The following is a 144,179-nucleotide window of genomic DNA, read 5'->3' as shown; positions in this document are numbered from 1 at the left end:
CTCCTGAAAGACAGATGACAACATTTAAGCTTCTAGGGTTTTAAAATGCATGTTCATATCCTGTTGTTGCTGAACTTCAATTTGCAGGTTTTTTTCCCACTACAGAGGAAAAGAAACAGTACTACACACCAAAGAAATATGACTATTACTTACAAAAGTCGTTGAGTCTTCTGCTGTACTGGATTTTTCACTTTCAGCAAGAAAAAAAGTAGGTCCAGGTTAAATCCACATGCACATGAAAAAAAGCCACTGCAACAACCATTACAGACCCTTCTACTGTTTCACCCTGAGCAGAAGGATCTCCTGGCTAGATTGGCTGAAACAGCTTGCAATGTAGATGCCAATCAAAACTGCAATCTTCTCACTACTTTTCTTACAGAACCTGTCCCAATGCTCCTTCTTGCTTCCTGCTGTCTTCTGACATCTATGGCAAACAGAGTTATATAAAGGCTAAACGATATTCTCTACACCAAATACTCTCCAGTACTGCTATTGTGTGTTTCCCTCACAAACAAAAGAAGACAACAAAACCAGAACTATTTGCCCAAAGACTTCTTGTAACAGAACTTGCATGTTGATGTAACGCCACCCACTTCTTCAGGAAACTTCCCCGTTATTGGAAAATTCCCCTCTAGGGAAAATTCTCTATTGTTAACAGTGGTTCATTGTAACCAGAAACAGAAATGCTGGGAAAATTGCCACTGGCATTTTAAGAAACTTGTCATCTGATCAAAGCTTCATGTGAGCAGCACTCATCGGAACTGCAGTGTCAGTAAGTCATCCAACTACAAAACTCAGAGTCCCTACAACGGTGTTTATTTCAGGCTGTGCTAAATAGCTGCTAATAATGACTGGAAATTCCTACACATCTTGTGCATGGCTGCAAAGGTCATAAGTAGGAATAACAAGAAGAGCATTGTCTACCCTTCTCTTGTGAGAAAAGATATTCTCTCCCCAAGATTTGAGCACAGTGAAGGTCCTTTGCCTTGCTACTATATAGTGCAAGAAGAGTTAAGACTATTCATTAGGTAAGTAAAAAGCACTGTCTTTTTCTTTTTTTTCTTGATTCTAGAAGTCATTCAAGAATACAGAGAGGAAAAACAGGTATTAGAAATCAAAGGATGTACTCACATTAAGTTGCAGACTTTAGTGGGACAAAAAGCACAAAATATAACTTTAAACAAACATTTCGGTATGAGTTCACTCCTGTTGTCTTCACACATCTCAAAAAAAAAGGGTTGACATTCTCAGAAGAGTTGAAACTCCGTGAAATGACCACTTAAAAGCTTTCCGGATGTATTTTCTTTCCAATTGACACATGCATGTGCAGTGTTATGTCACAGAAACACGTAATACACGAATCCACTCAGAGTTAACCTTTTTACTTGTCATGTGGGAGGAACGGTAAGACAGTGGTATACGAAAAAAGCTGATTGTAACATCTAGGTTCTAATAATCTGAAACTACTTTACAAGGTCGAGGAGGTGGATTTCCATAATAGGTGATACTGATGGAGGTCAATTTCCACTGACTTCTCCTGTGCTTAAAACCAGGTTTAATTACATTTTCTCAGGTTCTGAGGTTGCTGGAGTTTTGCTCGTTTGACCTGTGTTCTGTCGCACCTTTTCCAGACAACTATCTCCTCCCGCCTGTCACGGGTACTCCTAAACAGTACCTCTGACGCGGAGAGGCTTCGGTAGCCGTCGGTGCTAGGGACGCCTCACGGCGAGCCTCGTTCGGAGCCAGACCAGGGCATCTGCCGCCCTCGCCAGCCTCAGCTAGGGGACTCGCCACCGTGCTCCCCCTCCAAGGGTGCAGCAGGTGCCGCACGGCGGAGAAACTTCCTCTCCCACCCTCCCCAGGCGCGGTGCGACGGGGTAAGGACACGCCCAGCTCAGCCCAGCGCAGCCCAGGGCAGCTTGGTTTTCCCGTACCTGCGGGGCCTCGGGCCGCTGCGGTTCGCCATCTCGGCGGCGGCGACGACGGCGACGGCAACGGGTGGGGCTCTGCCGTGCCGGCTCGCCTCGGCTCACCTCCCTCGGCCTCTCCGCTTGCACCTGGTGTGTTGGATCCCGACCCGGCCTGGGCATTCCCCACCAGCTCTCGCGTCGGGTTCATTGGTAGAGGCCACGCCGGGAAATTCTCTCGGCTGGTGGCCGCCTGTGGAAAGAAAAAACTGCTCGAAAAGCCCCAGTACCGTGCTCCCAGACCCGTGTTTCCCAGAGTCTCAGCCGGAGCGGGCTACAGAGCAACTTCGGGCGTCTTTTCCATGCCTGACTCTCAGAAAACAAAAGCGAAAGCCGCCGCTCTCCGTCGCATTTCCTTATTAGAAAAAGGGGAGCCCAACATCGCTCAGTCTGCGTGGTTGCTTGCCTTTTTTTTTTTTCTCTTTTTTTTTTTTTTTAATGGGAAGCATTGTGTTACGGAGGAATAGTATCCTTCACATCCCCAAACGGATGCCTTGTGTAATGAAGTACACCTAGATGGAGGAAGACCAGTGCCAAGGGACTGCAAATCTGGCTGATTACACAGCATCCGGTGTGGTTGCAAAGTCCAGGAAATGCGTGATGGGTCTCCAGAGACAGAGCAGCAACCCCACTTTATTTAAATAGCTCTGTTACCTGTCACAGGTAACAGTAATTCAGTAACCCGTAATACACTTTGATAATATGGTGTGGTATATACTTACATTGCTGTGGTAGTGTTTCTTACTCTAGTAACATAACCCTAACAATATCTCTGCTACAGCTTTCCGAAAATAAAACACTCCTAAAATAAGAATATTGCTCAGGACATCAATCTACCAAAGACAGATCTAAGTATATTTGGGAGGAACAAGTCTGAAACAATAGAGGGATAGTTGGATAAAAAGAACTGGTTGCATATAAATAGCTGATGGTTGATGCACTTGTCTAGCCATGCCCTGTTCCCAGTTACTGCAGTCTGTCCTCTCACAAAATTTCTTTCTGACTCTTTTTATGGGTAAGGAAGTCTTTATTCAGTGTGCATGCGTCTGTATCTGGAGGTCTGGGTGCCAGCTACTGGAGTCATACCATAGGCTGGAGCACCCAGGTGTCTGTGGTGCAGTGACTAGAAACTGGAGTGAGTAAACTTTAGTGCCAGCAACAGGCATAAGACCTTGGTTTTAGAGGCCCCTGTGGCTGTGGTACCAGCAGTTGGGCCCATGGGTCAGAGGGCCATTACGCATGGGATGGCATCTGGGCAGACCTGAGTGACACCAAAGGCCAGCCCCTGGACTGGAACAGGGGATCAGAGGCCCATGTTCCCTGGGTGCAACACCCAGAGCAACAGGTTGTGAGTGGGCGTGTGAGGAAATATTCAGCTGTATGATCTGGTAGGTGTATGTGGTGGCCTAGAAGGCAGGGGTGGGATTCTCTGAAGGGCAAGATCACAGACTGAGCTGTGACTCTGTCAGAGAGACCAAGAGCAGCTGCTCCATGGGGTCTGGGGAGTTGTTGTAGTGTGGTGGGTTGAAATTTCCCCTCCCACATTAACCGCACCAGACTAGCTCAGTTCGGAAGCAAACGAATGTGGGAAACTATGGTTGGTCCGCAGATTCCTTGCCTGGGAAAGAAGAATTTAACCTTGGGCAGATTCCTGCGTATCAGTAAAGATGTGGAAGGTTCCAGGGATGCAGGTGGTTTGCAAGGACGAAGAGTGCCTGGGAAACTGTAAGATAGAAGGTTTGAATCCTCCCATGTGTATTATTACCGTAGTGATATAGCAATAACCAATAAGAATATTAAAAACAACTTGTTAACCAATTAGAAGTAGCCACAATAGCATAGAAAACATATAAACGTGTGTTGTTAAATAAAGGCTCTATGCTCTACTCTGTTGATGACTGTAAGTGTGTGTGTGTGGCTCTCTGTCTGCCACAACAGTGACAAATGAAGCTGTATTTACAAGCAAAAGCTACAGTCTACAATAGAATGCAATGAATATATACAAAATATACAGTATTTACAATATTTACAGATATGTACAATTAACAAAAACAGCACAAAACCCTCCTGGCCAAAGCCAGGAAAGCTGTCCCACTGCCTCCCCCTTCCCTGCCTTCTCCAGACCCCCCTGGCAAAGGGAAGAAAGACAAGAAGCAGAGAGGTTGTTAGAACTTAGCTTTCAAGATCAATAGCTTGTCTGTTATCTCTGAAGCAAAGCCAGAAGAGACAGCAGAAACACCCTGCCAGAATGCTGCAGAGAGAACTGAACTTTGTTTTGAGAACTGAATCTTAAAGGTTTCTATCTCTTCAATGGAATTGTTTAGAATAATCATTATTTTTCTTTTTTACACCCAATAGTGATATTCTTACTACTTTCTGCTCAAAATCTGTGAAAAATTTTAAAGGCATAACCCTAAACCCATCACAGGAGTCTGTAGGGAAAAGGCCCACTTGGGATGTGTGAAGGGTGTACACCCCTAAGAGAGAAACTATGATGTGTTGTTACTGGGGCAGCAGAATAGTTCTGGCCAGCTAGAGGTGGAGTTGTGTTTCTGGGAGTGGGATTTATTTATGTGAGGGAGGTGTCAGTACCAGCATCTGGAGAGGGGCTGCAGACCTCATGGGCCTTTGATTTTAAAGTCTTTGAGACTGGGATCCAGGGGCAGCTGGTAGGCAGACTCAATGTCTGAACACACCTGCAGGAGGAATCCACCTTGTATGTATGTATGCATGTATGTATGTATGTATGTATGTATGTATGTATAGCTATTCCCACTAGCAGACTTCTGTCCTGCTCAGAGAGATGAACAGTATGAAGTGACTGATACTGTCTGTGTTAGTGCCGTGTGTGTGTCACCTATGTGGCTGGCTGTGTTTGTCTGTATGTATATAATGTGATGTATACGTGTGCCCAGTGTGTACAAGCCTACCAGGAATACATGATCACCTTATACTGGTTGAACATGTGGTGATGGGACTGTGGCAGCCTCACATCTCTTTGGCTGTCAGATTTGTCTGATTCCCCTGACAGACAGAACTTCTCGTGTTGTTTGGAATCACAGCAGCAACAACTGTTATTCCTGTTCTCTGCGCACTGGATACTTTTCAAAAAAAAAAAAAACAAAAGAGCTACATTTGGAATGCAATAGCTGGAATGTTTTATTGTATTCTGCTACATGGTCCAAACAATATTTATGCACTTATATGCAAAATTACTACTGACTTTACACCTACAAAACTACTAGTTTCAATTGAAAATGGTATATTATTTGCTGTGAAGAAATTAATCTTTCCACGTTTGTTCCTCTCATTGACCTACTGACTTAATGACTGATGTCTACTCCAACCTCAACACATACCATGGTCTGTTACTGGTGTATAGTTTTAGTTGCAGTTCATTACTGAATCTAACATCGGATGCAAGTCCAAGTTTCCATCATGCATGAATTACTGAAACTAATTCAATATTCCATAAGGAAATGGAATATGGAAATATTTTCCACATTGGGAACCAAAATCAACTTATGCACAGTAAAACTGCATCCTTCCTGAGGCTTCAGGAGCACAGGAAACCAGTTTTGGATAGCCACATTTAGGTTTGCTGCACATCTCCCTTGTTTTCAAAAAAGAACTTCAGTGGAACTGTGTAAAAACGGTCATTTACCCTCAGTATGCTGAAGGAAGAATACAGATAAACTACACTTGATGATAGGTACACTTAGAGTGTTGTTTCTAGACAAAGGGGAAACAGAACTATATATAAAACTCATACATTTTTGCTGTCATACTAAGCCTGCATTTGTCTAATTATGTTAGTCAAGTAATCATGGTGGCATGATGCAAAGATAACAAAAATAAAACAAATTGGCCATAGAAGAATGGTCATTTGGTGAAATTGCTGCCAGAGATATGCCAAATAAGACCAGGCTGCTGGCAAGTCAAGAAAAGTTTAGGTAGAATAGGCCTGAAAATCTTTAGCCCTGAAGCCTAAAAAACTGTACAAAGCCTGTTAACTGTCACTGGAGGTTTGAGTATCACAGGGCTACTTGGTCACAGCAGTTCCCTGGGACTACAGGCATGGGTCATAGTAGTTTCAGTGTGTCATAACATACCAACTACAGGTAGTTTGTGCAGCAGTCACATTTGGTATTTAATATGTAATGTTACATGTGTAAAATCCTTTTGCAGATGTAAAGACTACAGGTCAAACAGAAGGCTGGTGACTAAAGTGAACACCTCACTTTATGAAGCTGCCTTCATAAACTGATACCTGCTTGAATCTGCCTCATAGCACATTTGGTTCTCTGGAAATCCTTCTAACATCCATGGGAACTACTGTAGAGGGTAACCAGAGCCTACCATTATTCCAGCAACAGCATCTGTGACCTCTGCGTATACCATAGAAGAGAAGGCTCTATAAAGAGAATCCAGAAGTGTTAGGAAACCTCTTTAATGATATCAAGAGGATGATCAAATACTGAAGGATTCTGTGAAGTGCTTTGTAGTAGACCTAAAGGAAATCCTACTAAAAAAGGAGAAGAGAATCAGATCAGTGGAGTTGGTATCACCCAGTTAGCATTTACAGCATCTGCAATGCAAGAATATTTTTCCACATGGAAAACCAAAATGAGAAAATACAAGCTGAGTAATCATTATCCTTGGAAAACATTAAGCAGCATATCTCTTCAGCAGTAACTTCTTCACTTTGAAGTTACAGGGAGAAACAGAACTATTCCATAGTTGTTATTCAGTGCATTCCTGACCTGAGCTCATCTCAGACAGGGTTAATTTTCACCAGAATTTGGAGGAGGCACAGACAGAATAAGCCAAACTGAACTTGCCAAGGCTATACCATTGCCATACTGCCATCATGCTCAGTGTGTATGGGGGGTGGACTGGCTGGGGAAAGGGAGGCAGCTCTGGGTGGGTGGGTGACAGGCTTGACAATAGGTTCTGAGCAGGAAGCGTTTGCATTGTGCATCACTTGCTTCATGTATTATTTAATTAGTAATATTGTTATTACTGTTGTTTCTTCTCTCTTAGTGGTTTACTATTAAGCTTTCATGTCAGTCCACAAGGTTTTATGTTTTTCTCCCAGTTCTCCTTCCTATCTTCCTGCTGGTGGCTGGAGGGAGCAAGCATATCTGGGTGGTGATTCGTGGCTGGCTGGGCTTAAAACCCACAATTCCTCTCCAGTTGCAGATTTTGTCACCTAAATTAACAACAGAATGCGGATTTTTATTTATAAAAATTATGAATTTGATGAGTAGGGCTCAAAATTATCCATCCAGTTTTGTCATTTTAGTTCAGAAAAGAGGCAGAAAGGACTAGTCATGAGAACTGGTGCTAGACATGAAGATATGGCAGTACATCCAAAGCCCAGGGAAGCCAGGCTGGTGGAAGTGGAGAAGCTGGGATGGAGGGAGAGAGGGGGGGAACACTTCCCCCCACCCAGGGCTGTGGGTCAATAAGACTCATATGAGCCCTTCCCCCAGGCCATGTGCCCTGCCAGGCGCAGTAAGACACAGACCCTGTGCTGGGGGAAGTCTGGGCGAAGGAGAGATGGTTATCTGTTCCTGATGCCTGTAGGAGGAGAATTACCTTTGGACAACTTTGAGAAGGCTATATTTTGTCTTTGAGTTACAAATGTACACCTTATCAGTAACTGAGAGAGAGACCAGGCAGGACTTGTTTGCTAGCATTAACCTGTTGTATGCTTTGCTTAAGCGCATGTCAGTAAACTACATCACTCTACCTCGTTCTCCATCTGGTAAGCAGTATGTGCTGACTATGGTAGAGGCAAGCACTGGATGGCTGGAAACTTATCCAGTTCCTCATGCAACTGCACATAACACCATTCTTGGTCTGGAAAGACAAATCCTGTGGAGACACGGAACTCCAGAGAGGATTGAGTCAGACAACAGAACTTATTTCAAGAACAATCTTGTAAAAAACTGGGCCAAAGAGCACGGCATCGAGTGGATATTCCACATTCCCTACTATGCACCAGCTGCAGGGAAGATCGAACGCTACAACGGTTTGCTGAAAACCACTCTCAAAGCCATGGGGGGTGGATCTTTGAAAAACTGGGAGAAACATTTAGCACAAGCAACCTGGTTGGTGAATAGTAGAGGTTCAATGACTCGAGCTGGACCTGCCCAATCAGATTTGTTACAAAAGGAGGAAGCTGATAGAGTTTCTGTTATCAGAGAAAAGAATCTGTTAGGCAAAACTGTTTGGGTATTTTCTCCTTCAGGAGAGGCCAAACCTGTCCAAGAGATGGTTTCTGCTGAAGGTCCTGGGCACACCTAATGGGTGATGCAAGAGAATGGTGAAATTCAGTGTATTCCACAAAGAAATCTAACTTTGACTGAGAGAGGTTAAATTCAGAGTGTTGTGCAGATACGACATCGCACCCAAGAGGAGAATCCATGAGATCTGTGGTGCACGAACCCTTCTAACCCTGAGAGCCCTGAGTCACCTGAGAGTCTCTGTTCCTTTCTTCCTGCTCCATCTGTGAGGAAACAAGCTGTTTGCTGTTTTTCCTGTGATTTGACTCTTTTGAATCATCTACATCTGAGATAGCCAGAATGGACTATGATCTTTATTCGCTCATTGTTGTAAATATTGTTTTAGATTAGACAAATAGTAGTATCAGCCAATGGAGTTGTTTAGAAGGGATGGACTGTGGTGGCTTGAAACTGTCTTTTTAATTTTTCTTTTCAAAGTTCAAGCAGAGAAAGTGAAAGAATGTAAATAAGTCACTGTTGGGTGTAAGAAAGCAAAATAATGATTGTTCTAAACACTTCCATTGGATAGATAGAAATATTTAAGAACCACTACTTAAAACAAAGTGGGGCAGTCTGCAGTCAGGGCAGTCAGGGCAACTTGCTGGGCTGTCTGACTGCTGCTTCTTCTTCTCTTCTGGCTGAAGATAACACACTGACCTTGGCGAGCAAAGTTAACAGCCTCTTTGCTTTTAACTAACTCTGCTTTCCGGCAGCGGGGTCTGGGGGGAGGAGGCCCCTGGGAGAGAGGCCCCTTGGGAGAGGTCCCCTGAGGGTAAGCAAAAGGAGCTTGGTTGTGCTTTTCTGTTGATTGTACATATTTGTAAATGTTGTGAATTGTGTATATTTGTACATATTCATTGCATTTCATCACAGATTGTAGATCTGCTTGTAAATACAGCTTCATTTGCTAGCCTAGTTATTGTCGGTGTGGGGGGATTTCAGCTCACGCTGACATGTTTATAGAGTGTGACAACACTGCATTATGTCTGCAATAGAAACATATATAAGTTGGCTATGTAACACAATAAGTGCTTTTGCCTTTCGCAATAAATGTCTTCGCTTGGAAACATCTTGGCTTGGAACTGTAATGCGGAAGCCGTGCCTGCTTGACCACAGACGCCCACTTCTCTTGTCTGTCTGATCTGGAAAATGGTCTCCTTTGTGACATATGACAAAATTAAACTTGGTTTCCCTCCCCACGTGTTTGGATAAGCAACTGTAGCAGTTTAGGAGAACTCTCTGATAAAAAGGGACCAAAAGAAGAATTCCCACAGCAAACAGCATTGTATCTGATATGCTCCTGAAGTCCTCGGGAAGTTCCTTCCTTTTGTAAGTGGGATATCTGCTACTTTTGGATTTATCTTTTCCAAATACTGTTCTCAAACTATCTGTAACTATTACTATTGTGAAGATAACCCACAACCAAATGACCAAACCTTTATAAACTTACATTACAAGGGAGGCAGAGCTAATTTATAAATACATATTTTTATAGATTTCTCACCTTATTTCCTCCTTATTCATAACAGAATAGTAAGCAGTACAAATAATTCAGCTCCTATTTTAATAAGCTTTAAATTGTTTAGTAATGAACATGACATTTGTAAATGGCAAATTTATTTGCACAGCTAGGTAATGTTCATAAACACAAAGCTACAAAGCAGTCACAAAACCAGACAAAACACTCACAAACAAGCCTGAGAACTCTCTTTCTGGTAAAAACAACAAATGACTACAAAAACATTCCCCAAGGGAAGAGGAAGCTCCTACTTTAAAAGCAACTTGACTAGGCTTGTGAATGCTTTGGTTATTTAACAGGATTAAATAACATTGGGGTTTCCCTATTGGGAAAAAAAAAAAAAAAAGCTATGTCAAAGCTAAAGAAAAGTTGTGTCAAAGCTAAAGGTTTATATTCACTCTGTGTTTGTGCCTGGGTTTTCAAAGTTCGTGTATCTATATATATTCAAACACTTCATTTTTTCAGAATTTGAATAATAAGAGGAAAAAGAAAGCCTCAAAATCTTCAAGAATGTAATTTTTTTTGGTTATTAACATAACACAGTAAAAATATGGATTTTTTTCCCCCAAATCAAAATAAGTAACTGTCACAATTGAAAAAAAAAAACCACCACAGAGTTAAAAAAGTCTTGCAGTCATTCATGTTTACATGAATGTTTACTTCTAGCGTACTTAGATAATACTCTGTGGTAAACCAGGGAAATTGGTTTGCTAAAGAAATTTAGGGCATTGATTTTTATCTCTTTCAAACTAATTAAGTATTTTGATTCATTGACTTTAAAGTTGTACAGAACTAAATAAGTGTATCCTGGGAAATACTGATTTGGGAATTTAATTATATAGATAATCTTTCCAGTTCAATGGAATCCATCAGGCAGACAGATATGGATGTAACCTCCTCTCCAAACATTAATGTTACGGGCTCTATTTAGCATGACTTGCTTCCTTCTCAAACTGGATTATGAACGTGAAGTGGATAATTAATTGGTTTACATCCAAATCACGATTGTAAATTCAAACTGATTTATCCAGGTGTACTACATACAAAGATAAGAGAAAGAATGCTTGCTTTATTACAAACATTTCTTGTGATTGTTCTTCTATGTTCCTTCTTGTCATCACATTTAACTTATCCAATGAGCAGCTGCACTGGCACAAATTACAGTTAGTTCCAGGTTTTGGCTACTTAATTTTTTCAATTAAATACCACAACCAACGTTTCCAAGCCCAGTTACTGGCTACCAGTACTGCATTAGCATAGAATGTTTGATGATTGTGTGGGTCTTCTGCAGTGGCAATAATTCCTATAACTTTCTGGACTGATGGAACCTTGACTGCCTTCAGAAATGCCAATGATCCAACAGCACCATGCAATATATGATTTTGTCTGATTCTTTTCTGTGGAACTGATGATTGGTGGTCAACAGGCCATAGCCTGCAGTACTGAAACAAGAGCTTATGCCTAAACCTAGGTTTCATACTGCCGTACTCCACAGGACAGTGGTACCCAACCAATGGTGTGCCAGGACATCCTGAACAAGGCACTGTACTGAAGTAGACTTGGCAGTGTCACTTAACTCAGTTCTTGTTCTTCATTATGCATTTGAAACACAGTGGTAGCAAGACACAGATGGAGGGGTAAGACAGGTATCACTCAGCCAAGGAGGACAGAGACTCTGGACTTGATTGTGGCTCTGCGGAGGTGTTTCTGATTTCCTGTGACGGACAGTGAAATGGAGAACAGCAATGTGGCTGGGGTTGTGGTGACTGGTACAGGACAGGGAATGTCCCTAAGTGTGATGCCAGGAATAATCACAGTATCAGTGAAATTGTTCTGTTTAGCCAGTGTCTGGTGCAGCAAATGTCATCAAGAAGAGGCAGAAGCTGAAGCAGCTGTTGCAGATGGTCTCCACCCCAGTGCCTGCAGTTAGCTCAAATCTGTGTTCCCTCCACACGCATAAACTACAGTGGCTCCCTATGACCTATGAGAAACTAGTGTCTGTTCTCTCTGCTACTTCTTAAATCCTTAATCCTTTATTCAGAAACTAGCACTAACTCCCTAGCGATCAGCCACAGTTCCCCTACTGCTCTGTATTCTTACAGTATTGCAATCTGCTGCCCCATCAGGTTAACTGCTCCACAGAAACCATACCTCTGCAATACAGAAGTCTCCAAGAGCTGCAATACAGAGGTCTACTGCACGCTGAAATCAAGAAAAGAAGACATTTGGACAGACAAAAATAGTTCATTTGGCTGAAAGGGGTTCTGTGGGTAGGGTTGGATGGCATCTTTGGTAACCTGTTTTGAAGGAAAATCACAATTTTCTCAATTGTAGCCATGAGAGACTCATCAATCACATGAAGCCCTTAGAAATAAATGTCAGTGGCTGCCAGTGCAGTACTGTCATCTTGTGTAGAGCTGGAGTATAGCAGGACTTGGATCGCTGCTGCACTCAGTAGCAGGCAAGACCTGTGACACCTGTGACACAAGACACTACTTCAACACACTTGGAGGATGGCTTCTTTTATTCATGGTTGGGCAGGTCTGTTGGCAAGATGTAATTTCATTTCTGTCCTCCTCTGCCTTCTCACTCGCTGATCCTTTCTTAAAGTTTTCCTTCTCCCTCCTTCTCAGTATGCAACCATTTATGTTTTATATTCCTTCTCATAATTATGCTAATCTCCATTTTTCATAGTATTTTACACAACCACCCATCACTCATCTAGCAGATTTTCATGTGTCCTTTCACGAACCTTACTTACCTTCCTGGATCACACAGTCGAATGCATCCTCCAGGTCTCTGCACAGGATGGTCATTTAGTGAGTCAGTTTCCCCTTCCCTTGGTTGTTGCTGACATTAACTGTATCTTTATGACAGAGGATGTTTTGATTCTAAACAGAACTTTATACACTTATTAAGCCCCAGAGAAGTTTGTCAGAACAGGGCTTTTCAATGTGTCTTTCCCATTACTGGCAGCTAGCTTAGATAAATCAAGACTTATGCAAGCCACTTGCCAAGCCATTCACCATGATATTTGAAAAGTCCTGGTAGTCAGGTGAAGTCCTAGTGACTGGAAGAAAGGAAACATTACATGCATTTTAAAAAAGAGTAATGAGGCCAGTGTTGGTCTCTTCTCCCACGTAACTAGCAATGGGACAAAAGGAAACAGTCTTAAGCTGTGCCAGGGGAGGTTTAGATTGGGTATTAGGAAAAATTTCTTTATTGTGATTTAGAGAAGGATGTGAAACTCAGTAAGTTTCTGGTATTATGCCTTTATTACAGCTCTGGACACAGGCAGGATCTCTCCAAAAGACCTGCGTATCGAAAGAGATTTCAGTACAAACTTATATAGTCCATGTTTCTTATCTTATTCGGAAATATATCAATGTGAAAATAACAGAGGGATGTTGAGGTTTACACAGGCAACCCTCTTTCCTCCTGTCTATACAAAGGTTATCTATCTAAAGATGACAGGGGATGGCAATATTTCACAGAAAGTCAAAGGTTATCTATACAGGGGATGGAAGTCCTGGTTCCTGTCTGTTGGGCTTTTCCTTCTTTTCGTCAATCATTTCCCCCCTTTCTTCCATCCAACAGTATATTCCTATACTATATTTTCTTAAAATAATTTCCAGTTTCCAACTCATGCCTAAGTTTATCATTTTTATACCTCTGATATGATTTCACATCACTCTTTCCAATACACATAATTACCTTAATCAAGACTACTATTAATACTATTAATATGATAATCATTACAATTCCTACTAATAATTGTTTAAGCCAGAAAATGTTGGGCATCCACGAGGTTAACTTTTCCCAGAGGTTTGAAAATCCGTATGATATATCATCCCTGCTCACTTCATGGAATACCTTACTTTGTTCCCATATTTTATGCAAGTCCATTTCTATCTTCTTTTCCTCATTTACATATGAGCAACAACTATCATTCACTATTGTATGTAGTCCTCCTTCTTTGGCAAATAAAATATCTAAAGCGTATTTAAACTGTCCTGTAATTTTATGCAGACTCTCTATTTCCTTCTGCTCTGCGCAAATGGCATCCTCAGTTACTGCAAGGGCAATCTCCATACTGGCTGAGATATTCGCTATAGCCTTTTCTAATTCACTTACTTTTATCATAGGAATCAGCCATCTGACAAAACTATGGAATCCCGTCGGTCTCTCTATTAGTGGGTTCAGTACTCTTTTTACCCTTCTCCAGGGACTTCTTACAATCCCTGTAATTATTTCGTTATGTATTGTATACTGTGGGATCAATTGTCCCCCTACACAATGTCCTTCCCAGTTCTCCAGTAAGCTCTTTCGTGCATATCCATCTCCACACAGCCACCACCAACCTGGAGCCATCTTACACTGATTCAAATATGATTGCTTTTTAAAATCATAATACTGTTTTAGCCTCCTCTTGAGTTCTCTAAATTTTCCTATTTTAAGTAGTATTTATGCAACTTGGTAACAATTTTAAATTTTTTAATTTTTTTTTAATTTTTAAAAAATGCCTATTCCCAAATGGGAATCTGGTAATATTGCTGTCGGTACATCTTACGTATGCTTTAATTTCTTGTTTCTCATCCCAAGATAAAAGATCATATTTAGGTCCCTTTTCTCCGTTTCCCATTCCATATTGGCATGTAAGATCTGAAAAATCTTTACCTACTTTAACTTCAAATGTCCAATTCTTATGAGGTATTCCATAAAGTGGCACTTCTAATTGATCAGTTGGGAGAGTAGTACAAAACCAACATGACTCTAGCTTAAACCCTAAAGTTATATTTCTCATTACTTGTACATAGAAGTTATTATCCCATGCTACCACTATTACTATTTTAAATAACAGCAAATAAGTAAACATTATTGACGAGTTATTCTGAACTTATATCTCCCAGCTCTTCTGCTTTCCAAGGGCTGCCTTTTGCCTTCTTTACCCGCGTGTGATATATCCAAGCAGCTTGTTCTCTGATTTTGATAGCTGTGAAGGATATCAGCAACACTTGATATGGTCCTGTCCACTTGGATTCCAGGGGATTTTCTGAAAGAGATCTAACATAGACATAATCTCCTGGTTCTACATCATGAACTGGTTTGTCTAGTCCCCTCACATTGGTTCCAATCACTTGTTTATTAATCATGTTTAAATTCTTATACATCTGTTGGACATATTTATTCAGCATCTCTTCTCTAAACTGCCCTGGTTCAGAAGGATCCATTGTTCCTATCACATAGGGTCTTCCAAATAGAATTTCAAATGGACTTAGCCTCTCCTTAGTCCTTTACTTCGAATTCGCAGCAGGGCAATTGGTAATGCATGTGGCCAAGGGAGTTTTGCCTCCTGTCCAATTTTTATTATCTGATTCTTAATTAAATGGTTCATTTTCTCCACCTGTCCACTTGAGTGTGGATTGTAAGGAGTGTGGAGTTGCCAATCAATTCCTAAGATCTTACTTATTTGTTGTACTACCTTGACCACAAAATGTGATCCTCTGTCTGAGGAAATAGTAGCAAACCGAGGTATTATTTCTTGTAACATTGTTTTGGTAACCTCCCGAGCTTTGTTTGTGCGACAGGGAAATGCTTCTGGCCAACCAGAGAAGGTGTCAGTAAGGACCAAAAGATATCTATATCCCCCCTTTCTTGGAAGTTCAGTGAAATCAATTTCCCACTGTTGTCCCAAATAATTTCCTCTACTAATCTGTCCCAGCTTGACTTCTTTCACCACCTTGGGGTTGGCCCTAAGACATACTTCACATTGTCGAGTTACCTGCTCTACAGTGGTTTGCAGTTTTGATGCTATGCACTCCTGAACCAATTTTCGATACAGAGCTTCTGCTCTCCAGTGAGTTTTTCCATGTTCCATCTGAATAAATGCCCAAAGGAGGTTAGTAGGTATGACTAATTTCCCATCCGGTGTCCTAGCCCATCCTTTCTCTACCCTAGTCCCTAAAAGGTCCTTAATTAATTTCTGATCTTCTGTGTTATACACAGGCTCTGGTTCCTTTTGCTCAACTGTCAGTTTACCATCTGGGACCAAAACAAATTCTGCCACCTCTTTTCCCTCCCTGGCCACTGTTTTAGCTGTTTTGTCTGCCAACCGGTTACCTCTTTCTTGACCAGTATTTCCCTTTTGGTGTGCTCTGCAGTGCATTACAGCTACTTTGCTTGGGTTTTGTATTGCTTCCAATAACCTCAATATTTCTTCTGCATGCTTAATGCCTTTTCCTTGGGTTGACAATAGTCCTCTCTCTTTCCAGATGGCTCCATGGGCATGCACTACTCCAAAGGCATACTTGGACTCTGTCCATATGTTTGCACTTTTTCCTTGAGAGAGCTCTAAGGCTCTAATCAGAGCAATTATTTCTGCCTTTTGGGCAGAAGTGTTACCTGGTAGTGCTTCTGCCTCAATCACTTCTTCTTCTGTAGTTACAGCATACCCAGCCTTTCTTTCTCCCTGGATCACAAAACTGCTTCCATCAGTATACCAGTTATGATCTGCCATCTCCAGGGGTTCTTCCTTCAGGTCAAGTCTGCTGGAGTAAGTGGCCTCGATTGTTTCCAAACAGTCATGGATTACTGATTCTCCATTACTTCCCTGGAGGAAAGAGGCTGGATTGACAACATTAGTGACTTTGATCTCCACATCATCCTGCTCCACTAATACAGCCTGGTAATTAAGGAATCATTGTGGAGACAACCAGTGTCCCCCTTTGGCTTCCAACACAGCAGAGACAGTATGTGATACCAGGACTGTGATTTTCTGTCCCATTGTGAATTTGCGGGACTCCTAAATGTTGACTGCGACTGCAGCCACAGCCCTCAGGCATCCTGGCCATCCTTTTCTTACCTCATCCAGTTGTTTAGAGAGGTATGCCACAGCTCTTCTATAGGGTCCTAAAGTTTGTGCGAGGACCCCAAGTGCTATTCCCTGACTTTCATAGGAATATAACAAAAAGGGTTTAGTGACATCAGGTAGGCCTAGTGCTGGTGCCCTCATCAGTTCCCTTTTTAAAGTGTGGAAGGCTTGTTTAGCTTCTCTGTTCCGTTGCAGAGCCCTACCAGACTTCCTCAATAATTCATAAAGAGGTTTGACAAACAGGCCGTAATTATAAATCCACAGCCTACACCAGCCTGTCATTCCCAAGAAGGTTCGGAGTTCTTTTACTGTGTTGGGAAGTGGAATGGAGCATATGGCTTCCTTCCTTTCAGGGCCCAGTACTCGTTGTCCCGCAGTCAGTTCATATCCCAAGTAAGTTACTTGCTGCTGGACTATTTGGGCCTTTTGTGGGGAGACTCGAGACCCATTAAGTCCCAGAAAATTTAACATACTCACAGTCCACTTTTCACATTCTTCTGTGGTTCGAGTTGCTATCAAGATATCATCTACATACTGTAGTAGGACTCTGTCTCCTTCTGGCTGATCCCACTTCTCCAATTCTTTTGCCAGTTGATTTCCAAAAATAGTGGGGCTGTTTTTAAATCCCTGAGGCAACACTGTCAAGGTCAGTTGGCATTTTCGGTTAGTTTCTGGATTCTCCCATTCAAAAGCAAACAGTGACTGACTTTCAGGGGCCAGAGGTAAGCAGAAAAAAACATCTTTTAAGTCCAGGACAGTAAACCATTCTAACTCAGTCCTCAATCGAGTTAAGAGAGTGTATGGGTTTGCTACTACTGGATGAATGTCCCTCGTGATTGTATTTATGGCCCTTAGATCCTGTACTAGCCGATACCCTCCTGTGGGTTTCTTCACGGGCAAAATTGGGGTGTTGTATGATGATTCACATTCTGTTAACAGCCCATATTTTATAAATTTTTCTATAATGGGCAAAATTCCTTCCCTATCTTTTCTCCTTAAAGGATATTGCTTTATCCTGATTGGTTGGGCTCCAGGTTTAAGATCTATTGTTATCAGTAAAGCATTTTTGGCCCTTCCAGGGTGCTCAGTGTCCCATACTCCAGGATATAGCTGATCTTTTATACTTTCTGTTATTTTCTTTTCCTCTTGTTGAGGGCTCATTAGTGCAAGACTTAAAACCTCAATTAACTGTTCCTCCCTTACCCTAAATTCTACCTTCCCCTTATTAAATTTAATTTCAGCTCCCAATGCTTCTAACAAGTCCCTTCCTAGTAATGACTTTGGGGCATTTGGCATATATAAAAACTTATGTAAGCCCCAGGTTTTACTATATTTATATTTAAGAGGTTTAAAAAAATACACCTTCTCAGTTTGACCTGTAGCCCCTACCACAGAAACATAGCTCTCATCCAAAGGTTGCAAGGCTTCATTTAAGACTGAAAAGGTTGCTCCCATATCAACCAGAAACTCCAATTTCTTTTCCTTTTCCCCTAGCCTTATTACAGCCAGAGGGTCTGCCAGGGTAATTCCCTCCGGTCCCCCCTAATCAACCTCTTCCAGCTGTGCCTGTACCCTATTTTTCTTTTTCCTTTCTGGACATTCTCTTTTCCAGTGTCCCTTCTTCCTACAGATTGTGCATTGATCCTTTTCCAACCGTGCTCTGGTAGGCCCTTTAGTCTCCCTATTTTCCTGCAGTGCTGCCACCAACATCCTTTTTTCTTTTCTTCTATTCTCTTCTTCCCTGTTAGAGAATACCCTCCATGCTACATCCAAAAGTGCCTCCAAATCTCTTCCCTGCAGAGCTGACAATTTCTGCAACTTCTTTCTGATATCACCAGCAGATTGCCCAATAAATAATGATACCAGTTGTTGTGTACCTACTTCTGACCCAAGGTCAAGAGAGGTTTTTTTCCTCATGACATCCCTCAGCTTATCTAGGAATTCTGAGGGTGATTCACCAGGCCCTTGTCTGACTGAGTATAATACAGACCAGTTAATTGTTTTCGGGATGGCTTTTTCCATTCCCCTGGCTATAAATTCCCGGTACTCTTCCAGTTTAGTTCTTTGCAGGGCATCGTTTGTATTCCGTCCTGGATTTTGGAGTGGAAATATATCCCCTATATTTGCTCTTCCTCCCCGAGTTTGTATTCTTTCTGTTGCTATTTCCAATCCATGTCTTTCAATTAATTGTTTTTCTGTTTCAGTCATTTGTTCCAGTAATAACTGGATATCATCCCAGTCTGGGTTATGCTGCCTGATCATAAATCGAAAATGAGTAGCTGTCCCTGTAGGGTCATTACGATAATTTTTAGCCTTTTTCCTCCAGCTATCCAAATCCTGACTTGTAAAGGGTACCTTAATCCAGACTGGGTCACACTCTGGCCCTTGTCGCAGAGGGGTCTGAATGGGTAGCTGGGGAGCCGGGGCAGTTACTTGTTGTCTTTGGGTCCTCCTTGCCACTGGGCTTCCCAGAGCCTGGGTTGTGGAGCTAACTCCAGTGTCACTATCAGAATCACTGCTGTTACCAGGACTCTCTAGGTTATCTCCTGGAGCTGCTGTCACTACCCCTTGCAGTTTTCCTGGGGGGTGATAAAACTCAGGCAGGTCTTTTGGTTCCTCAAGTTTAAGGCATCTCTGCCCTATGCTACATGCAGAACAACACCTTTTCAAACATGCCTGCCTCTTGTTCTTAGCCTTATTTTCCTTTTCAAGGGCCAAAAGTAATGGATCTGAGGGAGCTCTTATACCACAGTCCCTTTGAAGCTCAGGATGTTCTCGGAGATAGAAAAACATGTCAGCATATATTGACTCTTCCCATTTTTCTTTTCCTCTTAAAAACAACATCAACTGCAATAAAGTGTTATACTCTAGGCTCCCATTTACAGGCTATTTTTCTCCATCGCCTAACTTATATGATGGCCACCACCGGGTACAAAATTTAATTAGGGTCTGTTGTTTTGTCAACCCTCCTGGAGGGCCTCCAATTTCATCCCAGTGGGCAAGTATACAACCAAGTGGGGTATGTTTTGAGATTTCACTACTTTGTCTCCCCCCCATTCTACACAATACAGCACAGTACTGGCTTTTTGCAACACACAAAAACCAAAATAATGACAAAATGACCGGTCCCAAACATACAATTATTGGCCACACTCCCATTCACTCATTCGCTTTGTCCCTCTCTGGCCGTCCTCCTTGTGGAGAAACAGAACTGCAGTTTGGGACTCCCTCTCGCTTTGTAGATTTTCTACGTCTCAATCACACACACTTAACCACACACTCAAATTATAAACAGTGTTTATAATACTTTAAGTCCTTTAGGAACCCCCCTGGTCCCAACCTGCACACTTAAAATATAAACAATAATTTAAGTCCCTTTGGAACCCCTGGTCCAACCTAAGAGCTCTTTTCCCTAGGGGTGGCAATATATGCTCCTCTCCCGTGCAGGGCGTCCCTCTGGGGCTTATGGGTACAACCCCTCCTCTTTTAATAAAAGCATACCTTCTCTCCGTCAGCAGTCTTGTCTGTTCCTGCGGTGATCTGGTGAGTAGAGGAGCTCTCCTTGAGAATCTCTCGGGGGCACCCTGAGAGGTCCTGTTCCTCAGCAGGTCCTGCAGCCAAACAGAGTGGTCCTGCCGCGGTTGCCAAAATGATTTAGAGAAGGACAGGACACTCAAGTAAGTTTCTGGTATTATGCCTTTATTACAGCGCTGGACACAGGCAGGATCTCTCCAAAAGACCTGTGTATCGAAAGAGATTTCAGTACAAACTTATATAGTCCATGTTTCTTATCTTATTCGGAAATATATCAATGTGAAAATAACAGAGGGATGTTGAGGTTTACACAGGCAACCCTGTTTCCTCCTGTCTATACAAAGGTTATCTATCTAAAGATGACAGGGAATGACAATATTTCACAGAAAGTCAAAGGTTATCTATACAGGGGATGGAAGTCCTGGTTCCTGTCTGTTGGGCTTTTCCTTCTTTTCTTCAATCAACTGAAAGAGTGGGAACACATTGAAGTAGGCTATCCAGGGAGATGGTGGAGTCACCATCCCTGGAGGTGTTCAAGAAGCCTGTAGATGGGGTGCTTCAGAATATAGGTTAGTGGTTGTGGTGGTTGGGTTATGGTTGGACTCAATGATCTTAAAGGTCTTTTCCAATCTTATTGGTTCTATGATTTTATGATCTATCTGAAATTTTGCAAGGCCTGTGTCACTGTCCCCCACAACATACTTCTCCCTAAGTTATATGGATTTGATGGGTGTCTAAGAACTGGCTGGATGGTCGCATCCAGATGGGAGTGGTCAATGACTTGATGACCAGATGGAGACGAGTGACAAATCATGTCCCTCAGGGTCCTTATTGGGACCAGTGCTGTTTAATATTTTCATCAGTGATACAGACAGTGGGACTGAATGCATGCTCAGTAAGTTTGTAGATGACACTAAAATGAATGGTGAGGCTGGGATGTTATTCAGAGGGACCTGCCCCCAGGTAAACCTCATGGGGTTCCACAAGGCAAATTTCAAGATTCTGCACCTGAATTGGGACAACTCTTCTTATCAATACAGGCTGGTGGATGATGTGGTAAGAGAGCAGCCCTGGACTTGGGGATACTGGTGGATGAAAAGCTGGACATGAGGCAGCAATGTGACTTGCAGCCGAGAAGGCCAGTCATATCCTGGGCTGCATCAAAAAAGCATGGTGAGCAGATCGAGAGAAGTCTGCCTCTCTTACCCTGCTTCAGTAAGACTGCACCAGAATTACTGTATCCAGCTCTGGGGCCATCCACACAAGCATGGCATGGACCTGACAGAGAGGGTCCAGAGGAGGGTCACAAAAATGATCAGAGAGCTGGAGCACATCTCCTACAAAAACAGGCTAAGACAGTTGGAGCCATTCAGCCTCGAGAAGCTAAAGGGAGACCTTATAGGGGCCTTCCAGTATTTGAAGGGAGACTACCAGAAATCTGGAGATGGACTATTTACAAATGCATGCACCAATTGGACAAGGGGCAATGGTTTTAAACTAGACAAAGGTAGATTTAGATTGGACATTAGGAAGAAGTTCTTTACAGGAGCACTGGAAGAGGTGCCCAGAAGTGGTGGGAGCCCCATCCCTGAAGACTTTAAGGTCAGGTCTGATTTGACTCTGAGCAACCTGATCTAGTTGGGGATGTCCCTGCTTATTGCAGGGCGGTTGGACTGGATGACCTTTAAAAGTCCCTTCCAACCCAGTGCATTCTATGATTTTTATTTAAGTGAGCAATAAAATACCTTCATTAAAACTATTAATTGTGGGACAGACCCTTGCTTCCTGTGTCCTCATAATCTTGGACCAGATGCAGTTATCCTTGCAAGTACTCACATCTACAAGCAGTTAAATCAGCCTTACTCGTTACCATGTCAACAGTGAAAGTTTTGCATGGACCAATCTGCCAAACTTCTGGAACTGAAAATATACCCTGCCATTATGGTTTTAAACTTTGTATCTCCTTACAAAGTAAAACCATGCATTGTCAAGAACTTAAAAGTCACACAAAAAAATTTCATATTCTTGGAAAGATTTGAAGGAAAACTGTTAAACAATTTTCTACAATAGCTTTTTTCCCCCCCTTATTTTCCCCCTGTTTTTGCTGTGCTGCTAAAAAAAAGGGGAGTTGGAAAAATGGAAAGGCAGATGCTTTCTCTGTTTTGTTTTTTTGTTTTTCCCCAAAAAACATAACACTTGCAAAAAATGTAGGCATTTAGAGAGTTAATTAATACTAGCAGCAAGAATCACTTGCAGATCAAGACATTAGCAGATGGAAATATTTGAAAATGACACTCATTACATCTGCATCTTGAACTACAAGATGCTTTCTGGAAAAAGATTATTTAATTATTGCTGTCAAGTGAGATATCAAATTCCAGGTGGTGACTGAGGTACCGTATATTGTCATGGACTGGTGTTGGAAACTTTAATGATACAATCTTAAGTGCCAAAAGAATTCTATCCAATATTGGATATTGTATCACTGTATAAAAAGCCAACCTACAGAGCATGATTTTTGTCCAAACACTTCTTTTAGTGATGAAAATTTAATTTATTTGTATTTCAAAGTCAGCCTTGAATTATGGATGATGATGCCATAAAAAAATTCAGATATATGATGAAAGGCACAGTAAGAGAAGAAGATCAAGTGTCAAAGGCATTTAATTCTTTTTATTTGCTAATTTATACTTAGCATCTGGGTGCATCGTGCCGAAGTTGTAAACCTGCCAGGGCCTGTGTATTAATTTAAAGTGGCACCAGTCCCATTTGAACGGACGTTTTTTTCCGGCTGACGGATGATCCAGAGCGTTTGCTTGGAATTAGCTTAAAGAGAGAATCAAACAGCAACGCGTAAGCCGGTTACGGGCACCCACAGATGCGCATTCGGGAAGCCGGGAGCCAGCTCGTTAAACCCCGCCCGCCGGCCCCGGCCAATTGCTGGCCTGGCCGCGGAGAGCACGGCATGGTGGCCGCTGTGCTGCTTGGAGAATCGGCTGCACTGCTCTCGCTATCCGTGGTCGGCGGGCGACTTTCCCGGAGCGGAAGGTAAGTCTGGCCAGTGGCCTTTGCCTTCGCCGCAGGAAGGTGCGGACCGCCCGCCCGCGGGCAGGGAGGTGGGCGCGAGGGGGCGGCCCGCGCGGCCGAAGGAGGCGCCAAGGGCTCGCGGACGCGGTCGGACTCCCACCGGCCGTGCCCCCGCCTGTCCTGCCCCGGGGCGGGCGAAGCCGAGGAAAGGCTTTCGCGGAACCGCCCACCCTGCCCACCGCGCCGGCTTCCCCTGTGGTCTCCTCTGCGCTCCAGGGCACGATGGGATTCGTCTTCTCGAAACACGTGAACGACAGTCTGAAAGCTTAGCAGGATTTTATGCTCATGAACTCACGGCTTCAGGTAACGCCCTCGCCAGCGGCTCTTTGGAGGAAGATCACCCGCGGCCAGCTGTCCACACTGAACTGGGCTTGTGGCTTCACCTGCAGAGGTTTGCACTCCTCTCAGGGTTAAAGGTGTTCCATTTACACACACTGCCAGTTGTAGTGTAGTCATTTAACACAGCAAGTTTGGATGTGTGAAGCCCCTGTTCTCGGAATCTAACTACTTCCTCGGAAGTCTGTGTTTACAAGTTGTAGAGGTGGCAACTATCCTTATGGTAGCCAGACCTTAGAAATACACAGTTTTGGAAATTTACCGTGGGCAATTGCCTGCATCCCAACTGGGCTATGGTAGTGTTAAGCAGCATGTACAAGTTAAAGTGAATTGATAACCGCAAGGTTACTGAAACGTGGATATTACTCTAAGTACAAGTTAAATATGTTTCAATTCTTCCACTCTACACAATCTTTCAAGCAATTCTAGGTTCAGTTATGTAACTGCTATTACTCCATGTTGCTAGGAAGGCACTACAACAGCTGTTCATTTAGAAACCTCAGACTAAACAGGGCATAGGACGTTGTTTGTTCCTTCAGTAAAATAGCAGATAGAAGTAAAGCCAGCTGGACTAAGGTTCAGAAGGTCGTATGGAACAGAACTAATTATAGCTGTGTGATTTGTTGTTAGGTACCTTGCACTCTGTAACTGGTGTATGTGCTAGATTGCAGTCTGAAGAGTTTAGCTGGAGTTTGTCCCTTTAGTTTTGCATTTAATTTTAAATGCTGCAAGTTGGTGGTGCGTGAACTTCCGATTTATCCAGTTGCCAGTAGATGGCATATTCTAGTTTTCAAAGGAGTGCACGGAGGGTAGGTTTTGTAGTCACAAGTAAACTGAACTCTGGAGGTGATCCTGGAAACATGATTAGGAAGGGAAACGATGTTATAATAAAATACCGGATAGTTCTTCACTGTTTAAAGAAAATCAACTTTTTGAAACATTTGTAAACATAGTTTTCTGTCTCTGCTGGGTTATATGTTTTTGAGATGAACCCACAAATCTCATGTACAAACAATTTACCTTTTGCCCTATAGAGAGGGGCTTCTCCCACCCCCAAAATTTTTTGAATTCTAAATGAGGGGACTGTTTTCAGTTTAAGAGGATGACAATGAAATTAAAAGTGGAGGCGTCCTTCACAATCTGCTTCTCTGTTGTGCAGAATGAAAGACAGAGTTGAGGAAATGGATAGAATTCAGGCTAGTATTTGCAGGATGCTGTAGGCTTGAATAGCAAAGTCTTTGGCCTCTTGACCCCAGATGGCTAACAACTCTAGTTCTACCCAAATCCACAGGCTAACATAAGTTTCTTTGAGGTCAGTTGCCACAAAGCTTTTTAAGCTTGCATACAAAATTTTTTGCAAATTGCTCTTTAGGAACTCTCTCTGTGTTTTGACAGTAGTAATAGTCAGCAGAGTAGATTTGTTTCTAACACTGCAAATGCCTGATCACGTTTGACTTGTACTGTGCTTGCAGACACACCAGTCATGTTAGAAAATCTGCATCTTTTACAAATGCAGACTTGGCAGTTAGGTCAGGTGTGAAAGATGCAGTAGATGCAAGTGGGTAACTAAATTTTACCATAAGGGAATGAAAGGGAACAGCCCTTCTCTGCTGAGGGAGAATGTAGGGGAGGGGAAAAGACTGCCAGTTGTCTTTCGCATACATGAGTAAAACCTGTGATGTATCTGGAGTCTAGTGTCAGACAGATTGCTTTCAGGCTAATTGTATCTTGATTTGTTTGCTTTTGGACAAAAATGGTAACTAAAAATACTTGGAAAAGTTAAGTTGTTTAGCACTGGAACAAAATAGCTTAATGCAGAGCAGCAGATGCTCTTGTGGTGAAATAGTGGGTGCTCTCAGTTCTCAAACCTTCCTCTGGAAATGATCATACTTGTTAAGAAAACAGAAGCTTCTACTTAAAGTATTGTAATGTATTTATTTGCTATGAGAGATTTAAAAATGCTGATTTGTTTTAAACATGCAACTATCCCAAAACAACATGGGATTGAAAACTCTTGCAGCTTTTCTTAGCTTCTGAGGGAACTTTGGAGTGCCCCATGTGTTGAGGGAATAGGGTACTCTTGTTATTCCAAGCCAATTGGTGTGGATCAAGAAGTCATCAGAACTGTTTCCTCTAGAATGCCCTGTCTTCTAGCAATAATGATGTGACACTGCTCAGAAACAAACTGTTAAGTCTTTGGGTTTACCTGTAAAAAAAAAAAAACACAGCAGGTGTTGATGACAATCTGAGAAAGCTTCTCCTGCTTCCTATAGATGAGGAGGCATCATTACATTACCATAAATTGTTGGAAACAGGATTTTTTAAACAGGATTTTTGAGCTATCAGATCCCATCGCAAATTAAAAAAAAAAAAAAAAAAGAGTTCAAGTGTATGCTCTTCTCTGGATGGAGAGAAGATGCTCCTCAGTTTACTTACGCTCTCTAAAACTTTGTAGGTTGGAAGGAGACTATTGTAAAAATAGGAAGGTGAGTAATATGTCATAACTTGATAAAGATCCCTTCCAAATACCAAGCCTCGTTGCATGCTAAAACTGAGTCAGTTTTCACTGCTCTGATATGTGCTGGACACTCAAGCCAGCTTGACTACTTCACAGAAAGAGAATCTTAAAATATGTTTTAAAGTGTGTGTGCATTTTTCCTTTATACCCTTCTTGGGGTAATTCTGAAAAGAAGGGATTGTGGCCTTGTAAATTTTATCTCGGTGCCTTTTGGAAGAACAACAAAAACTCAGCTGTCAGTTTGCCTTGATTTTGAAGGACTTGCCAGTTGCTTGTGTTGTCTTGCTATGGCTCCAGAATGAAATACCAGTCTGTATCAAGTGGAGACTGTTTATGGTAGAAGTTTGTTGAGGCTTCATTTTTATCATGAGCCTGCTCCTCAAAGAGTAACTTACTAAATTCCTTCCAAACACTTCATGTATCATATCTACACCTCAGGCCTAGCATATGGCCGTGCTAAGTGCTTTTAGCATGGCTGAATGGGTAATAGAATTATCCATGTCTCAGAGTATATAAAGCAGATTACTCATTTTCATGAGCTATGTGGGTGCTCTTAATGCAATTAAAAGCAGAAATTTAATGAATTTCTGTTTGGATAGTGCTGTGTTCTGTACTTTCTCTTCTGTGTAGACTTTTATTCCTTGCCTCTTGCTGTCTGTCTTGCTGTCTGTCTTGCTGTCTGTCTTGCTGTCTGTCTTGCTGTCTGTCTTGCTGTCTGTCTTGCTGTCTGTCTTGCTGTCTGTCTGTCTTTTTTTCCCCAAAAATTTCAAATGTATATTTTGAAAATGCTATTTCAGGATCTGTTTGCTCAGAAAGACAACTAGGAAAAATATACACATTTTTCAAACTGGGAACTAAGAATTCAGCAGTGTTTGTGGCTGATCACTCATTGAGTCCTCAGCATGGATTAAAACACTTTCAGTCTAACTTTTTTTTTTTTTTTTTTTTACTTCTAGACTCCTTGACTATCAGGCAGGCGTCTTCATAGGAAATTATCTGAATTCAGTTTGTAGCTTGTTGAAGACTTTATTGTCATGAGATGGGCTTAACCATGATAGGTGCACAAGTATGTTGTCCTCAAATTAAAAAAAGTATTAAAACTATATATAGCATTATTTAGAGCTATCATGGTAGAAGGTCATGCCACAGTACAGATTAAAATTTTTAATTAATTTCTTACTGTTAATGAATTCAATTCTGGGACTGCATGGAGCAAAGCTTGCTAAATTAACTACAGCTGAATACTTCTGCCCTGATGTGTAAATGACTTTCTAAGTGATCTGAAAGACTTTTGCTGTAGGGTGTAGGTATAAAACCTTGGCTCTTCTGTGAAATTTCTGCCAGGCTTTCTCATGCATGCAGAGGAATCAAACCCATTTATTCTGTTTTGAATGGAACCCCACCAAGTCAGTAGTATACTATTCCTTTTCCCCCTCCCCAGTTTTAAATGTGACTGTATGCGCTGCTCTTATTTTTATAGAAATAATAATATAGAAATTTATAGAAAAGGAAATAAGGAAAAAGGGAATTGATTTTTTCCTTCCTTTGCTTGGAAATTCTACCCAGGGGAAAGCAAGTTAATTCCCAGGTTTCTCTTAAGTCTGTAAGTGCTCAGTGAACTACAGGAACAGTAACACTCTAGACGGGGAGACTGCAGTTTTGGTTTTCAAAGGGTTTTGGAGGTTATTTTTCCAGTTGTATTATGAGAGTTGAATGCCTTGAAGGTATCCTGATGTGTGTGTAAATAATACTTCATAGCAAACAGTTGTTTCTAGTCTTTTAAGTAAATAATTTTTAAAAAAGATACATCCTTGTAGCACTGGAAATCCTTCTTTTCAGTAATATTTCAATGCATAAAGTGTTTTCTTACTTAGCAAGAAGTAAGATTTTACTGTAATGGGTGGCACCCTGAGTCATTTATGACTAGCGTTTTTACTCTTTCATATATTTACTCTTTCATATATTACATTTATTATGAGATCTGAATTGATGACTAGTTTATAGTTTTCTTATATCACTCTTTTTTTTTTAAACATGAGATGACCAAAATGAGAAGGCAGTATCTGACTGATTTATCTGCGGTATCTTTATGTGTAACAATCAAAGCTAAAGGGTTAAGCAAACAGAAAAAAAACACCACCACTAAAAAAAAAACCCAGAACAATGATGAGAAAGAAACACAGATTTTTTGATCAGAATGGAAGAGAAAATTCTGTTGTATAGGGGATGGTGAATGAGGGCAGGATAGCTCAAAGAACAAGAGTTAGAATTGTTAGGGTTGGAAGAGACCTCAAGGATCATCTAGTTTCAGCCCCCCTGCCATGGGCAGGGACACCTCACACTGCATCAGGTTGCTCAGAACTACATCCAGCCTGGCCTTAAACACCTCCAGGGATGGGGCTTCCACCACCTGTCTCGGCAACCTGTTCCAGTGTCTCACCACCTTCACGGTGAAAAACTTCTTCCTAACATCCAATCTGAATCTACCCATTTCTATTTTTGCTCCATTCCCCCTTAGTCCTATCACTAGCTGACATCCTAAAAAGTCCCTCCCCTCAGAGGGGAGAAGGCTCTCCTCAGAGCCTTCTCTTCTCCAGATTGAACAGCCCCAACTCTCTGTCTGTCATCACAGGAGAGGTGCTCCAGCCCTCTGATCATTCTCGTGGCCCTTCTCTGGACACCTTCCAGCACATCCATATCCCTCTTGTAATAGGGGCTCCAGAACTGGATGCAGTACTCCAGGTGGGGTCTCACCAGAGCAGAGTAGAGGGGGAAAATCACCTCCCTTCACCTGCTGGCTACAATTTCTCTTGATGCAGCCCAGGACGTGGTTGGCTTTCTGGGCTGCAAGTGCATACTGGTGGCTCATGTTGAGCTTCTCATCCAGCAGCACCCCCAAGGCCTCTTCTTCAGAGCTGCTCTCAAGCCAGTCCCTGCCCAGCCTGTATTTGTGCTTGGGATTGCCTCAACCCAGCTGCAGGACCTTGCATTGGGTCTTTTTGAACCTCATGAGGTTGTCATGGGCTCACCTCTGCAGCCTGTCCAGGTCCCTCTGGATGCCATCCCTTCCTTCCAGCATGTCTGCTGCACCACACAGCTTGGTGTCATCAGCAAACTTGCTGAGGGTGCACTCAATGCCACTGTCCATGTAGCCAACAAAGATGGTGACCAAGACTGGTCCCAGTACAGATCTCTGAGGGACTCTGATTGTCACTGGCCTCTACTTGGACATAAAGCCATTGACAGCAATCCTTTGGGTGTGGCCATCAAGGCTGTTTTTTATCAATTGAATGGTCCATCCTTTGAACCCATACTTTACCAGCTTGGAGACCAGGATGTGGTGTGGGACACTGTCAAAGGCTTTGTTGAGTTCCCAGTAAATGATGGCAGTTGCTCAGCTTTCATCTGTTAATGTTGTGACCTTGTCATAGAAGGCCACCAGGTTTGTCAGGCAGGATTTGCCCTTGGTGAAGCCATGCTGTTTGTACCCAATCACCTCTTTGTTATTCTTCTGCTTCAGCAGTGCCTCCAGGAGGATCTGCTCCATGATCTTACCAGGCACAGAGGTGAGACTGACTGGTCTGTAGTTCCCTGGGTCATCCTGCTATCCCTTTGTGAAAATGGGAGTTATGTTTCCCCTTTTCCAGTCAGTGCGGACATCCCCAGATTGCCAGGACTTTGGAATATAATAGAGAGCAGTTTAGCAACCTCCTCCACCAGTTCCCTCAGCAGCTGTGAGTGCAGCATGTGGGTCCCATGGACTTGAACACTTTCAGGTTCTTCAGATGTCACGAACCTGATCTTCACCCACAGAGGGCAGTTCCGTCTTCCAGTCCCTGCCATTATCTTCTGTTATTGCAGGAGTGTGGCTGGAGCCCTTGCCAGTGAAGACTGAGGTAAAGAAGTCAATGAGAACCTCAGCCTTCTCCATGTCCCTTGTCACCAGTTCACCTGTTTGCTTTCCGAGGGGACCTACACCTTCCCCAGTCTTCTTTTAACCATTACTACACCTATAGAAATTTTTGCTGTTCCCCTTGATCTCCCTGGCTAGATTTAATTCTAACTGAGCTGTAGCTTTTCACACCAGGTCTCTTGCTGCTTGGGCAGCTTCCTTCTATGCCGCCCATTCCAGTTGTCCTTTCTTCCACTCCTTGTAGAGTTTCTTTTTGTGTGACAGCATGTCCAGGAGCTCCTTGCTCATCCAGGCACGTCCCCTAGCATTCTTCCCTGCCTTACCTTTGTCAGTATACTTTGCTACTGGGCACAGAGAAGATGATCCTTGAACACAGACCAGCTGTCTTGGGCCCCTCTTCCCTCTAGGGCTTTGTCCCACAATGCATTGCCTAACAGATCCCCAAAGCAACCAAAGTCTGCATGCCTAAATTCCAGGATTGTAGGCTTGGGATATGTCCTTCTGCTTGCCCCGAAAATCTTAAATTCTATTGCTTCATGGTCACTGCAGCCAAGGTTATCCCTGAGCCTCACATTGGTCACCAGCCCTTCTCTATTGGTGAGAACAAGGTCCAGCATAGCACCTTTTCTTGTTGGTTCCTCTATTTGGAAATATTCCTCCATTTGGAGGAGGATGTTATCATCTTTGCATTCCAGGAACATCCTGGAATGCTGGTACCTAGCAGTGTTGTCCCTCCAGCAGATGTCAGGGTGGTTGAAATCCCTCACAAGGACCAGGGCTTGTGAACGTGAAGCCACTTCTATTTGCCTGTGGAGAGCCTCATCTGCTTGGTTCTGCTGGTCAGGTGGCCTGTAGCAGACCCCTACAGTAACATCTCCTTCCCCTGTCTTCCCTTTAATCTTCACCCATATGCTCTCAACCAGCTCATCATCCTTCCCCAGGTGGAGCTCCACTGATTCCAGCTGCTCACTGACACAGAGAGCAACAGCTCCTCCCCTCCTCCCCTGTCTGTCCTTCCTAAAGAGCTTGTACCCATCTATCCCTACATTCCAGTCATGGGAATCATCCCACCAAGTTTCAGTAACAGCCACTATGTCATGGCATCCTAGCAGCACAGTGCCCCTTAATTCATCCTGTGTGTTGCCCAAGCTGTCTGCATTTGCATAGAGGCACTTCAGCTGGGCTGGTTATGTCACCCTCTTAGGTGAATCCCCCTTGATTCCCTTGGGGTGTCCCAGTGCTTCATCCTTATCTGGACTTTAAGGCAAGTGGAAAAGATTAATTCCTAGCTTTCTTGATTTGCTAAATGTGATACTGGTCAGGTTCTATACCATTTACTTCTTCAGTAACTTTAGAGCACAATGAATTCTCTAAATAATCACAAAGCATTTTTACTACTTTTTTATAATGAAGAAACAACAAAAAAAAAAAAAAAAACCCAAAAACAACAACAAAAAACCCCAAACAAAACACAATCCACCAAAAAATTCCAAAACAACAAAAAATGCCCTACAGTAACCCCCAAATAACACAGCACCAAAACTGTTTTCTCCAAATAAAGCAATAAATTACATTCCTCTATCCTAAGAAATTGTTCCTAGTATAGCAGCACAACAGGAGCGTCTTGCTATTGCAGCAGATGTTAAGTATACAAGAATATATCTGGTTTTGCATTATGAGTTATTACTCATAAGAGCTTCTGCAAGGACCTCTGAAGTTCCTGAGGTGCTAATGGTTTTGAAGAAAGGAGGCCTGTCTGTGCACAAGTAGACACATACATATCCTCAGAAACAAGTAAGAAAAAGCTATTTCTGGTCAAGAAACTGCAACATCATGGGAATAACAGATGTGGTAGGACAGCTCATGCAATTGGAAATCTGTAATGGACTGATAAAAGCTCTTCAGGAAAGACGGAAGAAAAGGTGAAGGGCTGCCCATGATGTGAAAGAGTAGCTTGTGGGTTAAGATCAGAGAAGAGGCCACAAAATATGATGCTGAGGTAGGAGTGCTGATCAAGGTGGCAAAGTACGTGAAGCCTTTAAACAATTGAAGAAAGACTCTGGATTACTGACTCTGGTTCTCATGAGGCTTTAGTCTCCTTAACATCTGCTGGAATGTCCATAAAGCAGGACTTGAACCATTGAGTGCATTTCTGCAAAATGTGAGGGATGTGTTTGATGCAGGTAGGCACTGAGTGGGCCATTCAGGACTCGTTCACATATAGATTCACATATAGTACCTCACAAATAGGAAAGAACTGATTTGGGGATGTAATATCAAAGGCAGTCTTAGTTGTGGTGGTGAGAACAGGGTCCAGAGGGGATTGAGGAGGACAGCACAGTTCAGACCTTGGAAGAGCAGATTTTGTCTTTTTCAGGGAAATACTAGGTGAGATGCCAAGGAAAGCAGTTCGAAAAGATAGAGGAGCTCAGGAAAGCTGACATGTTGAAGGATGGCACAAACAGCCCTGGCAACAATACCAACTGGGGGATGATAACTGGGAATCAGCTCTGTAGAGATGAAGGGGATACTGGAAGATAACAACCAGAGCATAAGCCAGCAAAGAGAGTCAGAAGGACCAACTAAGAAGGTTTTATAAGCAGTAGTGTGGCCAGTAGGATGAGGAAGATGACTGCTGCCTTCTGTTTGATGCTTTAAGTGTAAACACTGCATACGGTTTCTGCCCCCTTCTTCTCCACCTGTAGAGAGAAAATTGCAGATGAAAAGAAGCAAGTTTATTAGTGACCATCAAGATAGTCAAGGGGCTGGAGCACTGCTTGAGAGGAGGCCAAGTGAGCTGACTTAGTCTGGAGAGGGATGCCTTCTGGGGTGCAGGATCTAAAGGCAGTGCCCCAGCAAATTGAGGAGGTCATCAAAAAAAGCAGAACCAAGGTGTTCACAGTTATGCATTACAGGAGAGGTAGAGATAGTCAGCATACATTGAAATAGGCCCAGAGGGCGCAGTTCAGATTGAAGGTAAGGAGAAACCTTTTTCTCCACAAGGACAACCCATCAGTGGAGCAGAGGCCCAGTGAAGCAGTGTGGCCTCCATCCTTGTAGGTTTTCAAGACCTGACTGGATAAAGTGCTTAACAGCTTGGTCTGATCATATAGCTGAACTTTTTCTGAGCAGGAAGTGCTGAGGATCCATCCACCCTGAATTATTCTATGATTCTCAGATCATCATGCAAGCAGGTACAGACTGTGGCCCACTGTACTTTGTAGATGCCATGAAGTAGGATATCCTTGTGTCTGCTTCTTCCCAGACTTGAGAATTGAGATGAGCTACCACTTCATGTCTGAGCACCACATGCACAGCAGCAGTTTGCTGAAATAGGCCGTGACTTGATCTAATTTTTAACTAAGCTGACAGTCACACACATACTTTAGGTATGTGTGATACTGTTACAGAAGTAACCTCACAATGAAGAGGATTCAGATTTAAAGATTCACTGTGCCTGCATATCAGGCTCAAACACTAAGCAAAAATCTGGCTGGGAATAATTTACTTGAAAAATAGTTGCACAGTCTCCTGAAATCTTTGTATCCACAGATAGGTTTCCCCAGTGGTACTTAATAGTACATATCCAGCAGTAGCGCATACACAAATTGGTCAAAATCAAAAATTCTACTAAAAAGCTATAACTGTTATTTAAGCAGAACTTGCTACAAAAGTCTTGCTCTAAGATTACAGCAGGTTCGCTCTGCCAGACTTTCAAGGGCAGATCAGACTGATAAGAGTGGAAAACTAGAGCATTTGAAGTCCCGAAAAATTTAACTTTTAGGAGAAAGTAATACGAGACTAGCCAAAATTCACTGAAAGTTCTGGAAAAAAATAGACTAGTTAGTGTTTAGGGTGCATCATTGTTTCTGTGGCTGACAGGGGGTTTTTTGTTTTGTTTTTTGGGGATGGATTGGGTTTTTTGGGTTTTGCTTTGGGATTACGGGGTTTGTTTGTTTTATCTCAGCAAGAGAATTCCTTATCAGACGGAAAGATAATCTTCTTTGTTGGAAAGCATAATTGAATTCAAGAGTCAGAGATAATCCTTCAAATTAATCTTTGACAGGAGACATATAACCTTTGATAAAATAAACAGGCTAGGAAAACAATGTACTGACAAATCTTGTATTTACCTATAATAAAAATGTTTGATTATAACCTCCTGTCTGCAATATGAATCTCTGGATAGTCTCATTCCCCTTTTCTTGCCATCCTTCTCTTCCTATTTTATTATGTCAAACTGTAAAGTGCATTCTTCTCCCCAGGTAATATTGGATAGGCAGGAAACAGCTGTAGTTCTGCTTTCATAGCAGTTAGTCTTTGGGAGTTTATAGGCTTGCTCCCTGTATGCTCCCTGTGTGGGCATAGGAAAGGTTCCATGCTCCTTGGTGAAAAACATAGTAATATCAAGTCAAGCTGTAAAAAGTACAGGTCTGATTTTTTATTTTGACAATGCAGTGAGAGGATGTCATCTTTTCTGAAAATCCATGCTAGCGTTTTCTTTTAAAATTCTTTCCCTCTTTTGGGTTTCCCAACATCATATGGGTTCATTTTGAGCAATGGGAAGACTACAGTATCTTATTATATAGAGGGCAGGGCTGTGGTATTGAAGTTCCTCTATGTTTTTTTTACCTAATTTGACACATTTTTGTGCCTTCTCTTTTGTTTCATGGTTGTTTTTTTTTTTAATTTTGTTTTATTGTTCCCTGGTTTGTTTAACAGCTCATTTTGAAGCTTTGGCATTGATTCAAAATAATAAGAGTGGAAAAGAGTTAGTAAGAGGGAAAAAAAGTTAGTAAAAACCGACAAATTGAATAGCTGGGCAGATAGTATGAAACATTGCTAGGGAAACTCATCCTTCAGTGCAATAACGCATAGTCTGACCGTTTTAAAGATGAAAAAGTATGTAGTAGTTTCTTCTGTGAGTGCTCAGATGCAGCGCTGAAATGCCAAAAACATGTCAAATGCCAAAACCAGATTCTGAACCTGTAGAAGTAACTTGCTTAGTTCATTGAAATTATAAATCACAGGAGATCAGCTTGTGAAAACTACTCTGGAGTTTTCTGTGCTTTCATCCATTCAGCTCTTGCCTGTGTGGAATGATGTATGCTTCTTACACTGTGCATATGAGGTATTCCACATTAATTCATGATTCAACTTGAAGTGAAACTGCAGTTGAGTGTATTCCATATCTGCAAATGGCTCTAATACTCTCAGTCTCATGAGAATATGCTTTGGAATATTATTTCATCAACATGCTCGTATGTAAACCTTCATTTCATTAGACTTTGGTGTTGTAAAAGGTGTGTGACAGAAGTGTTTGTATTTGGAAAAATACAAATACACTTAGTGAAACAGATAAACGTAACTTGATATCCTTTTTTTTCCCCCTTTCCTCTACACTGTCAGCACTTGGTTAGAGGCAAAACATAGCATGATTGTGTTACTTTCCTGCCAGGGTTGCATTACCTTCAGAGGTTTGCACTGAATGGCAATAAATGAAAAGAATTGAGGTAGTTTTCTCTTCAGGTTCAACAATTTGTCTTTAAATCTGAAACTAAAGTATAGAAGAACCTTGTAGCAAGTTTCTTAATAGACCACGTCTTATGACTAAATTGGATTTTTTTCTTCTGAATTAAAGTAATAATAATAGTAAAAACGTAAAGTTGATCTATTATAAGTGGTAGAAAAGGACCAGAACATAACAATTTATGCACAGACACTCAGCAGCTTCTCCAAATCTGGCCATGATTGAAGGAAATGTTGCTTGTGTAAAATTTTAGATTGGAGGATTGGTTTGGTATTCTGATTGTCTTGATGAATTGGAAAATGCCTTGAAAAAATAAGCAATGGTGTAATAGGTAATAGAATAAATATGAGCCTAGAGCATTATATTCAAGAAGGAAAAGTTAAATAGGTTAACCAAATATGACTATAGATATAGATATAGATATAGATATAGATATAGATATAGATATAGATATAGATATAGATATAGATATATCTAGCTTCTATAGATTTCGAAAGCTAAATATATACCTAGGTTTTATATACTTGTGCATAAATAATTTATATATACTGATATATAAGCTGAGTCAACAGAACAGGTTCTTGTAAAAAAGCAAATGTAATTGTGGATTTATTAACCAAGGGATAAAATTACTCAATTTCTACTAGTGATGACTGTTCTGGTAAAAAGATGTTGATACTTCTTTTAATGAGCAGACAAGCTTTGAAAAAATCAGAGAAAGGTAGTAAAAATAACAAAGTATTAGAACTAATGAGTAAAGGAAGACAAAAATCCTGTTTGATGCTATAAACAATCTCTTCAGAATTTTCTGTGTGGTGGTGGTTTCTTGGTTTTTATTTTTTTTAATCTACTAATTTTTCTCATACATCTCTCTAGAGCTACTGAGTCTTTTCCATTGCAAAAGCAAGCAAGGAAGAATTTGGATAAATCTTAGGAGATTTTGAGTGCTTAATTGTCATTATGTGAGTTAGTAAGAAATGCTAAGTAAAATCTGTTACTGATGGTCTTGATTGGGACAAACAAATGTCTATTTCAGCTTATTCCAGGCTAACTTTAAAGGACCTCTGACTAAGCTTTTTAACCTTATCATTCTAACTATTCAAACACAGAAGCTTGAAGTTCCTGAACAGAGTAGAGGTCCATTTAACCAAGGACTGGCTAATACATAACAACCCTTTCTCCTACATTTATTTTGCACTTAATACTATCTCTTCCTTAGCAACATTTCATTTCAAACCTTAAAATTTCTAACCAACTCATACACATAAGTAAATGTGATAATTTGTTTTCCCCAAATACATAAAATACCTGTTTTCCAGGACTTAACCCTGATTTCTGTGAGAATGGTGTTACATTGTGTTATCAGTGAGATTTTTATCTAGCAGAGATTGCAAAATGTAGTACTTCAATGACACAGCTGTTTGCAATTGGGTTTGGTTTTGATGTGGTTTTTGTTTTCATCTCAATGCCTTTCTGAAAATGTACACAACAATGTAAGGTTTATAAATCTAAACCTTTCAATGGGAGTTTTAAGTTTGTTACTTACTAGAAGGTATTTGATAATCAAGTTTTATCCTCCTAATGATTTTTGAGGTTTTTACTTTTTGAGAAATGGATATAGTGGAAGAAGACAGTTGAAGCATTTAAAACATTTGTTCAAGTAAAAAGTGAGATTACTCTTTTAGCATATAAAGTACAGGCAGTATTTGTACCTGCATAGTTAAGAAGATAAATATTTTTTATACATATATGTACACCTTTGTTGAGTTGTTTTTTGTGAGATTTTGATTGAATAATGTATTATACTGTTCTTAGGATATATCAATACATAACACTTTGCTGAACTTCCTTTACTACTGCACATACTGAGAATTTTGTGAGGAAAAGATGAGGACGACCTGACTCATCAGGCAACTTAGCAGGCAGCTGGATGTCCACTGCCCTCCTCTCTCCAGTTAGTTTTAAACTGGGAAAGAATTTGTATTTGTGGTGAAGATTTTTTATTTTATATGCTACTACAAGATAGGTCAATAGGTATTTTATGAGAAACTAGATATTGGGCCTCATTCAGTTGTAGTAATTCAACTCTATAAACAAACAAACAAACTACCCCCCCAGCAAAACAAACAACAAAACCCAAAACAAAATGACAAAAAACCCCACTAAAATGTTAATGAAACCCATAGAAGAAAACAAAACTTTTGAAAAGGAAAATATTAATGTCTGTTCAATATGTAGTAGACTAAGAGTGCTCCATCTTAGATAGGTAAGACAAATTGACCTAATCAGCCTATCATTTTGTTCTTGGTAGGGACATGCATCTTTTATATGTTCCTAGGATGCTTTTTGAGTAATGAGCTAAAAGTAGGAGTGGAAAACAGTATAAGTATGTGTAAGGATAGGGGGAGATGCTGTCTGTTTTATTGGAAGACGAAGTATATTTGCAAATAGCGTTGTGAGATTCTGTTGTGGTTTTTTTCTGAATAAATTCAATGAAGCCATTACTCCGTCAAGACACTATTGATGAGTTACTAGCTGATCACTAGTGAGGTGGCAGTTGAAACATGTACTATATTTTAACTTCTGGCAGGAAGAGTTGCTAGCGTTAAAATACCAGTGAGCTTCTGAACAATAAAACTTCTTTTCATGCACTATTACCATCATTGATCAAAAAAAAAAGAAAGAGAACTGAGACACACTTCTGCATAGGCTGATTTCTATTGAGTCCTTCCTGTGCCTAGTAGAATTTTGTGTGATGACATTCTTTCCATCTACAGATTTAACAACTTATCTTTGTTAGTAAAAGATCAGCCACCTCCATGATGATACCTGAAAAACTGAAATTTCCAAATGTCTTAGACAACCAAGTAATTTTCTGCAGGGTTTTGTAAGACCCTAATCTTTTCCTTTCTAAAGTTTTGGCTGACAATTAGTCACAAGAAGGTTTTTTTCTGAAGTTTTGTCACAGTAGAATTGTAATAGAAACAATTACTACCTTTTTTCCTCTGTGAAGGAAAATGTAAGCAAGCTTTCTCTTTCCTGACTACTACCATTGCTTTTCCCTTGGGATGGGAAATAGCTCCATTTGTTTTCTATTGACAAGATACTAGTAAGGTCTATGACATTTCTAATGCATTTGTCTTGAAGCATTGGAAAAATTGGTTTGCCCCTTAGGTGATCTGGGCTTAATTCAGGAAATAAATGCTCTCTGTTAACAATTCTATATCCTTATTAGTTTGTGTGCATCAAATGGAACAAAACAAGATGAATGGTAACTGTACTGAAGAAGATTAGAACAATCTATCTCACAGGGGAAGAAAAAAAGCCAGTTTGGTTGATCTTAGCTGAGAAGTTGTATTCTCTGGCTGATCACTGTAAAAAAAAGTAAATCAGTGGCTTACAAAGAGCAGATTTTCACAGTTATTTCACATATTCAAGCTCTACCAGTAAAGAAGCAAAACAGACTGAGTAATGAGGTAAATATTAATTAAATGTTTGGTGGATTTGGTTCTACCAGCCTTTTTGCTGGGGAATCTTTCAGGGTAGTACATATTGTGAATGCACCTTCCTTGGATATAACTATTGTCTTGCTTGGAGGTGTACCTATATCCTTAAACGTGCAAGTTTCATTTGTTGGGAGGGGATTTAAGTGGCCCAAGGAAAAATGCCTTTAACTCTATGAATTTTCCATAGTTCCTTCCTCAGTAGAACAAACCTACTATTTTTGTCTTTGGCTGGTAAGTCCACTGAAGTCACATCTAGCAATTTAGGGTTTTTTTGGGGGGTTGTTTTTTTTTTTACTATGAAATATTATTTCTTAAATGGTAACTTAAAAAGGGGGAGAGATCGCAGGAAGGGATGGAAGAGGAGCCATATATTGAGCAGAAATCATAAGAGCCCAGGAGGTGCAATGGATAAGTAAAAAGTTGTTATGCCTATTCTCATTCCATTAAAAAAATATAAAAGAAAGCAACAGTAATTTTGTAAGTCGTAATCTGAAATGGATGGGAAGAAATATCATATTTGTGGGTTATAACCCGGTATCATTTTATAGTCATTACTTACGAATTTAATTTTGTATTAAATGCTCTGAGTCTGTGTTTCCTTTTTGAAAAACAGGTTTCTGAGGCATACCAGGATCATACCTAGAGGCATTATTGAGGGATGGAAATAACACAGTGAATACTTCTTACTTATTCAGTTACTAATCAGAATTCAAGATGACTTGGTATTCTAGTGTTAACTCTTTTGTCTTGCACTGCTTGGTATGTTTTACTAATCCAACAGTATAGATGCTTTTTTTTTACATAACTGGCTATGCAGTAACTTTGATTTACCTTTATAGAGCTTGTATAAAACTATCAAGAAAACTGTGACACGCCAGACTAGGGAGGAGATTGTCCCCCTGTACTCAGCTCCGATGGAGCCACACCTTGAGCACTGTGTTCAGTTTTGGGACCTTCACTACAAGAAAGACATTGAGGGTCTGGTGTAGGTCCAGAGAAGGGCAACGAGGCTTGTGGACAGTCTGGAGACAGATTTGATGAGGAGGGTCTGAGGCAACTGGGGTTCTGGAGAAAAGGAGACTGAAGGGAGACATTCTTTACCAATGACTTGAAAGAAGGTTGTATCGATGTGAGTGTTGGTCTCTTCTTCCTAGTAACAAGGGACAGGACAAGAGGAAATTTGATGCACTGGAGGGAAGAGATGCCATCCAGAGGGAGTTGGATAGGCTTGAAAGGTGGGCCCAAACCAACTTCATGAAGTTCAACAAGGCCAAGTGCAAGGTCCTAGACCTGGATTGGAGCGATCCCAAGCACAAATACACAGCTGATGAGGAGTGGCTTGAGAGCAGTCTTGAGGAGAAGGACTTGGGAGTGTCAGCTGAGCATGAGCCAGCAATGTGCACTTGCAGCCTAGAAAGCCAACTGTGTCCTGGTCTGCACCAAAACAAGTGTGACCAGCAGGATGAGGAAGGTGATTCTCCCCTCTACTCTTATCTCATGAGGCTCCTACCTGTTCTATTGCATCTAGCTCTGGTGCGCTTGCACGAGAATGACACTGAACTGCTGGAGCAGGCCCAGAGAAGGGCCACAGAGATGATCAGAGGAGTGGAGCACCTCCCCTGTGAGGGCAGGCTGTGGGAGCTGGGGCTGTTCAGAGAAAAGAAGGCTCTGGGCAGCCCTAACAGTGGCCTTCGAGTACCTGAAGGGGGTCTACAAGAAAGTCAGGAAGGGACTTTTACAAGTGCTTATAGTGACAGGATGAAGGAATGGATTGAATCTTGAGGAAGATAGATTTAGACTGGATATTAGAAAGAAATTCTTTGCAGTGAGGTTGGTGAGACACTGGAACAGGTTGCCCAGGGACGTTGTGGATGCCCTCTCCTTGGAGCTGTTCAAGGCCAGGTTAGATGAAGCCTTGAGCAATCTGGTCAAGTGAAGGGTGTCCTTGCCAGTGCCAGGGAGGTTGTAACTAGATGATATTTAAGGTTCCTTCCAACCCAAACCATTCTATGAATATGAATCTATGAAACATCCTCCAGTTATGAAAGGGGATGTTTAGGTTGGATAGTAGAAGAAACTTCCTCACTGAAGGGGTCCTCAAACACTGGAAGAGGCTTTTGAGGGAGGTGTTTTGCTTTGTGCTTCACCCTGGAGGTGTCTTAAAAGATTCATAGATGTGGTGCTAAGGAGTGTGGTTTAACACCAGACTTTGTAGAGGTAGGTAGTGGTTGGGCTTGATAATCCTAAAGGTCCTTTCCAATCAAAACAATTCTATGATTCCTGAGAAATTTAGACATTCTTAATGATACTTTAAAACTTTCCTTACTTTGTAGGTAAGATTATTAAATGAAGGTGGAGGAGACCATTCTTCACTTTGTTACATGCTCATTGCTCGAAGGCCACATGGCAGAAGCATGGAAAAAATCTAGCTTACTGACAAGAAATCTTACTTTCATACCACAGTCTGTTGGACTGAGCCTCTTCTTTGCACAGCTTAAAATGTCAAATGCATGTAGGTGCTTTTGATGTTACTTTATATGGTATGTGAATCCAGTAATTTATTGACAATAGGGGTATAAAGGACTTTTTTTTTTTCAGTGCTGTTTACATTCTGGCTCACAGCTAATACTGTGAGACCCTTTTATTTTTATGATAGCTCTTCTGAGTATGTTTTAATGTGTCTTTGCACTTGGAAGCTTTAACAATTGATTTTTTTAGGGAGTGTTGTTTCTTGCAGTGCTAATAATTTTAATTCTTCTGTGTACTCAATATGAAAAATATTTGCAAACAAGCTTTGAAGCGGCACAATAAAACATTTGTCTAATTTTACTGTTTGGCCTAGAGGCCCATTGTGTTCATGCTAGTCGTAGAAACTAAGCAGATACCATGCAATTATTGCAAGTTACCATCTCTCTATTGCACTCTGGTGACTTTTGATGGAGGTGTAAACATAGGTATCACTATTCCCTTTTCCACTTCTTTTTGCCAAACAACAATTTACAGTCGGTCCTGGTTTTGCACGTTGATTAGCAAGGATGACACCTAGGACAAATCACATAAGCCCTTCATCTTTTGTCTGATAATGAAATGCTACTCTAAGGGGCTTGTGCAATTTCTTAGCTACACTATTTGCACAACAACTTGTGTATATTTTTTAAAGGATTTGTAGATTTTTCTATGTGGCTTTTTTTTTTTTTTAATTAACTCATATTCACTGTGCTTCTGAGTACTTGGAAGTTAGAAGTTACTGGTTGCTTAAAGAATGCTTTCAGATTCTCACTGAAAAACTGTAGGTGAATACCTTCTAAAGGCACAGCAGCCATGGCCTGTAACAGATTAGTGATTAGCCTGTGACAAAACTGAAGCTTTTTTTAACATGAGTTTAAGGATGTTCTAGAGTTTCTTCATGTTTCTGTTTTCTTAGATTTAGACAGTGAGTTTCAGAACTTAAACAGATGGTATGTGTTTATCTGGATGAATTCCTTATAAGGTAGGTTAATTTTCTGTGTGAATATATGGTTTCCAGGCTATTGGCGTAATTAATGTCTTAATACAAGTGACATGAAGTATAGTTTTACTATACTTAAATAGATTTACTGCCATGACCACTCTCAAGTGCCCACTATTTCGGAGGGGTTGAGGAAAACAGTGTATCTGCCAGGAGAGCCATTAAATATGTCATAATACCCCCTTATCCGGGGGGTGGTTACTGTGGCTTCCTCTCTCCGTATACATTTGACCTGCACAAAATACATCAAAGAAATTGTGTTTAAGGCACCTGGGACGTGAAGGGACAGCATTTTGCACTAACTCTGCTTTCCTTTTCTCTTGAGCCTTTGTACACCACCTTGCATCCCATTTGTTTGCTTTGTGCTTCACCTTAATACAAAACCGAAGTAGCATCTCTTCCTTCTTACAGCATCTGAACATGAAACAGAATGGCAGAAAGAAAGAGAAAACAATTTAAGAGTCTAAAATACCAATAGTTTCCAATCTGTCTATTATTTCTGGTGTGGCTTGTAAATCAGAGAAGATTGTTTATTTTTTTCCAAGTTGTCAAGTTGATTAAATTATTTCAAATGAGAATTTTCTCCTACAGGATTTTAATCAATGACATGATGTCATAAATGCTCTTTTCTGTGCTTTGACATCATTGTGACAGTCTGAAGAATAATCAATAAAAATGATAAAGATGGTTACCTCTGACTAGTTCATTAACATTATCAGTTTCACAGTAACTGACCTTTTCCCTCTTCGCCTCACTTCTCTTCAACTATCATGTTTCATTTTGTCAGATTGATTTCCTTTTACTACAACAGTTGGTACGTGGCAGACAAAATGCTAATCAGCCCTTACAGTTTCTGACATGGTGTTGAGAAACTAACTGTATTTAAAGAAAAATGGGAAAGTTATTCCTAACTGGAATAACTCTCCTCTTGAGAGTGTTGTAAAATATGAAATGTTACTTGGTAGTAGCACTGAGCTTAAATTTTAAAATGATGCAATCACTATTTATTACTGGTAAAGCTGCTATTGGCATTTATGAAAATCTGTTTGTTATGGAATTAATCTGTTAGATGTACTTGTATACGTGTCTCTAAAATGTGATCCGATTGTTGTAAAAGACATAATTTCTTAACAATGAAAGCATACTTAACAAGAAAAGCATGCTTAGACCAGTAGCCATGCATCTACATCACAGCTTCAGCTTTCTTGTGCCATACACAGCAACCTGGCTAGGAAAACCACAGCATCTTGGTTCTTGCCATGGTAAATCTGCACTGGAGACCGTTTATCTGTAGTTTTCATGCAAGCATAGTTGTGTAAGTAGTCCCTGTTGAAGCTGTTACAGTTGCATAAATGAGAGACATGTGTTTTTAAATTAACATAGAATGTATTCTGTAAGACATGGCATTTGAATGGTGAACTGTTTTTCACTCAGTGTGTATGATGTGCTACTGTGGCTTATTTCTGCAGTAATCAACTTCTCCCATCAGTGAGATTATTCTAAATAAACAACAGCACACCTCTGCTGAGTTTGAATGATACACATTTTTCTGTCTTATGTATAAAGTTCTATATGTGAAATTATAGTTTGCACTAAAATGAATACCTACTGCTCTTAGTTCTCATTTCTGGAAAAGGAGTCATCATTGTAAAGTAAGTCCTGAGGGAGTAGGACTTGACTTTTGTCATAAAATGTGCATGTTAATTGGTCAAAAGTCTTCTCCACCCTTTCACTACCCCACTGTGGCTGGCATTTTCAATAGAACACATGTGGAGGAGAGTAAGATGCAATTACTAAGAAATTAACAGCTGAAAATGGGATATTGATTTGAACTGCAGTCAAACATGATTTGGTCTTCTCTCTTTTTAATTTAGAATCATCTTTTGTGGTGGACTCCTAGGTTTTCCCTATATATAGGCCTGCTTTTACATCCTAGCTTGCTTAAGGTTAACAGTTGTTATATAAAAGTTTCACTTTACAGTCCACCAATAGTTGTCTTGCCAGTGTAAAGTCATGGTCTCAGAGTATCCTGCTCGTTCACATCTGTCAGAGCACAAGACGTTCAGTTCAGATTGTCGTGTTAAATGGGTAAGCGTGAGGATATTGACGGTAATTTTTTTTTAATTTTGAAAGATCAAGGGACATTGGAGTTGTTTGAATGGCCATGTAGGTGCATAATTTTGCAAGTTAGAGCATCCAAAATTCATTTCAATGCTTATACTATTTTTGTATCAAAAGTTGCTCATAAACTATTTAGCTACTCATATGCCTGGTCTGGACACGTTACAGCAGTCTTTGATGACTGGATAGGTAGGTGCCCTGCCTTATGTCTGCCCTGTTAGAATCTGGTATGTTCCCTGCTGTGATGAACACGTGCTGGAGCCCACATGTGGAACATGACAACCTCGTTGACCCACATTATTCAGCAGCACAGTGGCTATTCCACTCTCTTGAAAAAGAGCTTTAGCTTACTCCAAACTGTTTTGTCTGCAGTTATTCCAGTAGGTTTAAGTTGTGCAGTGAAACACTATGTTCTGGAACAATTCTGGCTGTAATTGTTGCTCAGATTTCCCTTTGCTTGTACTTGAGGAAAACTTGGCATCCTTTGAAGTTAGTGTGGAATTGCCCAGGAACACTGACTAAATTTTTGTAACACAGAATCCCATTGCAGTCCTACAGCTACAGTAGTGCAGTCTTTTGTTTGGCCAAGATTAAACTATGCCAAGTGATGAAACTATCTTGGAAATTGAAAGCAAGAGTGAAGATTTTCTGAGAATAAAGGAGGACAGAACAAAAGGCATTTCTGGCATTTGGGAGAAGTATTCCTGGGCTTGGCATAAAATCGGATAGGTTCAGAGAGATTTTGGAGCATATTTGGTGATGTTTGTGTGTTGTTGTTAGATTTTCTCAATATAATTTATGACTAAATAAAAATCAATTTGTAAACAAACCTCTGCCGCACTACTGCAGATTACTTAGCATCCCTAAAAACATCTCATTGTTTTCTTGGTGCCACATTCTGAGTTTAGGGACAAAACAGGGCCTGTTGCAACAGGACAAGAGGTAATGATTTTAAATAAGAGAAAGGTATATATAAGGGATTTTTAAATTTTTTCTTTCTTTTTTTACAACAAGAGTGCTGAAACCCTGGAACAGGTTGCCCAGAGAAATGTTGATACCCCATACTTGGAAACATTCAATATCAGGATGGACGGGGCTCTGAGCAACCTCATCTAGTCAGAGAAGTTCCTGAGCATGCAGTGAGGCTGGACTAGATGTCCTTTAAAAATCCCTTCCAGTCCAATCCAATGATTCTACTTATTACTGCCATCTGTGCATCAAGAGTCCTTTGAAACCTTTCCTTCTTAGCTATGTCACATTTCCCCATATACACAGAACATGCTCCTCCTAAGAATAATCAGTCTAACTTTTTCCTCCAATACAACTTTTTAAAAGAAATTAATTTTAAATACAATATTGTGTTCCATCTAGGTAAAATTTTACACCCTCATGGAAGAAGTTTCCTCAAGGGAAAGTAAGTATGAGCATTTTTTTTAGTGTGCTTTTTTGCCCACCCCCCTGCCCGGCTTTGCTTTTGGATTGGGTTCCATGTAGGAAGTTGAAGGTTGTTTTATTTTAAGTGGGGTGAAAAAAAATCTTTCTGATAATATTCTTTTGATTTTGTTGTCTGGCTACTGTTTATAATATCCAAACCAATTTTTTTTTTAATTTATAGTAAGTTATTTGTGTAAATTGCTTGTAGATAAACATGAAAGTATCCTTGAGCTTCTGAAATTGGATATGACAGGCTCCTATAGAAAGGAGTTTGTGTGACTTAGTAAAATATTTTTCTTTTAGTAGTTGGGTTTTAAAAAGCTATCAAAGTATAACTTGTGTGAGGGTTTTGTTGGATTTTTGTAAAATAAATAAGGTTAGATCTTTAGTTTGCTCTTGTGGATTTGAAATTACAGCTTTCTTTTTATTCCATTCCTACGTCTTTCTACACTGAGTACATATTAAACTATCTGTTTTTCTTCTTCATTATTGAGTTTTCTTTTAGCAAGACCTATATCATAGGTCAGCATATCCTTGACCCACTTCCTCCCCATACATTTCTTCAAATTGGAACTCATTTAGGGTAGTACTGTGCATCCTGGAAGCGTAGGCTCTTTGTCCATGCTGACAGGAAAACAAAGGATCCCTTAATACTTTTTACACATGTACAAACTATACACATAATCAAATTGAAAGGGAAAATAGAGGTGATTAAATTGATAGAGGTGTCATTATTTTATCTTGTCACATCAACCCTCAGTAATTTACCAGGCTTAGGGTATTTGGGACTGCAATAAGGCTAATTAATGGGTAGTGTGCTTGTTTACTTCAGAATTTCCAGGTGTCTTGTAGGTGACAAAATAAAATCTAATTATTTTGGTATTTTATTGTCAGCCATTTGATATGGTTTGTCAGCTATTATATAATTTATAGCCATTATATAATTACTTCTTCTGAAAGTTGTGGGTATCAGGAAGGCAGAGCCTGTTTAAATTTTTTTGTGAGAATAACAATTGCAATATAAGTCTCAAGGAAAGAGAAACAGATGAAACGGTGTTGTAAGACTGCAGTGCATGTTGGTGTTCCTGCTGTGTACAATTATATGCAATTAGATCTGTCCTTTTTTATTATGCTGTCTAAAAAATTAATTCTGCCTATATTGGTACTGAATGATCTTGTAAACAGGGTAGCAAGACCAACACAGTCTGAAGAAATAATTAGTAACAATTAAACAGAATTTTTTGTGTTTTGGCTAAAGTAATGGTAATGGAGATGAATAAATGGGTGGAAACCTTAATTACAAATCCTTTAAATTATTCTTGAATTAGAAAGCACAAGGAAAGAGTAGATTTAATTACTTTTATAGATGCATGAGAAGAGAACTTTATGAATTTGCTTTTTGTTCTTTCCTTTTTACAATACGCCTTTTTAGGCAACTGCTACTCTGTTTCCTGTACTTGGTTGGACTTTTTATGCAACTTAGCTAGCTACGTTAGACATGGTTTTTCACAAAAAAGGGATTTACAAACAGTAATGCGAAATTAGCTTCTGTACTGTGGCTTCAGACTGCTTGGTTTTGGCACAGCTATTTTTTTTTCATCACTGTAAGGAGGAAAGACCTTGAGTTTTTGGTGTTCTGTAAAGTGGAGAGGAACTTTTAACAAATACTGAATTTACCTTTGTTTCACAGAAAGGTACCAGTACGTTTAGATGGAGCATGTAGTTAAAAAAAATGCCTAAAACGTAATAGTGTATTTTTTCATTCTTATGCACCATAGAAAACTCTACCTTGATGTATGAATACTTTTTGCATTATTGCCTTTGATTCTAGTGTCAGAATGATTTTCTCAAGGACTTTTGATATGTATTCTAGTATCTTTAAAATATCTGGTATCTTCACAGTGTGGGGTTTTTTTGTTTGGGGTTTTTTGTGTTTGTTCTTGTGTGGGTTTTTTGCTTGCTTTATATATATGTGTGTGTGTGTGTTGGTAAAAGATAGTGTTTCAAAAGAGTTATTAGCTTGTTTGTGAAGAACAGAAATGCTCAAAGGACAAAGAAGTATTGAGATTGACATCTAAGATGCTACCATCTAAAGACACTACGAGCTACATTAAAATCAAACAGCATACATTGGTAAGCAACTGGATAGTACCATTTGGATCACCACAGAAATGCAGAGGTCATAGAACCTTAATTTAGTAATGCAGATGAAACTTGGGGAGCTCTCAAAACCTAAAGCTGGTATTTTGGTTTTCTTACCTTGAGAATCATCATTAGAAAGACTCTGCATTAAAGCATTTGCTAATTGATCTAAATGCTTTCTTCATATAAACTATTCTGAGTTATTACTGAAGAAGACAAAAGTCTCAGTCAATTCTCAGTCAAAAGCTATGACTGACTGAAGTAAAAGAACATAAAGAAACATCTCAGTAGTTTGAATTTATAGACCAGCGAGAGATTGACTCAGTCTTTAAAATAACTGGATGAAAACTTGGTTTAACCTCTTTCCCTTCTTTAGCTGGAAAGGCAACTACTGATGCAGAATGAGATGAGAGACAGACACAGCTATGCAGATCACTTAGACACAGGAATTTCACAAATATTTTGTGACATTTTTTGGATTTGCTGCTGTAGGTTTAACAGATGAGTATGAAGTTTATTTCCCCATAGAACACACAAATACGTTCCTTTTATAGCTCTATGTTGCCAGATTTTTGGTTTTGCTTTACAACAGGTAATCTTTATCTAGTAATTGCTCAGAGGCTGATCAAATGACAGTGTCTCTGATTTCTGTCTGCTTCTGGACGTGTTTTGTTATGTCTGTAATGCAGACTTGTATAAAAGCAGCGACATGTGAGCTGACAGTAAAATGGTACAGCTGAAGTACCAAAAGTTCAGTGTAAAATAAAATTTGTGTGTGGAACAGCAGGGATTGCTTAAAATTCGTATTATTTTTTGTCTGTATTGTGATTTAATGAACTGAGTCTTCCATCCTCTGGAGTTTTTAATGTCAGTGAACATGTGGAAGCATTCTGAAATGGGTTCATTTAAAATTTGAATCAAGAAACACCCCAGGGGAAAAAACTCTAGCTATTGAAGCTGTATTGCATGGGGAAGATCTTACCTTACAGGACCTCTGTTTGGCAATCTGTTTTTCTTATGCTATAATGTGATTAGTGGGAGCATAGGTTTTGTGTACATAGCACAGATTAAATGCACTTTATGCATTATTCATTGTTTGTGGACTCAGATGCATTTGGAACTGAGCTTAGTATCTTTATTGCTACATGTTGCATGTGATTGGATGGATATATATGCATATGCATATGCATGCTATAAGAGTCAAATAATCCCATTTTGGTTAGATATGTTCAAAACTTACTCGAAGTTTTTTTTTAATATCATTGGGATGACAGTTGAGCAAGAAGGCAACCAGAAGACAAATGCTTCTTGGGAAATTAAGACTTACTTTGATTAGAGAGTGTACAAGGATACAAAGTCCCAGACAGTCAAGGTCAACATAAGCTAATGTGGCTGGTGTGCTGAAGGTCCTAAATATTTTTTTTTTCCTTTTTTACCCTTCTTCTCCTTCTTTTTTTTGAAACAGAGCAATAAAAAAGAAGAATCCAGGAGTTTTGGTGCCAGTAGTTGCTTTGAGCTTTGTATTTGCCTATCAATCAATACCATATTTGTTATGAGACACTATTGCAAAGGATAAAAGGTATGTGTGTATAAGCCTATCTGGCTGACACATAGAACAAAGCTTCATATCTGTAGAATGGCTGGGAGAGAACTTGCAATAGATTTTTATATTTTTGGTTTGGACAGAAGCCTTACTCTTACGTTTCTTTTTACCTTTGTGATAATCAGGTACTTTATCAGTCAAGAATACTCACTCTACTTTTACAGCCTTTTCCTCCAGTTAAGACTGTTCGTTTCTTGTGTCATTTCAAAATATGTGAATTCTAAGGCTATAAATAGAGGTAAGTTAAGCATTGCACATTTGGGATAAGTGACTAATTTTCTTCTGTATTCCACTTCAGTGCTCCTGGTTTGGTAAGGGGTAGGGATGATAAAAGCAGTTAAAGAGATGCAGACAGGAATCATGCTCTTATACCTTCATGACTTGTCATCTGATCATCTTGCCTCAGTGTCCTGCTTAAGATGGATAGTAGAAAGGTGAGTCACAGAAGATGAGATCTTGGCTCAGAGTTGCCAGTGGCAGATGTGATTAAATGGTGGGTGCTGAGGATTACAGAGGTGCAGGAGTCTTCACAGCAAGTGAAGACAGCTTTGGGATATGATTTGTCACCTTTCCAAATCATCTTAGTCAAGTAGCTCAATTTTCCTCTGTACCACTAACACAAACATACTGAAGCAAACTAAAAATTTCTTTGAGCCCTTGGTCTTAGTGTCCAGATCTAAGAGCTAGGTTTCCTATCTCCGGGTACTTCATTGAAAATAATGATAGATTAATTAGACAAACTCTGAGATACTGCCTGCTGCATTCAGGTACAGATGTGTTTAGATGGTGCAGCAAAGTATCTTTATGAACATTTCCTAAACCCTAAACTAACTGGATTTTTTTTATTATTGATTTTTTTAAGATTTACTTGATTTTTTTTAATGAAGAGGCAGCTACACACATGGATTAAAACTAGGTGGCTCTTGGAAATCACAGCATTGAAAAGAGATTAGTACATAAAATGCAGAAGAAACACATGGAATTCAGCATTTGTTGGGTTTGGGTTTTGTTGGTTTGGGGTTTTGGGGGGGTTTTGGGGGGTTGGTTTGGTTTGGTTTAGTTTGGTTTGTTGTTTTGGTTTGGTTTCATTTTTTAATGAGGTTGTTCTCATTCCAGTACTTTGAAAGAGTGAGCATGTCATATCCAATGACAAGAGTGTGTAATGTGTTTACTGAGGACCACATGGTCCTGTATAGGTTGAGGAGGGGCAATGTGGTGTTCTATTGTGTTCTATTGCTACAAGAACAGGCTGAGGGAGCTGGGGTTGTTCAGCCTGGGGAAGAGGAGGCTCCAGGGAGACCTAATAGCAGCCTTTCAGTGCCTAAAGGCGATCTATAGGAAGGATGGAGAGAGACTGTTTACAAAGGCCTGCAGTGACAGGATGAGGGGCAATGGCTTCAATGGAGTAAAGAGATTTTAAAGGTTTGGCTTAGAGAGGAAGGCTAGGCTTTTAGCAGTGTGATTAGCAATATTCCTCAAGATTCGGTCTGGATATGCTTTTATTTTGTATTAGAAATTGAGTCAAATTATGAGTCAAATCTGTAGATGACAAACTTAACTGATGTCATCAAGAGAGAATATGTAAACTGTAGTACGAGAAGAACTGATAAGATGAGATAAAAAAAATAGAACTCAGCCAGATATGAAGGTCGGTGAGAAGCTAGAGATTAATAGGGATTTCCATCAGGGATCACCAGATGGAAATTAAAGAAAAGCAGAAAAACCTGAATGTATTAAGCAATCACAGAGTGAGTATACTGCAGTAATGTGCTGAAATTATGAGTCAAGCAAAATCTAGAAACATCAAGTTGAGGTTTCCTAGTGTCACAGTATGGTTGAGGTTGGAAGGGATCTCTGGAGGTGATCTGGTCCAAGCCCTGTTGCTCAAGCAGGATCACCTAGAGCAACAGAGGTGGATATTCCACAGCCTTAGTACAACTAGAAATGGGAAGATGATGACGCATTTCCTTCCTTGGAAATGTATACATGGTTTAATCACTTCTGTATAAGAAAATCTAGAAGTACTGAAGAGTTAAAATTATTAGGGAATGATGAGCTGCCTTGTGAAAGAACACAAAGTGATTTATTTGTTTAGCCTTGTAAAAAGATGTGAGATTTGGGCCTACTTGCAGGACAAGATAAAGAAGAGTGCAGAAGGAAATTAAACTAATTACTAATATCAGCACTAGAATAAAAGGAAGTGAACTAGCCTGAATGAATCTGAGCTGGAAATCAGAAGAAGGTTTGTAATTATATGGAAATCAGGTTCAGGAGTTTATCTTTACTTTAAGATTAAATTTAAGTAGTTGAAGGTTTTATGACATTTTGACCTGCAGCCACAAAACCTGTTTTTATTACTCAGCTGATCCCTGTGTCCACTGCCATACTACTTTCTCCACCACTTCTCTGCTTGCCAGTGTATTCTGTTGGTGCATGCCATGCTTAATCTCTGTGGTGTAAGAACAAATGTATACACCATTCCCTTTAGTGTTCCCTCTTTAACTGGTCTCCTTACTCCAGGTTATGCCTATCTTCAGCCTCACAGCCAGTTCTCTCTTCTAACCTAATCTGCAGATATTTCTATGCTACACAATCTTCCTTTTATCTGAATCAGCTTGATGAAGTAGCCCTACATCTGCTGTCTTTCATTCCTTAGAATCAGTTTTATACTAGGCATTTCATCTCTGATCTTGCTTACATTTTTTCCTTCTGTCTCTAGCTTACTTGTCCAAATGTGTTCTCATTATTTGCTTATTCTCCCACATTGAAACGGGAGGGATTTTCTTCCCTGCTTTCCATCTTGGGATAGTTAAAGCAAAAATTGAGGACATAGTGGGAAATACCTGTTCTGAGTTCTGCTTGTGCTGTTGAAAAGCCATTAAGTGTGCCAGGGTCATGTACCAGAATTGACTCTCTTGGATATGGCAGGGTTACAGAACAGCCCCCAGGTGAACTGTCTTTTCTGAGTGGCTGAGTACAAATTGTTAGAGGAAGGATTATATAGCCAGCCTCCAACTGCACAGAGCTTCTCCACTAAGTAATGAAACTCTGACTATCTTTCCCATGATTTAGATAGCTTATTCTTTGTATCCTGAGCCATCTGAGAAGGGTGGATGGTGACTGGGCAGTCTGCTGTGGTGCATGTGAGTGACAGGCATAGAGGTTTGACTAGGTATAACATATCTCTGATACCTAAAACCTCTTATTATTCCATAACCAGATGCCATATGCAACTAATTGACATGGTGTTAGTAGCAGCTACTGGGAATGGTGACCATTGTCATCCTGTAAAATATTATTGCTGTATGGAGATCCCAAACACTGTAATACTACCAGAACTGTAGTTGGAGATTTCAGCATTTGGAGATGTTTTAAAGATGTGTTTAAAGATATTAACTGCATTACAATATTCAGTCACATTTATTACACCTAAATACAGCTTCAAATCATTGCAATAATGATCATTAAGCTAGGAATTAGGGTATAAGTAGACAATATTGTTGGCATTGTACCAAATGTCATCAGCCAAAACAAGCACATTCTTTGCCTAATCTTCATCTTTTCTTATATCACAATCAGACCACTACAACGTACATGTGGTGTTCGTTCTGTATCTGGTTTTCACATTCTCTGTCCTAGATGTTTTCATTCCAGCCTTACCCAGAGCGTTCTGCACCCTGCCGCTTCTCCCTGCAATGCTGTTAAGACTGCATGTTTTGTAACTGCTTTAGAAAATCTCTGACTAGTACACTTTGAAGCGCTACCCACTTTTTCTCTGTAGTCTGACATCTTTTAGCCTAGGCCTGACACATGAAGAAATAATGGTGCCCAAATATTGCATATCTAGGATTCTGTGTACAGGGAATTTACTTACTGAAGTTTATGTACACTTTGATGTCTGTGTCTGATCCACCCCCTTCTCAGATGGAGTATGGGGTTGGTACAAAGTGCATGGTAATGCTGAGTCCTTGCTGCATCTCATGCCTCCATTCCAAAGCACATGTATAATACATCTCTGAACAAAACATTAGTGTAACTCAGTGTAGTTTTTAGGAGAAAGAGGCTAACATAAATGGCCACAGCAGCAACACTGCTGTGTTCTTTCAAACAAAGGCACATATATGAGATCAAACCAAACACTTTCAAAGTGCAGTTATCCCACCAGTCCAAAATTCCTTAAAGATAACTTTAATGCTACATTGACATCATCTCATTTGTGAAATACATACCTGTGACCTGGTGTTTTGTTATTTTTGCCCAAGCAAATAGCTAAATAGTTTATGGTATTAGTTTTTGTTGTTGTTGTTTGGTTGGTCTGGTTATTTTGGGGTTTTTGGTTGGTTGGTTTTGTTTTTGTGGTGTTTGTTTTTCACTTCCTTTGCTTTCACATAGTAATCTTTTTTTTTTAAGTGAAGCAGAGAACGTACTGGACACACACCACGTTTTGCTACAATTGCCAAAAGGACGACTCACTTATGAAGACCTGGAGAAAATCAGGAGTTCTCAGAGCAAGTTCTTTGTAGTAAAATAGGAAGATAGTACTAAAGCTTAATATCTGAAATGTGATTGTAATACTGGGTTTGGATATAAATCGATCATTAAAACATTGAGAAAATTGTGAGCTTTTATAAAAGCAAAATATAATTGGTTTACATCAGTATTTTCTAAAGTGATGATTTAATATTTTATGTATCTCTTGAAATACCTGTTGCTTCTGTAATGTATTTTTCTTGTTTAGAAATGAAATACTGAAGTTCCACTGCCTACTGAGTCTGAAAATTACTTTCACTTGTCAAAAAAGTCTGGTACTGGCCAAACGCATTATAATCAACAAAAATAAGTTAAATTGATCGTTACAAATTTGTATAAATACGGTTGTAATTTTCAAATATATTTAAGGAGGCGGAGCTCAATTAGAGGTCAGGCATTGAAAGCTTCTTTGAAAAATAAGACACTTTGCTGTTGTTTAGGCAGTGAACTCACCATCTCTGCTTCAAATTCTGAGGCAAACAGCTTTTATCATAAGTAGGTTCATAAGTAAATGTGTCACTTGTTAACTGTGTTTTACTCCTAGGAAAAAATTTATTAAAGTATGACAGAGATAATTTCTCAAAGAGAAAACAAATTATCTAGATATTTCCTGAATGTTCATTGTGCTTGTTTGACATGCTGAAACTCAGGATAATTTGTTTACATGAAATCAGAGGTTTCACTACTACGATGAATATTAACTCAGGCTATTAGCAACCAAAAGTATTAATGTGGGTGGTTTGGGGTTTTGGTTGGGTTTTTTTTTGTTGTTGTTGATTGGTTGGTTTGGGGTTTTGTAATGGGTAGGTCCAAGGGGCCTTACAAGTAGTGAAAAAAGAGTATTTTTTCCGATGCCTTTACTCTGAGAATATAATCATAGTATACTTTATAGTCTTCGGATGTTATACTGGGGGTGGGGTGAGAGGAGGGGAAGGGAAGATTTTTGCATATTTGAAGTCTTGTTTAAAAACACATTATTTTGTGTTTGGGATAGAAACACTTCCAGATTTAGGCTAATTGTGGAATGAAAAATCAAAAGTCAAAAAAGCATCCAATCATGAATTAAGCCTAAGTCTGTACTGCTTGGTCTATACTCTGGTTGTGTGAGATTTAAAGCAGTGATGTTAATAGCTTTGGAAAAGACATGCCTCAACTCAGTCTATGGTGCTATTCATGTTCTGTGAACTGACAAAATGCAGCCCAATACCACCTCACGTTTTGTGCGTGTCTGGTAACCTAATCCCTCAACACTTTCTGCTGTGTTATGTACTACTCCTAGGACACATGTATTCCTGCTTTCTTGTTTTGCTTTGAATAACATGTGGCCTACTACCTTCAGTTTCTGAATCTTACCTTGCTTTAATTTTGAAGAAGTTTTAACAGCCTTTCATGCTTTGATTTCTGCTGTGTATTATACTCATTCTTCCAAAAAAAAAAAAAAAGAAAAACAAATCCATCACCTTGGTTTGGTATTTAAATGTCTCAACCTGTCCCTTTTAACCCACTTTTTAATCCTATGAAAGACATTTTCACAAGAGAGCGGGTTTCATAGTCCGTACAGCAGTTTTATGTACAAATTCTAGAAAATTAGGAAATACTATAATACTGCTTACTGTGAATTAAGAATTAACATCTGTGTGTTTGCAATAGATTTCTGTGGTGTTGGATCAAAGGTGGTGTTAGAGGAAACAAGCAGGCTAAGCAACATAATGACCCAGACAGAAGGTTTGGGAGATAATAGAATAGCTATTTGTTATTCCATCCTAGCTATGTTTGAATTTTTTCCTCCTAAAAGTTAGACTAAGATCAATAGTATTAATCAATTGCAAGACTCCACAGTAAAAAGTGATGGATCAAATTTAATTCAGTGTTACCCAGTATCCGTGGAAATTACTAAATTTATAAGGAAAAAGCAACAGGTGCTAAGTAAGACAGTCGAAAGCAAACCCAGAAATAGATTTATATGGGCTTCATAGAATGTGCCAAAGATCATCAATGGTTACTCACCTTTGCTGCATTTATTTTCAACTGTACTTTTTTCTTGACAACTATATGCTTTTGTTTTGGAGATGCTCATTCTTTGTTATAGAGTATTTATTCTGCTGCCAATGTGTTAATCAAAAATACTTGCATATGCTAAGCCTAGTCATACCTGCCATATAGGTATTCAGCTACAGAGTGGCTGAACTGTATGACTTCCTTCAAAGGACGATGAAAGAAAGTGGGAAAGCTTTACCTTTGACTGGGTCTACTTTGGAAGAATTGATGTTTGCAGCACATCATACTACAGTTGTACTCATAGAAATAAACAAACAAACAAACAAATAAATAACCATCTAAACCATCCTGTTCCCTTCTGTCATTTGGGTTCAACTGGCTTCAGTGTAGGATTTACTTTAGTATGTCACAACAACTGTCTTTTTTCATGAGTCACTGGGAAAGAGATGGGGAGTAACTGCAAGGGAAACTTGTTCTGACCTGAGGGTACTACTCTTACCACCTTAATCCTGTTGTTTTTTTCTGGTGGTAGTGTCTGACAGCCATGTATCAGTGTCACTGATACATCATCCATGAATCAGTGTCACTTGGAGAAGGATTCTTCTGGAAAAGTAAGAAGTCAGTTGTAATTAGGATGTCAGCATTAAATTCTTTATGTTCTCATTATGTATATGTTTCATTTACAAGCCAAGAAAGTGCACACTTCCTGTGAGCCAAAACTGCATGACCCACACTTCTCCTGTTAATACACTTTTTAATAGGAGGCATGAGTATTGAGAACTAACCAACATCACATTGGGGGGGTCCATTTTGGGCCCCTTCCTTTCTATTCTCTAGATGAATGATTTAACTTCTCTGAAACCTTCCTTATGATAGGGAAAGTTGATTGTTACAGCTCCTTCCTAAATGTTTTTAAGTTCTTTTATTACTATTGCTGCCTTTAAACATAGAAGGGCAAAGTGGTTATTTGGACATACACAAATGAGATAATTTCTACATTATTATTTAATTGCTTAATCAGTCTTGGAATTAATAATATACAAATAAGCCTCTCATTCAAGATATTCACAGCTATCAAGGCATTGTTAAAGGGTTTCTTCTCTATTTACCCACCTATTTTTGTGAAACATCCTCTGCCCTCTATAAACTTTGATTGCTGTTGGCCAACAGATTCAGAATTTAGTACAATCATCCTTACTGTACTTTAGGAAACTAAAAATACAAAATACTTGCTTTGAGATCATACATTGGATGTACTTATCTTGCAATGTCTTGCAGATCACAAATGGAATTTAATTTCTTTGTCCTGCTGTTGTCTGCTCTTCATAGAATCATAGAACCGTTGAGTTGGAAGAGACCTTTGAGGTCATCAAGTCCAACCACTTGCCTGGAGCTTACAGTCGCACTTCTACTGCTAAGCCACTAATCATGTCCCTAAATACCACATCCACATGTCTTTTAAATACCTCCACTACTTTTCTGAGCAGCCTGTTCCAATGTTCCTAACATCCAAACTGATACTCAAGGTGTGGTCTCACCAGTAGTGAGTAGAGTGAAATAATCACATTGCTAGACCTGCTGGCCACATTCTTCCTGATACAAGCCAGGAAGGCAAGAACAGTCAGGATTATTCTTTATAACAGAAACAGTAAGAAGGTATCACAGTAAATCAGAGGTTGGGAGGGACCTCAAGAGATCATCAGGTCCAACCCCCCTGCCAGAGCAGGATCACTTAGGGTAGTCCTCATATGAATGCCTCCAGGTGGGTTTTGAAAGACTCCAGAGAAGGAGACTCCACAATCCCCCTGGGGTTCCAGTGCTCAGTCACCCTCACTATAAAGAAGTTTCTCCTCGAGGTGGAATCTTCTATGTTCAAGTTTAAACCTGTTCCTTGTCTTATCACTGTGAACCACTGAAAAGAGCCTGGCCCCTTCTACTTGACACCCAAGAACTTCTTAGAAAAAAAAACCACAAAACCAACAAAAACACATCCAAGTGACCATCATAATGCCTGCCTTTGTTTAGGGAGAGTTAGATGCCACAGTAACTGATGGTCCAGTTAAATTTGAAACTAAAGCATGTGGAGAGACAGGATTTTTTCCAGCTAGAGTGACAAATTAGCCTGGTATTTGGGGGACACCTCTCAAAAATTCCCTGATAAAAGCTCTGAGAAAGGCATAGCTGACATCCAGTTCTAGGTAAAACATCCAAATCCTCCTTTAAAAGGTGATACGAGTCTATGCCTTCACCAATGCAGGTGAATCATTCACTTTTGTACACGAGGCTGTGGATGTATGTTCTGTTAGTGTTCTCATTCTAGACTGAGTTTTAAGGGGTTTCCTGCATATATTAACAATACTCAAGGGTTAGAAAGCATAACCCTTAAGCATAACCCTTTAGAAACATGAACTTTTCTGTTTTCCTACAGTATGACTGTTTATAAAGTAGCCACTTCTGGTCTTGTTGTACTAAAAGAGAACAACACCCAAAAGCAGGCTATCCTTCCCAGGACAGCTAGTTGTGCTTGGTAGTCCAAAGAACATCACTCTTTCAGCGAGAGCCTGCTGGGGGCTGCTGCTGAAACATACATGCGTGGAACTCCAGGTCCCAGGACACCTGTGTGGAAGCCCAGGTCTCTGACACTTGGCTGCCCACTGATGCCACTGAACGCAGGTCTCGGGAGTGACAAACCTGAGAGGCAGTCAGGCTTTTAAATCAAGTGTCCACAGTTTAAGTAGTTCTGCGGAAGCATCTTTATTTTATTTTACTTGCTTACGTCTTTGCTTTGGCAAATATATGCAGATTTTACACTTGCAAGGGATAAAACTCATGAGCTGAAGTTTTTCACATTGTAAGAATCATTCAAGAGGGTATCGGCAACTGGTCCAGGAAAAGCTGAGACGGAGTGCCCGGCGGAGTGGATGTCGCCACGTCTCCGGGTCGACTGGGAGCCGGGAGACCTAGGAGGGAGGCTGAAGATAGGTGCATCTTTGTCGAGGCGCGAGGAGCCGCGACAGCAAGCAAGGGGCAGAGAGAGTAGTGAGTCCGGCTCGAGGGAGTCTTGACGCTGTATTCAGCAACAAAGATCGCTCGGCGACGGAGCTGCCGGCGGCAGCGCCGGGGCCATGGCTAGAGCCCGGGCCGGGGCCGGGGCCGGGGCGGTGCCTCAGTACCGCCCTCAGCCCATAAAAGGCGGGAGGCAGCCGGCCGGCGGCTACAGCGCGCGCGGCACGCGGGAGTGCGGCTCTTGGGGTCGAGGCCGCGAGCGTGCGGTTGGGCGGCCGGCGGCTCCTCTGGGGAGCGCGCCCGCGGGAGTGGGTGGGGGAGGACCGAGACGGGGCAGGCGGCTGGCGCCATGGGGGCCAAGCTGCGACTCCTTTGTGCCGCGGCGGCGCTGCTCTGCGCAGCGCCGCCAGGGCGGCCCAGTAGCCGCGGGGCGACAGCCGCTGTGCTCCCCGCGGCCGAGGGGGACGGCTACGGGGTGAAGCTGTGCGGACGGGAGTTTATCCGCGCCGTCATCTTCACCTGCGGCGGGTCCCGCTGGAAGCGGCTCTCCCTGCTGACGATGGAACCGGCGCCCGCGGCCGGTGAGTGTGCCACGAGCAGAAGGGTGTGGGCGGATCGAGGCCAGCGGCCGCGCCCGACGGAGCAGCACTTTCAGACGGTCCCGTGGCTACGGCGGGCAGTGGTGGCTCTCGGGGCGGCTCGCTTGGCTCGGCAGAGGTCCTGTGAGGAGAAATGGAGAGAAAATGGGAGGGAGTGGGAAAGAGTGAGAGCCCCACGGCGCTTCTCGCTCCTCCTGCCTGAGCTGCCCGCGTCCCCGTCCTTATCTGTCCCTCTCCTTCCCAATGCCAGTTAGCGTTGACCGTGATTTCTGAAAGGAAACATGCAAATTTGGAGGGAAAGACACGGCAAGCTCTGGGCCGGTAATAGCGATAGCCTGCAAGGTTTTAGGTCTGTTCAGAAGGCATTGCTTTCCTCAGGGCCGAAAAGCCCCACGGCGGCCGAGGCTCACAGTACTCTCTTTATTTAAATAAGCCACAAACAGTAACTCAATTTTTTGCTTTTGGTCATGCAGGGAGTTGTAATGCACCTTAGAAGCGGTAGGCAGTACCTCTTGCTACGGCTTTGCTCCCTTCGCAAAGCTCGGTAACTCTTCAGGCTGAGGAATCCTAGCCCCGTTTTCCCTCTCTCCAGGAGCACTGAAGATGTATACCCTTCTTCTTGGGCTCTGCTAGGGGCATTACTGAATATGGAGTCTTTTGTGCTGTTACTACCAAAGAGTTTACACGCTGAAGGCTGGAGGGACTGTCAGGTTATAATTAAATAAGGGCAAGAACTTTAGGGATGTTCGGAAGAGTTGAGTGAAATATTCCTCAGAGAATTTTACTGTCACGTGTTCCAAGCCCAATATTTGAAGAGCACAAGCAGATGGGGTCTAGGCTGTGTTCTCACCTCCGGTAATGTAACAGAGTAATTTAAAATGATGACTCTGTGTTGGTATTTTGAATAGTGAAAATACCATTTTTTAAAAGGACGGTAATTGGAATTATGGCTAAAGTGTGCAGGGGAAGAGGTTCTTCTTTTCTTGGCATAAACAGCTTTAAATGAGACTTAGATGCCTCGTGTAGTTAATGAAACCAGTATTTGGGGTTTCTTGATATTTTTTTTTCAACGTTTTTTTTTTCCCTAACAGGTTGAGTAGAAAATAGAAGTTACCTTTGTAATTATAACAAATCACATATGCATAGCCTCTGTTTTGTGTGTTCTTCTCCAGCAAACTTTGATTTCCTTTTTATTAACAATAGCTTCTGAGAGCATCAGTCACTAAGGAGCCCTACTGTGCTGCACACTAACTAAAATCTTCCCTCCCCTAAAAGACTCCTGAAGAGGAGTAATCGATTAATTAGCAAAGTGGCTACAACTACTTATTTTGTACATATTCAGGCAGCTGTTCTATTTGAATGTTAGCTACTATACATTAATGATGCATACTAAAGTAAATACTCATTGGATGCTCTCATGTTCTTTGAGCTTGCTGAAACAAAAACCGTCTTAACAGCATTAAGACCACTTGGCTTGGATTTTTTAACTTAAGAATAGAAGGGGCTGCATTTTCCCATGTTAGCTGGAGTAAGCAATTCCGCCTTGCAGAAGTAAAACCATGAGAAACAGTATGAGGTGAAAGGAAGTAGAGCTGGTATTTTGAGAACACTTCAGTCACTGACACAAAGTGTGTTTTTAAGTAAAATCTGCAAGCCTCTGCTATACCTTGAGAAATTAAAGACTTGAGTGGAAAGCATTGGCTGAAAATAGCTGTAGAAAAATACAACCTTTGAAAAGCAGTTTATATGCAATTTTTGTTTTAGTCCTTCATATATTTGTTCTTCATAGAATGCTAGTTTGTATGCTTGTGCATGGGAGAGCAGTGGTCTCAATAAATTCATGAGCTACATGACAGCTCTGTGTGTCTTTACAACAAAATTTTGTTTCTGTAAAATTATTGAGACTTCAGTATCAGTAACATGGCAGTTCTGACAGGATGTCTATGCCTCAGCCACAGTTGTAGCCATGTACTCTCCATGTTTAACAGGCAGCATAGCCTTTAAAAAAAAGTAAAGATTCCTCTAGAAGTAAGCTATAAGTAAATCAGAGTGGAGACTGCAGTATGGACAATTCTCCTACATAACAGTGCTTTTCTTATTACTAAGCAAATGGGGTTTATTGCTAGACTTAGAACTATGCTCTCCCTTTGATACTCCTACAGTCTGAACTTGAAATCAAGTCTTCTTTTTAAACAGATTCTGTACGAGCAGCAAATAACAAACTATGGGGAAACTTCAAGCTGCAATCAATTTTGGGTCCTGACCTGGAGCAGCTGCAGAGAAGCAGTCCATTTCTTGGATGGGAAACTTTTAAGGACTTGTATAGCTTAAATGACTATAATGAGTATCTACCTGTGGCAAATGACTTCAAAGAACTTGTTCGACAGCTAGAGGAAACTGTTGAGAAGGACAGAGGAGGAACGGGAATTGCAAATCCCATGGGATCAAACAGTTATCTTTGGGCTGGGTATCCCAGAAGAAAACGTGAATCCCTGGGTTTGGCAGCAATGTGTTGCAAATGGGGTTGTACAAAAGCTGAAATTAGTACTATATGTAGAGTTTAAAATCCTCTCTGCACTTATGCATGAAATCGGTGTTTGTTGCAATGCTACTTCTATGGAGGAAGAAAACTCTCACTGTATTTTATCTATATGTGCCTGTCAATACTGCTGGTTTTATTGAAAAAAAAGAAAAAAAAATCCACCAGTATAATTGTCATGACTTTGTTTTGCTGTAGTAACTTTTAATGTGTTTTTTACTGTCTCTTACTTTTACTGTCATCCTTCATAGTTACATTACAAAAGTACTGTATCTTTGTAAGTCTTGAGAAAGAACTTCAATGTTTCATTAAAGTGTGATTATAGTAACCATTACCAATTTGTTCTTTTTCTGTCAACAGAAAGAACATCCACTGATGTTCCTGAAATGGGACTCATGGTACAAAGCAGTAGAGAATATAGTTTGCCATTTGAAACTCCACTGACTCAGCGTGATTATTTCGAAGACACTTTTTCCATTTCCCTGTAATAGCAGAATGGTTTTATGCAATGTCATTTCTCCAGAAACTTTATCACAATACAACACTTGCAGCCAAAATATTTCTTCATACTCACAGATGGGCTAATAGAATTAATGGGTGAAGTAGTAACACTGTAATTATTCTTTATTTACCTTTTTTTTTTTTTTTGTACTACTGCTAAGTGAGAATAGGTGTGCTTCAGCTTCTTCTACAGATACTCAGACCCCTTCCTGTGTGTTTTTTATGGCATGCTGGTCTGCTTACTTCAGATGTTTCTCCAAGTTGCCGATTACTACAGTATTTATAAATAGCTAATTAAATATATGTAGTTGCTAAGAATTTTGCCTTCCTGGCTGTTTTACTCAGCTGTAACAAAGTGTAGTTCTAGATATGTTGTTGATGGCTTGAGGTTTTTTGTCTTTCTCCCCTTTATGATGTTTATGGTAACTTAGCTTTGTAGTAGTACATGATTCAGAATATAGTTTGTAGCTTAGAATGCACAGCTGGTACCTTTGGCTTCATTCTTCAAAAAGTGTTCTTTAGTTGAACTATTGCTTAGTGAAATTATTGCATCACTTGTTTATTTCTTTTCATAAGATGATATTGGTATTCCTGTATTTGGGCATCTACCCATTGTTCTAATATTTAAATCATGTTGATTTTATTTGGTAGAGACGGGGCAGAACGGGCATTCACTATGAATGCTGCTGTCTTCCAGGGGAAAAGTACCCTCTCTTACATCATTGTTACAATATTTAACAAGAAATGAGTGTTCTTCTTCCACATCATTGTTATAGTGACTGTAAGATGCTTTTTGTCACTTTGGAGAATAACTGTGAAGTTCTGCTATAGCTGTCTTTGCAACAAGCCAGCTGAACTTGCATAGCTTAGTATGGAAGCTGTGTTGCCACAGAGGTCTCTCTCAGGGTGTTTCTCTGCTCCCTTTTCTTTGTATTCAAGCAAATATGACAGTCTGTTCCTGAAACAGGACATTGTGCTCAGGTGCCTACAGCTGTGTCCACTCAAGGTAGCTGCTGCTTCCAGTACAACTGAACTTGCACAAAGGTGAAGCAGTGGTCACCTAGAGTACTTGGGGTTCTCACCATCACCCCCTAACGTGACGTGCAGATGCCCCAAGAGTGACTCGGCTACACTGGGGTCCTAATCCCACTATGCCATCACACAAGCTGTGCATCACCCACCCTGCTGTGGGACCACCTCTACCACCCCACTCTGGGCAGGGAGTGAAATTTAGGAATAAAAGTGTCAGTGTGCATCCACCACCAAGAAGACACTGACCACACAGCTGGAACTTGAAATGGTAATACTTATCTCCTCTTACATCTGGTCTTATTTCTTTCTCTTTCTGTCCCTGGCACATATTAAGTAGTTGCTTCATCTGCTTCAAGAGCCACTGTATGGTCAATGTGAACTGCATGAACATAATAAATCTACAATCATTTCAGGCATTGTGGTGTTAGTTTGCCTTACCTCACTCCATAGGTGTCCCTAAGCAATCTTCCTGCAAACCCTTCCTCTCAGATGGGGTTTTGACACTTAGCTTCCAACCACTTCACCTCACAAATAGTTTTGGTTGTAGAGATTCCTAGTTTAGATTAGGATTTCCTAGAAGAATACAGGAGGAGAGGAAGTATTCCATGTTTTGGAGTAGGAGCTAAGGCTCTGGGAGTTTAAATTTTGTAGTAAGGTGAAGACTAAATGCTGCATAGAATCTATAAGAAAAGGGAAAAATGTAAAAACGCCATGCTTGATGAAACTGAAAATTAGTCTGTATGCTTAATTCCTTTTGATAGAAAATTTTCTGCCAAGCTTTTAAAAAGGATTATTGGGAAAGGTGAATATGGTGTTTGTTCTCCTTGCTTGCTCCAGTAGTATTGGACCGTCCAGGTACACAGCCTGCATGGGTAGTATCCTGAGTGAAACAGACTATTTATAGTTTTACTAACAGGCTATGTGTAACCTGGCAAGTGAAAAATCCCAGTTGTTCTGTTCAAAACTTAAGATCACAAATTAAAGATTTTAAGTACACCTTTAAGTGGAAATTACTGTTTAAGGTTAACTATTCCAGGCCAAGACAGAATTATAAATAGAAAACTGAGTCCTTATCTAATGTAAACACACATTTTTCAGAGGTAGAAGCCAAGATGTGTCAGTGTGCATAACCCAAAGAAATGAATTTTTTTTTTCATATGGCTTCTTAGTAGGTCTCATCATAGTCTGCAACAGCTATACCAGATCAGCCATGGCACAGATACACAGCACAGACACACAGCACAGACTGAAGTTTAGTCAGTGTTTTAAGGTAAGAGAAGTACATACACTAGATGTACAAAGGCTTTTTCTTTTTTTTAAGCAAATTAAGTTTTCAAATACCTCTATGGTTTCCTGTATAGGTAGGCCATATTTTATAATGTTTTATTTACGAAGACAGTTGTGTGTGACTTGATTGCCACAGGTTTAGAGGCTGCTATCTGCTCCTGCTCACATGACTCAGTATTCAAACACACTTTTTTAAGATCAGAAGCAAACATTTTACATAAAATGAGGTGTCTGACTAGTTACATGAGGGAAGCAAACATATTGGAGCAGACAGCTCAAAAATGTCTGATTTGAGACAAACAGCAGATTGATCCAAACAGCAGACCAGACTCTCTCTGCTGAAATCTCCAAGAGTGTACTACCAGTACTGTGATACTACTGTGTGTATACAGCAGTATAAACATAAGCACAGCAGTTCAAAGCAACATGCTGTGTTTACTATCGTAGCTGTTCAGACAAAAACATTTTTTTCACAAGAAATAAGCTTTTTTTTTGTTCACAAAGCAACTAGCTAGTAAGAAAAGCATTGTTTTAGCATTCCTACTTACAGAAAGTACAGTCCCACTGACATAGTCTTAACCCACAGGAAGTGTCCAGTTTCCAGGTTATTTTATTAAGAAGTGTGAGCTTGTGAGGAGGAAATAATACATCAGCACATTTCCGTATGAGCACTGCTATTCTCATCTGAAAGAGTTTATTTTTCTGAGTGGGTTAGGGATTTCTTTTCTACTGTGAATGTAGTGAGGTCTGAGTATGAACTCCTGAACTGTTCCCAAAGACATGAGTATCATTCACAGCAGTATATACAACAGGTTTTCCATCTCTGTTCCCTGTTATTACCTTGTTTAAAACCCAGCAAAACTCTTTACATAAAGCATTAAGCAATGTTAAGATTGTGGTAGAGTTAAAGCCAAGTACCTCAAAAGATGACAAGGAGTAAGTCTCACACAGACACAGGAGACACGAAGAGTAGAGAGGACCTTCTCATGAGATTCAGAGTGGAACCCTTTGCTTTCTAAAGTCCTCATGGAGCCCAGGTATGGCTAGATTCAATCTCAGTCTCAGACTTGGATAAAGGTTTATTCCTGGAATTATCTACGCAATGTTTATAATAATAACTAACTACATGAATTAGTAACTTTTCATTGGTATTAATTCACTATGCTCACTTACTGAGGATCTGTCATGGGTAAGAGAATCTCTCTGCCTTGGGCAAGAAAGTCTTCGTCTCAGGAAAGGAATCTCGAACCTTGTGAAATGTCCTGGCTCAAGGGGGACTTACCAAGCATGAAACTGAGCTGCGCTTCAGGGAGAGAGTTTTTGTCATGGCCGGTTTTGGACACTACAGTTGACAAAAGAGGAATTCTGTAAAACTGTAACAAGAGTTATCAAAGATATAAAAAACATGGCTTACAACGAAAGAATGTAGAAGTGGCAGTTGTTTTATATAGGCCAAACAGAACCGAGGCAAGAACTTGCAGAAGTCTTCAATGACAGCAGCAATAAAGACCTAGAAAAAAATTTTGCACAACTAGTGTAGGACAATGCACAGTGTGTTTAGACTGTAGAAATGTAATTTTGAATCTCAAAAGAATTTTGAAGAGCAAGGAAAAGTAATAACTGGTATATGACTTCCGTAGAGGCTATGGGACATCACTACTGTTCTTTTCATCTCCTCTTGATGTAATTGTTAAGCTTTTGTTGTTTCGTCATTCAAGTTAGATGTACTTCATGATACACTAGATAATTGCTAACTGGAGTTTCTGTTTGGGGGTAAATTACTGCACTTATAAATGAATTGCAGTAGACTTGAGCTGTGTACTCCATTATAGTTAACTAATTTAACAAACCACATATTTAATGTTTAATTTCTTAATAAAAAATTACAAAAGATCTGTAAAAAATCATCAAGATTAAAGTTAACAAAAGTTTTCTAGGTTCAGTAAAACAGTAGACAAGATCATCATGACAAAACAAAATTACTAATAGCTATTACATTTGTAGCATTTATTTTTCTTACGAAATCAGTAATATAGTGGCAACTGTATTACAGAGGGAATGAAATACTTTAATTTTCCGCTCACCATGCAGCATTCAATCACAAATCACCCATCTAAAATTGATTGTATGTACCTAAGTTATATACTGATCACACACTTCGAACTCAGAATTTTTTTTCTGTCTTTTTAAACATAGTCTGACTTGCATCAATTCAAATCCAACCCTGCAACAGTACCCTTTTTTTTTTTTCTGGCATATTTAATCCAGTTTTGGCTATCATCATAATTCCAGTTTTGAGAGAGTGTTTCATGAGGTGGCAGGTATATTTACTGAAGTCATCTGACATAGTAACATTCTTCTCACTACTCATTATTACAAAGAAACAACTTCTTTGAGATATATTGTCTATAATCAGATTTACCTCCACAGATGCACTAGTTTGAGACCCAAGACTGACTGAAAACTTTTTCTACTGCACCAGCTGTTTTTAAAGTTGAGCACATTTGACATCTTCCTCTCTGTTCAACCATGCAGTTTGAATATCTGCAAACACACACACAAAAAAGACAAGGTAAAGATGGTAAGTTGAATAAAAAAGTGTTTTAGAGAGATCCAAAACTTGCACCTAGATGGCTTTCAGAAAGGTACTTATAAAACGTTGTTAGAGTTTTCATCATAAATTAAAAATCCTTAAAACTCCTTCCTAGCTGAAGCTAAACTTTAGCGCCTTCTCAGTATCATATACATTCCTAACTGTCGATGCATTCCTGCGGCTTTTGTTGATGCTCCAAGCCTTTTTATCAGTGGGTGGCTTGGTGGCTGTTTCAGAAGGCAAAGCACAATTCAATGCCAGGAAAGTGCACTTGATGGGTCTGCCTCAGTGGGCCCTTAGGCTGGTGGATGAGGCTGGCAATGGGAAACATGAACTGAAACAGCAGCATACTTCTGTTTGTGAGGGGGAAGCTAACACCAAACCATTTGCCATTGCTGAGCTTACTGTATCAAGCAAACCAAACACAAGATTGGGTTTTCACTCACTCATTTCACACAGTCATCTGCATCCAGCTTCAATTATCATCTCTAGGTGCCAGCAGAGTTAAGCCCAGGGGACCACCTCATTCCCTTCCATTTGCTTCACTGTAGATCTTTTAAATGGCATCTCAGTTCAAATGTGGAGCAGCTCCCTGTTAGCTATGCCCTGCATCTGTTTGGTGCTGGATTTCCGTATTTCCTTCCATATGCCTCTGTGCTGCATTGCAACGCAGCACAGCATGTCTATGCACCACTTCCCTCCCATGCTAAAGCCAGGCTTCACCTTTGCCAGCACATTCACAATCCTGATTGGCCTGCTCTAAATCTTTGCATGATTACCAGGCAAGCACACTAGAAGAGATGATCTGGAGCCACATGCAATGTCTCAAGAGCCTTCATAAAGAGGCCATGGTATTACCGTATCAATTTCATTGTAGCTTTTGAGTCATACAACTTACAGCAAAGCAATAAAACCTTGCTTAGTCCTGAGAAACAAAGGGTATATCCAGGAGCTTGCTGATGTGCAGGTGCTCTTTTTTTTTTTTTTTTAGATCTTCTCCACTAGTTTGAAATTTAATCTCACAGAGACCTTTCAATATTAGCTACCATTCTGCTTTCAATTTGTGATTCATGGAAGCAAAATGCAGCAGGCTCAATACCAGCTACCCATCCATCAAACTGTTCTAAAGACAACATCATGCTCCTGAATATGAGCTGAACATGCTCTAGTTCATGCTCTATTAATATGCATTTTTGGTTTAGAATTACAGATATGCTTTCTACATCTTTTGCTGTAACTCCTTAGCAATTATAATTTAGCATAAGTATTTATTTACTTATTATGATAGCATTTAAAAAAATTAATTATCTATGCCACATGCCACAACCTTCACTAGAGTCATAATGCAGAAGTATGCACTCCAGAAGCATGATCCTATGGCTCACAACAGCCTAGCAGAAAGAGCCCCTGCACAATGCCCATGCTTGGTTGTCACAGTTACTTAGGGACTCAGTGATCCTCCCCCCTTTAATACCCCTAGCTGTGCCCATCAGAGTGAGCAAGCTTTGCTCCCACATCTCCAGACTCTATGTGCCTTGGGATCTGCACATGCATTAATTCAGGTGTAGTTCATGCACTTAAAAGCATAGAGCTGCTAAGGCTGGAAAAGACTTTGAAGACCATCAAGTCCAGCTACCATGACCACTAAACCATATCCTGAGGTGCCATATCTATACACTTGAACATCTCCAAGGATGGCAACTCCACCACTTCTCTGGAAATCCTGTTGCAGAGCCTCCCCACTCTCTCAGCAAAGAAGTTTTTCCTAATGTCCAATCTAAACCTCCCCAGCACAACTTAAACCCATTTCCTGCTGCCCTATCACTAGTTTTTAAGACATTTAAGTAGTACTAAGGTTTTACACTTACTCTGGGAAGAAAGAGTGGAAAAAAAAATGGCCTGGCTTATGACCGAGTCACATCTTCCAGATCCTACCTTACTGCAACATTTTCCAGATCTAAATCTTCATTCCCATTTCTTTCAACCCGCTTATATCAGCAACAGCTAAGTCTGAGAACTGCATGTGCGAGGTTATATTAAACCTGTATTTCCACAAGTTTTACAAGGTTGTTTGGCTTTAATATGAGAATTTTTGATTTCTAGGCTGCTATTTGCCTTCAAATTTCTGTTTCCTAGAGCTAATACTGTGCAACGTATCATATGCCTCACATGAGTGCAAGTCAGATTCGCAGTGCAGTTACAACAGCTTGTATGGCTTTCTGAGGGCAGCTATGTCCTGCACAAACACAGGAATTAATACAAAAGAAATGATTTCTGCTTACTTTGGTACGTGTAAATTCCTTCCAAAAGATAAACACTACATATGTCTATTCTGGGAAGGTCATGAAGTTTTCTTCAGTAGCAATTTTAAACAGCAGTAATTAATTTTAGGTATTGTATGAAATAAAATCTTGGCAGGCATGTGCCATTCATTGTATCCAGTTACTTTATTTTCACTACCCAAACTCAAAATGAACACACAGTTAAGTTTCAGATAACAATACAGAGTTTTTTAAAAAGTATCCCTTTCACGTTCTCTTCAGTAAACCCTGTGTTCAATTGTTCACAGTCCAACCATAAGCAGCTGGAGCCTTCTTCCCCACCCTTCCCTTAAAAGGCTTTTCCTACTTTAATATAAAGTATTGCAAATCTCTTATTCAAAAGGCAAAATTAGGAAAATTCTTAGCCAAACACTTTTTCAAAATTGCTGCCTGGCATGGCATAACCCAAAGGAGTTGCTTTTGGTATAGTAATAGTTATATTTTCAGTCAACTTAGGCATCAGTATTTTATATTTAAGGCAGACAATACACAGTTTAGAAGTATATTAAGCACATATTTCTCATGGTGTGGCCTTCTCAGTAGACATCAGTTTTTCATAGATCACTCTACATTTCACATTTCTGAAAGCTTGTTCAGTGTTGAACACCAGCCTTTTTTCATCAGTCTTTTGCTTCTGCTGTCCTTCTGCTTTCACTCTCAGAACTTCATCCTCCAGGTCTTTGTGATCACACACTCCTAAAAGGCTTGCTTTCTTTACGCAAGAGTCACATTTCTTCGTAGTTCATAAAGTAACATTTTTCCCCATACATTTCAAGGCAGTTGGTCAACATCTCAACTAAATGAAATATTAAAAACAAATTCTGGAAAAATTAAAATAATTTACATATATTTTTACAATTATACTAGTCTGTACATTTAGTAATAATTATCTGAACTATGGAAGCCTTTAATCAATACTAGTACTTGACAAGAATATTGGTTTCTTTTCCTGAAAATTCATTCCTCCTCTGGCTTATTACATGACTGTTGCAAGACTGTGGAATATATTTAAAAACTAATTCTGAAACAACATATTTACACTGATAGACAACAAATCAATTTTACAGTTGACGACACTTGTTAGCAGGGGTTCTATACGATACATTGTGCACTTCCAGAAATATGCTTTCACTTCAAATATAAGTGCAAAGCAGTAGTTACTATTTTAGTTCTACATCGCAGCAGCAGTCAGGTACACATAAACCAGCACTTCTTCTGAAAAAAACAAAACAAAGCAAAAAAATTGCACAGCATTTTGGGTAGCATAATGATTACACTGAAGTATTATCAAATGCAATGCCAACTGAAGAGTTTCTAAAAGAACTCAGTCTGTTAATACAAAGGCTATATAAAAATATAGCATTATACAATGCTGCTGAGAGCTTTTGAAAAGCAGTTTTTTTTTTTCTTTTTGTTTTTTGGCTTGTTGGTTTGTTTGCCCCCCCCCCCCCCTTTTTTTTTTAAAAAAAAAAAGGTTACTACAATTGGCAGCAGCAAACTCAGCAAAATCACTGCATTTGCATCCTCAACAGATTTTTGAGAAAACCATGTGGTCTGCTTCCAAACCTAAACTTTGATGCTACAGATAATCACACATTGCGCAAGCATCCTAAGCATTACTTGGTCCTATTCACCCAACTAAGAACACTCCTGACAAACATGTTGCAAAAGACTGTGTGTTTCTGACCAACAGCAAAGTTACAATGCAGTGCAAAGATAGTCTCTCTCTAAAAATTATAAAGTATTAACATTAAAAAAAAAAAAAACAAAACAAAACCATGACACACTTAAGAGTGATCCTTGTGTTGAACACTACATTTACGCAATCAGACTATGCAATCAGTCATACTCTAGTAAAACAAGAAAAAGACATTTTATTCACTTGAAAAAAATAGCAAACTGGAAGATTTCTTCATTGCATTTCACAAACTTCCCTGAGATTTTTACATAAATTATGTTTAGTCTACTACATATCAGAAATCAATTAGCTACTGTCATACACTGCAAATTTTACATCATTCCTGCATATGTTAACCAGCTAAAATGCTGTTTCAATGCTTTAAAGCTTTATCTTCTTTTGTTACAAAAACACATACACACAACAGACTACAAATGCAAAGACATTTTTTGCACAAAATTTTAGATCTTCAAAGCGATGTAGAGAAAGGGAAAAAACAGATGTTTAAGTTGAACAAAGCACTTTAAAGTTCTTTGCAGCTTAAAAACTGATTTTCATGAAATTAGTTACAAAAATTATCTATGCAAGTTCTTGGTGGCAAGAAAACCAACAGAAATATTATTAAATGCACCCGGCAGGAAGAAGGCTGATGCTGATCTCCTTATTTAAGCAATCTCCCATATTATAACATTGCAATTTTACACAAGTGACTGTGGGACAGAGACATCATAGTGGTACAAAACACTGCGATACTGGCACCATGTTACATGAAGTAAGGACTTCAAAAATTTTGCTTTTTAAAGTTGAGGCCACTTTTGATAAGTTGGATGTAGTTAACCACAAATCTTAAGGAGGCCCCACAGTGAAAGTAACTCCTCTGTTCACTGACTCACTGCCACAAGATTTAAAAAAAAAAAAAAAAAGGGCATTTAATTTTAAACACAGATCTGGATGTCAGGTCAGTTTGTCAAGCTGTATATCCCCTTAATTGAGCTCCTCTCAGAGAAAGTCTAAGAGGAACAAGTATTGTACATTACAAACAATAATGCTTAAGTAAAAACAACCAAAAGAGATTATTCGGACTAAAAATAAACAAACCTTGCAACTTACTGCTTTGATATAAAACTTATCCCCAAGTTTTATGCCTGGAGGCAAAACCGAAAAGTTGTCTTGTCCATAAATTTTTGTTAGACTTATTTCAAAAGCTGAGTTACACAGCGTAAGTTGTCTTCTCAGGTAGCTCTGATCTCCTTCCAGTTCTCAGTAACTGGAATGGTGTTCTTGCCTCCTGCTGAGTGTGGAACAATTGCACTTGTAATTCTTTCTTCCAAGTAGTCTTATGCTGGGTATTACCGCAGAAAGAAATAGGAGGTTACTTGGGCCACTTCAGTACAAAATAGACTTGATGTGGTTGTCTCAGGCTGTGTCAGATACTGGGCCATAAGCATTCTTCTCAGTGTACTATAAAGTGATCACCTTAATGGCAAAGCAAGGAACTGTGAAATGGGGGGCATTGTCCAGATTTTTAATTCTGCTTTAAAAAGTTCTCAATTTGCTTATGCTTATGCTGCATGAATGCTTATTGACTGCAGGAAATTTACAAAGATGGAAAGAACAAAAAAAAGCAGCATTCAAGTTGCTTTTTCAAGTTCAGAAACAAACTGAAGACACTGCCTTGTAGAAAATGGCTTCATTTCTACTTGTTCTCACTCTCTCTTTAATTATATAAATGGAATCTAATACTCAAAGGAAGAGTAAGAGAAACTGGATAACATGCTTGCTTTTCCATTTTAGACTAAAATTTTCACACGAGTGAGTAGGTTTTGTGGCTCTCCAAATTAGGAATGATTTGCTCCCTTTCCCTCAAAATACTTACAGTACATCACATCACACAGCCTCTTCTATCTCCTTGCATGTATTGATGGCTGATAGCTCATTCAGACAGGCACATTAAAAGTTTCTGGGTTACGTAACCACTTCTGTTTTGTTATATAGAGAAGCCATTTCTGCACTAACAATGAAAAAATTGTAAAACTGTATTATCACATTCAAGCCCTTGTGCAACACACAAAACAGGGTGCCAAGTCACTATATACTCAGTGTGAAAACACCTCTAGAAGTCTTTCCTGTGCATCACCATTTTGACAAGGAAATATGCTGTCTTTTCATTGTTTTAAGTCATCTCTTTTTTTGCATTGCCAAGTAAGGCAAATAATGGTGTTGTAGACTGACCATACATTAAGATTATTTTATTTAGAAAAATAATTTCTCTCCCTATTGAGAATTTTGACACGTCCTCAGTGTAACAAACACATCCTGATACAGAAAACCAGCAAGATTCCTCAGTATGCAGATTGAGACAAGGTATTTGCCACAAAGATCTGACTTCCAGCAATGGTAAGATGCATGTGTACATATGCCAGCTATACACAGCAGACCAAGTACATTTTGCTCTGGATTCCAACATCCCTTCCTCTGAAGAAGGGAGAGTCTCCTCATCCACCCATGTTGTCCCTTAGATGATCCACTCGTTGAGCAAGATCCCTAAAGGTAGGGCGTTGGGTAACGTTACTGTTCCAGCACTCTTTCATGATCGCATAAATCTGGAGAAGAAACAAAGAAAATCAGTAGCAGGTAGAGGTGATGCAAATACTTAATTGTTACCCTGACCCTGTCCAAAGGACATGCAACTTAGCTTTATGCTTTCAAGAAACAGTGGCACAAGAGTGTGCCCAAAGTCTTGCTGCATCCGTTTATCACCTTTATCCCAATGACAGTGAGAAGTGAGGACAGGTATCTCTGCAAAAGCCCTTATTATAAAAGGAGATTTTTTTTTTAACATTAGCATGGAAATTCACCTACCCTAGTCTTTGAAACTTTAAAGAGATTTGTGTTTTCTTGCTAAGATTTTATCTTCTTGCTTGCTTACTTTGCTTGAAAAGCTCAGAATTTTTTTAAATTACAAATGCATTTCAAATCTGACCCAAAAATCAGATTTACAAAGACAGCAATTCTAAATTAAGCTTCCCCTGCAATGTTAAGATTTACTGTGTAAGCTGAACCCACTTTTAGTAGAAGTGGATTTTAATTATTTTTTGGAGAAGATTTCCATTGTAATAGGAATTTGGCAAGTTTTCTCTTTTCCCAAACACATATTTGATACCTACAAAAAAACTTCCCAAGTTCTTCACCTGTACTCTTCTCACTACATTAACACAGATCATCATTACCAACTTCTCATACTTCCAAGAACATTTCATATGTTGTGGTAGTTTAAGGCTATGCCTTTAAAATTTTTCACAGATTTAGAGCAGAAAGTAGTAAAAATGTAAATAAATCACTATTGGGTGTACAAAAGGAAAATAATGATTACTCTAAGCAATTCCATTGGAGGGATATCTCCCATAAGATATGATTCCCAAAACAATTTTCAGTACTGTTCAGTTCAGTTCTGTTCTGTTCTTCTCTTCTTGCTTCTTTGCTGAGAAGATACTAACCAGCTTCTGCTGACCTTGACTGCATTGTTTTGTCTGGTATTAACCTATCCTGCTTCTTTCTCTCTTCCCTTTGCACAGGGGGGGGGTCAGGAGGAGGCAGAGAGGGCGAGGCAGGGAGCCAGCGTTCCCTGGTCTTTCGCCAGTGGGGTCCTTATGATGTTTTATTAATTGTAAATACCTGTAAATATTATAAATACTGTATATTTGTACATATTAATTGCACTTCATTGTAAATTGTAGTTTGGCTTGTAAATAGAGCTCCATTTGCTTCCAAATTGAGCTAGTCTGGTAAAGTTAATGTTGGGGGAGGAATTTCAACCCACCACACATGTTGCTTAAGAACAGTCTGCACAGGCAGTAAAGTAGCAACAGCTCCTTTTTGAGCAAGTCTGAAAAATCCTGCATTGACCAAGGTACTTTCAGCTAAAAGTCTCAAGCAACTCGTGAGCTATAGACAACTGGAAGATTAATATCTGTGATGAATGGCCTTTCAGGATCAAAATGGGAAGGGTACCGCTTCTGACAAAAGAGAGACATATCCAACTTGCTTTCATATCTGAAGAAATGTCAGACATTGAGACCTTTGCACTAGTCTGGATACAGTTTCAGTAATGTGTTATCTTACCCATGTGACATTCAGGTTATCTACAAGAAGCCAAATCTTTTCAATTCAACAACTGCTGTACTCATAATACAAGAAAGGTTACTTCAGAGACTTCTCTTTTGATTCTCTATGGACTCTTTCTTTCTCTGCGGCTTCTCTGTCCCACCTGTACCATTCTTCCCCTTCTCTGCAAGGCCACTTGACCCTGATCTCTTCTTTCCCTCCAGTTTCAAATGGATTATTTCTCAGCTTACTGCCAAGCTTACTTGCAGCTTGCTTTTAAAAGGGACACAACAATTGATCTGATCTAGAAGTTGCATGTTACAAAGAACAACCATTTTCCTTCCTTCCTGATTGACCCACCTAGCCCTACCAATGGTTTGAGCTGGAGCGCACTCTGATCTGAAGGGCAGCTACAAGACTCATATGTAATATGAAAGTATTTAAAAAATACCTGTGGAATATTAGCAAAAACAAAAGAACACTGAATTAATTTGTATGCTCTGAGTATGGCTTTACATACATACACACTTCGGTATCTGAAAAACAAAATACAACTCTGACGGCTCTGAACATACAAGAGCTGGTTCCTGTACTTAACTGTGCCTACAGCCTACAGGTAGGTCTTGGCTGAAAATACTTAGTAGTAAATAATATGCATGAGAATCACAGAATGACAGGGGTTGGAAGGGACCTCTGGAGATCATCTAATCCAACCCCCCTGCCAGAGCAGGTTCACTCAGATCAGGTTGCACATATGGCATTCAGATGAGTTTTGAATGGCTCTAGAGATGGAGACAAACCTCCACCACCCTCTGGGGAGCCTGTTCTGGTTCTCCACCACTCTCAAAGAAGTTCCTCCTCAAGTTTACATGGAACTTCCTATGTTCAAGTTTGTGTCCATTGCTTCTTGTCCTGCCACTGGACACCACTGAAAAAAAAAAGACGATTCCCATCTTCCTGACAACCACCCTTTAAGTATTTATAAGATTCCCCCTCACCCTTCTCTAGGCTAAAATACCCCAAATCTCTCAGCCTTTCTTCATAAGAGAGATGTTCTAGTCCCCTACTCATCTTCATAGCCCTTTGTTGTACCCTCTCAAGGAGTTCCCTGCCCTTCTTAAACCAGGGTACCCAAGAACTGGACACAGTACTCCAGATGAGGCCTCACTAAGGCAGAGTAGAGGCGGAGGGGAATGTCTCTCAACCTGGTTGCCACATTCTTCTTGACACACTCCAGCATGCCATTGGCCTTCTTGGCCACAAGGGCACATTGCTGGCTCATGGGCATCCTCTTGTTCACCAGGACTCCCAGGTCTTTTTCCACAGAGCTGCTTTCTAGCAGGTCATTCTCCTGATACATGGAGTTATTCCTCCCTAGGTGCAGTACTGTACACTTGCCCTTGTTGAATTTCCTAAGGTTACTCTCACTGCAACTCTCCAGTCTGTTCAGGTCTCACTGAATAGCAGCACAGCCTCTTGGTGCATCAGCCACTCTTCCCAGTTTTGTGTCATCAGCAAACTTACTGAGGGTATACTCTATCTCTTCATCCAAGTCATTAATGAATGTATTGATCAGAATTGTCCAGTACTGACCCTAAGGGACCACCACTTGTTACAGACCTCCCAGCTAGACTCTGAGCTCTTGCTTTCAGCCAGTTTTCAACACACCCCACTGTCCATTCACCTAAAGCACACTTTCTAAGATTTCCTATGAGCATGCTGTGTGTGATGGTGTTGAAAGCCTTGCTGAAGTCAAGGCAGACAATATCTACTGCCCTCCTCTCCTTTATCCATCCAGTCATGCCCTTGTAGAAAGCTACTGGATTAGTCAGACATAACTTCCCCTTGGTGAACCCGTGCTGACTACTTCTTATAGCCTTTTTTTCCTCCACGTATTTTAGGATGATGCCCAGAACAAGCTGCTCCATGACCTTTCCAAGGACAGAGGTGAGGTTAATTGCCCTGGAGTTTCCTGGGTATCCTTCCTCCTTGCCCTTTTTCAAGACTGGAGTGACACTGGCTTTCTTCAAATGCTCATGCATTTCATCTGTTCTCCAGGATATTTCAAAGCTGATGGGGAGCAGCCCAGTAATGACTTCTGCCTGCTCCCTGGGTTCTTGCTGGTACATCCCATCAGGACCCATGAACTTCTGGATATCCAGTTTAACTGATCTCTAACTTTATCCTCCTTAACCAAGCAAAAGTCTGCCTTCCTCTTGACTGTCTCTGTTACCTTCAAACTCAGGGAATTCTGAGAACTGGCCCGAGCAGTCAAGTCTGAAGCAAAGGCATAACTCCTCCTTCTCCGCATTCTCCATCACCACAGCACCTGCCTCATTCAACAGTGGGCTCACATTTTCTCATTTTCTTTTTGCCTCTGATATACTTGGAAGAAACCCTTCCTGTTCACCTTGACATCCCTTGCCAGGTTCAGTTCCAAGGGGGCTCTGGCTTTCCTTGTTTCATTCCTGCAAACTCTGACAGCACTCTTGTAAATCTTCCCAACTTCCTCCATATACTGGAACTGTCCTTCTTTCACTTGAACGTTTTCAGAAGCTCCCTGCTCAACCATGCAGGACTGCTGCTTCCCTTGCCTGATTTCTTGCCTGCTGATCCTGAGCTTGTAGGAAGTGGTACTTGAACATCAACCAGTTCTCCTGAGCACCCCTACTTTCCAGAGCCCTAATGCATGGGATTTCTCTAAGCAGTTCCTTGAAGAAGTGAAGGTTAGCCTTCCTGAAGGTCAAGGTCACAATCCTATATTTTGTGCCTACTACCCATGATCCTGAATTCTTATCTTCTCATAATCATTATTGCCAAGGCTGCCCCCAGCTGATGACTCCACCAGTCCACCTTTGTCAGTGTTAGGTCCAGTAGTACATCTCCCCTTTTTGGCTCCTCCACCACTTGAGTCAAAGTTATGATCAGTACCCTGGAGGAACCTCCTGGACATGGCCTTCCCAGCAGATATCAGGGTGACTGAAGTCTCCCATGAGAACCAAGACCTGTGACTGTGATGCTCCTTTCAACTATCTGTAGAAGGCCTTATCACTTTCTCCATCCTGATCAGGTGGTCAGTAGTAAACACCCACAACACTGTCTCTCATATTAGCCTGCCCCTTAATCCTTACCCACACACTCTCAACTTGCTCTTCATTTGCCCCAAGGGAGAGCTGAATACATTCCAGCTGCTCTCTCCAAGAGCAATCCCACAGTCTAGGCTCCTGAGGGAATACAATCTAAGGAATCAGAGAAGAAATGTAAATAGGCTCATCATGGAAATGATAGAATAGCTACTTCAGTAACCCAAGCAGAACGAAACACACGTTTGCATTTAACAGGTGCACACCCTGACTGAGCACCTTTCAGATTACACTAACATATGAATACAATACTTCACCTCATCAGGGCATCCATCTGGTCTTGGTAGTCGTCCATTATTCTTCAAAAGCTCTATCAAGTGAAATACAATCATCTGCCCTTGTTTATCATTGCCAATCATGCGCATGAATTCCTGAGACAAAAGGCAAACGCCATAAATAATTTTTAAAGGGAGAAAAGATGCTGTGATATTCTTATGAAGGGAGAATCACTAAAAGTAGATCTTGATGCATTGAAAACGTCACAAACAGCAAACAGGTTATATTACCCTGGTGTTTTAAAAAGCCAACCAAACAAAACCCAACGTAACCTACAAATTAGATTAAAATCTTGCTCAGATTACCAGAGATAAAAAGTAAATGAGGAAGTACTATTAACCAAAAATAATTTTTATACACAACATAAAGGAATTCTTTTTCTGCCAATGCTACAAAAATGTCTTTAATGATTCTTTAGGTAAAAATGTGAAACAGCTGTTGGTAGAAAGTGCAAATGGCCAAAGCTGGGGAAACAATGTGTAACAATAAAGGCTATGGCAGCTGGACTGCTTTCTCACTACTCACTGATGGAATGATGAATGCACACGTACAGTTGACTTATTGAAACTATATTCCACCTAAGCCCATAACTTAGTCTACCACTTTCCATCTCATAATTCTTCTGAAGAAGAACTTCAGGTGTCTGCAATGTTTATGTTATTATGCAGGAAGAGCTGTTCCTGCCTTGGGAGCACCTCCTTGATAGCTTAAGTCATTGTACTGAATTACTAAGAGGTACAGCGAGGTCAACACAGATCTTCCAAGTGCACTTTTGCTTATCATCATTGCTCAGCTCTCACATACATTTGCCAGGACTGAGACAATGTCCAAGGATGAGGACAGCTGCAATAAATATATAAGGCTCAACTCTCCTCTCTTACACCTGCAGAGGACTGCTAGGTGAATCCCACTTCTAATTGGAGAACTGTTATTCAGCGTACAACTAGTATTTTTCTATGTCCACCAGACACCTGTCACTAAAGGTGCCTGTCAACAGTCTGCAAAAAGCCATTTCCTTTTCTTTTTGAACTTAATAAAAATAACTGTTACCTTATTTAAATCAACTTAATATTTACACCTTTGTTTGGCTCAGCCTTAGATTTGGAACAGCATTTAAAAACATGCCGTGTTGCAATGAAACAGTCCTATCAGGGATTCCTCTCCATGAAGGACAAGAAAGAATATTCTATAATAAAGAATTTAAAAACCTTTTTCAAACATTAGGAGTTACAGGATGGATAAGATCTGTGCAGACTATTAGGCAGTTTTCAGATCCCCTTTCCTTCTTCTTAGTGTGCTGCTGCTTCTGCTTGGAAGAACCATTAGCTATGTACTTACAGCTGGTGGGCTTTTGCTCTTGTCAATGTACGTGAAGAGTTCATACAAGACCACACCAAAACTCCACACATCTGAGGCCACAGAAAATTTGCTTTCTGTCAGAGATTCTGGAGCATACCTGCAACACACAGTGAAAGGAATATTGTTTTGAGCAGCATGTCTTTTTGGTTCTGTAGATACTTCTTTCAAGAAGACTGACTTCTTTTTTTCCCATGAATTAGTGTCCTTTGTTCTTAAGTATTAGCACATTCTCATTTTGTCCCACTACCTTCACTAGTAGTGAAGTTACAGTTATCATTGTGTTTGTTTAGGGTGATTTGTTTTCAGTGCCAATTAACAATTATTAAAACGCAGTTAATTATAAGTATATCCAGCTTTGCTTCTTTTTTTTTTTTTCCTGCCAAAAAAAGTTGTAGGTACTTTTCTCATCTGTGGTGCGAGTAAACAAGATTTTGATGTGATAAAGCCTGGAAAGAAAGACAATTACATCAAATAATGTGGTAGTTCTCCAATGGAACTATTGAGAATTATCTTCTTTTCCTTTTACACCCAGTAATGATTTATTTACATTTTACTACTTTTCTGTTCAAGATCTCAAGATGAGAAATTTTAAAGGCATAGTCTAAAACTACCACAAATAAGCATCATTTCATCACTTTGAGTGAGTCTTGAAATATGCTCCAGGTATCCCTGGGCTTACATTTTACAACTCCATATAATGTCTACTAAGATGTCACTTGTATTAATTATTCTTAAGATATGACATTTTTACAGTACCCAAGTAAGACTAAAATAGAGTAAAATCAAATGTATGTAATTTTCTTTTGCTACCAGCTATCAAAAATGGTTAAAATGGGTTTTATAGCTGTTGTCTGGCATCTTATTTTCTAAGGTATTTTTGTGTCTTTATAGAACAAAATTGAAGTACATATTTTGCATTCTGAATACAGTCTACCAATTGCCATTTCATAGTCCTTCAGTCTCCCATAAGGCTATACAGATTGTTCTTTCCCTTTCTAAGTAAGTGCAGCTCATTGGAGTATTACTGTATTTTGGAGTAACTTCGACCTTCTCTGGAAGCTCAGTGTCCAACTGGTCATCCTAGCACTTTATTCTTGCTAAGTACAGTCTGTGAGATTTAATTTCACTTAGTCAACAGAGGATCTATCCAAGAAATCTCTGTGAGAAGATATGAATGAGCATCTTGTAGAACAGGCTCTTTCAAATGTCTTTCAATATCTTCCCTGTTTCATGCTATTTCTTTTAAATATTTGGCAATTTTAAAGTTTGGGTTTTGTTTTATTTTGTTTTGTTTTTTAAAGTACATTGAAAAGTCCTACATGCTGTTCTTAAAGTCAAACATCATCTTCACAACACTGGGCAACTGACTTGGTGCTTGAGATAAAAAAATATGCAAAACAACTGGTTGAAACTGCAAAAACTGAAAACATAGCATGACTTCATATACCAAGAGACAACTTACCAAAATATAGGGCTTTCACCAGGTTCTTTCACTTTGTAGTATTCTTTGTCTTGTGGCAAGACTTTCGTCAATCCAAAATCTCCAATTTTAACTCTGTTCTCGTTCTCCACCAAGATATTTCTTGTTGCTAAATCCCGGTGAACGTACCTTTTGGTACCCAGATACTCCATGCCCTAGGTGTAGAGTTCACAAATGAGAAGAGTTACTTTTACCATGCAGTAGCTACACTTTCCCTAAAGGGATGAATTAATCTCAAAGTTAAAACCAAACACAAAGTGTTACCAAAACTGGTGTGCTTGAACATTTGGCTTCTCTGAGGAGCTACTTTTTTCAAGTCCAGGGACTTCACTTAACTGAAGGGAGATAAACTAAGCACCTGTCAGAGCCAAGCATTTTTTTTATTATGTAGCAGGATATTGCATAACAGCTGGTCAAAAGCATTGTTGGCTAATCCACACAATCCAGGGTGGATGACAGTAGTGTCCTATGTCCTATTTATTTATTTCAATCAATCTTTTTTCTTCACTTTGTACAGCTGCTTTCCCATTGCTTTATGAAACTTTATATTATGATTCCTTGAATTTGACAACTATTCTCTGACTGTATCCCCACCTGTGTGTCTTGTTTCTCTTCTGTATGGCCCTTTATTCACCAACACAGTACTGCTCACTTGTATTTCCATGGCTTGCTGTAGCAAAATATCAGTTCAAAGTCATCTTGACTTCTGATGCTGCTGCTCCCTTAATCTTTTTGTTAACCGTGGGTGTAGTGGCATTACTAAAAAATGTCTTGCTTACATAGCAAAGCAGGTGAACACAAGCTGGCACTGTACAGTTTCAACAGATACCTGACTCATGTGAAAGGAAACACAAAGATATGCTGTCAGTTTCATAGCTTCACTCCTTCAACACAACTGAAAACCAGTAGGTTCTGTAAAGAGCATCGCTAAATGCAAAAGCTTTGAGCATCAGTACTGTAACATTGATTGCAAAAAGATTTTTTTTTTAATGTAAGAAACCTCTGAATTAGTTTGACTCTGAAGTCTAACCTTCCTCTTGGTCTCGTTACCTCCTTGCACCACTTGGTGGCATCGCTGTTTGCTCACATCCCATTCCAACATGCCCTGTTCTGCCCTAGCCGCTTATCCTACTGCTCTCCTGGAAAACACAGATCCCACTTTTTTAAAGCGAGAGTCCTGTTCTTCTGATGCAGTCTATGTAAATGCTATAATTTTCTATCACTACCATACAGTCTACTGAAAACAGTCCTAAAGTTTCTCTGACTATAGTAATTTTTCTGTTACCCTACGTAATTCTACGTACTCTAAGAGAGATACTTACTTGAAATGATGCACAGAATCCTGTGACACTACTCTTAACAATGGAGCCAAATGTTTCTATCATTAAAATCAGACTCTCCAGCATGGATACCTAAAGCACTTCAAGTGCTAGTATGTGGGGGAAAAAAAAATTTATTCTTAGCCTCTTTTCCTATAAGCCAGCATTAACAAAATGCAGGGCCAAAAGAGCAAAAATAGAGCATCCCACATGGATAAATTAATTTCTGTATTTGCCATTTTATTGTTAGGGTTCTTTGAAGTTGAATCTAGAATCCTATTGCTTGCCACCAGACAAGCTGCACCAGATGACAGTTGCACTAACTTGCATCTACAGAAACACCAGCAGTAGGGAACACCATCTCTGAAAATGGCGGGTTTTCCCAGTGAGTGATATAGAATCACAGAATTGTCAGGATTGGAAGGGAAAGCTCACAGTAGATCAGGCTGCTCAGAACTACATCCATCCTGGCCTTAAAATCTTCAAGGGATGCCCACCTCCCTGGGGAACCCGTTTCAGTGTTCTACCACCCTCATGGCGAAGAGCTTCTTCCTAACATCCAATCTGAATCTACCCACTTCTAGTTTTGCTCCATTTCCTCTAGTCTTATCACTACCTGACATCCTAGAAAGTCCCTCCCCAGATTTTTTGTAGGCCCCCTTAAGATACTGGAAGGCCACAATAATGTCATCTCAGAGCCTTCTCCTCTCCAGACTGAATAGCCTCAATACTCTCAGTCTGTCCCCATAGGAGAGGGGCTCCAACCCTCTGATCATCCTCAGGGCCCTTCTCTGGACACGTTCCAGCACATCCATATCCTTCTTACAACAGGGGCTCCAGAACTGGATGCAGTACTCCAGGTGGGGTCTCACCAGAATGGAGTAGAGGGGGAGAATCACCTCCTTTGACTTACTGACCACAAAAGCGTAGCACCTTTTAAGTCAGGAACCCTTTCCCAGTACAGTAGCAAAGCGCTAAAACACAGCAAGCAAGCAAACACATGCATCATAACCCTCAGGTATGGGTATGCCTTCATTTCTTGCAGACATTTGAAAGAAGAGAAGAAAGGGAGAAAGACTTTTTAAAAATTATTTTAAACCAAAAAATGACACTGACAGAAATGCATAGCAGAGACGTGGGAAGAATGAAAAAGCAAACATTGTGAGAGGCAAAAACAGCTAAAAAAGAAAGTTAGAAATGTGGTCAGCAAAATGAATAAGAAAAAACATTCAGATTCTATTTTTGTAATATTAGGTACTCACTATGCTTTTAATCATGTAATTTTGAAGTAACAGAATGCTGCAGATGAGAGTGAAATTTTAAAATGATGAATATAACCTGTGTTGTGCAGGTCATACAGCAACAACCATGCAAAGCAAGACACATACACTGTAATTCCTAGTACTCTGCTTGCCTTGGAAGAGGAGACACTTCCTTAAGAGCAAGACCTATACGCAAACTTCCCACATTCTTGCACTGCGTGTATCCATGCCCTTGTCACGTGAGACTAGGATGCTTTCCCACTGAAGTATCAGCAGGCATGTTCTAGCTCATTTCCTCTTGGATGGTGCTTGGTACTTGAGAAGCAGTCATTTAATCTGCTCTTTTGACTTTTCACCACCACCTTGATGACTTGCAGTATTTTGATGTTTCTTTTCCGTATGCACATATACATAGTTCCCTTTCCAAAGTTTCCTGTCAAACTCACACTGTCTGCAAAGGCTGAAGTTCACCTTCCAGTACTACTGTCAAACACTTCTGTCTCAGAGACCAGGGTCCTGAGATATATTGACACCGTTGCTCTTTCAGGCTTTGGTTAAGACCTGAAGACCTAAGACAGGCACGCTTCATGGCTTCTTGTGAGAGTGAACAGGGCAGGCACCATATGACCATGCAGATCATAGGCTGAAATGGCCACAGAATAAAACAGGTAAGTGGCTGCAGCCTTTGCATGCTCAAAAATCCCTGTTGCATCTTTATTCTTTTATCCACTTGCTGGATAAGGAATTGGCTGGATGGCTGCACTACAAGAGTTGTGGTCAATGGCTCAACATCCAAATGGAGACCAGAGACAAGTCGTCTCTCTCTGGGGTTGGTACTGGGACCAGTGCTCTTTCACATCTCTGTCAGTGATATGGACAATGGGATTGAGTGTGCCCTCAGCAAGTCTGTGGAAGACACTAAGCTGTGTGGTCTGGCTGACATGCTGGAGGGAAGGGATGCCATCCAGAGCGACTTGGACAAGCTTGAGAGGTGGGCCCATGCCAACCTCATGAAGTTCAACAAGACCAAGTGCTTATTGTGAAAGGATGAGAGGAAATGGATTTAAACTTGAGGGGGGTACATTTAGACCTGATAGGTATTAGGAAGAAATATTTACAGTGAGGGTAGTGAGACACTGGAATAGGTTGCCCAGGGAGGTTGTGGGTGCTCCCTCCCTGGAGGTGCTCAAGGCCAGCCTGGATGAGGCCCTGAGCAACCTGGTCCATTGGAAGGTGTCCTTGCCCATGGCAGGCTTGGAACTAGATGATCTTTAAGATCTCTTCCATGAATGTGAACCATTCTATGAATCTGAAAGATTCACTCTTATTGTCCTTCTAGGTGGTGCTGAGTGTTAGACAATTTCAGTTCTTTGCCTGAAGGAAAAATAGTTTTCAGTGACATATGAGCACTGATGGTTTGCTGCAGAAATAATTCTGAGACAGTATCTTATGAACAACATTTTGTTTTGGAGACATAGATTAAAGGGGTTTTTAATTCTCTCAGTGGGTGGCCACTAAAATCCTTTGTATCTGTGAAAAGACTGGTGAACATTTTCCATTTCCAGCCTCATTGCACGTTGCTTGCCCATCAAACAGTTTTTGCTGGAGACTACCGACCTAGCCTTCAGTGAGGTACATCAAGAGGTGAGATCAGGGGCTAAAGCTGCATGCAGCACCCAGGTACATGTCCTGGTTCAGTAGGTAAAAGGTTTAGAGTCAGTTCAGTTTCAAGCAGGGAGCTATCAAGCTCTCTTCACCAGCTGGAAGTCTAATTGCCTAGACAGTACTTTGGCTCTGGCAGACACTTTCCTGCCTAATTCTTGTCAGGCCTTTTCTGTGGATATTGCAGAAGGGGAGTCTGCTCTGAATATGGCAAGGCACAACTGCCAAATGTAAGAATATCTGTGCGCTACACACCCTGAAGAATACTCATTGTTAACAGTATTTCAAGTATATTTCTTAAGCATATACATGCTGTTACCGTGGATTTATGACTGAAAGTTTCAGTTCTGAAAAAAACAGTTATAGTCTGTCACAAACAGTTTGCCTGGGTGACTACATTAACTCTTGCAAAATTTTTTTCAGTTGTCATTAGGAAGAATAGAGGTTTTAATTCTTCTGAACAAAACATAAACTAAGCAAACTATAAAGTAAACAAAAATAAAAGAGTATATTCTGCTTCAGCCAATAGATAGGCCAGTCTCAGCATCCTGTACTAAGATACTCAGAAGCTGTCCAACTTCAGTATGTATTTGTTGCTACTTTTTCCAGCATTATGTTATGCTAGCAGCCCACCAGTACTATAAAGAATGCACCAAAACAACCAATGATGGTCATGCCAAGACAAATGAGACAAGACCAAAGAGGTAAAATCTTTTTGAAAAATATCAATCATCTGAAATTTCTTACCTTGCATATCTGAGATGCATACAGCAAAAGTTTCTTGTGGTCCAGCCTCTCCTTGTGTTTCTGCAGATAATCTCGTAAACTTCCATATGGCAAATACTCCATAATTAATCGTAGATTTCTACGACCTTATACCACAATAACAAAAAATACACTTAATTTTTCTGTCATTCTTCCACGACAAGTTCAACTGGTCTGCAATTTTACCATCTTTAAAAATGTAGTCTGATTTCGAACCCAAGATTTTTCTTTTTACAGTGAGATCCTGGGCAGAACCCATAGTTTCAGTCACCAACTTTAACAGGGCTACCAGTTCTGTTCCCCAAGCTTTTTTCTGTCTAGTCTTTCACTGTATAGGTTGTAAAAGAATTCACAATATCCACCCCAGGACATTCCACTGAGCAAAAAACAACTGTTACAAACCAGATGCATTTTCCCACTTAACCTGAAATTCTTCTCTAGGAAGGCTTTTATGTTTTAAGAAACCAGTCAAGACAGTACTGAATCAATCGAACTATAAAATGAGCTGACTGAATAAATTGTCTATCTTGTCCTGAGAAGTAGCATACAACAAACACTACTTCCTTTGATTTACACTCTCTTATCCTTGTTAAAGTTAGGACAAGTCAGTGATTTTCATAAACACTTACCTCTGAATTCCTCACTATACTAACTTAGGTGTACACCTGAAAGTCTATTTGATATAGGACATACCTGCACTGTAGCATACTCCTTTGTATTTAACAATGTTATCATGCTGCAGAGATTTAAGTATTTCAATTTCTCTTTCAAAGTCTCTAAGGTGCTCTTCTGTGCTATGTTGCAGCTTTTTCACAGCCACCACCTCCCCAGTGTTATCCTGCAGTGGGTCATACCGGCACATCTCAACACTGCCAAAGTTTCCCTAGATCACAAACGCAAACATCTGAATTAAAAACAAGTCCACATCATTATCTCTTCCTTCATACTGCCTCAGTGCTCACTGCATTAGCATTATTAAGGTGACCACAATAGAGTGAAATGCCACAAAATCTTCATGAGAGAACAAGAGCTTTTTAAGAATAAGAAACATCATTTATGAAGAGAAGGAAACAGTAAAGGAGGAAACAAGGACAAGGATGAGGTCAGTGTTCATTAATCTTGTTCTCTTCTTCACTGATTTCCTTTTACACTTCCAAACTGTTAGTTGTCATACTTCTCCTGCACTTGCAAACCCCCCTTCATTTAGATTCCTCTTGGCTCTTAGTTCTCCTCTGTTTTTTACTGGTTCTTCCCCTACTTGTTTCAGTGTTCTACCTTCTTCCTTTTCTCTGTATTTTCTTTATCTTCTATTAGGGACTCATCCTCCACATCTTCCTACCCTTGTGTTATGCTACCATTTACAGTCAATAACCAAACATCTGCAAATAGAAATTTGCTTTCAGGCTTGCTTTAACTAGTACTTGGAGTCAAAAGAATATATAACCATCATGTCAACGAAAAAACAAACTAGCAAGGAAACATTTTGGAAAAATGGTACTTGGCGAAGATTTGCCGGCTGCATTTTTTCATCTGTCTAAGCATGTTTTCACACAGCTGGGATGCAATGACTTGCAAAACTAGTAATCAAGTACTGATTTCTAAAGCTCAAAAAGTTCATAGCCTACATGTATATCAATGATGTTATCAAATTTAGGGACTGAATATGCAGACTTCTCAGAATATGTATGCAGAAAAAAAACCCCAACCACACTAGCTCTACACAGGGCTGCTCCAGCACAGTTTAAAATGAATACTAAGTGTAAAGGTGAGGGGGAAATAAATAATGACAGATGTCACTCTACTGAAAAAGATGTCAGCTTTTTGGTGCCACTGGATTCTTTTGTAGAGGTCAGCTATCTTTCTCCTAACGATATGGTGAAACTGAAAATTATCTAAGAAGGACCTGCACATTGTGGTCAAATATGACGGAATTATTAATTTCTGTAACAGAAGTTTCAGTGTAAATAATGTGTAGGGGGTCATCAGAAGGTAACTGAAAAAGAGAGTCAATTCCTAGGAAATCAGAGAATTCTGAAACACCGTACCTTGCCAAGTTGCTGTAAAAACTTAAGATGCCTTTCCTCAAATTGTGTGGGGTCCCGATCTTCAAAAGCACCAGAAAATCCAAGTGCTCCAATTCTCATATTTGGCAACATATCACTTTCCGTCAGTAGCTCATAATCTGAGAGGTAGGAGGAAGAAGAAAAAAGAGAAAGGGAAAGGGAGGCACAGAGAAACGAATGAGAGATTGAAGAAACATCACCATCACAGCATGTTCTACCTTTGCTTGGCATACCCCAAGCTCAGCAGGATATTAACTACCTTCCTTTCTATATAGCAATAAGCAGTGAAAGACTAAGATGTGTTCCAAAAATGCAAATAGCTTGTCTTGACTTATAACAAGAGTTGCTTTAACTTTTCAACATTCTTTTTTCGTAGGCCTATTGTACTTCAAATGTAGCAGCTGCTGTGGAACGCACCAGTATGTCAGAGGGGATAAATGTAAATTACACAAAGGCTTGTGATAAGACGTGTCTTCTACTTGGAAAAAGAAAGATGCTGATTTAATTTATTGGGAAAAAAAAACAGTCACAAACATAACATACTTGGTTAATAGACTGGAGTGTTTGGGACAGACATTAATCAAACCAGAAAACTGCTTTGAATCCAATACTAACTTTCAATGTGCTCTCTTTTCTAATAAGCTAAAAAGCAGTAACTTACTTCCTTCTGAGTTCAGGATTTCCTTTGTATGTCAGTGTTGTTGTATGTCAATGCACCAAGAAAGAAGACACCACAGGGAAATGAACCAGTAAGGACCAGGATTTTTTCTGTTGCGTTCTTGTGTCACAGACTCACCTGGAGTGAACAAACTGTTCAAGTCACGTATGATTGCTCTAAATGAAGGCCTAAAATCTGGCTCATAATCCATACAGTTGTTTATAAGGTTTGCTAGTTCTGTCCAGTTGGGGGCAGGAAGCTGGTGCCTATCTTCATAAAACTGCAGTTTCTGGAGTTAAACAGATAAAAGCCATTTTAATATAAAACCATGGGGAAGAGTGGAACTTCTCACCAGAGCAGCCAAAAATGCAGCTCTCAACTTAGACTTGTTATCTCACCAAACACACATTCAACCTATTTACATCAAAAGCAAAGGCTGGCAATGTATCAAGACTAGCCTAATTCAGAGTAATCAGAAATTCCAAGTCAGTTCCTTGGGAAAGATAAGAAAACAGTGAAAGATTACGAGAAAGCCAATACCCCCCCTTTATAGGTAATTTTATAAAAGCTTAACTGAACTGAGTCCAGCAGAAAATTCTGTGAGCTCACTGAGCTCCTCAAGCTGCTAGAAGCTTCATGAGTATTATGAAAAAAATGTGGATTACTACAGGAGAGGAAGGCAATTTCTGAAATCTTTCACTCTTTCACTTGCTCTCTCTCTCTATATATATACACACACAGAGAGAGACAGACAGATATAGATATGCACTTACACCTCTCCCTCTCTCTGGCTAGGCCTAGGCAGACCTAGATTGGAGCAGCACAGCCAAGAAATCAGAAGAGGATTTGTGAGAAGGCTAACAGTCCATTTACGTAAAATAATACTACAAATATTTTTTTCCTCAATGTAGTAAAGGAAATAATCTCTTTGCTCCCAACCAAGGAAACAAATATGTAAGAAATGCTGTTTTTCAGCAATGTGTCCCCTTCCACACCCTGCCACTAGTTGAGACAGAATTGGTATTTCTGGTTTAGTTAAGATAGTCAGTTGTCTTCATGGAAAAAGAAAATCTTACAGTATTTAATATGTTCAATTACTAGCATAATGTCAATTAAAATCCAAGTACATTGCTAGAAATACCTTTTGTTTAAAGCTAAAAGCTATACATTACTGCAACAAAGTAACAGAAACATGTCATAACAATGTCATAACCAGCAGTTATCACGGACTGTTAGAGATTGGAAGGACCTCCAGAGAATGAATCCAACTGCCCCTGCCAAAGCAGGATCTCCTAGGGTAGTTTGCACAGGAATCCATCCAGGTAGGTTTTGAAAGTCTCCAGAGAAGGAGGCTCCACAACCTCTCTGGGCAGCCTGTTCCAGTGCTCCATCACCCTCTCTGTAAAGAAGTTTCTCCTCACATTGAGGTGAAATCTTCTATGTTCAAATTTGTATCCTCCATTGTTCCTTGACTTATTACTGTGCACCACTGAAAAGAGCCTGGCCCCCTCCACTTGACACCCACCCCTCAGATATTTACAGACATTGATCAGATCCCCTCTCAGTCTTCTCAAGACTAAATAGCCTCAGGTCTCTCAGTCTCTCTTTGTAGGAGAGATGCTCAAGTCCCCTAATCGTCCTTGTGGCTCTCTGTTGGATTCTCTCCATCAGTTCCCTGTCTCTCTTGAACTGGGGAGCCCAAAACTGGACAGGGTATTGCAGGTGTGGTCTCATGAGGACAGAGTAGAGGGGGAGAAGAACCTCCCTAGACCTGCTGGACACACTTTTCTTGAGGCACCCCAGGAATTCTGTATTTCGTCCCCACAAAAATCAAAACAAACAAGAAACAAACCTCAAATGGTCACCTTGGATCATTATTTACAAGTGCAAATGTCATTTTCCTACATTGGTATGGGCCACGCCACTTTACATGCTGATGTAGTTACACCAGGAGGACGACTTCAATTAGAATATCCAAAGAACTGTTACGACTGCAAACTCAGGAGCACTTACTCTTGAAGAATCCAGTGCACTCAGAGGTTTGTCTCCTCCACTGCAGATTTCCCACAACGTAGTTCCAAAACTCCATTTGTCTGTAGCCAGGCTTAATTGTTTGGGATTATCTACACATTCAGGTGGAACCCACGGTATTCTCTCAAGAAGAACTGTGCAATCACACAAAGGAAACAACATGAAGATGAATAACAACAGAAATTTCTGTAACATATGTGATATAATATCTAAGTTATTGTTCCTGACTGAAAAAAGAACCTACAGAATACAGATAGTGGAGAACCATTAGTTTTATTGTAAAGTAAGCCTAGTGTTATAAAATGACCTTAATGTCATTTCCATGTTGCAGTTTTCCTCCAGCTTCTATATTCCCCCAAATGTTATCGAACCAATGAGATGGCAAAGAGCAAGAAGTGCTTCAACAATGGCTGGCATATTATGGTACAGATAAAGTGCCACAACAAGGAACCTCATAACACTTTTAAACTTTTGACTCTGATTACAGTAACAAGTTAAAAGACAGTATTGTACTGATGTAGATTTAGAGCTCCTTAAAAAGAAATCTTGTAAGATTAATGCAGGCTTCCCATTTAAAAAGGGAGAGTTTAAACAGTTTATTGGAAAACAATGACACTGCATTGCTTACAGTCTTTTAAGATGCACTTTTTTTTTTTGGCATGCATAAAATTACCAAGAACAAAATGTGTTCATTTTTCCAAAATTATTAAAAAAGAAAGGTAAAAAATAATAAGTTTACTTCAATTTCATTAGCGTAACAGTTTTGCACTCTTTTCAATACTTTCCATTTAATTAATTCTGCTATTCATAAAGCATTAGAACAGTCTCAATGGCAGATGTTAATCTAGTATTTTTAGCATCATCAAGGGGCTTCAGGTATGCATCAAGAGATGCACTACAGAGAACTGCCAACTGCCAGGCAGAGTTTTCAAAAGAGCATTTACTTTCAGCTCTGAAAGCTTCTCAAGCTATAAAATTGTCTTAATCAATAACAGGACACAAAGTCCAGCAGCTATCTGTGGACACACATGGTACATTCATGGTACATTATAGTATACTAGTAGCAGTATCAGTAAAAAGAAAAATGAAAATGAGCACAGTAGGAAACAAACCCATCACACAACAGAGTTGTGTCTTTATTTCCAGTAGCTATTTGCTGATAAAGAAGATACACTCAAAACTGCTGACTAGAACCTGCAGAGTTTACTGGAAAGTGATAGATGGATGAAGGAATTTACTATAACAGAAGTACCATAGGTAGTAGTCAGAAAACCATCCCAACAAACTCAAACTTATTTTTCAAGTCAGAAGCCTTAAACAAGAAAGATGAAATAAGGACTTACTGTCTCTTGGCAACACTGTAATACTGATGCCAGGATCACTTAGTTTTATAAATGGAAGGTTTCCAGACTTCCTGTCTTCCTCTCTGATAAGCAAGATGTTTTTTGCACAGACATTCCCATGAACAAGGCCTTTGTCCTCCTATGAATAGAAATGCATATTTCATATACTCCCTGTGAAGTATTATGGTTTAAGAGTTGAATCAAGACTTTACATCATTAGGAAAACATCAGCACAAAAAATGACCACAGATTAAATTGATCAGATCTCAGACATTTCACCAGGTCCTCTCAGAGCTATAGCTGCTACCCAATTTTCATTCAGTTTCAAGTTTAATACTATTTGATAGATGTCAAACTCAGAAGAATACTGATCCATCAGTATGATCCGTGTAAAAAGAATAAGAACATTTAGACTCGGTTAAAGGGATGAGTCATCTAATCCTATATCCGGCCTTGAGTAACGGCCTTTATGCTGAATCAGAACCAAATCCACAAAAAGATTAGGACAGGACAAGGTTTCCCCCACCCAGTGGTTAACTACTAACACTACATCATGAGAGCTGCGGTGGGAAAAAACAGGAAGAACTAATCGTTGATGGGGTGGGGAGAGGAAGGGAAGAATGTTTATGGGACACGCGTTTTCATTTCACAGTAGAACATAAAATATCAAAAAAGAATGGGAAATTCAATTACACTTTGTGCAAGATATAAAGGTCTGTCTTCAGCTATACACTCTCTGGTATATGCCCCATCTATTTTAAATACACACACCCACCCCAGTTTCAAGAAGCTCAGCCATTCTACATGTATTATCCCAAAACACTTGAGTTTGGCCATTAATAAAACTGAAGAATAAACTACTTACCAGGAAATGCATGGCTAAAGCCAGTTGTTTGGCTACTTCCAGCTTCCACAAGATATTGATAGCATTTTTGTTCTTTTTCAAGTAAGTATCCAAGGATCCAAATTTTACATATTCTTGTACAAGGATGTCTGATTTAAAATATTAAAATGAATAACAATGAAAACAAACAACAAATAATGGAATTTCAGGACAGATTGGTTACTTCAGTAATACCTATCTACAGATTGAAAGTTATAAGATCTTTGAGTATTGCCACAAGTATTCTACATTGTTTATACTTTTGCAGGGTGTGGATGTTTGTCTAATTTCTTCTCAAAGGCAAAGTTACTAGATTTAATACTTTTGTACAGAATAGTTTTCCACCTTAATGAATCCCGAGAACATTCTTCCTCCCTCACTTAACAAGATCTGATAAAGCGTAACAGTGATCAAAACAGAGAGTTAAACATTCAAGTCATTCACTTCATAGTTATTTAAAATCTACATTCTTAGTGAAAAATACAATGCTTTGCTGACAAAACATACTCTTCTGGAAACCAGAGTGATATCTGCACTAAAACCAAGTGCACATATGTATGCCATATGCCTCTAGGCAGACATCCAGTGAACAGCCCAAGAAACAGCATTAGTTTCACAGTACTGCACAGTCTTCATCAGTTTCAATATAACAAGATGCTCACACTGCACTGCTTCTCATTTAGACACTAAAGACCTGACAAGTCTTGGTATTATATTTGGTTGTAACAAACCGATTTATATATCGAGTCCATTTTATAGACAGCAAACTTCTTACATTATGTGAAGCAAAGTTCATCAAATCTGTACATGAAGTGTGTAACCAAGAGAAAAATAACAGCCTCTCTTCCTATTTCCTAGTAACTGCCTCTTACCAAACTGTAGTAAGCCTCCAGAAATAGAGCTGTCTGTGATGGGTAACTGACCTAAAGGATTTTAGATTTTTTTTTTTAATATACACTTGACCTACCTGAAATCTTCTATATAATCCCTATGCACAGTAAAACACAAACTACAAAAAAACAACAAAACAAAACCAACCAAACAAACCCCCCCCAACCCCTGCCAAAAAAACCCCAAACCAAAACAAACAAAAATTCCCCCAAAAGAAACAAACCAACAAACCCCACAAAACCAAAACACAACAAAAATGAATGGACATTTTTATGAAGACCCAGACTAACAAATTCTTGAACAAACATGGTGGTGTGCCTTTTCCAGCCTCCTAAGAGAAGCAACTCCTGATACAGAATCCACCCTCCCTTTTGCAAATTCTCTCTCTCTTACTGCAGGTAACAGTCTACATAACATGCTTACATAGTTATGCTTCCTTTCATTTGAAATTTCTATCAACAGAAAAAAGAAAAAATATCTAGGGCAAACTGTATTTCAGGTGTCACAATGCAGTAAGCTAAACTGAAAATGCAATCTATCTCTGTACATAATGCAAGGACTTCATTAAGATTTTGCAGTTGAAACAATGGGGCCTCAAATTTTCAGAATCATATCTCTAAATCAAACTTCCCAATGTTGTGTTTGTGCTCATGAAGTCAGCACATGGGTGGGTAAGGTTTCTCTCTTTCTGAGCAGAATAAAAAAAAAAATATTTGAGTAGCCAAGCACTTCCCTTTCTAGCTAACCACAGCTGATACAATGTAAAGATGCGATTCTTCTGGCACTTCAAAAGCTTGTTTCAGCATTTCAGCAAACTTTTTCAAAGGCGAGATTTTCAGATACAACAGACATGACTGTGAGCCACTGACAGAGATTACTACTCAGACTAACTGCAGTTAAACAATTTTTCTGTCGTCTTTGTTATCACTGTATTAACTAGTTCTCAGATACCAAGACTACTACTACTGCCATGTGAACACATATTGGGTGTCCAACTAGCATGACAAGTTGTCTTGTTTTGTTCCTTTGTTGTTTTTTCCCCCCTGCTTCTACCCAGAACCAATGACAAAATCTAACGGCAGTTGCATAAAGTTAGTACAAAAAGGTAATTAACTTCTACTTACTCTCCTCTCCACACACGCAGACTCCATAATTTAACACCAAATGTTTGTAAGAAAGCTGGCTCATCATACTTGCTGCCTCAAAGAAGGACTTCGAGGAAGGAGAGATTGAGAGAGAACAAATGTCAGTGAAAACAAATACCCAAAACATTACAGGATTTATAATACATTTATTATAACCACGTGCATTCAAAACACAACATTTCAACCTCCATCTCATTGCAAAGACCCCATGTAACACATTTATATTGTTTGTAGCTGCCTCAGCTTTGTGGGGTTTTTTTAGTGTTTCTAGTTTGTTGGGTTTCCCCCTCCCTCCCCATAACTGATAATCCCAACATTCCAGAGACGTTAGAAACCTCTTTTTCTGCAGGCAAGTGTATCTCAACATTTTAAAAAGGATCATCGCTTCCATTCAGTTAACTAAGTAAAGTAAAACACAAAGTCATGATGCACTGAATTTATTCTTTCATAATGCACTATTACATTTCCAATTCATTTCTTCATAGCACAGTATAAAGTTAGAATAATTCTTGGCTTTTAGCACTCATCCACTACTAAAATACCTTACCTAACCTTGACAGGAAGGTTGCAGATGCTTTTATTTCCTTAGTAATTTTTTATTCTCTTCAGTGGCATCTCCAACTACACTTGCTTATGTACTGGTTATTCACAGAACACAAGGTCAAAATTAACACATTTTCCTTCAGGTGCCTATATTTGTATTTCTGTATTCCCAGTCCTTTCTGCAACTAATTTTCACTTACATTTAGAATGTAAGCGTATTACTCAGCTTATTAAAATAACAACGTGGGTTCTTTATTGTTTTCAATTGTCCAAAGAGTACACTTACATTGATTATGAGTATTAGCTATCTAAACGTTTTCTTTTTTCCTGACATTTTCATATAGATCCACCTTCAGTAATTTAAATGTTGAGTAAACAATGGACAACTAGAATAATTAGAAATTCTATAAAGTTACATAATCACAGTAAACTCAAAACTAAAAGACAGAAGATTTAGACCAGATGAAGAAATTTCTATGCTGAGGTTGGTGAAACACTGTCCCAGGTTGCCCAGAAAGTGGTAAATGCCCCAATCCCTGGAAACATTCCAGTTCAGGTTGTTTGGGTTCTGAGCAACGCCAAGCTCTAGTTGCAGATGTGCCTGCTGACTGCAGAGGGCTTGGACTAGATGCAATTCAAAGGTCCCTTCCCACCCAAACCCAGCTGTGATTAGTCTGAGATTGAAAAGAAAAAAACAGACAGACATATAAAGTTACATTAATATATTAAACACTTCCACATCTTTTTAAACTCTTTAAAGTTGAATTCTCACATATACAATCTTGGGCTCAGATGTACTGCCAGTGTATTAGTTGTGCACAAAGACATTGCAAGCTTGCTCACAGTTTCAAACAGTGAAAGTTTGAGTTTTCACACACGGCAAGTGTTTCATGAATACTTCTAAATTTTTAAAACTTGATGAAAGAATCAGTATGATTCCAAAACACTGAAAAAAACTCTATGGCAATAAAGTAATTTTCCGAAAGTGTTGGTCCCTCATCTGTAGGTAATGAATTCATTGGTAAAGGCAATTCTGTAGCTACACACCTCTCCTGTGGTACTTGCATAGTACAAAGAAGCTGTTCTCTGTCTCACAATGGGTTATCTATGAATTTCCTGACTGCTGGTAGGAAGAGGGGAAATAAAGTACCTTGAGGTATTTCCCAAATACATCCTTGCAATGTCACAAGGCCAAGATTGAGCTTGGCCTGAGACACAACCCTCCACCATGTAAAAAATACTCATTTATTTTAAGAAAAGTAACGCTCAGTGTAGCATGGATAAACATTATATAGCAGCCAAAAACCACACTAACCTCAGAGTAGTTTCTATGCACTTTATCCAGCACTTTTAAAAGAACTTCAGTTTGATGGAGCTGGCCATAGTCTCCCACTTCTTTCCTTATACCTTTGAAAATCTTAGTGAATGTTCCCTGTCCAAGACTCTCCTCCTAAAAGAAGGATGCATATGGGAAAAAAACAAATCAGAAGTTTCTGCCTATTTTGCAAAAGATCTCTTGAACCAAAGTAACTACCCTAAGTAACGCATATGCAAATCTTTACAGCTAGTGAGGCTGAGGGGACAAGGAAGCAATTGTATCAGATACAGCTTAAATCTTTGCTTATTTTGTATCGATTCCTTAAGTATCTCAGAAAACACATCGCTGCAAGAACTAGAGAGGAAAGACTTTCAGTTAAAGACGCATTTAAACATCCCTCTAGACATAAAGCAAACAACTCCTATTGCAGTCTAAAGGACGCTTCTTATTCTTTAAAAAGTAAACCAAAACACAATTACTTGTATTAATGGAAAACAGAAAAAAAAAATAAAAGAAAAAGAAAAATACATTCTTCTCTCTCACAAATCTAAGAAAAGATTACAGCAAAATTTCCTAGCTCAGATAAGGCTTGTTTAAACATATTTTGATTTTTTTTCCAGCTTACATCTGTTATAACCCATCTGCAGTGGAAAAAGCAACTAGAGAACTTACAAATATCAAGTCCTCATTCCGGATTTTGTGAAAGACCATCTGGTTGACATTATTGTGCCTCTGTAGTGTGGGTGATGAAGGTACATCAGAAACAATATTGCTTCTGGAAACTAGGAGATTTGATTTATCTGGGAGAAAAAAGAGGGTGGGGAAAAGAGAAACAAGAGTAAAAACCAATATTACTTCACAAGGATCATTAATGAGAAGTTCTTAATCTAACCAAAAAGAGGTATCACACTGAGGTTAGTTTATTCAAAAAGCCAAAGAGCATTTCATTAAACAAATTCAAAGTCTATTTTTTTCCCCAATCAACAAAAACATTTAGGTTGACTCTGCTATGTTAATTTTAAGTACTCCTACTTTTGACAAACATCCTGTGTTTCCAGTCACAATCATGAATTGATAAAGGAAATATAAGTCACCTTCCTCTTTTATACTTTGAAGTCATTCCGTTAAAAATATGAATATTTTTCTGATGCCTCTTTAAAGCTTTTTGATATTGTTGCCCCAGAAACACTTTAGTGCCTCATTGCCTGATAATTACTAATTATTATTCAAGTCATTTTGAAAAAAGGCTCTCCACTAAGTAGAGCTCTGTTAGTAAAACTAAAGCTGATAGAGACCTATTGTGAGTATATCGGTGCACACACGTGCAATGCCTATTTATTAAATAACTTATACATCTGATGCATGTACGTTTTTTTGTTTCGATGGAAATATACTTAAAAAATAATCCTCTGTAATATGCGTAAGTATTTACTTGTCAAATATTGTCTAAGATCTTAAATCCATTGGCTAATTTCAATAAAAGTTGAGAGAGGTAAAAGTGATAATTTCTTCTCTCAAATTGTTGTTTAAATTAAGATTTGGATAGAAAAAATATTAACTAAGTAGTACTACATACAATAAGCAAAAAAAGAGCAGACGTTATCAGAATTCATAAAGGAGAATGAGACCATGAACATGAGTGCTAGATAAAAATGCGAATTCAAGGAAAATCCATTCCTCTGGCAGGAGGTCTTTTCCACATATATTTTTCATTGTTAAAAATAATTTGAAATCACCCTATGACCTTGGCCTAATTCAGGTAAGATGAATTTTCCTCATGAAGACATGGAAACACCTGTGTTGCTGCACACAATCCGCTGCAATTAAGAAACCATTTTGCTTTGAACTGTGAAGCTGTGAACCGTGATTCTTCCTTGGAAGACCATCTTATAACAAAGTAAAATTTGGCAGACACTAGGACGGAAAGCTATGACCATGAAGATGAACGAACAACTCACACAAACATATTTCCGCTTACCTGAGAGTCATTTAATGTTGATTCGTTTTATAATCTTTAATCGAAAAGTCAGAAATATTTCTGTTCAGAAATAATCTTTCTCTTACCTTTTGGCTTTGGAGGACAGCATTTGGTGAACTGGAAAATTATGCTGTCTGAGCGGACAGTTTCTGTCTGGTAGCAGGTCAACAGATCCTTGAGATTAGCAAAACTTCTCTTGGTTCCACTAAGATTATATTCTCCATTCTCATTTTTTGTAATTAAGCAGTGCTTATAATCAGTGGTATTCTCACGCTGAAGAGATTTTTTTAAAAATAGAACTGATCAATATATTGTATTTGAAGGCTTATTTTAATATATAACACTCTGCCAGACAAAGAAAGTATGCTTCAGCAAAATATTACTGTAATTTGTTATTTTGTTCTCCCTGTGTAATACTGATTCTGAGAAAACATGATTCTACTGCCATCACTGGAATTAGCATGTTAATGCTAAGAAAAACAAATGTTACAAAATCTGCAAAGATGGAGCTGAGGAAAACAGATAATGGATTCTAGGAAAAATCCTTCAGAGCCAGCAAAGCAAGCTTCTTTACCCTTACATTGAATAATATCAACCCAAAATTTTGTTGCAAGCACTAGCCCAAATGCTCACACTCTTTGTTCTTTTAGCAAGCATCTGGGGATCTCAGCTGTGTTTCTGTTTTTCTCTCATCTACAGTACAATTCCAAGCAATTAGCTCCCAGCACAGGTTTTCAATATGCACTAAATTATTTTTACATTGAGTCTTGAAAAGATCCCATTAAACATTTTTAAAGAAGAGGAGCTCTTAATAGTGCTTTCATGGTCCTTCATATCAACAGTGTGGAAAATGTTTTGACAAATTCTGAATCCAAAAAGCCTTCTACAGGCTTCCCAAGAAAGACTCAGAGCAACAACAAAATAATTATGGCTAGGTCACTTAGTAGCAGACTTAACCCACAAGCTTGACCCCCAGACTGATTCTAAGCTTGCTCAGGGACTGATCTCTTAAAATTCGCTACCAAACACCTCACCAACAGGACATAAAACTTCTGTGAAACCGATCTTAAAAGGTCTGTTTGCTTCTCCACTCACACATCAACATTATTTTGTCATTTTCAGAGATGTATGTATTGCTGAAAGTATTTAGCAAGCTTGCTAGCTGGCTACAAACCAGTGTGAAACCCCATGCGTTACCTTCCCTATTTAAAAACCAAAAAGTAGATCTGTTAATTAAAAAAAAGCCCTTCCTTGAAACAAGATCATACATTTATGTAACAGAAATGTTAGAGTACTGTATTATCACTAGTTGCAGTCTCACAGAGCAGAGGTACATCTGTTTCTTTAGCTACATGATCAGATCACCAAAAACTGTATACTCAAGTCTAAATGAGCCCTGTTTGGGACAGGGAAGAAGGGGATGATGGATTGGCAGAAATTCAACTTAAAAAAACCTACACCAAACCTCAAAAAAAAAAAAAACCAAACAATCTGCAAACCACTCTACCACCCAAATTTACTACAGTTCAAAGAGCCATGTCACCAAACCCACAACTCTCAAGCTCTCTTCCCTCCTACCTGTCTGGTTCCCCTAGGCATATGGTGTCATAGTAGGGCCAAAACAGCCCTAGCTCAAACCCAGACAGGCCCTAAGGTGTCTAGACATGGTCCCTCTCTATTCCCTCCTTCCTGAAGAAAGTCAGGGAAATGCAGGAAAAGGAACAAAGGGGACAGGTCCCATGCATGTCTGGTAAACAAGTAGTTTATCTGGGGTACTGGCCACTGCTCCCCCAGAAACAAGACTTCTGTTTCTGCCTTTTATGGCCATAGCCTGGCAGAACCATTTTCATTGGGCAGCTATATGCTGGCTTCAGTTGCCCCTATTGGCCCAAATGGATCTCGGGCAAGACATATATACAGGCTGACTGGTGGCTGCCTTTGCCTTGCCCTTGAACTTTGCTCAAGCCGTGCCTTCCTGGACCTGTCTTGCATGAAGGTGCCTCAAGTTGCCCAGCCCTGCCTCGAGTGCTCGATCCAAAGCCTGGTATAAAGCCAGGAGCCCACACCGCAGCAAGCTGGAGAAGCCATGAGCTTAGGAGCCAAGCCTGCTTCCCTTGCCACTGGAATCGTGCCATGCCTCAGTTTACCCAGGACAAAGCAAGTGCCTGTTGCGAAGAAGTGTTGTAAACTGCCCCCTGAAGCCAGATCAGCCCCAGGACAACGTGGCACCCTTCTTACCAGCAATCTGCCATGCCAGCACTGTATGAGAGCACCCCAAAGCCTCAACAGCTAACACAGCAGCAGCACTCCCCACATGGGTAGAAGAATCAGCTGTGAGTAATGAATTCATTGCCTCTTGGACTAAAAGGTTCTTGTCAAGTCTCCCCCCCCCAAAATGTGGTGAGTGCCATTTTCGCTCCTGGGGACTCTCTCTTTCCATGTTATTTCCTCCCAGTTTGCACAGAATTGTTGTATTTGCCCAAAGACTGCACATTCCCTTTGTAGATGCATATTCCAACCGTACAATGATCCTATTTAATGAGTTTTGGCAATTTTCCATATTAATAAAGGGTTACTAGTATTTTTATTAATACCCGTCTGCCATATCGTTTGTTGGTTAAGTGGGATCCCTTGACATACAGTATGTGTCACCAGCAACTATCCACTAAACAAGTGTTTTGAGATTTTAACAAGACTCTGAAAGCTGTCTGGTCTGAAAGAAGTAGATATAAAATACAAACATCAGACAAACATTGCGAAAAGACAACTCAGAACAATTTACTGATTATGCCATGCTCAAGAATGTAATGCAATAAAGATTACATAGCTACTATGTAAGGTAAGATACAAACCTCTATAGCAAAGGTGAGGAAGTATTTTTTAAAATCTTTAGGACTGCAACGAAGAACGTAGAAACCAGTCTGATTACCCGCCTTCTTCAGCTTATTGATAGCAAAGTCCATGCTATAGCACAAAGAAAATATTTAAAATTGCATAATTTCAAAATCCAGGAGTATCAGAGATCAGCCACTGAGCAATATTATCAGATATCTAAACCAACAATTCAAACTCTGAAGTTTTAAGCTCCCTTTCAGTTAATCTGTCTTTTTATTTTCCAGTATTTAGGGTGGCTTCTTATGCAGAGAAAACAGCATATTAAAAATGAACACTAAAACCACCACAATTACTTGTTTGATGAGAAATCTTACCGTCTAAAAAGGGATTTTCCCCCTAGGCTTATGATAAGACTTTCAGTGTCCTAATAAACAAGCTAAATATTTGCATGGGTGACAAAGGTAATTTTAACTTGGGACAGAAACAACACACAAAGAGGACTTAATGCTTTCTAACCATCTCAGGGAATGACGAATAGAATGGCTTAGGGAAGTCTAGACTAATTGCACAGCCTTCTAAGCAGTCCTACAGAAGGGTCAATTTACAGCAGCAGTCAGTGCAAGAAATGTGATTAGAACTGCATAGGTCTCCACCCCTCTCCTCCCTTCTATCTTCTGAAGGTTGTAGTGGCTATTCTTTCTGTCACTGGGAAATTTACGTAACTATTCTGCGTTAGTTGAGTAGACAGGGTTACTTTCAGGCAACTGATCCTGCATATAACATCTGTCAAGCTTCCTGCAGCTAAAGCAAACACCTATCTTATTCTTTTTAACAAAACATTTCTAGTCTCCTGTGTTTGTTTCTGCAAATGATAAGAATATTACATGAATGATTTAAAAAAATTAAAACAAACAAACAAAAAAGTCAATGAAGGCACTAAATTCTTCCTCTAACAAAATAAACCCAAAACAACAAATCAAGCAAGCAAGAAGACAACATTCCTTAAAAACTGGCTAACAGTTCACTGCAATTCTTGCAGTTAGCTGAATCTGCCTTCTTTGGCAACACAGATTATTAGAGGCTGCAGGGAAAACATGAGATCTTCTGTCTACAACACTGTATGTTGCTGCCATAATAGTAACTATAATTCTGTAAAATCAGCACCATGACTTTTCTGCCATTTTCCATTTATAACACATCAAGAAGGTACTGTATTTTGTGATATAAAAATAAGAGGAAAACAAGAAAATTTTATGTTACATAAATGAAATGAACACATTATTTTAAGATGTCCATCCCTGTCCACAATCAACTAAAATTATTCTTTCAAAAATAGTATTGCCTTGTTACATTGCTAAAAAATTGCTTACAAAATTGGTCCATGGCAGTTGCTTTGGATGTTTTCAAGGACTGAGGGTGGTGCTACTTCTTTACAGAGATAATGGTGAGCATCCGCAGTTAATCTGTAATATCCATCAATTAATGATACAAAGGAGAGAGCTTCTCTTAATGACTGAAATTCAGCCTCCTGTTAAATTGCCAGGGGAGAATGGGTTGGGGGTGGGGAAGAAAGAGTGTTGGTTGGAAGGACAGGGAGGTAGAGAGAGAGAGAGAGAGAGAGAGAGAGAGAATTTCTATTTTTAATAGGCAACACAATTTCTGGATATGGTAATGATAAAAAAGATGCATGCATACATTAAAGGTATTCTGATTGCTTTTCACTCTTGTTTGTACAGTTCTGCATTCCTTGTGCTGAACAAATTTGCCCATGACACTGGGGATACACTTAGTGCCTTCAAACTCCTTACTAAGAGAGGGCCTAGAAACGATTCTCTTTTCAGCTGCTTCAACATGATCAGAAACTCCACACAAAATCAGCTACCTTAGTCAAACCCATGTATCCTGTGTACAGTACATTTCTGTAATGAATTCTGCCAGCTGAGTAACAGGTTAAGTCAAGTCCCAAATTCTAATTTACACATCAGCTAATTGTGGTGTGCAAACTATCCACAAACAAACCACAAGCAGAACAGCAGCTACTGCACTTTTCCCCAGCTTTGCCTTGCTCTTCAGTAGCTGTTTTAGACAAGTTCTTGGAAAGTCACTTTTACCTTAAGAAGAATGTGGAGCCAAGTACCTAACTAACACTATTGAGAATTTTAAAGAGATTGTTAATAGCTCAGATTAAGGAAGCCTCCTCCCCCAATCAGAAATATTATTGCACCCTCAGGATCACAGATGAACATCACAGATATTCCAGCTACTCTTATGTTTGAACAATGTCTTGAAAGAATTTCAAATTCATTATTTCACTTGGGTCAGAGTAATTCTCATTATCAGCACAGGCTGGGGGATAAGGTAGCAAAAGAAAGCAGCTCTGCAGAAAAGGACTCAGGAGTTCTGGTGGATGAGAAGCTGGACATGAGCCAATAGCATGCACTTGCAGTCCAGAAGGCCAACTGCATCCTGGGCTGCAACAAAAGAAGCATAGCCAGCAGGTCAAGAGAGGCGATACCTCCACTTTGCTTCAGTAAGACCCCTCCTGCATTACTCTGCCCAGTTCTGGAGCCCTCATCATAGGAAGTATGAGGACCTGATGAAGCAGGTCCAGAGAAGGGCCACAGAGATGATCAGGGGTTGAAACACTCCTCCTACAAGGACAGGTTGGGGTTGTTCAGCCTGGAGTAGAGATGGCTCCAGGGAACACCTAATAGAGGCCTTCCAGTTCCTGAAGAGGATCTACAAGAAGGCTGGAGAAGGGCTGTTTACAAAGGCCCCTGGAGATAGGATGAGGGGCAATGGTTTTAAATCAGCGAAGAGTAGATTTGCATTGAATGTTAGGAACAAGTTCTTTACCGTGAGGGTGGTGGAACACTGGAACAGGTTGCCCAGAGAGGTAGTTGAGGCCCCATTTCTGGGGATATTCAAGGTCAGGCTTGACAAGGCTCTCAGCAATCTGATCTAGTGGAGGATGTTCCTGCTCACTGAAGGGCGGCTGACTAAACGACCTTTGGAGGTCCCTTCCAATCCAAACCATTCTATGATTTCAGGAAACTAGTGTGGATCAAAATTTCACTATAAATGGCAGTAAACCAAAGGTCTTTTTTTAAAAAAAAAAAGCAGTACATAGACAATAAAACTAGTTAATGCTTACTGAAGTATTTTTTAATTTTTAAAAATTATTTTTACAGAAAATAATTACATAAGCAGTACACAGCTTTTACACACAGAGAAGTCCTCCAGTCATCCAAATGCCTGAGATGGGAAGACCTGAAGGCCAACACATCAATCATGGGGATAAATGAAGAAACAACTTGAACTGGGTTTGTGTGGCAAGGTTTTGGTAGCAGGCAGGCCTACAGAGATGGCTTGTGTGAGAAGCTGCTAGAAGCTTCCCCCATGTTCAATTCAGGTAATGCCAGCTGGCTCTAAGATGGGACCCACTGCTGAGCAAGGCTAAGCCATCAGCAACAGTGGTAGGGCCTCTGGGATAGGATTTTTTGGGGTGGAAAATATCTGTTGTGATGGCAACTTCAGCTGGAGAGAGGAGTGAGAACATCAAGAGGAACACCTGCAGACACCAAGGTCAGTAGAGGAGAAAGAGGAGGTGATCAAGGTGCTGGAGTAGGGATTCCCTTGTAGTCCATGAAGACAACAGTTATACCTGCTAGAAAGGTTGACTCAAGTACAATATTCAGGCAGGGTGTTGCTCTCCAGCCCATGGAGGTTAACAGTGGCAAAGATATCCACCTGCAGCACATGGAGTACCCCATGCCAGAATAAGTGGATGCCTGAAGGAGGCTGTGACCCCATAGAAAGCCTGCACTGGAGCAGATTTTCTGGCAGGACTTGTGACCCCAGCAAGGATCCATGCTGGAGCAGTCTGATCCAGAAGGACTACACCGTTGACACTGGAGTAGTTCATGAAGAGCTGCATTCTGTGGGAAAGACCCATATTGGAGAAGTTTGTGGAGGACTGTCTGCCATGGGAGAGTATGCACACTGTGATTGTGGAAGAGCGTGAGAAGGAAGCTGTACAGATATGTAATGAAGTCCATTCCCTGTCCTACTGAGTAAGGGATGAGGTAGAGGTGTGAAGCTAAGCCAGGGAAGAAGGGAGGCGTTTGGGAGAGAAAGTGTTTCTAAGATTGGTTTTAATTCTCATCATCCTACTCTGATTTGATTGGAAATACATTAATTTCCCAAGATGAGTCTGGTTTGCCAGTGATGGCAATTGGTGAGCCATCTCTCCGTGTCCTTACCTCGATTCATGAGACTTTCGTTGTATTTTCCCCACCCTGTTCAGTTCAGAAGGAGAAGTGATAGAGCACCTTGAGAGACACTTGCCATCCACACAAGGTCAACCCAACTCACAACCGTCTGACAGCTATACCTGCTAGAAAGGTTGTCTCAAGTACAATGCTGGAGTTCAAATTTAAATAACTTTTAACATCCATGTATAAAATCAAGCAATGACATGAGTTTTGTCACAATACAAATTTTCTGTGTAACAATTTCTTCAGAGAATTTTAAAACCTTTTCAGTGTGGTGGTCTCTGGCAGACAGCTTGCCATGATGCCATGGAGATAGTATGCTTGATAACTAACACCATAGGCTCAGGTTTAAGACGCTAATAAAGAAAATAACCCCAGCTAGAAACGTCTATTTCCATTTCAGTCCATGCACAGAGCTCTGAAAACAAAAGACCTCTGGTGTTCCTATACACCACTTACACTGCTGAAATGCATTTAGTTTTACCTCATGCTTAATTAACACAGTAATTCATTATACCCTACTAGAAATACCAGAGCAGTCAGTCTGCTCAAAGCAATATCTATTTGAAAAAAAAAACAGCAAGCAAAGTAAACAGACCAGATTCTTGCTGTCTTGTTTGTGAATGGTGACGATTCTTCTCTCACTGGAGCCTTCTTGGCTTGCTTGTTTAATGCTGACATCAATGATATCAGGAAAATCACAGTATGTTTGCAAATCCTGTAATAAATATTGGTTATATAATAATCAGCAATAACACAAATAGCTACTAAAAAACCCACTTAATTGCAGCAATAGAATTCCTACAACTCTGAACTTGGAAGCTAGCCACAAACAGGATCATAAACTGTTCAATACACCATTACAAATGCAGAAAGGAACTGCGTGTTTACAGGGCCATCACAAGGAGCATCAATTAAAAATGCACAAAGATGCAGGAACCTGTGAATGGAAATACCCATATAAAAGTGGATGGCTTTTTGTGTGATTTCTTGGTTGTTGTTTTAGGATTTTGTTTTGTGTGGGGGTTTTTTGTGTGTGTGTGTGTTGTTTTTTAATGTAGGTATTTCTTTACTCTCTAGTATTTGGTGAGGATTAACAACCAAAATTAACACTCTGAATAATTTTTGAGAGGCTCTTTTTTTTTTTCCAGTGAATTTATTTACATCCTGATTAAAGAGGCTTAAGAAGCCTGTGATAATTCCACAATAGGTAAGTTTCATTCAGGGTGATACAAGCTGCAAAATTTGCCACCAAAAGAAAGTGATGTAGTATGAATGAAAAAAGGATCTCAGAGGATAAGGTCCTCCCATCAGCCACGCTCCTCACTGTGTAACTTGCAGCATCAACCCCAATGACATGGGAAATTCAAGGCAAGTTTTCCTTTGACAGCAAGTTCAGGTGGTTTTTGATACTGTGATATTCTCTACCACATCCTTCAGTCTTTACGAAGTCAAATTATTATGTCACATAAATCACACTTTGCTTTGGTTTTCAGTACAATTTCAGATGTTAAGTAACATCCTCAAATAAAGAGAAATTTATCAGTCTAAAATTATACTTTCAAAGCAGGCAGATTTTATTCAGGTTAAAATGCCTTATTTAAACAGCTGGAAGCATATCCTAATACATAAACAGGTGTAATAATCAAGGCTGTAAATGGGTATCAGCTAAACTTTATCAACACTGAAGTCCCTGGAGCTCTGTTTGTGTATCTGGTTGCTGGAAATGTGAACTGGCAAAATAATTTTCTTCACAATTGAGTTCACGTATGTTGCTTCTGTCCCCGGTAAATCAATAATAGTTTAAAAAAAAAAGTTTCAATACAGTATCTTAATAAAATTTCATCAATATAGTTTGCTGAAACAAGAATTTTGATCACATTTAAAAAGCAGCCTTATTCATTGCCCAGAGAAGTTGTGGATGTTCCCTCCCTAGAAGTGTCCAAAGCCAGGCTGGATGGAGTCTTGAGCAATCTGGTATAGTAGAATGTTTCCCTGCCCATGGCAGGGGGGTAGGAACTAGATGATCCTTAAGGTCTGATTCTACAATGTACTATGTTTTCAAAACCAGTTTCCTTTCCAGTAAAACTATATGCAGCCCACAGCATGTCTCTGTTAAGTAGCAGGGTTATAATAGTATTAATAATGAAAAAAATACATAACATAACTGTACCTAATGTCTCTAAGAAAAACTCACTTTAAAAATCTGGGTATGTAATCAGGTATTATTTAAGTACTAAAAGAAGAAATAATTGTGTTTTTATACATTATTACAGCACACTGTAAATATACAACATTTTGTAGTCTGATCTTTACTGCTATGTATCATGCATCAAAACTATCAAACTAGTGGAGGCAATTATTTTTGAAAACTGATTAAGTCCTCCACTTTGGCTTTAATTTTACCTTTGGAAAATTGCACAGTCTCAATGTATACTGATAGGAGTTTGTGTCATATTCTGGTGAATTCAACAAAATGAATAGTCATGTTGGGAAACAGCACAAAAGAAATAATACTGATAAAATGCAGCAGCACGTGATTAACTCCTGAACAAAGAGGACACGGAACAGGCTCCCCAGGGGGGTTGTGGAGTCTCCTTCTCTGGAGACTTTCAAAACCCACCTGGGTGCGCTCCTGTGTGGACTACCCTAAGTGATCCTGCTCTGGCAGGGGGGTTGGACCGGATGAGGCACTTAGTGCCATGGTCTAGTGCTGGGTGATCGGTTGGACTGGATGATCTTGGAGGTCTCTTCCAACCTGGTTGAGTCTATGATTCTATGATGATCTCTTGAGGTCCCTTCCAACCTCTGATATATTGTGTGATACTGTGATACAGTCACGGAAATATCACTTTACATTTGCTAGCTTAGAAACTGGTAGGAGTTTAACTGCACCAGGAAAGAGGTATAAGGGAATTTATCTGCTTTTTAAAGTCCTTAAAATCCTGCTGTCAAAGAGAATGAGAAATTTGTGTATTTTACTTATACCTTGGGGTAGGGTCATTGCTTTCCAATGACTTTAGGATTTTTTTTTTTTTTTTACAGTAATGAAAGTCCAACACTGACTTTTTCATCTATCAAGCACAGAGGTATTGCATGTTCAAGTACTGAGTTTCTTTCAATTCTTCAATTAATAATTAATTTTAAACCTTTGTGTAACTGAATACATTTCTGTGAACCTCAGCCATATGGAAACTGTATCATCACTGTGAAGTAAAATCCATCTGCCAGATTTGCCTGGTGTAAATCAGAGCTTCTAATATAAACTAATCACTCTACTACATGATAAACTGCAGAAATATTAAAATAAAGAATTACCTGCTCTGCAAGTGTCTCACAGTCTTTAAGTTTTCCTCTTGAGCACTGAATTCCACCATTTCCAGTTATTACAATAGTTGCAAAACTTTCCTCTCCAGAAGGATCTCCACCAGGTTCTTTTACTTCAAAAACCTCTGAATAGAAGGCAGACTGAAGGTTTTCCAAATTTATGAGATACTTAAGTTTCAGGTTTCTGGCAGTAGCTTTGCATTGGCCGAACTGTTGTATAAATTTGCGGAACCTGTATCTTATTCTTTTTCGTGTCAAAATGTGGTAGTCTTGGATTTTAGCTCGCACACATTTAGGCAAAAACATTTTGTAGCTGCGAATATACAATCAGCAAAAAACCCACTATTTTTATCCATTAAATATAGCAAAGAACCAGTTCTGCACTAAACAACACAAAATGAAATATTTTCCTCTAAACATAACTTTGTTTGTTTTAGGATAGCAAGGATCCCTTCCTCGGTCTGTAGCATGTTCTTTCAAACACAGCCCTGTCTTTCTTTTGTTTTCCCTTCTCCCCCCTCCCCCTTCAGTTTCAACTTATATTACATAATGCAATTTCCATAAATCCAGACATGCCTGCTCTAGTCATTACTGAAGCTTTGAGGCAAGGAAACAAGTTACACAGTTGCTTTGTTTGGGGTAAAAGTTGGAAAGATACTACACTGACAGGGGCAACTACCTGGGATAAAGGACAGATACTTTCCTGGCTGAAAATAGTGGTGCTAGAATACAACAGTGTGGTTGGCTCTCTCTGAAGTTCCGGTAGCACAGTCCATGTTTTGTGTCAAGAAGCAAAAGACTGAACTGCCACCTGCAATCAGCTGGCCAGTTCATTGTCTCATGGTTTTCACTCTTCTGGCTAGGTTTCATTAAAGGACAAACATCAAGCATTAAGCTGGGCCAGATTTAACTCAGCTGGAGAGGACACTGATTATGTTGAAAAATCAAAGTGAAGTGATAAACACAAGCAAGTTTAGCCTGGGGAAAAGGACATGACAGAAGAGGCATATGGGAGCGTGATTTGTTCAATTTGGAGAAAAGAAGGCTTCAGACCCTGATCTGACAAGGGGGTTGGATGTGATGACTTCCAGAAGTCTCTCCTACTTCAAATTACCGATGATGTTCTTTCTCACATAAGTAGCTGCTGCCTTACCTCTTATTAAAAGAATCAAATTCATGTATCCAAAACCATGAATGCCCATCATGATACAGACACGCTATTAATTGGTTTGCAATGCAGGTAAATTAATAGAATTAGTATGCTAGAATAATCAATTGCCCACAGCTGAGCATCTCCTAGATGCCAATGTGCAAAAATACTTGGTTTAGATATCAAATAGATGTGATAGAGTTATGAAGTATAGAGTCACCTCATTGAATTGTAAATAGCCAGTGGCGTTTGGTCCTTTTCTTTGGCCACTCTCATCATATCCAAAACAGCCATTCCAAGGCATTCTTCTTGAGTTTCATGAGTAACAGGCATCTGTATCCACCCATCCAAAAAATCAGCTCGCCACTGTGAAAGCAAGCAAGAAAGCAAATTAAAACTGTAGTGCTCCTGCTCATTAATAAGAGTTTTTCCAGGGTACAGCAGGTATGTGGATTTTTGGTTTTCTTTGTTTGGGATTAGGGTTTTATGGCAGGAGGGTTGTTTGGTGGTTTGTTTTTTTTTAAGACTGCATTCTTGTGAATGAGCCTCTTCATCCACAAAAAGCTTCATGTAACAGGTACCCACTACCACCACTCTTAGAAACACTGTTTTCAAAACGTTTTTGTTTCAAATCTTGGAAAGGTCCACATGGGGAGGATGTTGTTCTACATGGTATCAGTCCAAAGTTAAAGTCACACTGAGACACATCCACATGAAAGTGGCATATGAAAAGAGCTTTGCACTCCCTGTTCTCTTCACAACTGACATCTGAACTCGCCAAATACACATGAAGTATAAATTAACTTTCATCGTGAGTGGGCTTCAAGCTATCAAAATAGCCTACACAGTTGCTGTCAGAAAACATGAAAGGGAACAAATGCTAACAACCTCTACCAACCTGTACTAAAAAATAATCCTCAAATCATACCTGTGCAAATAGGTAAGACATGACAAGATCATCAAGAACAGGGCTCTCTGCACCTCGAAGAACGCCATACCGATATGCTCTGTTGGTGCCATTGCAATACCAGTGGGGAAAATAAAACCTGAAAGGAAACATTTAAGCAAACATTAATAAACAGATTCCTTTACTTACCAATACCAGGTGGCATGCTGTAGGAACAAGTTGTTCCTTAAGTTTATCCTCACTTATCAGAATACAGGGAATTGTATTACGGCTTTCCAGTTTCCTTCCAGACCATTCCTAAAGAAACACTCAAGCCACATTATGCAATGCAAATAAATAAGATCTTTTTCATATGCAAAATCAAGTGTAGCTTTTAGATGTCCACATCCAAAACTCAGTTTTGAGAAAAAAGGTTCTGTTGCAGACATATCTGACTACACAGGATAACAACTCTGAATTTCAGAACTGCCACTAATTTTGAACAGGCAAGTTCAGGGGAGATGATTTGTATCATTATTAGGAAAAACATGAATTTTACTTCTGATGTATTTTCTGTTGTTGATTATATACATTAAATATGTTTTTCTCATAGTATTTTCACTGTGACATGTCAAACATTTAGTATAGAGGCAATAGATACAGTATGCTATTCAAAACCGCTCCAGTAACTTTGATTCTTTTATCTCTCTCTTATCCACGTATCACCAACAATCTGTCCATAATTTCTTATGTAAAATGTAGTTCAATACCTATCTTTTGTTTTACCACCACAAGCACCTAACATTAGATTTAAATTACCTTATCCGGTAAATTAGGACAAGTCTGGTTGCTTCATCAACATGGAAGATGTGATTTGGGGGATACCACATTCTCTCTACTTCGTTCATGAGTGCAAACATGTTATGGTACACTGGCATGATACCTAAACAAAGAAAAGAGAAGCAAACGCTTATAGGAAGTAATTTTCTAAAAGGAATCAGCCTTAATAAAAAGAAAAAAGTAATTTTGGGTTTTAAGTAGCAGATCGGCCTATGTTCTCCAACCTTTCATTGCCCTGCTCTATCACTATCAACGGCATTGCAATAACCACCCTATAACCTGCAGATTCTTGTGGTGGTTTACTTTCTCATTCTTCCCTTTGTTCTCTGTTCATCCGTTATTCTACGCTCCACTGTTAGATTACAAGATTTTCTCTGCACGGCATTTAATGAAAAGGATTCTTTGCCTCTCAGTTAAGTAACAACGTTATCTTTCTCCTTACCTTCTTCAAAACCAGGTATAGGCAATTAATTTTAAGATTTTAGACCAATGAATAAGTAGATGTAATGCAATACAAAGTCATCATGAGGTGCCATTTCCATTTTAGTAGCTCAGTTGAGAACAATATTAAACACATATTGTTAAACAAACAAAACTGGAAAATACCTCCTTTCCTCAGCAAGTCAGGAAAATGTAGTGGTTTGAGACTAACCAGCCAGCAGCAAAGCACCACACAGCTGCTCACTGACTCCTCCCCATCCCACAGGAAAGGGTAGAAGAAAATACAGCAAAGGCTTGAGGGTCAAGATAAAGGATAGGAAACAACACAGACACCAGTTGTGGTCATGGGGAACTCGATTTTGGGAAACAAAAAAAATCTCTTTAGTTTAAACAAAACCACTACCAATTTACCAACTGATTAGAGCAGGGCACTGATAAATTCAACTAGGTCTTAAGTACAACCCTCCCCCGACCCCTCTCTTCCTCAGCCCAGCTCTGCTACCTCCTGCGCTACAGTGGCACAGAGTGGCAGACAATGCAGGTTGCAATCAGTGCCAATCCACCCTGTGTTATTCCTGCTGCTCCATCCTTCTCAGGGTTTGAAACTCCTCACAGTCCTGCCCTGTGGCAACATGGCATCCCTCTCATGGGAGACAGTCCTCCACAAATTTCTCCCACCAGCACTGGTCCCTTGTATGGGTCATAATTCTCGTAACAATGGGCTGCTTCAGAGTAGGGTTCCCAGAGCCATGGTCTTCTTTGGCATCAGTCCCCTGCTCCAGTGTGGGGTCCTTCACAGTTCGTGGACTGGATTCTGCCCCACTGTTGATCTCCAAGAGCTACAAGGGCTCAGCCTGCCTCTTACAGCAGGCTGAAGGGGAATGGCTGCTCCAGCATCTCTTTCCTCCTCCTTCCTCACTGACTCAGCATCAATGTCTGCATGGTTGTGTCTCTCAGGTTCCACACACTCCTCTCCAAAACAAAAGAAAGCCCAGAACAAAGGAACTAACCCAACAGGTTTTTCTTCTCTTGAATATATTGTTAACAGAGGTGCTGTCTGGCTCAGCCTTGGCCAGAGGTGGGTCCATCTAGGAGCCGGGGAAGCTTCTAGAAGATTCTTACAAAAGCCCATTCCAGTAGCCCCTTCCCCCTGCTATCAAAACCCCAGCAGACAAACCTGACACAGATTGTTTTAATGAGTACAGACAAGCAATTCCACTTAATCACAAACTATGGAAATCAGCTGAGCATTGACTCTTGAGTGGCACGAAAGTTTTAATTAGGCTTTGGGTCTCCCAGCTGAAAGTACAGCTTAACATAAGACAGAAGCCACAGCACCATACTATGCTGCAATGCTATGCTTCCATGCAGTGCCAGTACTACGACTTGGAAAGCAGTGCCAGCACAAACGGATGAACTTTAACCACTGACAAACACAAGAAGAGATACAGGTCTAGAGGTCAGAAAGTAGGATTAAAATTACAGTGAAAGTCACAGTAGGTCATAACAAAAGAACACTATACCTACATTAAAAACACTTTGGGGGAAAAAGAAAAAAAGAATGAAAAAACCCCAACAGATAAAGTTAACAAAAATAACTTGAAATGATATTGAGAGACAAAAGAATTAAGGGAGAAGACAAAATACCCACAACTCCACCCAAATACTTTGAATGAAATAATTGAAATTCACACAAAAGACCAGAAAGAGGGGGGGGGGGGGGGGGGGAACTTATTTATTTATTTTTTGTTGGGGGCAGACCCAAATGTCTTTCATCACTCCTAAAGAATGTAAGAATGAGTTAGAAACAACTCATTAACTCCACATATAAAACTGCATAAACTGGTAGAACAAAAAGCAGTTCAGTCTTATATAACAACTAAAATACATTACAAAATGGGCTTTGTCTTTGTAGAGAGCCGGTAGCAGGGCTATGGACAAGAGGTCTAATGGGCAGATGTCAAATTAAACTGCTGAAATCATCTGACATTAAACTAAAGCTTACCAAAATACACCAGAACTACAGGATGTAACACAGGATTTTCTACAAAAAAGGACAGGAAATTACAGAAATGGAAAGCACTATGTAAGGCAGTCAAGAAAAGAAACCGAAACTAAACAAAACTTCCAAGGGAATGACCCTGAAGTGACTAATAACTGAATGATTTGCTGTAAATCCAGATTTTGCACAATTACTGTGCAGTAAGGCACATTTGATCAGTTAGAGTTTTGGTATCAAATTAATTCCATCTTACAGAGTTAAAAAGAAATCTATCCCATGGGTCTCATTTGATGAGCACAGTGGGATCAACTACATCACAGATCAGTTGCCTATAAAGCACGAACAACTGACTTAGCTGTTTTAAGGCACTGGTGTCTGTATTCCAAACGGCCTTGACTGCTTAATAGCTTTATAAAATAATTGTAAACATTAAAAATGGCTTAACAGTGAAATCTAATTTGAGAGAACAGAGAAAATGAAAGGGTTTAATGTCATGAGATGAGAAAATAAATCTCTGATACTGCATCTAACATAACAATTCTGTAATCTCTAGAACAATTTTCCCATCATGTTTCATTTTCACCACCAGTTACTTCCTCTAATACTACTTCCTCTCTTTGGCTGAGAGTAAAGACTTCTCTTGGTTTTGGAGTGGCTTTTATAATTTTTTACATGGCATCTAACAGTTAGCATACAAGAGCTGAGCTATGACACTACCTAGCCAATTTATAATTTCCAGACACTTCATCTTTTCATGAATTTCTGGTTAGAAAAAGTAATATTCAAGTTCAGACAGTTTTTCACATAAAAATATGAACCTACTAAGATTTTCATATTCATTACATTAAAAAGAAAACACACAAAAAAACAAACAGAATGCCATTTTAAAATAAAATTAGAAAATACTGTGGTGGGTTGAAATTGCCCCCCAGCATAAAATTGCCAGACCAGCTCAGCCGAAAGCAAATGAAGCTATATTTAGAAGCACACTACAATCTAGAAATATAAAATGCAATGTTTATGTACAAAATATACAGTATTTGCAATTTATGAACAACATAGGAACCCCCTGGACATAACCAGGGGGTTATCAACAGCTAACCCCTCCCTGCTCATTTCCCCCACCCTACACAAGGGAGAAAGAAAGAGGAAAAAAGCAGTGAATAGTTTGTTTGTACTTAGCCACAACGAGAACGCATTCAAGGTCAGCAACAGCTAAGCAAAAGCCAGCTAGTATCTGCTAGAGCAAAGAAACCGAAAGAAGAGAAAAAGTTAGTTTATACAACTAGCTTTATGTTAATTTTCAGACCAATGGGATTATTTAGACCTTATTATTTTTATTTTCCATCCAATGGTAATTTATTTACATTCTACCACTTTCCTACCCAATCTGCGGAAAATTTTCCTAGGCACAACCTAAAACTGCCACAAATACTTAGCTTTTGCATGCACGCCTCAAGATGGCATATAACTACAGACAGAGGTATAAAGCAGATACATGCCATATACAACAGACCAAAGTCAGCACAGCCTGGAAAACCATCAACTGTGTGAACTGTGTAAAAGGAACATAACAAGACTGTCTCTGTGACTGCTGACATTTGCCTACGTCCAGTCATAGAATCATAGAATGGTCTACGCCTGAAGGGCCCTCTAAGGGTCATCTAGTCTGACCTCCAAGCACTCAGCAGGGACATCCCCAGACTACACCAGGCTGCCCAGGGCCTGCTCAAGCCTCTCCTTGAATATCTCCAGGGAAGAGGCTTCAACCACCTCCCCAGGTAACCTGTTCCAGTGTTCCACTACCCTAATGCTAAAGAACTTGTTTATAACATCCAATCTAAATCTGCTCCTCTCCAGCTTAAAGCCATTGCCCCTCACCCTGTCACTGCAGGCCTTTGTAAACAGTCTATCCCCATCCTTCTTGTAGGCCCCTGTCAGGTACTGGAAGGCTGCTATTAGGTCAGAGCCTCCTCTTCTCTAAGCTGAACAACCCCAGCTCCCTCAGCCTGTCCTCGTAGTACAGGTGTTCCAACCCCTTGATCAATCTCACGACCCTCCTCTGGACCTGCTCCATCAGGTCCAAGGTCCTTCCTGTATTGAGGGCTCCAGACCCACACACAGTACTCCAGGCAAGGTCTCGCCACAGCAAAGTGGCAGTATCACCTCTCTGGATCTGCTGGCAATGCATCTTTCAAAGCAGCCCAGGATGTGATTTCCCTTCTGGGCTGCAAGCCCACACTGTCTGTTCATGTTCAGCTTCTCATCCATTAGCATCCCCAAGTTCTTTCCCTCAGGGCTGCTTTCTAACACCTCATCCACCAGTTCGTGTTGATGGCAAGGATTGTTCCGGCCCAGGTGCAGAACCCTCCACTTGCTCATATTGAATTTCATGAGTCCTGCTTGCCATCAATAACAGTCATTCATACTTGGATGCAACCAGCTCTGCTATCAAAAGCTGCTATCAAAAGGTCAGATCACAAAGAACATTCATTACCAATAGCAAATACATTGTATTTCAGACATGCCTACTACCTGAACCACTCCCTTTATGAAGTATTCTGATTCACAGCTGAGTCTTGAAAGAAGCCTTGCCAACATAAACGTTACATGACTACGTAGGCTTTGCAGACCTAGGTGTTCTGCTGTACAACCACTGAACTTCCTAGAAAAACCAGAAAGTACTAAGAAGTGGTACCTCATCATTTAAGCGGTAATAACTGATTTGAAAGAAAATGAAAACCTGCAGCCATTTCAGCTTCTCTCACCAGTTTGGAAAGAAATGAAATTATAAATTCACTGACAAAAAGGTTGTATGATACTGCTGTAGTAGTTACCAGGCAGAAACCACTTTGCTTCAGCTCTACTCATTTTATTTATACAAATCACTACGGATATACTTTAGAAACTCTGTCAAAGAATGCTAAAACAATACAAAAAATCCCACACCTTGATAAGGAGTACCATTCATTAAAAAAATATTTTTAGAACAGTTAAAAGGATACATCTATGAGCTAGGTACCAGCCATACTAGCAAAACAGAAACTGACACCTCAGAAAGCTAGAAGCCTTGATAAGGATTGGTAAAGTCTGACTAAACAAGCAATATACTACACTATTATTTTGCTGGTAAACTGTTGTATGATTCAGTGTTTACCAATATGCTCAGACCTCTGTTGATGGACAACAGGAATTGGAACACTGCAACGAATAATTAATTAGAAGGCAATCTATTCTAAAGAAAACATAACAGGAATCTAAATCTTTCTCAGCAAAAATATAAGGTGAGACTTGTGGTAAATGTGATACATTTCCCAAGTCTCAAAGAGGGAAATTTGATGTCAAGAAAAAGTTCAAATTATTGAAATCAGGTAACCATGAAGATCTTGTTTTGAAACCAAGGCAACCAGGACAAAGGGTCTTTAAGAAGAAAAGTGTTAACTTAGGGACTAATCACAATTGCTGGCAGAAACCACGAGTACTATACTTAGAAGTACCACACTTTGGGTAGGAACAGCAATAAAAAGCAAGAGTGAGCATGGGCATACTGAAAAATCATAAACCCAAATGAAACCTTTGGTTACATTGAGCTGGTGATAGTATCATTATAATAAAAACACCCACACCTTCAAGCTAGAGAAGCTCCCTACCCCTATAAGCCCCTCACCCTTTGAGCATGCACAGCAATTTTAAGATGAAGCAAGAATTAAGATAACCACTGTCTAGGCAGGGGGTATTATCTTCAGGCAAACCTAACACATTTCATTTTATAAATACCTGCCACGAGTTTCAACCTGGGTGCTAGCTTTGTGGAGTTACCACCTAGGACCCTTTTCTGCACAGAACTGGAATAAGACAGGTATCTTCGCTCTGCGTGCTAATTGGTAAAAAACCCACATTTGGGACAACAGCATGAAGTCTTCAGATGACATGACAGGAAACATGAATAATTGGGATTAGTGGATTAACAGGGAACCAGATTTTGTATGTTTGTGATGTGAGTGAGAAGAAAATCATACATGGCCTGGGCTGCACGTTTTCCTAGGAAACTGGAGATAGTGTAGAAGACAGCAAAAAAATTAAAACAGTTACGACATTCAAGTTAAATCAATTTAAGTTTTAGCAAAAAGATCTAAAGATATTTGAAAATTTCTCCCTAGGGTTGGTGATAGGGAAAGGAGAAGAAAATTTATGAACAAACATCTGAAAACTGAAGCAAGGAAAAATCAAACCAGAGCAAAAACTAATCAAACTACCAAGGCAGTTACTGTTCCCATGAATTCAGACTAGGTTGAGAGATTTGATAGCACAGGGACACACTCAAGAAAGAGGGTAGTTTTAGGCTAGATATTAAGAAGAAATTCTTTACAGTGAGGGTGATAAGATACTGAAACAGATTGCCCAAGGAAATTGTGGATGCCCCCTCCCTGGAAGTATTCAAAGGCAATATGTGGGGCATATACTTACCACAGGCTTTACAGCAAACAGCACAAATCTCTTCTGCAACATATTCTCCAGGTGGAAATTGAAGGTAATCACCTCCTGTCTTCCCAGGAGAATGATAAAGGTACACTTGAAGCGATGATTCCATCTGCGTGGGTGCATTGGTATTCCCTTGGAAGTCACCATTCTGGTGGGCAGTAGAAGCTGCTGTACCTTCTGCATTTGTCATTGTAAGACAGGCCATTGTTTGTTTTAGTTCTGTTCAGCACATTTGCCTAAAAGAAATGTAAGGAGTACTTCTTGACTATCTGTATTCGATTTTGCTTGTAATACTCCTATTATTAAAAGTATTGTTCTGACAACACAAAAACACTGATAGTAAAGGATGACAGAATGGCTCAGCATATTTACTAAAAGCTGAGTTTCTCTTTGATATGCTACAGTGCCCTGTTCTGAAAAACAACAGACACTACAACAGGAAACCAAAGATATAAATTGGGAGTCCATCTACAGGATTGATTTTCTCTCACTGGATTTCAGAGCATGTGTTCACTCGTTCAGTTGAAACATGCCAGTTTAACCTGAAAGCTAAAGTACTCCCTTTAATGACATCTGTGCAACTCATTATAGTTCCAGATTAAACAAGAACATTGCACTGAGAACTTAGAAGACAGAACAAATAGCTAGGTCACAATCTGGCAGTGACAAAGAGAAGGGTAAGAGTATCACCATTCATCAAGTTTTAGTCCTAAGCACACACATGTTCTGAGGTGAGGTTCTAAGCAAGCAGATTTCCAAGACCTCCTCCTTTCAGACTAATCATTTAAGGAGCTTGAGGTAAAAATCCTCTCTGATAAATATAATCAAAGAAAATAAGAGACTAATAAGGCAATATCTAACCACAGGTATATCTGAAAATGTAAAAGAAAATTGTTTGTTTGTTTTTTTTAAGAAGTAAGATTGACAGCATATTCCAAAAGCCATCTGAAGAATATCTTTGCTCTTTTGCGACTTCATAATGATTTGAACCAGTATAATCCATGCTTATGATACAAGCTTTGACCACAGTTTAGAAGGCTTACTTTAATTAAAACTGATTCCAAGTAGCTACCACCAGCAATTCATAATTTTGTATTCTGAAAACGCACAAGAGGTCTAAAGAAGACATCAATTATAAACATTCTGTTTTTCAGAACTGTACAGTGGTTTGGGTTGCAGTAAGTTTTCCCTGGGGCCTTCTTTTCTCCAGGCTGAACAACCACAAGTCTCTCCGCCTTCCTCCATAGGAGAGGTGTTCCAGCTCACTGATAATTTTGTGGCCCTCCTCTGGTCCCACTCCAAGAGGTCCATGTCTTACTTGTGCTGAGGTTATCAGACCTGGATGCAGTACTCCAGATGGGGTCACACGAGAACAAAGCACAGGAGAAGAATCACAACCCTCAGTCTGCTGGCCGTGCTTTTTTATGATACAATTGGCTTTCTGGGCTGCAAGCACACATTGCCAGCTCATGCTTCATTTTTCGTTTACCAATATCCTCAAATCTTCATCGGTAGGGCTTCTCTCAATCCATTAATTCTTCAGTCTATATTGATATTTGGGATTATTCCAAAAAAACTGAAGACCTTGCACTTGGCATTGTTTAACTTGATGAGGTTCACACGGGCCCACTTCTCAAGCCAGTCAAGGTCCCTCCAGATGGCTTACCCTCCCTCATGCCTTTCAGGTGTCCAGCTCAGTTTGGTGTCATCCCTAAACTTGCTAAGAATGCACTCAGTCATTAATGAAGATACTGAACAGTTACTAAAGACATGGAAAAGCTACTATTTAACTTAGAAATATGTTTATTGTTTCGCTTGGAGTTGGCTTTCAACATCTTTTGTTTATATTGAAATATGATGCTTTGTCATAAAAGAGCTCTTTGGAACATGATTTTCAAAATTTTCTGCTTCTAATTACAATCAATGAGGAAAGAATAAGCGTATGTTTGTGGGGCTAAAGATGACTTGCAGTACAGAAACAGATCACAACAGTTAAGTCAGAAGTAGAAAACAGCTAAATACCTTAAAAGGCAGAGAACATTAACTTCATGAGCTACGTGATAGGCAAAAATCTTAAACTGCACATACAGGATAAATGACAGCAATTCAAGGGGAAATTAAAAAAAAAAGTTAAAAAAAAAAAGAGAGACACCATTACCATGAGAAAAGGGCATTATTTTATTTCCCAAACTAAGCAACATACCAAGTCAGTGTACCACAGACAAATCTGAATTTCTAGATCCAAGTGTCATTCAGTATATTCCTTGGTCCCTGATCTAGGGGGGCAGATGAATTCACAATGCCTCATTCATAGAGAAGATTTTTGCTTCCAGCTGCAAAAGCAGCACACAAGTAACACCTAAGCATTCAATGAAGGAAAAACAAACGTTTCTCTTAACCTATCAATGAAGTCATGTTTCTTAGAAGAAAATAACCACCACATCACTAGAAACATCATATTCAAAACATTTCTCACTACCTCTGTCAACAATATTGAAGACATAATATTTGTGCTCTGATACTTGCTTATACAAAACATTGACTGCTTCAATCTCTGGAGCATTCTTACTTCAGCTAATGCAGTAATTTTTCTAAAGTATTCTAATATTACCCTTCTGTTGAATACACACCTTCACAGTGACAGATCCTTTCATCTTGGTGACTTGGTATTATGTCTATCCAACACTGAATGGACATAACATTTACAGAATTAACTGAAAACCTGGCCAATTTCAACAAACAGACATCCTTGTGCTATCTCTCCTTCATAAAGTTCGTGTACTTACAAACACGCTTGACATTTCAAAAAAACGTCATAATGCTCTCCTTGATTCTATATAAAAACTCCACTAAAAAAAAAAAAAGGAGGAATCTTGCTTAATCATACCTAAAAAACATGAAATACCAACAAAATTGCAGTAATTTCAAAGGTTCCATGTGACAATGTAAAAAATCTCCAGAGATACTATTTGTATAACTGTGTCACCACTTAAATTCCAAGTTTGCCTTTTCTCTTGAAGTGCTGATGGATGCAAGAAATACCCCTAAATAATTTTTTTTCCACTGAATACCAGAAAATGTATTTTCCTGGTCTTTGTCTTACACATCAAAGTAAACCATCAGTTCTATGGACAGGGCTTCACATGAGCAGTACTTGACACACATGGTCACAACGCGCTGGCGGTATGAAAGAGCTCAACACTAACAACAGATTAATCATTCCCCATACTTCCCTAACCACCACTAGCAGCCTCTACAATGCAACATGTTTACATGCCATTCTTAGTTGCTGTCTGCACCTCCGATACACCTAACTGAGGATTAACTTTACCAGCCAGATGGCTGCACAAATTCATATGGTTCTTTTTAAGTCAACCAGGAAAAAAATTAATTAATGAAGTTGAAAATCTTCACTTATGCAGTACATTTCATGGAAATGTGGAGAACAAACAATATCCTCATGATTTAATAATATGCAGCATTCACAGCCCCATCCAGAACATTTTTTGTCTTCTTACAGACATTTGGAGGTATGGGCTCTACCAGTTTTTTTTTAAACTAAACTCTCTTCTTGAAAATAATCTTCCCTCCAGTTTATCCTGGTTTTTTGGGGTGTGGGGATGGAGTTTCTATGGAAACCTACATAGCTAGGATCTTAAGACATGCCAGTCCAAACATACAGCTTTGGAGGTTCAAAAATCAGAGCATTCTCTCACCACAGATAAAACCTCAACTGTTAATTACCTTTTACCACTTGGTAAAACACTGTATGAAATGTGAGAGTGATGAAGCCCTTTAAAGAAGCACAACACAAGTCACTCACCTGCTGCTGGTATCCACAGGAGGTCAGACACACAAGCAGTGGTGGAACATATTGTATCTGCAATTAAAATACACATATATTTTAAAAAAGCTAATGGCTGTGAACAATACATAACTCATAATGCATCATTATTTAAGAATTTAAATCTGTATTAGTTACAGAGAGTGATCAACTCCTATCTTGTTTGTCCAAATTCCTGCCTTTTTAGCCAATAGCTTTCCAGTTTTGTTTTGTTTTGTTTTTTTAAACCACATTTTTGGTAGAGACTGCTCCTCAGTTCTGTGAAATAATTGGTGCATGAAACAAACACCTGACTTAAAAAACAACTACCAGTATTTTTTTTGTGCTCACCATGTTTTTCTTTTCTGTGAATACAGCATCAGTTTAAGAAAAGTTGATGGCATTACATGAAGAAAAATGAAAAAGGAAAGTAACTATAACAAGAGACTTGGTATGCTCACTTCATGCAGTAACATCCCCTTTAGCCAGAACACTAATTCTTCTTTGAAAAGTGACAACAGCCACTCATTTCAATTCAAGTGGAAGTTAATATCAAGTTCCTTGTAGCAGGAAGGACAAAGGCACACCCACCCTTGTTCTCTTTGCACATTTCTGTGGTTGCAGTAAACACTATTTGAAAACACTTAAACACAGTTTCCTGCATTAGTGGAAAGATTATAAATTCCCTGTTGTGATGATTCCATCACAGAAGAAGGCCTGACAAGAGAAACAAAAATTAATTCTGTCAAACTGAATAAAGCAAAAAAATAAAGTAGATGTTCAAAGTGGGCAAAATTCAGAACAAGAGAACTATGCAAGTTTTACACTCGATAATTCTTCAGACAGAAATCTCTCTCCCTGAACAGGAGAAAAGGAAATGAACACCATTTCCTCAGCACCATGTGCTGTGCGCACCATTTCTCTGTGCCTCCACAAAAAAGGAATTCCTATCAATGAACAATAAATTCAGTTTCCCTTCTCACAGAAGTTATGGCAATGATTAGCATTTCTGCCCTTGCAATACTGCCTTTAGAGATAAGCAGTTTTGCCTTGTTTGTACAGCTGTATATTTTGTATGTATCTCTGGGTATGCTACTTCAAATGTTGTCTAGTCATCCAAGGAAGATCTGATACGAAGTCAATGTAAGTTTTCCAGATCTGTATTGAAGTGCTGGAGGCAGGAAGGGGTGTTGTTTGGGGCAAAGCAGTCTATCACTGACCTAAGCACACATGCCATCCACACTGATCTGAGAGCACTGGATTCAAATGAAGCCAAAAACCACAACCTGCTCATGCAGCTTTCCTATCAAGAAGCATTGCTCAGTATTCTGAAAGTACTGTTCCATGTCTGGAACTGCCTTGTATTCATCATTCCCAGTTGGGTTCTTGACTTTAAGCAAAACTGCAATGAAATTCACCTGACTGTGGTTAATTATGTAGTTTTCCCATTAACTCCTGATTAATTGCATAACATCATTAGCTATATGAGACAGCTGCTGCTGCTGAACTGATGAGACAAACCAGGTTAAGCCCAGTGGAATGCAAGTTGCAACATTTTGAATAAGCTCAGTGACATCGCAGCTTGCATTTGAAATGCAAGCATTGGATAAAGCAGCCTATTACCAAGTCTATCCTTCTTCACACGACCAACGGATAGTGACCACTTGCTCATGAAAGAGCAGCTCATAACTCTGGACAAAAAGTAAGGAAATATGGAGATTAAAAACTTGAAGCTAAACAGACTCACTGTGGCTACAGAAATGCGTTTCTCTCTTTTTAAGAGAGAGTCAAGCAGTTTTTATTCTGCTGACATTTACAGACATACTTATAGGATCTGCATCAATACCTTGTAAAACTACTCAGTTTATGTACTTCCAGGCTGAGTAAGTCTCAGCTGATAACTCGTTCTTTAAGCAGTGGTGTTGCAAAGAATGTTGTTACCTACATTCCCACCTCTACCAATCCCAGTGTACCACCTTGCCAGTAACCTAGCTCTCTCGCTTCCTCATTCCCTCTAATTTGTTCACATCTACCTGAGCATACTTTTCTGGCATTTCAATGCCCAATTTGAAAATGAAACTCAGACAAAATAAACTATTCTATCTCACCTGCAAAGAGCAAAATATGGAATTTGTTATCCAGAGGAACTTCTGCAACCTGAAACAGTCACTTCTCAGCAGGCCTTTATGATTCCTACAAATATAGTATTTGTTATGCCTGTGTTCCTGACTACCTCAAACACTCAATTAACAAGAGATGAGAAAGATCAAAATAGCATTCTCTATTGACATGTAAGACCTTGAAGACAGGTTGTCTCCCAACAGCTCAACAAGTTTATTGTCAGTAGACCAGAACATCTTGTGTAAAATGCAGATGACAAAAAATGCACACTTTCAGTCTGCTTACATACACAAGTTTTTTCTAGGAATTTGAATGACATTGCAAATTCCATTCAAAAGCCATCCTAGGTAGTCTTAGGTAGGTGGTTAGACTCTCCCTCTACTTCGCTCTGGTGAGACCCCCTTCTGAAGTGCTGTGTCCAGCTCTGGAGTCCTCAGGACAAGATATGGACCTGTTAAGATTGGGTCCACAGAAATGATCAGAGGGCTGAAACAAGTCTCCTCTGAAGAAAGGTTGAGAGAGTTGTTCAAGCCTAGAGAAGAGGAAGTTCTATGAAGACCTAATTGTGGGCTTTGAGAAAGACGGGTACAGTGTTTTTTATTAACACAGGTTGTTGGACATAGGTTATGATTTTAAGCTGAAAGAGGGTACATTCAGACTAGATATAACAAAGAACTTTCTTTTACAATGAGGGTGGAAACACTGGAACAGGTTACCCAGAGAGCTGGTAGACACCGTATCTTTGGAAATGTTTGAGGTCAGGGTGGACGGAGCACCAAGTCTATGAGAAAGGTATCTCCTAGGAAAACAGCTTCATCAAGCAGAGTTACTCACAGCAAATATTTTTCTGAGGAAAACCAGTCTTAACTCTTCCGAACTGCCATTGGCTACTAGCATAAACTGCTGATATTGCAGTTTTCAGGAATTTTTCCCCAAAACCTGGATTTAAGAAGTTAAAACCCTTTTTGACTTTCCTTCTGAATTCTGTCATCTCCCTTTTTCTGTCCCCTTATCTCACTTCCCCAGTCCAGCAACTTCCCTCCTCAGAGGTTAGTAAAACTACTGCCTCTACAGTAACTGTCATATGTGTTTACATTGTGCACAGAAACTCAAGAAGGCTGAAGAGCTAGAATTTTCTTCCCCTGAACCAGGGGCAAAAAAATTATGAGACAAGGGGTGAGGGCAGTGACACCACCAGTTTCCTACAGGAATGTAGGAGGTACACAGAAAGAGGCAGAAACAAAGTAAAGACAAAAAAGAAGTGTCAAAACAACATTTAAACCCCTTTTTCCCCACCATGGATTGCCACTGACTTTTATTGTGGGGGTTTTTGTATTCTAACACAGCTTGGGTTTAGCACCACAAAAAAAAATAAAAATGGAAGGGAAAAAAATGGAACAAAGCATAAAAAAGATTCTGATCACTGGTCAGGTTTCACAATAGCTTATGAAAACTGTGCTACTCAAACCCAAAAAACACATTAAGGAAATTTGCAGTCACCCTATGGATAGTGAGAAACAATTGAACAGAACAATATTGCTATACCTTTTGCTATATTTCTCAAGATTAAAAAAGCATATCCAGTTTCAAAAATCAGAATATAACAACTGAAACCACTGTTCTCTGTCAAACTTAAAAATCTCTACTTTTAGAGATTAAAAGTACATTTTTATAGTTTGCCACACAAAGTACTATGGAGAATGTAAACACAACACCAGCTACTATTTCTGCATACAAAAGTGATAAAACCAAAAAATATCCACTATTTTCTTCTACATATTATAAAATGGCCCTTCTAACACTCCCATTTTGTGGATTCTTCAGTTTCTTTCCTCCCCCAGCTTTTACCACTTGACATAAGCAAAGGGTAAAGAGGTCTTGGACAAGAACATTACACAATATGCAAGCCATGCATGATCTTCTTTAACATTTTTCAGTGCAAAATACAGGGGGTAGAAAGGACAGTAAATCTGACACAGAGTCATCAAAAATGTGAAAACACCCAGATGAGGTGATCTTATCTCAACTTTTACAGTATCTGAAGAGAATCTGAAAACATGTGCTTCAACAAATTAGCTCTTTGCAGAAATAACTGTCAGCTTGTAAACAGGATAACATTTGAGTGAATCAGCAATCTCCACCAAACAGGCAAGAGCAATAGATGCTAGCATCTCCTCTGCACTCTCCAGGGTCTATCCTGCTTTTTCAGCTTCAGTTTAGAAATTGTGTCAATAGGCCAGACCTGATTCAAATTTCACATACATATTTTCTCCTCAGGATGTGGGAGTTTCTAAGGGATTTTGGTGGTGATGCCCATATTTCAACCCCCTCTCCTTTTGGAAAAGTGCTTAAAGTTTTGTTGTTGTAAAGCTGCTCTTTACAACAACGGTGACAGAAACATGTAACTCTAGAAATGCTTAACTTTGAATTACTTTTGTTTGCAGAAAATGTGATTCCATGCAACGCAATCTATATAAGAAGTCTTGCATTTTTATTTAAGTTTTCTTAAGTATTGCAGGAGCAGCTAAAAAACTAGGTGAGACTAGAGCCTAAAGTTCTAAGTCAGCTAACAACAGAAAAACTCCCTTAAAAGCAAACAAACAGAAAACAAACAAAAAACCACACACCACCAAAAAAAAAAAAAGCCCACAAAAAAAAAAAAAAAAACAAACCAAAAAAACCCCAACCAACCAAAAAATCCCAACCAAACCCCCAACACCTCCCTCCTTGCTTCCCAGCTTAGATCCTATACAGCTTTGGCATGGTGACAAACGGTCATTGTGTATGAAACACATGACACTTATAAATCCTTACAGAATCAGGGCCTGGTCACATAATGCAATATGAAAGAACAAGAAAAAGACCCTCGCAGACATTCAGGCAAGAATCTCATGAGAGTGCCACAGATATATTTAAAATCAAGTGATTTTTGTAAATGAAATGTAATATTTACACCCCCAAAACATCAAAACTATATAAAGCCTATCAAATAATTTAGAGTTCAATTACCGTATACATAAATATTGCAGCTTCTGTTATTCTTTGATAGAAGGGTTGAAGCATTTTTTTAAAAGCAATTTAAAAAAAATGCTATTTTAATGCTTTATATTGTGGAATAAGTTACGATAACAATGTTGACTTTTTATCACTGTAATTCAGGAAAATGTACTTGCTTGATAGTTTACTTAATGCTTGCTTAATCATCAAAGGCCCGAGAGCTCTCTGCTTGTTCCCTATCTGAAACACCAGCCAGCTTCTGCAAAGATACAGCACTACGTGCTTTGCCAAGATCATGTTATCTCTATAAATGCAGATTGTCTAAAAAAAAAAAAAAAAAAAAAAAAAAAAAAAAAAAAAAAAAGGAAGCCAAAACCCCCAGGGCTCTGAAAGTAAACAAATGTTCGTCACAAAATGTACCATTAGCAGAGATTCTACAAAACTCCAATAAAAATGGCAGGGAAAAAGAAAAGTCAAAACAACATCATCTTCACAATGTAACATTTAAAATATTCTATGTTCTCTTGCACATTAAGACAAAAAAAAAAAAAAAGGGAAAAAAAGAAAAATAAAAAAGCAGGGGCCGGTGCTTTCCTTCCCCTCTCCTCCTCCCCCGAGATGAGTCAAATGATCACGTCTGTGTCCAGTACTTACAGAACTCTGTTTTGAGTAAGATGAGGCAATTCAATTGTATCTTTTAAAGAGAAAGAAAATAGTCCTATTTAAGATACACTTACAAAGAGCTCCCTATATGAATTTTGCATATTTTCCTAAGTTCTGAATAATGCCAATGTTTTTTTCATGATTCCTGATACTTCTTGATCATTAAAAAGCATAAAAAACCTGCAGAAAGCCAGAGTGTGAGAAGCATGTCCCAAAAGATCGAATAGCTCCGATTACCTGATACAGATTCAAGAAAAAAGTGTAATTGGAAATACAAATCATGATTTAAATAGATACAAACATTTTTTTTCTCTTAGAAAGAAGAATATCAGACTACCCCAAACACACACTCAAGAAAGCAGTAGATTCTGTCACATTTGCTCTTAAAACACCAAGAGTAGATACACAGTTGCAAAATACGCTTTAGATAAACCCTTGGGACCCAACTTGGTGGAGGAGGAAAGATGAAATGTAACTCATCTATGATACAAAGAAGATGACATAAGATACAGTGTTCTCTCCTGGATTTCAAAATGTACTTCCACAGATAGTGGTGCTATCAGTTTTTCTATGAGCAAGCATTATAAAAAAAAAAGAATCATTTACAGTGTGACAATACTTTTGAACTGTTGCTTATAAAGAGTTACATTAGAAAATTCCCACTGAACAATTACTCAAATATTTGTTAAAATCTGATGACCAAAACCAAAACAAATAAATAAAGCAAACCCCCCCAAGGCAAAACAAACAAACAAGTAAACACCAAACCAAACCCCCAATAATTTAAAACATGTGTCTCTCAGTACGTAAGTCAAATTCCTTTGCCTCTGAGCCGTTAAATCTAAGCTGTTTACATACACTTCAGTCTCGGGTGAGTTCCTACTTACAGTAATGCAAACCAAGCCTCCTGAGTGTCACTGAGTTATTTACATTGGGTAGGAGTGTTGACCTGCCCAAAGGTAGGAAGGTTCTGCAGAGGGATCTGGACAGGCTGGATTGATGGTCCAAGACCAACTCTGTGTGATTTAACAAGGCCAAGTGACAGGTCCTGCACCTGGGTCACAACAACCCTATGCAATGTTACAGGCTTGGGGAAACGTGGCTGGAAAGCTGCATGGCAGAAAAGGTCCTGGGGATGCCCATTCACAGCCGGCTGAACGTGAACCAGCAGTGTGCTCAGGTGGCCAGGGAAGCCAACAGCATCCTGCTCTGTATCAGGAAGCGTATCTGATAGGAGTAGGGAAGTGATCATGCCCTTGTACTCAGCCCTGAGGAGGCCACACTTCAAGTACTGTGTTCAGTTTTGGGACCCTCACTACAAGAAGGACATCGAGTTGCTAGATGAAGGGTCTAGAGAAAAGGTCTTCTGAGGTGCAGATGTGAAAACTGGGATTGTTTAGTCTGAAGGAGGCTGAAGGGAGACCTCATTGCTCTCTACAACTACCTGAAAGTTTGTAGTGAAGTGGGGCGTTGGTCTCTTCTCCCTAGTATCAAGTGACAGGATGAGAGGAAATAGCCTCAAGTTGCTATAGGGAAGGTTTAGACTGGATATTAGGAAAAAAATTCTTTCCCAAAAGAGTGGTGAGGCATTAGAATAGGCTACCCAGGGAAGCAGCAGAGTCACCATCCCTGGAAGTGCTCAAAAAAACAGACATGGCACTCTGGGGCACGGTTTAATGGCCATGGTGGTGGTGTGTTAAAGGTGGGACTTCATGACCTTAGAAGTCTTTTCCAACTGAAACAATTCTATGATTCTGCTCCATGTCAGAAATCATACTGTTCAATCTTGCCTGTAGGTAATATTTTCCCCACCCACTTCTGAATGGAAAATTCAAACCTACCTAAGCAGATCTGTTCAAAACTTAGGATACTCTACTGTCTGAGGGACAGAAGCAGACAGGCATTTTCCTAGATCAACTTCAAACTTACAAACCACTTGCTTCCTATGGAACTGTTCAGTATTACACATTCTTACTTGCAGCTTCACCTCAGCTCAAGCATTTCAGACCTTGTTTCCAGAGTTTGGAACAAGCATTCATTTGTACTTCCCAGAGCAAAACACAAAAAGATTAAGTATTCCAAGCTACTTAATGTGTGGCTAATGGAGATGGCAAAACCGAGTATAGCCATGATACAATGCAAAACCCCAGCTAGGTCCTCTCAGAAATCCTGTTAAATATAGTGCACTGTCTTTGGTACTTATTTAACTGAAAACAATTACTTCTAATTAGATATGCTGGTGCTAAGTCTAGAACACAAGTGAAAGTGTATTACAGCCCAGTTTTTTTGGTTACTTGTAAACTACACCAAATAAAACATGTCACCAGCTGAACTAATCATTCTAACACGTTTCTATACACACATTTTCAGAGGCAAAATAAATTGCTGAGGCCCACCAAAAACTGACTGCAGTTTCTTCTCCCCAAGCATGCTCTGAGCTCCCAAAGATATTCCTTAACAAAATACATATTAATACAAATACTATTAGCTATTTGATTTGTAAAATGTGTATTCCAATCAGCAAATTAAATCAATTTAAAACCTTAAGCAGGAATTTAGAGTGTCTGAATGGACCACCTCTGATCCAGCATTTCAGTACCTATAAATGGACATCCCCCTACTCTCTCTTGCCCATAAGCATTTGCCACAACTGCTCACCTAGCAGCAAACAATCTTTTAAATATTTTTTTTTTAAATCGGAATACAGTAAGGACTTTGACCACCAATAACAAGTTAAAAACAGTCTACCTACACCTAGATCCAACCTAAACATAAAAATATTTGTCTGAAAATTCAAGGAATAACTGAGTTTCATTTTATTAGTGCAAGTAAGGTCATCGTGCATCTACATCCCTCTGACTGGCACACAGACAAGAAAATGTGAAAACCTACCCAAATAACAGAAACCTGCGCAGGGCTTTTTTTGTAGAAGACATAGCATGCTTCTGTCAGCAACAGAATTGGCCTTCATGCCATGAGTTCACTTCAAGTCTTCTAGGCTACCTAACTATTTGCACAAGTCTGTAACTATGCATTGTAATCTTCATGTTTTCAGTTTGTACTGCACTTCAACACTAGGGTACTTCATAAAAACCACTGTCATTCTTCTTATTTTCCGTATGTAACACAAGTTCAGGGGTCTAAACAATTTACTTAAGTTTATGCTGTGAGCCACTGGCAGCTCAGATACACACACAATTCTTTGTTTCACAAAAAAATAAATAGAAAAAATTTCATTGTGGCAAAGGAAAACTGCCTCTTAACTCCTTTGAAGGAAAGCAAATAGTTTAAAGACTCAGTAGCATAAAGGAAGTGGTGTTGAAATCTCTAAACTGCTTAAACCCTGCGAAAGGAAATACATTTTAAAATTCAGCCCTTACCACAGCTCTCACCATACACAGCATCTTAATTTCATTTTCCATCTTAGTATATAGAAGAAACCTCAGGCAGGGGGGGAACACAGAGTTAATTACAAAATGCATGTGTAAGGAAAAAAACCCAATACCCAAACAACCAAACATACCATAGAATAGAAAGCATTAAGAAGAAAAGATATAGATGCAATACATTGAACATAGAGTAACACAATAATTCTGTGAATTGTTGAAGATTTCCATTCCCAGTTAGGCTTTAGAGTTCAGTAAAAAGAGCCAGATAATGAATGTGACACTACTGTGGACATCTCTACCAATGTCAGGGGGTGTGTTGCTCAGTACCTCATAGGTGACCAAGATATCCCTCATGCTTTCAACAGAAACAGGATTCTTAGTTCCTCTGTGGTACTGACCCAGCCTAAGCTCCCTTACTACACAGATTTAATGCCTCTGTATTATTCCAAGCAGTAAATAAATAAAATTCACAGAAATAGGTTGTTGTTATTCCATTCCCATTTAGCACTGATGGGTTCTAAAAGAAGTGAAGGTTATCTCGTTTAGCAGATGCTCCCATTCCTCTGAAAACTGGGGACATAAACATACTGTCATAGACAATATCACTATCTAACACTTGACCTCACCAACCTTACTGGCACAAACATCATACATCACCATGATTACATGTGAGTGCAGCATAACTGGGACAGACCTCGCCAGTCACTTCAGACAGAGAGAGTCAGAATTGAAAGAAATGGTATGGCTTCTTTTTTTGTTTTGTTTTTTAGAAAAGAAGTTAAAATAGTGTGATGACTTTCACAATTGCTAAAAGACATTAGAAAAGTTGTAAAGACAAAATAACATGAGAAGTGGTAAAACGTAACAGTCTACCCTTGAACTTCCTTTTACCAGCTGCAAGTGTTCGTTGAAAGTGAGACAGCGAAATGGAAGGATTTGCCCTCTGGTGAAGGATTCCATATCATCTGATGCAGAAACTTCCAAAAGTCAAATTATCCCTCTCAGACTATATCTTGTTAAGCAGCATGTACAACAGCTGAGTCACACCTGAATAGTTCAAGTAATTTTATGTGTTGTACACAGTCTCCACCAGAAAGAAGAGAGTGGGCAACAGGAAAGAAACAAATTCGTGAGGGGAAAAAAAGGGCGGGGGGGGGAGGGGGAAGAGAGAATCAAAAGAGAAGAGCATGACATATCAGAAACTGGCATTTACAGCAGAAACTGAGGTCTTTCACAAAGATTTGACACACACCCACACACACCCTACCCCCCCCCCCACCCCCCCCACTCCCCGGTATTCTAAAACCTCGATGTTGCTTGAATAATCCCCAAGTTTGGAATGTGTCATTAGGACAAAAGCACAGATTAGTATGCCAAGACTGAGCCCAAATGTCTCAGACAGCTGCTTTTCCTCTTTGCTCATTCCCATCCCTCCTCCCCATCAAGCATCTCTAACAGAAACTCCCTTCTCTCTCACATCTTACCCACAACTGGATACAGAACCAAATTTGAAACTTATCTGAAACAACCTCAGTCACAGAACATTTACTCTGTGTTTAAGACTAATTAAAAACTAATTAAAATTGTTTACAACTAATTAAAAGTTAGTGGATCACTAGGCAGGCATAACCTTAACACATACAAGGGTGAAATAGGTGATCGTGCATAGGCAAATGGAAAAAAAAACTGTCAGGTTGGAACATGCTTGATATCAGAAGGCAAAGGAAAATATGTAATAACTACTGGACATGAATAACTTCTACCATGACCAAAACCCTTGGAATTCCATTTGATTGCCAGAAAACCCCCAAAATAGGAAGGAAATTAAGGCATCCTCCCACAATCAGCTTCTGACAAAGCATTCTGTTTTGTTTTGATCTTTGAAAACATAACTAGATTCATAGAATACCAGGTTGGAAGGGACCTCAAGGATCATCCAGTCCAACGTTTCAGGGTAAGAACACACAAAATAGTACAAATGAGATGTCCCAGCAGCCTGTCAAGCTGGGCCTTGAAACTGTCTAATGTAGCAAGAGATCCCATGTATCAGTATGGGCTGGAGACTGACCTGCTGGAGGACAGTGTAGGGGAACAGGGACCTGGGGGTCCTAGTGGATGGAAAGTTGACCATGAGCCAGCAGGCTTGAGGAAAGGAGAAAGTTCTTCACAGAGAGAGTAATTGGCCAGTGGAATCAGCTGCCCAGGGAGGTGGTGGAGTCACTGTCCCTGGAGGTGTTCAAAAAAAGACTGGATGTGGCACTTGAAGCCATAGTTTAGTTGTCAGGAGGTGTTAGGTAGCAGGTTGGAATTGATGATCTGAGGTCTTTTCCAACCTGTTTGATTCTGTGATTCTGTAATGTGCCCTTGTGGCCAAGAAGGCCACTGCCATTCTGGGGTGTATTAGAAGGGATGTGGTTAATAGATTTAGGGAGGTTCTCCTCCCCCTCTACTCTGCCCTGGTGAGGCCACATCGGGAATATTGTGTCCAGTGCTGAGCCCCTCCATTCAAGAAGGACAGGGAACTGCTTGAAAGAGTCCAGTGCAGAGCCACAAAAATTATTAAGGGAGTGGAACATCTTCCTTACAAGGAGAAACTGAAGGAGCTGTGGCTCTTTAGCTTGGAGAGGAGGAGACTGAGAGGTGACCTCATTAATGTTGATAGATATATAAAGGGTGAACGCCAACAGGATGGAGCCAGCCTCTTCTTGGTGATGCCCAATGACAGGACACAGGGCAGTCAGTGGAAGTTGAGGCATAGGAAGCGCCATGTAAACATAAGGAATTTTTTTTTTCACTGAGAGGGTGACAGAACACTGGAACATGCTGCTCAGGGGGGTTGTGGAATCTCCCTCTTTGGAGTTATTCAAGGCCCACCTGGATGCATTCCTGTGTGATCTGTTCTAGGTGATCCTTCTCTGGTGGAAAGGTTGGACTAGATGATCTTTCCAGGTCCCTTACAGCCCCTAACATTCTGTGTTTCTGTGACTTCACCAACTCCCTTGGGAGTTTATTCTATTATTTAATAGTTCAAATAGTGAAAAAAAAAAATTCTGGCATCTAGTCCAAAACTCCCCAGTAGCAACTTGTTCCCACTTTACCATGTGACTCTTTGTAAAAAAGGAGCCTCCCTCCTCATGACAGCAGCCCTTTACATACCTGTATGTGTTAGGAGGTCTTCCCTAAACCTTTTTCTTTTCAAGCCTGAAAAAACTCAGTTCTCTCAATCTTAGCATTAGAAAAAGGCATGTATATAGGGCTGTGAAGAATGTTAATATTGAGGCATCCACTTACACCTATGACTTGACCAACATCATCAAAAATTAAAAAAATTATTAGCATGCTAGTAACATGCAAACTTGGTAAGAAGTCTGAATTACTCCTGTGAAGAAAGTACCTTCTCACAGACATTATTTGGAGGCAGTAACAGACACCAAATGGATGAGACGTTCCCACAAGTCTCACTCAGTTCGAGTGGAAAATAAAGACAGCACACTGAGTCACACAAATCATAGAAGTCAAGGAAACTTAGTAAAGGGTAAATAATTGTTCTACTTTATCTTCTGCACCCACACATTCTTGTCTTGCAAAAAAGAGTATGTATGACTCTCTCATTCCTCTCCCATCACTAGCAGTCTCTCTTAATCAGGTCTGAAACTCACTCAAATGAACCAATTCTGTGTGACTCCTTTCCCAGTTCCCCTAGGTTCTGTGAATCTTCCAAAACAGTGCATATGGTAAGGACTACATCCCACACCACAGCGTAGCAAATTAATGAAGTTCCTACTCCCATGGTGTCCAAATCATGTAAGCAGAAATAAGAAGCAGGAATAGCAGCTGTTAAAAACATATCATAGATGGCTGGGTGGGGCTTTTTTCCTCCCTCTTAATCCTTATGAAATATTATTTTGGTTCTTCCATCTTCCATCCTCCAAGCCACATTTACTTACTCCCTTAGAGTATTGGAAAAAGTTGATGGCAGAGGATTTGATCACACTGCTGAACCATGGGGGGGTGACAATTAAGATCCTTAAGCCAAGGATTTCAGTAATTTCTTCCTCTTTAAACATGGGTAGTAAATGAGAGACACCTCAAAGGCAGCTATTGCTTTTGAGCCTTAACAAGTGCCAGCCTCCTGTTGCTGACATTTGCAGACGTTTGCTTATGAAGCTAGAATAAATGAAACTTACAGAACTGTATTTTAAACAGACAGAAAATGAGAGGTGAGACAACATGTCTTTATGGGAAAAAAGACATCACTGCAGTGATTCAAGGGAGTTTAAAAAAAAAAAACAAAACTCAACAGAAATAAGGCTTAAATAGTCTTCCAGCACAGCACTTGAGCAAGACCAAATTAACACAGATATCCAAATCACCTTTTCACAACACCAGCAAACACCAATCAAACACCAGTAAAAGTGACTGTTCTTTCTCAATAAACTTGATCCAGCATGGCGCATGAGGACATGCTACACATATTTCCAATGACAGAATAAAGAATGTTCAGTCTGAACTACAGACAGATGTTTCTTGTTGCAGGGGCAACTAGTCTTACCAGAAGAAAACAGTTAATACCTGAAGCAATATCCTCCTCCAAAAGAACAAAGCAATTGTAATCCCTGTGGTTCCAGTCAGGTACTCCGTGGTCTGCCACTCTCAAGGAGAATGGAGAGATACGGAAGTAGCTGTATTATTTTCCCATCACCTGGGATATAAAATGAGCTGAACTACAAATAACTATATGCATTTGTCTGTCTCACAAGTGTATACACAACAGAACTGAAGAAAGGGTGAGCTGGTGTACCGTGCAGAACATGAGTGGATTTCACAGCTGTTGCATTTTTTCTTCGACCATGCAAACATCTGCTCAGATAGCTCAGTTTTGCTTTATTCCAGACACAAGAAATTATCTAGTTTTCCACACAGCTTTTAGAACATCCTGCCTAAATACAAACAGGCTTCAGCAAGGTTTGCCAACTATTCAAGTGATTCTACACAAATCTTTGAAAAGGTGCATAAAATACATAAATGCCAGCCAATTTCTTCACTAGTCAAACAGACATGCAATACGAGTTTCAGCAACCTACCCACTGATGGTGTTGATGAGCAATCACCTGCCAAGCAGCTTTTGAAGCAGATTGTAATTTCCTGGTTTCTTGCCAAAGGGCTTTCCCCCTTTTACACCCTGAGTATCTAATATGAGTTCAAAAGCTTTGCAGAACTTGAAGAGTTCCAAGCACATACTGAGAAGAAAGAAATCTAAAAATTTAAAAGCACTGAAAGCAAGGGCAGCACAATTAGCTGACCCCCACCTACCAATGCTAAATTAACATTGGTCTTTCTACTCCCCTATTCCTCAGCCACCCTGGTGACTTAAGTTTGAGATGGGCTGTATGATATTCAACATTCAGCACTACCTCCCAGGGGATGCCATCAACCAATCTCCTAAACATGTCAAAGTCTGCCCTCCAGAACTCCAAAGATATAGTTCTATTGACTCTCTTCCTAACCTGACTAAGAATCAAAAACTCCACCATCTTGTGGTCACTTTGTCCAAGACAGCCACCAGCCTTTCCATCTCCTACTAGTCCTTCTCTGTTTACAGTGGGTCTATTAGAGAGCCATCTCTTGGTGGCTCATTCACCAGCCAATCACTGAATATCTCCACTTACCCCTTTATTTCTGCCCCCTCCATTCTGTCCATCCTCGCATCTGCTCTCATTCTTTCGCTCACCTCAATACAGCACCTCCAGAAGCTACTGTTCCAACTCAGACTGAGAAACAGCTTGCAACTTATCAGCCTAAACTTCCCTAACATCGTGATGAATGCCATGCTGCTTAACTGGTGCTTTAGACTCCATTCTCCTACCTCTGCTTCTTCCTATCCCATCTTCCTCTCAGTGGGAACAAACTGCTAAATGGTCTTACCTCTGTACCTTTCTCATTACTTTTTCCTTCCACTACTTTTCCTCTAGTTGATAACATCACAAATTAATGCGCCTGTCTAAGCTCATCTTTTGATCAATTTTCTGACCTTGCTTATTCTTTCCTCTTGTTCTACCTTCCATTTTCATGGGCAATTTCTGGTTCCTATTCATTCCCCACCAGACTGATGCAAACATCCAGTGTTCCTATTGCAACTGTTGTTTGAAATAAGCCTCTTTCCTTCCTGCTTCTCCTGCCAAGAGGCATGCTGCATAAAATAACCATTAAACCAGTGATACATTTACATTTAGATTCCATCTTACAATTCTGACACTTTTGAAAGGAAAACAAACACAAAATACAAAAACCCCATAAACAAAAAAAAAAACCCACCCCCCCCACTCACAAAACACCCCGCACCACCCTAAAAAGTTGTCTAAGTGGTGCCTGTCAATTTGTCCATTACTAGTTCCTTGCCCTTCCTCCTAATCTGGCTGTATCTGCTGCATACTGTTTCACGTGTAAGGGTCCAGACCAATCTTTTCTATCTGTATTTGTGTACCACCTACATGGCCCAGCCCTCTGCCTTAATTTAGATCTTCTGAGAAATTGGACAAATACTGATTACAGCTAAGAAAATACTTCATAAGAAAATACTGCACAAGTAAAGCTACCTAATAGCTCAGGGAAACCTTCTAGGACAGACAGAACTGCTCGAGAGTAGTAACTTGAAAATTACTGTTTTCTCCTAGGCAAGCATGCTTGTAAGTCTTAGATTTGTGGTCACAACAGTTGGGTGGATGAATTATACACAAATAGATTCACTCTCAATTATTTGACTTTACAATGATGCTTTCCTGACAAAGTGATAAATGGTAACACCAAAACAATGAATTGGCTATTTTTATGTGAACATATAAGATGGTTAACATTTATTGCTCCAAACATATGAAATGCTATTTGTCATTTACTTCTACACTGCTTTCACAATAATTCTGTTTCCTACCAACCATGCTATTTTTTTCTTTTTTCCTTCTTTTCTTTCATGAATATGAAACAAAAGCTTTGAACTGCATGAAATATTCAGTTCTAATTCCTATTAAGTTTCCAAAATGTATCTGGTTTCCTGCTTAAAAAGAATGAAGACATGCAAAAAAAAAAAGTCAGAGCTAACACATTCCTACTGGGATATGTCTACTTTGCAAAGTAGATTCAATTTTTTCTTCCATTTCTCTGACAAAGAAGAATTACAGCAAACTAAGCTTACATTTAAAATGAAAGCAAACTAAAACACACAAAACATGCAATGAAGTACGTGGAATGGGACTTAAGTGATTTTTTACCATCTGCCTTTATAATATTGATAATACATAAAAGGGAACAGATTCTTAGAAATCATACGTGATATCAGGCTAGAAGAGAAAAACAGTGAGTATTATAGGGTTTTTAACACCTGAATGATTCCAGGCTTCTGTCACCATTATCAGGTTAACTCAACATTCATTTCTCACCCAAAATTAGACTCAGGATAAAAATAATGTAGTATCAAAATCATCAGTGGGGATAGGTTGGTTACTACAAAAAAAAAAAAATCTCAGGAACATATTTGTAGTACCAATATACAGACAGGTGAGATACCTGCTAGACTAATATCACATATTGGATATTCATCTGCTAGATTAATATCCCAGATGTATATTCAACTATGTCATCAATTCTGTGGCACCACTTTGGGCTGCCCAACGTTCTGGCCAACTTCTCTATTGCCTTCAGAAACGAAAATCAGACAGGATGGTATTAAACTTCTACCATTAATTTAGAGATTCAGCTTTTTTTTTTTTTTTCTTTCTTTTTTCCCCTTTTTTATGGTTAACCATTTGGTGCAAGATTCCACATATTTCTCAATTTAATTTCCTTTTCTGTTTTCTCTCTTCAGCTTTTACTGCCCCTTTCTACATTTTTCTTTTCTCCTTTCTTACTGACTGGGCACTCTGCTTTTTCTGCAACCCTAAAGGGAAAGACAATCATAGAAACATAGCTAACTTAGAAGTTACAGAATCATTATCAGCCACTCAAGTCAATTTGCAAATAATGAAATCAAACTCAAGGCAGCACATCTAACACAATTTTGGACATGAAGAAAACACCTACCATGAGATGTCCTTGCATCAATTAAGAAACACAAGCCATTCTAGAATAACAGTAATAAAATAACAGGATGAGTGGCTTTCCCTAGGTGATCCTGCTCTGGCAGGGATCTCCTGATCCCTAGGACTTGATGATCTCCAGAGGTCCTTTCCATCTCCTACATTCTAGGATTCTAAGGGTTCTGGAAAAAAAAAAAAAAAAAAGAAAGCAGGCCATTTCACTCTCAAAGGCAGACATAAAACGTGGCAGCAAAATTAGGCAGGGCAAGGAAAATGACTCAGTGGAACAAAACAAGAGGCAAGGCTGAATTATTCAGCAATCTTGAAAGGACTTGGAGAGGAAGGTAACTGATTTTCTCCAGTCACAGCTCCTGATCCCTGATCCTTAAGTAGGAAAAGACAGGCATACGAAAGGAAAACTTCTGGTTTTGCTTTTCTGAAGGCACATCTTAAGGGACATACAGAGATTGACCAGCAGAGAGAGCTGCATGAACTGCTTCTCAAATAGAGCACTAGGCAACAACAGGCTATCTGGAACAGCAGTAAGGAAAGCATTTAATTAATAACATAAGATAAGGATCACAAAAGCACAGAGTGGTAGGGGTTGGATGGGACCTCTGGAGGTCATCTAGTCCAAACACCTTGTTAATGCAGGTACACCTTTGAGCAGGCTGTACAGGAACACATCCAGGCACATTTTGGAAGTCTCCAGAGAAGGAGACTCCACAATATCCAGGCAGCCTGTTCCAGTTTTCTGCCACCCTCAAAGTAAAGAAATTTCTCCTTATGTTTAAGTGAAACCTCCTGTGTTCCAGTTTGTACCTGTTGCCCTTTTTCCTACCCCTGGCCACCACTGAAAAGCCCCATCCCCATGACCTCCTTCCTTTAAATATTTGCATGCATTTATAAGATACTCTCTCAGCCTTCTCTTTTCCAGGTTAAAGAGCCCTTTACAGAATCATAGAATCAGCCAGGTTGGAAGAGACCTCCAAGATCATCCAGTCCAACCTATCACCCAGCCCTATCCAATCAACCAGACCATGACACGAAGTGCCTCATCCAGTCTTCTCTTGAACATCTCCAGGGTCAGTGATCCACCACCTCCCTGGGCAGCCCATTCCAATGGTAAATCACTCTCTCTGTGAAGAACTTCCTCCTAATATCCAGCCTAGACCTGCCCTGGCACAACTTGAGACTGTGTCCCCTCCTTCTGGTGCTGGTTGCCTGGGAGAAGAGACCAACCCCCACCTGCCTACAACCTCCCTTCAGGTAGTTGTAGACAGCAATGAGGTCACCCCTGAGCCTCCTCTTCTCCAGCCTAAACAACCCCAGCTCCCTCAGCCTCTCCTTATAGGGCTTCTGTTCCAGACCCCTCACCAGCTTCGTTGCCCTTCTCTGGACACATTCCAGTACCTCAACATCTCTCTTAAATTGAGGAGCCCAGAACTGGACACAGTACTCAAGGTGTGGCCTGACCAGGGCTGAGTACAGGGGAAGAATAACCTCCCTTGTCCTGCTGGCTACACTATTCCTGATACAGGCCAGGATGCCATTGGCTCTCCTGGGCACCTGGGCACACTGCTGGCTCATGTTCAGCCTACTATCAACCAGCACTCCCAGGTCCCTTTCTGCCTGGCTGCTCCCCAGCCACTCTGTCCCCAGCCTGTAGCACTGCTTGGGGTTGTTGTGGCCAAAGTGTAGAACCCTGCACTTAGCCTTGTTAAATCTCATCCCCTTGGCCTCTGCCCACCCATCCAGCCTGTCCAGGGCCCTTCTACCCTCCAACAGATCAGCACCTGCTCCTAACTTGGTGTCATCTGCAAACTTTCTGATGATGGACTCAATTCCTTCATCTACATCATCAATAAAGATATTGAACAGGATGGGGCCCAGCACTGATCCCTGGGGGTCACCACTAGTGACTGGCTGCCAACTGGATGTGGCACCATTCACCACCACTCTCTGGGCTCAGCCCTCCAGCCAGTTCTTGACCCATTTCAGAGTGAATCTGTCCAAACCACAAGCTGCCAGCTTTGCCAAGAGCTTCTTGTGGCAGACGGTGTCAAAGGCTTTGCTGAAGTCCAGGTAGACTACATCCACAGCCTGCCCTGCATTCACCAGGCAGGTAACCTGATCATAAAAGCAGATCAGGTTGGTCAGGCAGGACCTGCCCCTCCTGAATCCATGATGGCTGGGCCTGATCCCTTGACCATCTTGCAGGTTCTGTGTGATTGCACTCAGGATGACCTGTTCCGTGACCTTGCCTGGCACTTAGGTCAGGCTGACAGGTCTGTAATTTCCTGGTTCCTCCTTCTGGCCCTTCTTGTGGATGGGCATCACATTGGCCAGTCTCCAGTCATCAGGGACCTCACCTGTGAGCCAGGACTGCTGATAAAATGATGGAGAGAGGCTTGGCCAGCTCATCTGCCAGCTCTCTCAGCACCCTAGGATGGATCCCATCTGGTCCCATGGACTTGTGAGGATCCAAGTGGGTCAGCAGGTCCCTTACCACTTCCTCCTGGATTACAGGGGGACTATACTGGTCCCTGGCTCCACCTGCCAGTTCAGGAGGCCAGTTTTCCTGCAGCCAGCCTGTCCCACTATTGAAGACTGAGGCAAAGAAGGTGTTAAGTACCTCTGCCCTTTCCTCATCTTTTGTTACTATATTCCCCTCCACATCCAATAAGGAGTGGA

The 144,179-nt window shown here is 39.9% G+C and overlaps 5 protein-coding genes across 6 annotated transcripts in view; 2 read left to right on the top strand and 3 right to left on the bottom strand.

Moving 5' to 3' along the window:
* Positions 1 to 178, bottom strand: part of CD274 (CD274 molecule) — a 12,089-nt gene extending 11,911 nt beyond the window's left edge. The window contains exon 1 of the mRNA XM_054397784.1: positions 154 to 178. The gene's annotated coding sequence lies outside the window, so the exon portion shown is untranslated. The remainder of the gene's footprint in view (positions 1 to 153) is intronic.
* Positions 179 to 15,051: 14,873 nt separating this feature from the next.
* On the bottom strand, positions 15,052 to 22,889 carry LOC128979355 (uncharacterized). The gene is given in 4 exon segments (XM_054397571.1): positions 15,052 to 16,458; positions 16,537 to 17,925; positions 18,403 to 19,477; positions 22,873 to 22,889. Coding segments are annotated over 4 exon segments (3,888 nt in total).
* A 601-nt stretch (positions 22,890 to 23,490) lies between these two features.
* On the top strand, positions 23,491 to 54,410 carry PLGRKT (plasminogen receptor with a C-terminal lysine). Its single transcript, XM_054398218.1, is given in 6 exon segments — positions 23,491 to 23,571; positions 48,653 to 48,696; positions 48,698 to 48,781; positions 49,742 to 49,811; positions 49,813 to 49,861; positions 54,295 to 54,410. Coding segments are annotated over 6 exon segments (444 nt in total).
* Positions 54,411 to 59,762: 5,352 nt separating this feature from the next.
* LOC128979794 (relaxin-3-like) lies at positions 59,763 to 62,576 on the top strand. Its single transcript, XM_054398164.1, has 2 exons — positions 59,763 to 59,994; positions 62,209 to 62,576. The coding sequence occupies exons 1-2, from the start codon at positions 59,763 to 59,765 to the stop codon at positions 62,574 to 62,576; spliced, it is 600 nt and encodes a 199-aa protein (XP_054254139.1).
* A 7,830-nt stretch (positions 62,577 to 70,406) lies between these two features.
* JAK2 (Janus kinase 2) lies at positions 70,407 to 124,285 on the bottom strand. 2 transcript variants are annotated; one of them, XM_054397341.1, is made up of 25 exons: positions 124,247 to 124,285; positions 120,409 to 120,659; positions 113,478 to 113,601; positions 112,701 to 112,818; positions 111,993 to 112,138; positions 110,614 to 110,935; positions 107,894 to 108,013; positions 104,392 to 104,549; positions 103,039 to 103,150; positions 100,273 to 100,459; positions 98,881 to 99,008; positions 98,206 to 98,340; positions 96,327 to 96,414; positions 94,294 to 94,421; positions 93,429 to 93,567; positions 92,068 to 92,219; positions 90,193 to 90,343; positions 89,379 to 89,515; positions 88,027 to 88,216; positions 87,316 to 87,440; positions 82,308 to 82,480; positions 80,825 to 80,942; positions 79,468 to 79,581; positions 79,199 to 79,306; positions 70,407 to 74,566 (listed from the first exon to the last, which is right to left on the bottom strand). In XM_054397341.1, the coding sequence occupies exons 2-25, from the start codon at positions 120,626 to 120,628 to the stop codon at positions 74,459 to 74,461; spliced, it is 3,501 nt and encodes a 1,166-aa protein (XP_054253316.1). In that variant the 5' UTR covers positions 120,629 to 120,659; positions 124,247 to 124,285; the 3' UTR covers positions 70,407 to 74,458. The 2 variants fall into 2 exon arrangements, with proteins under 2 accessions (XP_054253316.1, XP_054253315.1); XM_054397340.1 differs by lacking the exons at positions 79,199 to 79,306; positions 124,247 to 124,285 and having other exon boundaries at positions 120,409 to 120,634.
* Between the last annotated feature and the right edge of the window lie 19,894 nt (positions 124,286 to 144,179).

This window comes from Indicator indicator, chromosome Z (assembly GCF_027791375.1).
Source record: "Indicator indicator isolate 239-I01 chromosome Z, UM_Iind_1.1, whole genome shotgun sequence".
Classification (NCBI taxonomy): Eukaryota; Metazoa; Chordata; class Aves; order Piciformes; family Indicatoridae; genus Indicator; species Indicator indicator.
This window is presented reverse-complemented; position numbering and strand designations above follow the sequence as displayed.

Coding starts and splice junctions, on each gene's coding strand:
- LOC128979794 (XM_054398164.1), top strand. CDS start 59,763: ATGGGGGCCAAGCTGCGACTCCTTTGTGCCGCGGCGGCGCTGCTCTGC. Junction 59,995..62,208: donor GGAACCGGCGCCCGCGGCCG/GTGAGTGTGCCA, acceptor CTTTTTAAACAG/ATTCTGTACGAGCAGCAAAT.
- JAK2 (XM_054397341.1), bottom strand. CDS start 120,628: ATGGCCTGTCTTACAATGACAAATGCAGAAGGTACAGCAGCTTCTACT. Junction 104,550..107,893: donor AACAAGACAGCAAGAATCTG/GTCTGTTTACTT, acceptor GCAATTTAACAG/GAGGCTGAATTTCAGTCATT. Junction 88,217..89,378: donor TTTTACAGCAACTTGGCAAG/GTACGGTGTTTC, acceptor TTTGTGATCTAG/GGAAACTTTGGCAGTGTTGA.